The sequence below is a fragment of the Trachemys scripta genome, chromosome 1, assembly GCF_013100865.1.
Source record: "Trachemys scripta elegans isolate TJP31775 chromosome 1, CAS_Tse_1.0, whole genome shotgun sequence".
In the NCBI taxonomy this organism is placed as follows: Eukaryota; Metazoa; Chordata; order Testudines; family Emydidae; genus Trachemys; species Trachemys scripta.
In genome coordinates this window covers 206,546,786-206,690,964 of record NC_048298.1, presented here as the reverse complement: position 1 = coordinate 206,690,964, position 144,179 = coordinate 206,546,786, and the positions used below count along the sequence as shown (strand labels likewise).

Genomic DNA, 144,179 nt, shown 5'->3' with positions numbered 1-144,179 from the left:
TTTTTTAACTTGATGACGTGTTTTCTGGGAATATTCTGATGCCAGTTACAGTGATAAATGATAAAGCTCTTGGTATGCCAGGGCTGCACCACTCTAGGACAGGAATTTTCCTAGAGTGGCCAGAGCTAATTGAAAACTTTTTCATTGGCGTTCCCAATTGCTGTAAAATATTAACCGCTGTAAAACGCTGGTTTGAAAACAGCAAAAAGCTTTCCCAAAATGTTGACAAAGTTTTGGGGGGGGAAAAAACAAAGAACTGGTGAGATTTCAAAGGTTTTCAACCAGTTCTAGTGTAGATCACAACTTAACGGTGAGATTATCTTGTGGACATTTTCCCTTGCATTGACTGTGGTGTTCTGTCATTCACAACTGCATATGGACTTCCTCTTCTCTGATACCTGATTGCAGGGCACCCATCTGGCAACTACAGCAGCTGCTCATATAGAAAAGTAACATTAGGGAAGTAATGTGGGGTTTTTTTTTTTAGTATATTTTAATGCAGTTTAGCAACTGGAAACGAGGAGAGCCAGGATCATGTGATCAGCCAGCTCTTCAAGAACCACAATCCTTGAACTACCAGTCTAAGGGCTATGTAGAGAAGTAGGATAATATTTCACTGAAAATCTTTGAATAGGTGAGTTTCTGAGCCTTTTTGTAGCCCTGTCACATACAGCCAGGAAAGGGTATGAGCTAATTGTTAAATTCAGTTCAACAAGTTCCTCATTAGGGGCAAATTACCTGAGTTTGAAATCTGCTAATTTTCCAATCAGGGTGAGTGTTTGCACTTGCGATTTGGAAATAATTACCACATGGTATAACATCTAAACCTATGTGAAGGCGGATAGGTAAAGGATTAGTTTCTTTAGACTGAGATCTATGTTCCCCAAGAGCTTTGTTTGTTGCCATACTTTTAGAGGTCTAGAATGCATAATGGCTGATGTTTATTATGTAGTGAACTTGATATTGTATTTACTTGTATCTCTTAGCATTAGTGTGGATAAGCAACGTGGGCCTCAGACTTGGACTTTGTTTGCTACAGGCTGCTAATTTTGAATGAAGATATCTCTATTTCCTCACTCTCACTTGCTAATCTGTTTTCTCCACCACCCCCCCCTTGAATTACTGGCCCAATCCTGTAATAAGATCTGTTTAGGGGAAACGTTATTGTTAGACCAGGGCCTTGGTTTGAAGCCTCTAGATTGCAACAGGACAATTCTTATGGAATTTATGTCCTGTTGCAGAATCACCTTTCTAAATATGAATATACAAATGTATAGTAACTCTTCTTTTGGATTGCTGTCTGTGTAGCAGTATTGGCTGGTTTAAGAGATTAGCAGAGAACAGGATTTAATCTCTAGATTACTAAATCTGCACTACTCCAGGGGGTTCATTGGTCTGTGTAGTACAGCGTAGACTTTTGACAAAAAGGTGCTAGCTCAACTCATGAGAGGACTAGTCATGTTCTTTTCACGAGCAAGGGGGCTCAGGAAGTGGTGTATGCAGGCTGTTCATAGATAATGGCAGCAGGTGGGCAACATCCAAGTCTTCATTCACTATGTTCCCCTTGAGAAACAGCATTTTTTTTTTTAAGGCAACTGAAAACTGCTGAAGGTAGCTTTAACTTGCACCTCATTCGCTCTGAATGTACTGGATCCTCAGTAGAAATTGGTGCCCAGGTAGGGTTACTAATCCCTGGGAGGACGTGGGGTGGATCAGTGACTAAGATAGTAAAGAGTCAATTATTTATATGCTGGTCACATTACTGTCCTAAGGACTAGGCATATATTGGAAGCCGTCTGTGTAGGGATGTGTACTGTTCATCATTCAGGGGTATGTAACTAGTGTGGGGGCACTTCACTATTGAATTCATGTTTCATTTAACCAATGTGTTCTGAATAGGTCAGATAGCTGTTATAGGTTTGGGCCTTGGTCTTTTTTTACTGTATTTCTAAATTAATGTAAACCGAGACTAAAGTTCCACTCTCCATGAAAATGCTATTCCCAATCATACATGTGCATGGCTGCCCAGCAACATTAATGCTGTGTGGGCAGTGGCATTGGATAGGATGTTAACAGTGGGAGCTGTTCACATTCCTATTTGCGTCATCTGTGAATTCTCTTCTCATGCACATCTGCTTAGGGGTACCTCATTAGGTATGGATTATTTTTCTGCTTGGCTTCTGGACTGCAGTTGCATTATCCATTCATCTGTTGCACTGTCACTATGTGTCTGTGCTTTTGTCAATGCCATCAGCAGCTGCTACCTGTGTGCTACATATAATACGGATCTTGCACATTGGATTTGGTTGCGTTGGTTACAGGCAGCTTGCTGAATGTAAGATTCTAAGAGTCATAAGTAAGGTTTCATGTCTTGTGGGTTGGGTTTTTGTGTGTAACACCTAGGTAAACATTTTCTCTTCTTTATGTGGAACATCCACCCTCCTGAGCCCACCCCCACCAGCTACAGATCACATTGCAATCATGTGTAGACTTGATGGGAGAATTGGGTACAGTTCAGGTCCCTTGTCTGGAGAATTTCTATACTTTCTTTTACTTCAAAGAAGTGGACTGGGTCTGAACTGAGCTATCATCTAATGCCAACTTAGTACTCCATGAGAAATAAATTAGTGCACTCAAGCCAGTTTTGACTGAACAGGTCTCCATACTAGTAAAACTAAAATTGGCAACTTAAGGCTAAATTATTTTCTTTCAGTGATGCAGTGATCTTGAAAGTTGATGGGAATTTTGCCTGTCTGAATGAAGGCAGAATTGGGCCCCTTGTTAATGTATCTGTTATATTGGGTCCTGTCTACTTTCCCATCCTAGATAGAGTAGGTGGTTGTTTTTAAACTTAGCCTCACAAAAATATTTCATTTCTCTCTCCTCTTCTTATCTTTGAGCATAATCTATGTATCCCCTTCTACTAGGAACGCCCTTCCTGACCTGCTCTGCCATGGTGCTGCCGCCTCCTCCTCCACTCAGTCTCTCTTTAAAAAGTATTTCTTCATGGCCTACAAACTTAAGTTGTCCCTCATTGTCATGGCTTAATTTTAAAACTAACCACAAAGCCCTCAAGCTCCGCAATGTTAATACAAGTACCTGCATTATTTTATTTACCTCTTGCCCTCCCTATCCCTGATTTTTGTTACATCCCCTTCTCATGTTGTGTCTTCACTTGGCACTTGATCCTGCAAACCTGTGACTGACTTCAGGGGTACTATCCACTGTAGTAAATATACTCAAATGAAACTATTTGGGCCCTTAGTTGTAAACAGGCAGAGGCAATAGCTACAATTTTCAAAGGCAATTGTTTGGCTAAATGCTCTATTCAACTTTGAAAATCTCAACCAACATTTTGTATCCCTCCAAAAAGCATCCAGCACAGTTAAGGTGGTGTACAAATGGCAATAAAGTCCTTCATAGTATAAGCTCATGGGGTGAAACTCACCTCTGGTCAGAGGGTTAGCATGTTGTTCGGTGATTCATGTTAATCCTATTTTGAGAGCATAAGTGGGATTTAGCCCTGATGAATTTCACCTTGAGGCAACTGCCGCTAATCCAGGATACCTACCTGGTTATTATAATTGGTCTGCTACACAGGATTTAAATCAGCACTTGGTTCTGGAAGTTCATATTTCAGTATCTTAAAGATAGTAATGAAGCAGATGTCACCAGCAAGCAGAAAATTACAACTACAGGAGTCTGAATAGTAAATCATTCTACTAAGTATCTGTTCACTTATTGTTTGAGACTTGATTAAATCTTGAGATGCTTCTCCAGTTGCAAAAACTGATTTTTTTTTCCCCCCTTGCGGTACCTTTTCTATTTTTGATTTAGAAAGATTTTATTGAATTAGGTACAAAACTAGCAAACAAAACACAGACAAACAATAGGCTGATACAGTTGATAATGCTGGATGGAAAGCTTATTCCCTGGCTATATATAAACAATCGAACATATAAATGACAGCATGGAAATATTGTTGGAAATCTTTTCTAGATAATATGCAAACATATCAATAGTCTTCATTTATTTTTAACTGTAAATTGACTATAGCTGCCAGTCTCTTAATAATACATCCTTATTTTTCAGTCTAAAAAAATTAAATTTGTTACAAAAAACTGACCAATATATGCTGACGTACGTGTGTACACACACACACACAAAAGCCAATTTAGGCTATAACGCTGCTATACTATTTGTGCTTAATGAATACTAATATGTGTGGATAATGTGTGTGTATGTATCTGCTCACTGTGTATGTACCCTGCTCGCTTACACTAAGAATCCCATAGCCCCTTGCACTGACTGAAGTAAATTTTGGCTTGAGCAAATATGGAAGCTGTCAATATCAGGACAGATGAGTGCTTTACCATAGCAACAGAAAGGAAATTACTCTCACAGGCTACTACTGAAACATCCCAAAGGAAGAGGACAAGATACAGGACTGTCCAACTTTGATACAAACATAGAAGGTTCCTTCATGGACGTGCCTGCAATATTAGTATCCAAAAGAAAGATAAGGAAAGGAACCAGGACAAACTGATGGGTTGAATTTTAGTGGCTTGTAAAATCATCCTATACATACTATCAGCTAAAATTTATAAGTTTGGGAGCACTATCTGCGTAAGGTGAATGTAACAGTGATGAACAAGATGGCTTCCCAGAGACTAGTATTATATTGAATTGGTTTCCTGTACTATAATATTATTGGCTTTTAACAATAAACTTGACTGACATTGGTTATTTGATCTCTTCAATATATTTCATAATAAACTGAAATATAATCAATTGCTTTACCACACAATTTATCAACAAAATAGACTTCTAAAGTGACTTTTAAACGTATATATTTTTTGGATCTCTCTCTCCAGCCGCTGTTGTCTTTTCTTGCAACATCTTCACTGTGAGTGGCTTAACATGGGAGTTGCTGTACTAAAGTTCGATGCATTATTTACCAAATCTGGTATAAGAAGATTATCCCTGCTAGAAGAAAAGTGAATGGCATGCTGTTCATTTTTTGCCTATTTTACTAGTTTCAAATTAGCTGTACTCATATATAGAAAGGCACAGAGAAATAGTTGTATAACAATCACACCAAAGTATACAAAAACTGCATTTCTTCACACAGAGGACAGCCAACCAGTGGAACTCTTGCCAGAGGATGTTGTGAAGGCCAAGACCATAACAGGGTTCAAAAAAGAACTAGATAAATTCAAGGAGGATAGGTCCATCAATGGCTATTAGCCAGGATGGGCCGGAATGGTGTCCCTAGCCTCTGTTTGTCAGAAGCTGTGAATGAGCGATAGGGGATGGATCACTTGATGATTATCTATACTATTCATTCCTTCTGGGGCACCGGGCACTGGCCACTGTCGGAAGACTGGATACTGGCCTAGATGGACCTTTGGTATGACCCAGTAGGGCCGTTCTTATGCAGCCTTTTTCTTTTTTTCTAGAAGTATCTTTAAGAGCCTACAGAGGCCCTGTGGCACCTTTAAGACTAACAGAAGTATTGGAGCATAAGCTTTCGTGGGTAAGAACCTCACTTCTTCAGATAGTTCAGTTGCATCTGAAGAAGTGAGGTTCTTACCCACGAAAGCTTATGCTCCCAATACTTCTGTTAGTCTTAAAGGTGCCACAGGACCCTCTGTTGCTTTTTACAGATTCAGACTAACACAGCTACCCCTCTGATTTAAGAGCCTACTGCAACTTAGAAAATGCATAATATTTCAGGATCAGCTCCTTAAAGGTGTTTAGGTTCCTAACTCCCTGAGCATGCAAAAATTTACACATGTGTAGCTGCGTGTATGCAGTGACTTGAACAGAACTATTCATTTGAGCAAACTTAAACACTTGCCAAACTCTTCCCAGGATCAGGACTGAGAGAGTTAGGGCTGAAAAAAAATCTACTTCTTCACCCTATTTCAGCTAAAATGACCTCTTACCTAGCTTTGGTTCACCATACTTTTGTCAGGTCCTCTGAACACGTGTTATTTAAATCCATATGTAAATTACTAAATGGCAATGGGCAGCAAGATAATATATGAATCTTCCAAAGAAATGGATAGCGTTGGAAATCAGAGTTTTTTCAGTCCTTAGTGTCACTAATTTACAAATGAAAATGGCCCCAGATTGTAATTCTTCATGGATTATGCAGGTTCATCAGGTATGGAGTGTCTAATCTGATCTCTTCTTTATCATAAGATGTTGATATAGAAAAACACATTGATTTTTAAGCAATCTCACATTTGATTGGATAATCTCCACAATATATAATTAGTGACAAGGTGTAAAAAGCTTGTAAAGTATATATAACATTATTATTGTGTCATATCAAATATTCATTGTAGTACAAATGAGTACCACTAGGTGGCACACTTGAACAGTTCACAATTGTCGATTTCTTACCTCTTTCAATCCATTCCAAATTTATCCCTAGAAAACGTTATTATTGAGAGAAGCAAGAGGTGCCTTAATAAGCACACAACCTTATTAGAGCGTCTTTGTACTGTTTTAGTTTTTCCTTCAGTTTTCTTCTTTAATTGGTAAAATTGCAGTTTAATACACAAAAGCTCAGTTTCTGTGCTTGTAAATAAGTCTCGGTGATTGAAATGTTGAAGGACAGTGTGCTCCTCAGTTGCCTGGAGAAATGTCCGCAAAAAAAGACATAAACCAGGCTTTCCACTCCTGCTGCTGCCAAAACATTCACTGATCAGTTTGCTTTCATGGGGGGAGGGAGGAACAACTTAATTTACAATTCCAAATATTTAAAAACTGTAAGAGCCATCATGATTGATATCATTGCCACAAATGCTGCATGTAGTAGCCTAACATCACACTGACTTTCAGTTACCATCAGAAAAAAATCGTGAACTCAAACTGCATGATGGAAAGAAATGTTGATTGATAATAACTTAGCATGCATCTATCACATAAGCTTCTTCAGTCTGGGGACAAAGGCTTTCTCTTTGTACTATGCAGTGCCTACTAGGCTTGCGTGCTATAAACCCCCCAAATAAATAAACCATCATTAATGCTGTACAAAAAAATGCCCCCTTACAGCTTAATTCTGGGGGTGAAATTTTCACCTGTGCAGAGGACCCACAAAAGACTACTTACGGGGCATGCCCGTTTGCAGCTGCTGAGGATCTGGCCTATGTCCTCAAATCAGGGTTTAGCTGAATGTAAATAGGGCACAACTTATACTCTGGTATTACTATGTCCCATTAATTATCATCATTCCAACAAGTGTCTGGATTGCCTGGCCATTTATGCAGGGATGAATTTTGCTCTTTGTCCAGTACAGGTTAAAAGCTCCTCCCTAATATTGTGAAGCACCTCTTCCCTGGGTCAAATTGTACCCTAGGGATAACATAAAGCTTCCCAGGTCTCCATCCTTTCCACCAATTGGTCTCCATTCTATACATTTACTTCAAATTTATAGATTTCAAAATGATTCTCCCCTTGGATTAAGGAGAATATCACTTCTTTGTTATTTCCATGTGATGCCAGGTACGTCCATCACAGGCTTTGCAGTCCTGAGGTGCTGATGGACATGGCATAAAGAATCTAGATAGTTTCTATTCTATGCTGCAGGCAACTGGTTATGTTTCTGTTCTGTATCTAATGGCCTACGGTGCCCAGGAGACACTGAAGATTCCTACAGAGAAGCTCTGTGTTCAGCCGTGCTAATGTTCTCCTCATCTGCCTATGTTGGAATAGCAGTCAGCCCACACAGATGTGCTCCTTAACAGCTTTAGTTCTTTCCAGAGGTGACGCATGGGAGAGGGCACGTGAGGTCACATGGCCCCCCAGATTTCTTCCAGGGTGGGAGTCAGGCTCAGCACGGCTGAGGGGGATGTGCCTGAGAAAGGCACCGGCACCCAGCACTTCTGCTGAGCCCCGCTAGGAGGCACCTGGAGCAGGGAAGAGAGACCGGGCTGGCAGCTCAGCTCTGTCCTGTCCTGTCCTCCGCTTAGTCCTGTCCCTTCCTTGCCCACAGTCGCAGTTATCAATGCTCAGTAGTAGGTGTCTGGAGCCCGCTCTGGCCTGTACCAGGCCCACAGCAGGGAGACAATGGGAGCAGTGGGGAAGGAGCTGTGAGGGGAGTGGTGCCAGCGTGGAGTGGGTATGGAGGCTTGGGGGGCATAGGTGCCAACTCCATGGGTGCTCTGGGACTGGAGAACCCATGGAAAAAAAAACATTGGGTGCTCAGCACCCACCGGCAGCCCCACAGATCAGCTTTTCCCCCTCCCTCCCAGCACCTCCCTCCCAGTGCAAATCAGCTGTGCAGGGGGTGGGGGTGAGGGTGGGGGTGGACCGAGGGCAGGTGCTGGGAAGAGGCCGGGAGGGAGTTGGGTGGGAAGAGCAGGACTGAGATGGGGCCTTGGGGGAAGGGGTGGAGTGGGGGTGAGGCCTGTGGTGCAGTGAGGGTCGAGCACCCCCGGGGGAGATGAGGAAGCTGGCACCTATGGTGGGGGGAGTGGGTAAGGAACCAGAAGCGATGCATGAGGCCCCCCAGCCTTTACATTGTGTCCCCCCACTATCAAGAGTTACGTGTCACCTCTCGTTCTTTCCCCGTCACTGGGATCTTTTCTGCCCCATGGTTGACTAAATGTGGTTTTGGGTGGCCTAGGAGCAGTAGTCAGGTTGGAGAGACAGTTGCTCCCTCAGGGTGGGTGGAGATAGTCTGTTGATGGCACTTAACAACAGAAGACGAATTCCTCATGACACTTATCAGCAACCCCTTTGCCATTCAAGGAGTGTTATTGGTGTGGTCCAGTGGTGCAGTCAGTTTATCCACTACTATCGTAGGTGATGGTGGTAGGACCTGACCTAGGACCTTGAGATTGATGTGTACGACAGGGACGAATAAAGCAGGGAAGAAGAGGGCATGCCCAGGACTGCATCACTCACATATGGGACCTCTGTGTACTCGAGAGAGGGATCATGGTCTGGCACATAAAGCACAGGACTGGGAGTCTGGATACCGGCATTCTATTCCTGGCTCCTCTGCTAAATTACTTCCCACCTCTGTGCCTGTTTCCCACATGTAAAAATAATTGGGATAATAATGTTTTGCCTCTTAGGAGTTGCTATTGCAGAACAATGAACCTTTTACCAGTTGGAACTGAGAGGTTCTTAGGGTCACAGTAACACACACGCACTGGAGAGGAAATGGGAGGAAATGGAAGTGTTTGACAGCTAGATGTAAGTTCCCATCAAAATGGAGATGCATGTATTACATCCTTGATTATGATGTCACCTATACTGACGTCACACCAGTCATTAAAACAGTATCTTTAACTGGTTTTTGAACATAGCATTTAGATGACTAGATTCTGCAACCAGAAGGGACCACTGTGATCATCTAGTCTGACCTCCTGTGCAACATAGGTCACAGACCTTCCCTGGATCAATTCCTGTTTGAACTAGAACATACCATTCAGAAAAACAATCATTCTTAATTTAAAAATTTCCAGTGATGGAACTTACCAACCTGTGGCAAATTGTTCTGCTGGTTAATTGTTTCTGCAGGATATGCAGCATCTAATGTGACCAAATACATCAGATACACTTTCAATAAAAAGCCAGGTTTCTGAAATTGGCTGCAGAAGATATGAACAATTGATTTTGTGAGGGGATCTTTCTGTAGAGTACAAACAAGACTTTAAAAAAAATTGATTTTAATACTCGGGCTGATGGGAAAGAGAGGAGTCTTCATCTTAGTCACCGTAACAGCAGAGTAGAAATGCTCTTAGCTATTTGATAAGGAGTCCTTTTTGTTATCAGAAACCACACATGGAGAGAACTAAGCTTGTGATCTTGATATTACAGCTGGAAACAAGCTCTTTGATTTGACAGTTAATCAAAATTTACTGCAGAGAAATCAATACAAAGTTAATCACATTTGCTACTGTACGTGCCTTCAAACTCTCACTGGCTCTGATGGGCCTATAATATCAGTATGCCCTGTTCTGGAGGAGAATGCTGTGAATTTTAGTACTTATGCTGTAGCCACCTCCCAAATATTCAGATATTGTTCCAATAAACTCTTCTGACAGTAGTTGGGACAGGCTTTGCATTAAGACTTTTGACAAACTTGGAAGAAATAACAATGGGCCAATTTCAGTGTGAGTATGTCAGTTACAGGTGCAAGAGGTAAATGAGTGCAATTTTCACTGACTTGGCATTTTGTGGGTGTGGAATATGAGTGTAATTACTTGCTGAAAATCCTGGAGCAGAGTAGACCTTTGAAGTCTGTGAAAAACACTGCTTCAGGTCCCCTAATTTTTGTGGATATCTGCATGGCCAGCTCTAACAATCTTTTCATCACTGACATGATTTTAGCTGTGGAATAGAGAGATGAAGTGACTTGACCAAGGTCACCCAAAGAGTCTGTGGTACAGCCTAGATCTGTACCCAGCTCTTCTGAGACCACAGTCCACTGCCTTAACCACAAGACCATCTTACCACCTGTGATTTTAGCTGGGGCTAGAGCTGATCTGGTGATGAGCAGCAAGAAGCTCCAGCTTTCTAGTAAATTCAAGCCTTCTGATTGGCTGTCTGCTCCACTTGCCCACCTCGTGGGGCAGAATCAGAACTACTGCAGGCCCCTCCCTATCTAGCAACCTGAAGCCATTCTCACAAGAAGGGAGGAGGGAACTTAAGAGTCTAGTTGCTCAGGGTGCTCTGCCCCTCCCGCCCTGTGAGCAACAGGAACAGGATTCTTCCCCCCATAGCACCCAACCTGAAAAGGGGCAGAGGAGGATGAAGAGACTCTGGAACTGCCCCCACCCCAGAAGGGGGATAGGGGATCCCATTGCTGTCCCCCATAGGTCCGGGAGAGGCATATGAAGAGTCCCTTGGGGAGCATAGGTGAGGCTGGGTAGGGCTGATCTCTTGAGGTTGGCAATACTGGAACATAAACTTGTGAAAGAGAATCTCTCCTTCTCTCTCTCTCTCTCTGCCCCCGCCTCCCCTCCAGGGAAGCATCTACACCAGGGGTGGCCAACCTGTGGCTCTGGAGACACATGCGGCTCTTCAGAAGTTAAGATGCGGCTCCTTGTATAGGCACCGACTCCGGGGCTGGAGCTACAGGCACCAACTTTCCAATAAGCCGGGGAGTGCTCACTGCTCAACCCCTGGCTCTGCCCCCACTCCACCCCTTCCCCTGAGCCTGCTATGCCCTCGCTCCTCCCCCTCCGAGCCTCCTGCATGCCACAAAACAGCTGATCGGGAAGTGCAGGGAGGCATGGGGAGGCGCTGATCGGCAGGGCTGCCGGTGGCCGGGAGGTGCAGGGAGCGGGGTGGGAGCTGAGCGGGGGCTGCTGACGTATTACTGTGGCTCTTCGGCAATGTACATTGGTAAATTCTGGCTCCTTCTCAGGCTCAGGTTGGCCACCCCTGATCTACAGCTCTGTCTTGCAAAGACAGCCTTCACATGGAAACCAGTCACTAGGTCTTCTGTTCTATTACTGTGATTTTTTGCACTAAAGATCATGGGCTATTCATGGTCCTCCCTGCACTTGGAAGGGGTGGCCTCTAGGACACTGAAACATGTGGCCATGGGTCTGTAGGCTCTGGAATCTTTCCTGGTAGTAATGTACAAACTAAGAAAAAGAAAAAAAGCCACAGCTTTGCTTTTAAATTCCACTTTGAGCTTGCACGGTTGGCAGTTAGCAAAAGAACTTGAAAACTGAGACTTTGATCTGGAGACAATAATCATGGACCTCTGCTATACTTTTTTAAAAAAAAGGACTGTACCTTTTTCCTAAGAAGGTCAACCTTACCAAGATGAATGTCAGCTTCAATTTGGCAGGTGTGTATTGCTGAGTGAGCTACCTTGCTGACATCTCACAAGAGAGTGCCTGCTGAGGGGAAAAGATTTGTTTAGGTGCAAATTTAAGGAAAATTCTTGGTACAAGCAGCTGTTGGTAGTTGCATATAATGTGCACATAAAGACTAGGGTCTTTAGAAAGATTTGAGCTACTGATTCTAATATGTCAAACAGCTCTCAGGCAGCTGAAGGCAGCCTTCGGTTACTTGGGATGGGGCTCCTGGGAGTCTTTACAGTGAATGTAACTCCATGACAGACAGCATTTCTTTTATCTCTCCTTTACAATTTTGATTCCCCCCACACTTCTCCTGTTCCTCTGGATTGGCCATAACAATCTGACCAAATGGGCTAATGCGTTTATAATAGCTGCTTACAGTTGCTCCATGGTGTGTGTATTGTTTGCTTTTCTTTTTTGTATTTTATTAGCAGTTTATTAGAAATAGAAAAAACCATTTAATAAAAGCAGCTACTATAGATGGGTAAGTGCTTCCTGCAACAAAAAGAAAAGAATTGGCAGCAAATCTGCTTTTGTGGTACTGATGTGTCTGCCCCCTGAGTACAAGACTTGGGCTCCTTCTTTGTCGGAAGTACAGATTATGGAAGTGGGAGTCCTGTAAATACACCATCTCTCTTCGCGGGCTGCTTTGGTCTGTTAACCATTGCCATTATTTTCAAAACAAAGTAATGTTTGAATATGGCTTTGAGATTTTTCAGTGTTAATCCTCTCCTTTATTTGGGATAAATCTACTGAGCTCCATTTTTCCTACGAAGAAAACTGTTTCAAGCTTCATATCAGCTGCATGTTCCATGACCAGAGCACAGTGATTAAAAAACACTTACTTTGTGCTACCAGTTGGGAAGATGGCAGGATATGCATTTAAATTATACTGTCTAAAGGTTGTAAAGCTCTTCTATCTTGTGGTAATGCTAATATTTGCCTATCTATTGATTAATCTGTGGATGCTATAACAGCTCTGTTCTTAAAGGGTCACTCAACTGAATGAGGGTTTACAGTTAAGAGAGTGCAATACAAGGTTATTTTTGTTTTAAATTGAGCCGGATGCTTGCCTTCAATATTGCCCCATTGGGCTGGAAAACTGCTTTAAACAGTATGGAGGAATCCTAAATTGCAAAGATCCAGCATTCCACCCTTCCCTCTTGCAGCCCTTTCTGTAGGAGGCATGTTGCATTGCAGCCAGTTAGGGGAGGCATGCCAGAATGCTGCTGCACTTTGCTAATCTCCAATTGGCGGAATGGCTCCTTGAGAGCAGTTTAGCCACGGTAATTTAGAACGGACCTAAAACTGCTCTAAATTGTGCTAGGGCTTGAATTGGGTCCCCGCTGGCTTTAGGATTGGGAGAAGCAGAAAGATAGTGTCATGGTTACAGGGCGAGCTGTGCCTTAGGCCCCTTTGCAGCCCCTTGCAAGTATGTACCCCAAGTGTCAGGTTGTGCTACCTTCATGCTTCCCTGGGTGGAACCAAGAGATCCTGCCATCCTCAGACTGGATTTCTGGGGAGCAGCCCCGTTTACCAACCATGTTCACACACTTGCAACTATATTTGGCAGCTGCAAGAAATTTCCCTCTGGGAGCTTGTGACCAGCAGCTAATTAAAATGACGCAAAACAACGTCTTCAAAACGAACATTGTTTATTCACCCAAATATACATAACAATCAGAGAACAGGGATATAACAAGGAAAAAAGCCTCTATGCCTTGCTCTTACTTAAAGCTTATAATTTCCCTCCAAGCTTGGGCAAGCCTAGTTGCTCCAGACCCATCCTGCAGGGCCTGTGTCTCAGTCCATTGGCTCTCCGTGAACAGCTCCCAGACAACTGAACCCTCCTCCCTCTCTAGAGAGACTTGTTAACTGTTTAGGATTATATAATTTCCTATATTAGCTTGCTCCAGTGATCCTGCTTGCTGTTAGGCTCTCAATGTGTCTACTCTGCATGGCTGCCTCCTATTCTGTGAGGTAGCTCATTTTGGGAGCTGTATCTTAACTGGCAAAAATGGGATCTGTAATTTACCATTTATGCTCTGCCAATGGTAACTGCTGCAGAGTAGCTAGGACTCAGGCATTTTAGCACCATATTTTCACTGGACTCTTCATCCTCTTTTGCTACAGCTTCTTCTAGTGAAGCTGTACGGATGTTTTCATTTTTGCCAGTATAGACAAGACCTAGGACTACTTATATGCTCTGTCCTATCCAAAATCACACTGAACACTACCTCAAAAGTTAACACTGCTCTATTTTAATTTTTAATGATATTTTCTGTAGGGGAAATTATATGGTACAAATCTCTCTGCCAATGACTCCGTCCACCTTCCTACAACCCATTTTGGCATTTTCCTAGACTCCTGCACTACACAGAGCAGGTTCCTCACTTGCTAGTACCAAACAATGTGTTTCTTGATATTTGGGCGGTGTTACCAAGGTGTAGCAGGGTGGTTACCCCACTCCTGCCCTGAAGGGCTTAAATCAGCCCTGGGAGAGGGCTGTGGCAGGGAAAGCAGCTAATAGGCTGATTGGAGAAGAAGCCGCAGCTGGGCCACACCCCAATCAGGCCTCAGCTGGCCCTATAAAAGAGGCTGGGAGTCTCTCTCTGCCTTCAGAGAGAGGGAAAGGGGCCTGGCTACTGGGAATCTCAGGGTGCCTAGAGTGAGGCAGGGCAGGGGAAGCTCCAGGCTGCACGGCCTTGTCCAAGGCCCCATAGAGGCACTGGGTTGCAGAGAGAGGCAGCAGGTCTAGACGCAACCTTGCCTATGATGAATGGCTGAGACACTGCAGTCTGCCCCAGTGAGTGGGGGCTAGATGGTGACTGGCAGTAGCTAAATATTGAGGCAAGATGGGGATAGTGGGTGGGGGTTCCCCTGAGTGGGGAGACCCACAGAAACTGGGGGTACTGCCTGGGGACAGCACCCAGAGAAAGGGTCATCTGGAGTCCGGGAGGGACACGGGGGCCAAGCGGTAGCGGGACACCAGCCTGCAGAGGGTGCTCCAATGGTTGGACAGCTAATTCCCTGAGACGACCAGCAGGAGGTGGCAAAGGGGTGAATCCGTGCATCACTACACAAGGGATAATATGGCCCCTAGCTTCTCTGATGAAATCTATTGGGAAATGTGACTTAATTTGTATTCTCTCATCTAAGGCTGATTTTTGCTCTGTTCTGCAATAAATACTGTAATTTCTGAAGGATAAGGTCAAACATCAATAAAATTGCAAGATATAAGAGGCATTCTTGTCAATGTTGTATATTAAAATAAAAAAGGTTTTATGACTTCTCTAGTTACTGAGCCCTTGTTTGAGATAGTTGCATTGCGCTCATGGTTCAGAGACCTGCTATGATATTCTTCAGCTTAGCCTCTTATAACTGTTAGTCATCTTAACACTATGGTAATTGCCTTAGAACAATTTAAAAAAACAAATGTATCAAGGGACATGGATCTCTTCAGCAGTAGATCACTAACATTAATGCAACCCACATTCAGGTTAAAAGTGATCAAAACTTTGTAATAATAGTGACTGCTCAGCACTGGAATACACCAAACCCCTAGAGCAGCAGTTCTCAAACTGTAGATCAGGACCCCAGGGCTGGCTTAGACTTGCTGGGGCTTGGGGCCGAAGCCCAAGCCCAAGCCCCACCCTGGGCAGCGGGGCTCAGGTTATAGGCCACCTGGCTGGGGCTGAAGTCCTTGGGCTTTGGCTTTCACCCCTTCCCTGCCCAGGGCAGTGATGCTCAGGCTTTGGCTCCCAACCTGGGGCGCTGGGACTCTGGCAGACTCAGGCTTCAGTCCCCTGTCCTGAGATTGTGTAGTAATTTTTGTTGTCAAAAAGGGGTTACAGGGCAATGAAGTTTGAGAACTCCTGCCTTAAGGTGCCAGTAGCATGCCAGGTGTAACATATCTCAGATGCAACCATTGTAGATGCTTCTGCAGCTAGGTCTTGTAGGCACCAGGTCTGTGGGTACCAATAATCACTCAGATACATGTCTAAGCAAAAAGGTTTTTAACTAGGGCTTATGAAAAAGGGGAAAGGTTGCAAATACCAGAGGCTTAAGCAGTTCCTATTCAACATGAGCAACAGCAGTTCTTGTTTAGGTCCCAGGGACAGTCCAACTGAAAGTTAGGGCTCTCCAGGCTTAGTGATGGAGTGCCCTCTACAGCTCAGTTGCTGTTCAAACAAATGGGGGTTTGCAGGCTAGGCTCAGGTAGTTTCTTGCACTGGGCCTCTTCTACACTGACTCAGCTGCTGCTGCTGCTCCCCCAAAAGTCCCACACAGACCTGTGCCCAGTTGTATCATCCATCATGTGGCTCTGCATATGGTTCGTGGGGCTTCTACTCTGCATGCAGTTTCTCTCCACTTCCTGGCTTGCATGCAGCTGTTGCTTTTCCAACAGAGCTGTTCAGGACCTGCTTACATGGTGAAGGGACAGGGAAGTGTAGTGGGGTCTGGAAAACTTAGTCTCTGCTTAGCCAGGAACAAGGTATATTCAGTGGGGATAGGGCTGAATTGTAGTTCCCTGCTTAGCAGGGCCATTAGAACTTGCTTAGTTATACAGGTCTGTCTCATCTTACGCTGGGGTTACGTTCTGCAGTCAGCGCGTAAAGCAAAAATCGCGTATAGTCAAAATTACATTGAGTGTAATGGCGGGCAGAATCGCCCGCACTAGAGGCAGGGCCGGCTCTGGCTTTTTTGCCGCTCCAAGCAAAAAAATAAGGGCAGCTGGAGTGGCGAAGCAACAACAACAAAAACCAGGGTGCAGAGCGGCCAGAGCGAGCCTCTGGGCAGGTGGTGGCTGCACTCTGGCTAGCAGGACTCCCTGCACTGCAGACATACCCCGGGCAGTGGAGTGCGCGCCCCGGCTAGCGGGAGGGAGAGAGAGAAGGGGGGCGGCCAGGGCTTCCTTCAGCCAGGGCACTTGCCACTTGGCCCCTCCCGCCACGCCGCCTGCCAGGAGGGCTCCGCGCCACTCCTGCCTGCAGGTGAATTGAAAGTCGTCGGTCGGTGAGGAGGGAAGGATGTGGGCTGCTGGGATTGCTGCAGATCTGGCACCGGCTGGGGCAGACGGAGCATGCAGCCTGCTCCCAGTAGGGTGCAGCCGCTCCCCTCCTCCGCGCTGCCGCTCCCTACAGGGGCGCACTGAAAGTTGTCGGTGAAACAAAAAACAAACAAACAAAAAAAAAAACAGGCAGGTACAGTATTTAAATAGTTATTTTTCTCTCTTTTTTTGTTTTTGCCGACCGCGTAAAGCTGAATTGGCGCATGTTAAATGTGCGTAAGATGCGACAGACCTGTATCACACACAAAAAACTGATAAAAGGACATTAAGATTCCAAATCAACTGCTCAAAGATTGGGAAATGTCAGAACTACACTTGCCAATGCAAGCTTAATTTGGCCCCCTATGATACACTCTTTAGTTACATGATCATTTCATTTTTTCCACAGGACCCCTACCTCATTCTGTGCACAGGTTGAATGGTTCTTAGATAATGAGCAGCTATTCCATAATTTGTTTTCCCCTCACATTTCATCATGTGGCCCCCATGCATTATTTACTGTATGCGCTTCTAACCTGGCTCTGTAGACAGAATTATTAATTTCCTCATTCTACGGCACTTAGCATTTTAGCAGCTGAATGCTTCACAAACATTATATTAATTTAATTGCACCGATAACCTTAATTCTGGCATTTCCTAACTTCTGAATGCTTGACTTGCAACCCTAATAATGTTATTTTAACACAGAGGTGTGTGTGTGTCTGAGATTTCTTAGATTTTTTAAAAAAGCAAACTGAACCCCCCCCCCCCCCCCCCAGAAATTCCACCATGTGGCATCATATTGACATCTGTGTGTGTCATCAGCAGTGTTGGAACCTTTAGGTCCACCACACAGATATCTGCCACATGAGCTAATGGAGTAACTGTCAGCAATAGTGGGTTGTAATTGTCTATGTGACCCAGCATTAGAGGGGGAAGCGACACACACTTTGCCAGTGAGTTTCACAGATATTTGCTGATAGCCAAGGAATGTTGAAATTTGGGAATCTTGGGTTCCTTTCCAGCCTCTGGAGGGGAGCATACTCTAGTGAGCACAGACATTTTTGCTCCATCCTTGACCCACTACGGTCTCTTCATCACTTCTGGCTCCTTCTCCTTGTCCCAGTCTCCCCATCCCAGTCCTAGTCTCCCTCGCTGAGTTTGCTTTCCCAATGTCCTCCCTGACTTCCAGTCTCTCCTCCTCCCCACACCCCATCTCAGTCTCCTTTCCCAGCTGTCCCAGTTCCTCCCTTCTGGTTCATCATCCAATCTGTCTCCTTTTCTTCCCACACTAGTTCCCAGTCCTAGTTTCTCTCCTCAGACTCCTCATTCAGTCTCCCCTTCCATCTCCTCCTCAGCTTCTCACTTGTCTCCCCACTCTCTGGCTCATTGTTCCAGTATCTTTTCCTAGTTGGTCCCAGTTCCTTCCCTGCACCCCAACTCCTTGTCAGACGTTTCTCCTCTCTGCCACCCCAATTCCTGCACTCACTGGCTCCTAGGCCCAGTCTCTTTGTACAGCCAGTCCTACTCTTCCACTCCCCTCCAGCTCCTTAGCCGATCTGAGTTGTCCCAGTGTCCCCCTTTTCCCTCAACAGCCCCCATTCTCCTTGTCCAGCTTCCTCTTCCTTGGTTCCTAGTCCCAGTCGCCTCACCCAGCCAGCCCCAGTCCCACTTTCCTCTCCTCATCCAGTCCCCATATCACAAGACTCCTTGTCACAATCTATTCTTTTCCCTTCACTCTGGTCTGGCTTATGCACTCTCTGCATTCAAATCAGGTGGCTTCCTCTTCCACACTGCCTGATTATCAGCATGGGGGTTACGGAGAGCACAGGAGAGGGAGGCTTCCTGCTTAATACCAGTGACTGGCTCCACCTCAGTCCAGAGCAGCTGGGAATAGCCATTACAGGGAAAGTCTGGCTTCACCCCTGTAGCCATGGGCTGGAGGGAGCATGCTCAATTGGTCTTATGGGGATGGAATATGCACAGTTTAATCATCAATAGGAGGCATGAGGGAATGCAGCATGCAGTTTGGTCAGCAGGAACAGCTGTGAGAGGCTCAACATGCTCAGCGAAGACAGACAGTTCAGAGATTTTGGCTGTTAAAATTGAAAGTCTCTGAGCATGCACAAACTCTGATTTTTTTTTTCCAGAGGCTTACAATTTGGCCAGATTTGGGGGGATTTTCCTGGGGATAGCAAAAGGCACATCTCTGACACAAAGGCCACAATGTCAAGTTTGTGTTGCAGAGCCTGGGGGGAGGGTGTGGTTGTTCAAAGAAAAGGTCACCGGAATTAAACATGTACTAAACAACATTTGTTTCCACTAGCCTCATTGTCAGAAAAAGCTGAACTGTTTTGGCTGAAATTTTCCAAAACTGTTCAGCCTGAGGCAGACACCCAGCATGGAAAATTTCAGCCCACATAGTTAATTTGGCACAGATTTAAGAAACTGAAAACAGGGTCTTATAATGGGAAGTGTCAGACAACCTTAATATGGGGTGGAGCTACTACTCTGTCTATAATGATAGTCTAAGTCTCAGTCCAATTTCCAGTAGGTAGGTATCCAAATCACAAAAACACACTATTCACAAGGAAGTGAAGTATTCTAGCTGTAGGGAAAGTGGAAATTTTTTGAACCATCTGATTGTAGAACTTCCTAGGTTGGTTGTTAACTATTAATGTCGTGTAGGTGAACTTGAACCCTGGCTCTCAATCCACTCAAACAGAGGTGCTGTTCCAAGCAATAACAAATCTGTCAGAAAAATCTAATCCACCCTATAATAAGCTACCAAACAGTACAATGGTTTGCATGAGGGCAGGAATGTCTTGCTTATAGTCAGAGCGGTATATATTATCAGTTTATGTCCTGAAGCATAGCATTTAATTACTTTTATTATCACGAGGCAGGTGCAGCTTGCAGATAAATGCGAGGAAGTTGCATTTGTGCTGTACTTACTCTTTGGAAGGAGGATCAAGTTCCAGTATTTGTGATTTTACACCTTTCGTGTGGAATAAATCCACTTAAATGTCTCCAATCTAAAAAGCAAACAACCAAATAAAGGTTTTCTTCCCCAGGTCTGGAGTGCTTTGGGCACTGTCTTGCTTACTGCTCACCAGAATATCTTGCAAGATAAGATTTTGTGTATTGCTTAGGGGTTATGTTCACTAGTCAAATGAATGGCAGGATGTTGCTTGCAGGAGAATGGCTTTTGGATGTACTGTAGTTATGTTAAAATAATGTAATCTTTAAAAAAATTAAATATGTTAAACAGCAGAACACGTATAGAACTTAAGTCATGAAAATGTTATTTCTGTAGAAGGGGGAAATTATTTTAAAAAATTTGTTTAGAAATTTGGGATTATTTTGTGCCTCAGTTGTGGCATTCTTCCCCTTAGTGTTTTTAGGAAACTCTTTTTTAGAGACCCATGAGGATTACATGAAAGATAACATTGGAATAGCTGTCATCTAACCAAATTAGAGATGGACCTCAGCCCCTGAATTCAGATCCAGATTCAAACTCTCCCAAGATCAGGTACTTGAATATTATAGCAATGAGAGTGGTATACATAGCTGGAGGGGAGGTAGAAACATATGGAGGAGAGGTAGAAACATACGGGTGAATAGAAATTTCGGAAGGTTTTGATTTGGGGTTCATCTTGAGTTCCATTACAGACATAGGTCTGAGCTGTGACATTTGTGCCCTCATCTGAACTTTGCCACTGTTTGAATGGATTAGGAGCCAGGATTCTGGACTAGACAAGGAGACAGGTTTGTAGAACTGTTTTAAAATGATAGGCACAAAGCTTCAGTTTGTGAAATGTTACAGAAAACCAAACAAAATCTGTATTACAATACACTGCTTATTACACTCTTCAGTATGGAGAAATATTCAGGGCCTTCAGAATCTGGCAGGAAGCATTACATCCATGCCAAAGTATCAGCAGAAGGTGCAAGAGTATATTTGAAGGTCATGATATCACAGACAGGTTAAAGATAATATTTAACTTGTGTTCAAATGCAGGCAGTTTTTCTGTGGTGATTTTGCAAATCAGCAATGTAGAATGAACACGTGAAACAAACAAGGGAAAAAGCCAACAACACTTGGAAGAAATAATTTAAGAGCAATTAAAGATTTACTGGTCACAATAATGCTGTAAAACATTTTAAAAATGGAGACAGGAAATTATGATCCAGTGAGTTTAATTTTAGTCCCATGTAAAATCTAAAATGAATAACTAACATATCTAAGGCCAGGTCTACACTACCCCCCTAATTCGAACTAAGGTACGCAACTTCAGCTACGTGAATAACGTAGCTGAAGTTCGAAGTACCTTAGTTCGAATTAGTTCGAACTTACCTTGGTCCACACGCGGCAGGCAGGCTCCCCCGTCGACTCCGCGGTACTCCTCTCGGCGAGCTGGAGTACCGCAGTCGACGGCGAGCACTTCCGGGTTCGACTTATCGCGTCCAGACTAGACGCGATAAGTCGAACCCAGAAGTTCGATTTCCAGCTGTCGAACTAGCGGGTAAGTGTAGCCAAGGCCTATGTGTAAACAGTTGTGGGAGGGAACCCAATGAGCAACAAGGAACACAGGTTAATAAAATGATCAGGTCACACTTGCTATCTAAAAGGTTATAATTACATGTGTATTAGACAAAGACAATCCGGTGGATGTAATGTACATTGATTTCAGTAAGTACTTGATACAATACTGGATTAAAAAATCTTTGAAGTTTGAAGGATGAGATATGCCTAGAAATACCATAAAGGGGAGAAAAGTTGTCTGATTACAAGGAGCAACCTCAAACGTTGGGGAGAGGCTGCTGCGACTGCAGTGGAGGCTCTTACTACCTGGCCGCGTTTGCCTATGACCCCAGCTCTGGGAAAGGAGAGAATAAGGAAATGTATCTGTGCTAACCTGAAAATGTCCTTTCTTTGAGTAATAGGATTCACAGATCCATTACAGTAGGGTACTACTGCCTGCTTGCAATGGGGGCAGAACCAGACCTATTTGTGACAGCAGGGGAACGCCCTGCTTCCAGAGTGGAGCTGGCTGTGGAAAGAATTTCAGTTCTATCAAATATTTTTGCATTTTCAAAATGTTTTTTTATCCCAAGTCAAGACACCCCCCCCCCACAAAACAAACAAACAAACAAACAAACAAAAAAACGTGAACATTTTCACAGAACTGAAATTCTGCAATATTTTTTCTTGGAAAAAGCAGAATATTTCCATAGTGGGAACTCTTTGATGTTCCTGAAACAAACTGTTTTCCCTGAGAAGCTTGGCTTCACACCTAACCAGCAGCCACAGAACCAGGGAGCTTGGAAACCCAGGCTCCTCAGCTGCCTGATGGTAGGCTGCTGAAAAGCAGGGGAGCCATGGAGCTGGGAATGATTTTCTAAGAGAAAATCAACATTTTCAAGCAAAACTGAAATTTTTCTATGGAAAATCTTTATTTTGTGGGAAGTGAAATTTCCATCAGAAAATCATTCTAATGGAAAATTCCCCACAAGCTCTACTCCTGAAGTTTCCTCAAGCCGAGATAGAACTGTGGAAGTTAGGATAATTCAAATCTATTTCCTAAATTATAGACTGTGTTAAATATATCTTAAGGAAAAAACATCATAATTTCTCCTACTGTATAGCATGGCAAATTCCACTTAATGACAACAAACCCAAATCCAAAATGGATGTCAATTTCTATCTCTATTCTGGATCCATCTGTCTCCAGGGTGGGCCAGATCTGTGGACCTTATTATTCAAAGATAGGAATTTGTCAGGTAAGCATGTAGAAAGTTTACTATTCTTCTTCATGTTACGGTCCATAAGTCTGCTAGAATGGGATTTTCATAGTGGTGTGCCTCCAGGGTGTGAAGCAGGATCATCCTTTAAATATGGCCATCCATCCACAAATATGGGAATAATTTCAGGTCGACTGATACTGCATTTTTCAGTGAAAAAACTATTTGCTGAAAAAATTTCACCCAACTTCAGTTGTATTACAATCAAGTTTCAGAATTGTGCTTAATAGTTATTATTGCAGTATAGATAGGGCATTAGACAAGTACAAAGATTTTCTTTCACTATGCACACCTCTCCTCACTCCTCTAAAAAATGCTGTTAGGAAAGGGGCAAGGTCAAACCCTGTGGTGAGGAAAAAGAAAGGAAATGATGATCTCCAGCCAAAGAACAATTGCAAGAAAAATCCAGAATAAGGGAAAGGAAAAGGCTGGGAGAGGTTTTATCTAATAGATGTCCTATGTAATTTAAGAAAGGAATCATTTCCTCTCTTGACCTAAATCATCAATAAGCTAACTCAGAGTGCCTGAGTAGTTAATGGAGGAAAACAGTTTGTACTCTAAAAACCATTGTAATATATCTGAGTTAGTTACTTATATACCTTTTCCCAGTGCACATTCTTCCTATGATTACAAATAAAGAACTCCTTTCACTGGAAAATTCCTGATATTTTACAATCTATTATACAGGATGGAGAACTCTAAATGTAATGAGTTTCAGCCTTTGCTAAGGAGTGTATTGGGATACAAGTGGAGTTTCCCCAAGTAACAGACAGAAACGGCTGAGAGAGTAGTGACTATCAGCAGGGGGCTAGATTCTAATACAAGTGCAACTCCTTGGTAACACCACCTGTGGACTTCCAAATGTAAATACTGTATTTTTACTTCATGTGAAGTACCCGTCTTTGCATGCTGTTAGGCTTTTGAGCAACATAGGAATAACCCATCCAAACTTATCCCAATGAACTCTAGGTATGGACAAAATGAGTAAAAGTAAGAAAAAAACCCAAATCTTTTTGAAGTTTGAGAAAGTTTAAAGACCCTTGTCTTTCCACATATAGGAAGTGATCCCAACATGTCCTCCTACTGTCAGCTGCCTTAATTTATCCTTAAAGGTGCTGTATTTCCTCCCTTGCCTTTATACATTATTATTGAGAAAAATCAGCATTACGAATGGCTGTAATTTGTAATGTGCGTTTGAAGTGTAAAGAACTATACTCGTACCAGTTTCTCTATATAGTGGCTGTTTTTCTGTCATTTTGTAAAACATGATTTGGAAATGTAATTCTCTGTGGGAATTTCTCCAAAATAACTGCTATTGGTTTCTGTTAGATTTTCAATTGAATTATACCCATTCTCAATACTTGTGCTTGTGAACTTTGATATAGGGGTTACAATAATTTCAGAATAGATTTTTTCAGTAAAATAAAAATTCTACAATGAAAGTCACATCTAGAATAAAGTAATGACCATGTTATTCTTGTTTCATGGCTTAACATGCAATCTCTCCCCCACCTTTGACATCCACTTGAAATTCATTACACTGAATCCCAGCTGTTAGCGTATAAGGCTACCAAATGCTCTATGATGATGAAAAATAAGCTCTCTCAGCCCCGGTCTACACTACGAGTTTAGGCCGAATTTAGCAGCGTTAGATTGATTTAACCCTGCACCCTTCCACACGACAAAGCCATTTTTGTCAACTTAAAGGGCTCTTAAAATCGATTTCTGTACTCCTCCCCAAGGGGATTAGCTCTGAAATTGACATTGCCGGGTTGAATTTGGGGTAGTGTGGATGCAATTTGACGGTATTGGCCTCCGGGAGCTATTGCAGAGTGCTCCATTGTGACCGCTCTGGACAGCACTCTCAACTCAGATGCACTGGCCAGGTAGACAGGAAAAGCCCCGGGAACTTTTGAATTTCATTTCCTGTTTGGCCACCGTGGTGAGCTGATCAGCACAGGTGACCATGGAGTCCCAGAATCACAAAAGAGCTCCAGCATGGACTGAACGAGAGGTACTGGATCTGATTGCTGCATGGGGAGAAAAATCCGTGTAGCAGGCAAGCACATAGCAGGCAAGCAGAAAATCCCTTCTCCCCGGCAGCCAGGAACTATTCATCACCCTGGAGCCAATACCCTCCCAACCCTCCCAAAGTGGGCTCCCGGACCATGAAGCCGGAGAAGGCACCTCTGATGAGCATACCTTTGTAAATATAATACAGGGTTTAAAAGCAAGCGTGTTTAATGTTTAATTTGCCCTGAAGACTTGGGATGCATTCGCAGCCAGTATAACTACTGGAAAAGTCTGTTAACGTGTCTGGGGATGGAGCGGAATTCCTCCAGGGACATCTCCATGAAGCTCTCCTGGAGGTACTCTAAAAGCCTTTGCCATGTGGTGGGTGGAGACGCGTTCATGCTGAGCTGTTCGCCTTTGGCTGAGAGGGATCTTCCCTGATACTGGCCACACGGTGGGAGCGGGGGGGGGGGTGAAACACATGTGCTGTGTAATGTGAATCGCTTGATTCAGTGTGAAAAAAGTACCTTTTTAAAGTGAATGTTTAAAATTAAATATACACAAGTTAAGAGGGAAGGTACTGTACATCTGGGGTCAGGCTTGGGTTACGAGGGATTATAGGTGTCGGTTGCAAGGGTGAAGAGATACATACATATCACATAACCGGCATAGACCCAGATTGGGGTGTAAGAGTTTTTCAAGTGTCAGTGGATAAGTGGGCTCGGGTACGCCACCCATGGAATGTTTAAGGAGCCCAAGTCAGTATCGGTGTAGCGAATGAGTACATGGGTGGGGTGCGTCCCTTGGTTCGTCAGGGAAGGAAGTGGGTTATTTCCTTGGTCAGTGGTCTCAGTTACTCAGTGTGGTATTGGCAGAGTCTTGTGATGTGTTCCGTATAAATGTCTCTGGACCACCTGATGGTGTCGGACACCATGAGATGTCTCATGAACCAGGCGTAGCGTCGACCAACTCCGCACGCTCTCAGAACCGGCTCGTTGTGGGTACTACTCTCCCTTTTTTCCCCTCACGCAGCTAAAAATGTTTCTACACTCCCCCTATCATCTCTGTCCCAGAGGCTAATGAGCCTAATGTGGGAGCAAACCGACATGCTCAGGGGTCTGGTGGAGTTGCAGGAAAGGCAGCAGGAGCACAGACCGCTGTTTCAGCCCCTGTATGGGAACCGCCCGCCCTCCTCCCCAAGTTCCATATCCTCCTCACCCAAACACCCAAGAACGTGTGTGGGGGGAGAGGGAGAGGGAGGCTATGGGCACCCAGCCACTCCACCCCAGAGGATTGCCCAAGCAACAGAAGGCTGGCATTCAATAAGTTTTGAACTGTAGTGTGGCACTGTCCTTCCCTCCTCCCCTCATCCACCACTCCACCCAGTGCTTCCCTCCTCAACCACTGCTCCCGGGCTACCTTGCGAGTTTTCCCCCTATTTGTGTGATGAATTAATAAAGAGTGCATGATTTTGAAACAATAATGACTTTATTGCCTCTGAAAGGGGTGATCAAAGGGGGGAGGTCGGTTGGCTTACAGGGAAGTAGAGTCAACCAAGGTGGCGGGTTTTCATCAAGGAGAAACAAACAGAACTGTCACACCGAGACAGATATTTATAAAGAACAACGAGAGGACCTGCGAGGTGGATTCATGGCACCAGGAGAGCAGGAGAGCAGAGTTGCAGTGGAAGCGGTGGTTGGATGATGACGGTTAGCAGTCCTACTGCACCATCTGCTGAAAGAAGTATGGCATCTGCACGGAAAAAAGGCGCGAAACAATTGTCTGCCATTGTTTTCACGGAGGGAGGGGTGACTGATGACATGTACCCGAAAACACACGTGACAATGTTTTTGCCCCATCAGGCATTGGGAGTTCAACCCAGAATTCCAATGGGCAGCGGAGACTGTGGGAACTGTGGGATAGCTACCCACAGTGCAACACTCTGAAAGTCGACGCTAGCCATGGTACTGTGAATGCACACCGCCAACTTAATGCGCTTAGTGGGGACACACAATCGACTGTATAAAATTGCTTCCTAAAAATCGACTTCTATAAATTCGACCTAATTTTGTAGTGTAGACATACCCTTAGAGTGATTATAGCAACAGCGATGTAATATTCTGAATGGTTCATTAAGAATGGAATTAACCAATCCCAGTCAGAAAAAATATTAACTGTAAAAACTTTTGCTTCCTAGATACTAAAGAGCAGAAACTGAAATATGTACAGTATCCAAGTTTTGGAAATACAGGACATGGAATAGAAATAGGACTTGTCTACACTTAAAATGCTACAGCGGCACACTTCAGTGTAGAAACTACTTTTGCCACTGGCACAGGTTCTTTCATCGGTGTAGGTAATCCACCTCCCGAAGAGGAGGTAGCTAGGTTCTTTCATTGACCTAGTGCTGTTTACATGGGGATTTAGATTGGCTTAACAGTGCTATTTAGGGGTGTGGATATTTCAAACCCGACTGACATAGTTAAATTGACCAATTTCTAGTGTACAGCAGGCCACAAAAGACTATAAAAATGAGCATGTGTGGCCAAGTCTGACTTGTTCTGTGGGAGTACTCACATGAGTAAATACTAGTCACATGTGTGAGGGTCTGGCAGCTAAGGCTTTTATCTATTAAAATATAAAAACATCATAAATATCTAAAGCACAAAAGCTAGAAAAAAAGTAGTCAGATTTTCAAAAGTGGCCATTGAAGTCAATGGGAAGAGTGGATCCTCCAAACTTTTTTAAAAATCAGGCCTTTGGTGATTCAAATTGGGCACCCAAAACTTGAGGCATATTTGATCAGTAGCCACTTCTGAACATTTTGGCCCTAGATGTCTATGAAAAACAGGCAAAGAACAATCTTTACAAAGTAAGTGATCTTAGATATCTACAAAGGGTTCTGTACTCTCATCAGTGTGTTATGGATGCACTGAACCCCCACTGTGAGGTAAATCCAGATGTATCCTCCATAGCTGTGGGGGCCTTTTTTACAGTAAGATGGACATGGTTCTGCTGCATGGAGAGTGGGGGGAGGCAGTTACACAGTGAGTTGTAGAGAACAGCCCCAAGAGAGCCGTTCATTGGTACGCAAGCAGGTGAGAATGAGTTATGGGAAGTCCAGAGTTGGATGAGGGCCAGAAGAATCACTCATACCAGAGTTGGATTTTATGGGCCCTTGAATGCCTTGGAAATGGAAATGTAGAGAAGAATGTGATGGGGTATACACACCCCATACTAATGAGGAAGGTGCCAGAGAGGCCAGAGGTACCAGGGAGGCTAGCCCTGCCCCTCTGGCCTTGTTAGTCATATATTATAGACAGGAGGCCTTTAAAAGGGAGGCGATGGCAGTCAGCTAGAGTGGGAAGAGAAGTAGCAGGATTGCTAATCAAGCAACTGCTTGTGTGACACCTGGGGCCACAAGGACCTCCCAGCCAGAAGATCTTCACCCTGAACCTATGTGGAGTGCAGTAAACTCCCCGGGAGAGACTTAAGAAGGCCTGCAAGGGGTAAGGGCCTATGTAAGAAGGAAGGAACTAGGGGCTGTGCAGGAGCCTCCCAGTGCAAGTAACTGGGTGTGGTCAGGTTCCCCCACCATCTGGGAGACAAACCTCAGGGGACTCGTATACAAAGAATCTCAGCTTTTATTTTTTAAAAGTACATTTCAGGCCCTCTTTCTTCCCAAGATAGCCATGGGCTCCCTGCATCAAGATCACTTTCCTCATCTGGGCTGTGTAAGGAGAAGGCAGGAGAGCAGCAGTTCCTGATGCTCACTTCACAGCACAGTTCAGGTGGGGAAAGTGATCTGGATGCATGGAGTGCTTGGTGTTGCTTCTTGCTCCCCACCTCACAGACCCCTAGGGGGCCACAGAAGAACATGGGGGGAGCAGTATCTGTGAGTCACTGCTCGTGACCCCCCACCCCATGTTCCTCTGCCGGGAGGAAGCAGAGAGAAATCTGGGTGCTCCCCAACCAGGGCCGGCACAACCCATTAGGCGACCTAGGCGGTCACCTAGGGCACTGCGATTTGGGGGGCGGCGACCGCAGCGGTATTTCCGCGGCAGGACCTTCCGCTGCCTCTGTGGGGGGCAGCATTTTGGGGCGGGACCTTCCGCCGCCTAGGGCGGTGGAAAAGCTGGCAGCGCTCCTGTCCCCAACATGTCTCTTCTGTGAGTTTGTGGAGCTCCTCTGCCTGCTGGCAGTGCAAATCTCTGTGCTGCCGCATGGTCCCCGCCTGAATCATGGTGCCCTGGGTGGTCGCCCCATGCCCCCCCCCCCCCAAAGTCATTTCACAGTGCTGCCTGGTCTACTGTAAATGACACTGGTACTAACAATCCCCTCTCCCCACAGCTGCCTCTTGCCTTCCTTTCCCCCCTATGACTGGAGAGGCATTAACAGGCCACTTCACCATGAAATTGTCCCTTGAAATATGTATTAAATACTTATGCTAAGCAATCTGTTCCACCTTGTATTTAGCGGTGACACTCTAAAATATGTTTCCCAGACCTGAAGAAGAGCTCTGTGTAAGCTTCAGAGCTTGTCAGTCTCAGCAATAGAAATTGGTCTAATAAAAGATATTACTTCACCCACCTCATGGGACCAACATGGCTACAACAACATTAGTATCATTGAAAATTGACTTCCAGACAGCTGTCTGTGACTGAGCCAAATCCTCTGCTGCGTAGCTAGTATGACCTATGTATAAAAGGAGATTCAGCTCAAAAGTGCAAGAGGACTGAGCAGGGGAGTAATCCCTGCTCTGAAACTGACACTTTCTGTGGCCTTTTGTCAAATCATATAGGACAAAATTTTCAAACCTGGATATCTAAACGTAGGTACCTAAATCTAAAGCTACTGATGAGTCAAAGCTTCCAATACCTCAGTCTGAACTATGAGTGCTCAGCACCTCTAAAAATAAGGTCACTTAGATGCTTAAATATATTCAGGTGCTTAACTTCATTCACTCAAATTTGAAAATGTCGGCCTTAACCTCTCTGTGCCCCATTTTCCCCCTTTGTAAAATGGGATAATATCTACCTACATTACAAATGTTAACAATTATCACAACTCCTCTGTAAAGTGCCTAGTAGGTTCTAAAACTCACCATTTTGAAATCAATGGGACTACATGGATAAGATGAACAAGATTTGGCCCTATCTGTCAAGATCCTCCATAAGAAGGTAGACAAATAATGAGAAAAAGATTAGGCCAAGAAAATTAGGCCAAAGATATACTAGAGGAGATGCCTTTTTGGTATTAAAAATGCCCAATGCGGTATTGCTGGTGAGATCATAAGTAAAATTGGAACTCTTATTATAGAGCTGCCCAGTGAGATGAGACTGACCATTAGCATTTTAACTGATGTCAACTATCTCTCCTCAGAGGAGAACTGGACAACACATTGGTTGAAAAGCTGATAGAGTGTGCACACTTGCATTCTATTGTAATAATGGGGCCTACACATTTACACTCATTATGAGCTCAATTGTGAGAAATAAGTGAAAGTTCAAAAATGTCACAATAATCTATAACAATAAATGTTGATAGGAAAAGGTGCAAAAGGGCTGCAGAAAGACTGCATTAGTCCAGACAAAAAGGCCAACTGATATAAGTAAGGGACTGTGTTAAGATTATGAATGGTAAACAAGAGAAGAGTGGCACCAGTGTAGGCCTGAGACCTAATCACACCCCCCACCCCATATTAAACCAGCCTTGGGTGAAATTCAGGGAGTTCACCACTAAAATTGAAAAAAAGAATGCTCTGCTGCTGCTGACAGAGCATGCCCACTGCAGGAATGTCCCTAATGTAAGCGGGGGAATGGTCCCGCTATTGTGGGGAACTTTCCTGGCTTCTGCACTACCCCGGTGAAGAGGGCTAGCGAAAGGATCCGAGTCCTCGCTCCCACTTCCTTTACCCAGAGGCCTCCCTGCCCTTGAGGACTTCCCTTCCACTCTCCTGTCTGGCAGAGTCCTCATAAACCCCGACAAGGCTGGGCCCAGGATTCCTGGGGGGCTCGACCCCCAACCCTGCGGTGGTCACCCAGGACAGGGGCTAGGGTGTCCCCACTCCGGGGTACTCTCTCTGCACTGGGCACCTCCCTGACCCACTGATCATTTCATACAATTTAAAGCAAATACAAGTTGTTTAATTAACAATTAATTTTAAAAAAAGAATAAGGAAAAATGGGAAAGGTTAGAGGAAAACACATCACCCTGCTCTGTGGCAGGGAACATTACAACCAGTGTCTCTGGAACGTCAGGGCAGTTCAATCTGTTCCTTGTAGGTCCCAGGCCTGCTTCTCAGGCCCTGTCTGTGCTGCAGAGACGCTGTGGATTGGACACTTGCTCTGGCGGTGGCCACACGCTCTCAGGCTCTAGGTGGCAGGACCCTTTTTCCCAGCGTCGCCCCTGCCCAGTCGGGGTTATGATCCCCCTGCAAGTCTGGCCTGCAAGGCCTCTTGGCTGAGGCGTCTCCCTGTGCTGGGCCCACTGCCCAGGGTCCCCCTCACTCTCCCCAGCTGCTCACCGCACTCGGACTGCACACGGCTCCGGACTGCCCCAGCCCCAGCTCCGGACTGCTCCAGCCTCAGCTCCAGCTCCGGACTGCTCCAGCCCCAGCTCCAGCTCCACTCTGCCTCAGCACGGCTGCTGCTGCTCTGCCTTCAGCTCCCTGGGCTGCTTCTCTGGCCTCTCTGGCTCTGGTTGCTGCAGCTCTGCTCCCAGGACAGCTCTGCTCTGCAGGCTGCTTCTGTGACTCTGCTCCCAGCTCTGACCTGCTTCCTGGCTGCTTGTCTGGCCCCTCTGGCTCTGGTTGCTACAGCTCTGGTCCCAGGGCAGGTCTGCTCTCTCCGGGCTGTGCTCTGGCTTTTGGGGCTGCAACTCTGCTTCCAGCAGCTTAGCTCGGGCCCCTGCCCTCTCCTTAGCTCGGCCCCACTCTGTCTGACTCAGGCCATTCCAGTTTCCACGGAGGACGGGACCCACCCTGGCCTCCTGACTCTCTGATTAGCCTGCCCGCCCTGTCAATCAGGCTGATCTGGAGCATTGGCCTCTCCCCATTGCCCCTGGGGACTGTCAGTCTCAGGCTCCTGATTTGCCATCGACCCTTCCCCTTTCAGTGCTGGGAGCTAGCCAACCAAAACACCCCACTGAATGTTAGTAAGGGGGCAACAGTCCCCTTACACTAACAAGAGTTATTACCACCAAGCACATGTTCTGACTTTCAGCTTTCTCCAGGAGTGCTCCACCCCTGCTCCCGAGGCCTTGTCCCCACTCTGTGCCTTCCCCCAAGGCCCCACCCTCGCTCCGCCTCTTCCTGCCCCTGCTCTGCCCCCTCTCCCGAGGCTCCATCTCCTCCCTGCCTCTTCTTGTCCCTGCTCCTCCTCCCCTAGTGCCTCTCGCAGGCTGCCAAACAGCTGATCAGTGGCGGCGGGAAGCCCTGGGAAGGGCCTGATCGGCAGGTGGCTGGTGGGTGCTGAGCACCACTATTGTTGTTGCAAAGGATTGTAAAGTAAAGACACTCAGGCGCTGGGAAATTTTATCGAGGATACAGAGCCACTCAACAAATGGTAAGATAGGCTCTGACCATCAGCACAAACACAGAAGGTCACAAATAAGTGACAATTTGGGCATGAAAGATAAATTGTAAAAAACTTGGGCAGGAAGGAGGACACATAGGTGCCAGTGTGATTGGTTACATTTTTTTTGTTCCTTAAGAGTGTGAGATAATGTGATAGGTTTAGTAAATTTGAAGGAGGTAATTAGTTTTACCTATTGAATGTAAATGAAAAATAATGCTCTTTGGGAATCAACTCTGGACTGCAGTACAACAACAAGCTACAAGACATCATACCCTACACGACCATGATATGTAAGAGCACCGGGAACTCTCAGACAAATCCTGACTGGCCATCAGATGAAATTTGTCTGTATATTGGGAGTGGTGAGCATAAGAGATTTGCTTGGCATGTGTATTCTGTGTGTCTTGCTAATAAATAGATGTTTGGAGCACAGCTGTTTAAGGCTCTTTCATTGGGAAAAGGTCCTGCAGGCGCCTTGAGCCCTGTGAGTAATGGTGGGTACTTAAATTGACCAGGTTGCTCCCTGAGCCCTGGGAGTAAGTAGGTGCCTTATGCCCCAAGCCCTTGGAAGAGAAAGGGTGGGGTAGGGGGTGTCTAAATTGACTGGGTCACGCTTTGAGCCACTGGTAGGGAATAGGTAGGGTGCCCCCAATTATGTGGGTAACACCAGAAATCAAAGGACCAAAATCGGTATGACGGAAATTAGACTTAATTGGTGGACAAAAGAATGTGGGGATGAGCTATTCCACCCATCACTTTTGTGGTCCTTAAAAGAAAGATTTTGGGAGGAAAAGGAAGGTGTCTGACAACTGCTGACTGGGAGATGGGTGGACCAAAAGAACACAAGAACGGTCAGACTGTTTTCCACCTATGTATTGGTCTGAGTTCGGTTGAGGCCTAGGGGTTTGGCATGAGCTGGCACCTGGTCTGCTAGCATCACACAAATATACTCTATTTTGAACACACTGTGTCTACATATCACTTTACTTGCTGCAGAGAATGGGATATCTTATGTCTATGAATAGTTTAAATGACCATTCAGTCCAGCCACTATATTCTGGAGGTGCCCTAGCTAAAAGCAAATTATGGAGCAGGGTGGGAGGAAGAAATCAGACCATGTGGCTGAGGATGAGGAACAGATGAAAAGGGTAATAGACCAGAGGTCATAAACAAGGCTATTCAAACATTCCAAAGTACTTGGAAACTGTGTAATTATTTATAGTATTTATTGGGCACCTATCGGCATGGGTGGCCCTGCCTAAGCATAGAGGAAGACATGGTCCCTTAGTTAAGGATCTTTTAATCTTGGAAATTAGTTCTACTCTCATGAATTCCTGGACAAATATTTATGCCAATACATTTGTCAGAGCTAGAGGCACAAATTTCTAGTTTAGAGGCAAACTGTAAAACCTAGTAGAGTCAAGAAAGGTACAGCAAGAATTTATAGAATAAATAATGATGAATATTTGATTAAAAAAAAAAAACAGGTTGACATTTGCATTGTTGTAATCCTTCCTGAAGGAGGCAGCATGGTTTGGAGGACAGAGCATGTAACTGCATCAAACTGCCTTAGTTCTAATCACATGTATGACACTGAATCATTGTTGGCCCACGGCAACTCACAAATTCTCTGAGTGAATTCTGCTGTGGGGTGGATAGTTCATTATCTCAGACCATAGATAGCCATTTACACATGTGCAAAGGGGATGTAAAAACTACCAAATTAGAACAGTACCATTTTATAACTACTATGACTACATATGATGAAAGACAGGAGAGAATGAGGCTCTCTGTTTCCAGTGGATAAAATGGGGTAATACTATGTCCTTATTATGAGCATTAATGAATAATGCTTTGAAGATATAAACTATGTATTGGTGTAAATAATAAAGTATTAAGAAACACTGGAAGAAAATTATATCAACCCCTTTGACATCTCAGCACACAAAGTTAACTTTTCTTTCTGTTCTAAATATATAAATAACATGTTATAAAATACTAAATGCAGGTGTGATTTTTCTCCAAGGGTAAGACAACAGAGGGTCATATTATAAAATAAAGGAAAAAAGCTTATGGCACTGTCTGTTCTAATTTCTTGGTTTTCCTTGAGGGGTCAGAGTTCTATCTTTCTGCATGAATTCTTCAGAAAAATCTGTGATATTTATGTTAGTGAGACACACACAGTCAGCCTAAAGAACACATTTAATCACTTGGAGTTGGAAAAATAATACTTTTTATGACTTCCAGAGTGAGGTTCAAAACTGCTAGTTTAGTATTGCTGAATCTTCAGAAAATGGTTGCAGAATTCTGACTTAAACCACAACCACTGCAGAATTCTGGCCCCCCGATTCAGGAAGGCCTCCCAGCTCAGAAAAACACATGCATTTGTGTTTAAGGCTGATTGACGTCAATAGGATTTAAGTATATACTTAAGTGCTTTCCTGAATTGGATAAAGATTTGCCTTTGAAGTTCTTAAAATGAAACAAAAAGCAAACATGTTCTTGGACTATACATGGACTTGTATTTTCCCTGTGAGGTAGACAGAGAAGGTAACATTTTAGAAATTTGAATACCCACTAACATACAATGAATCTGATTTGAGTAGTGGCAAAATTGTAATTACCTCATCTGGAGCAGTATCAAGTCCCCATTCTCTGCAAGACTATTTATCTGGTATACCCAGGTGTGCAATATGGCTTTGATTCTGCAAACATGCATACAGTTAATCACGTGTGTTTACAGGATTGGAGTCCAAGTTCAGTGCACAAGACATACCTGGTCTGAGTAGAAGCCTGTCCTTATCTTACATCTGTTATTATGACATCTCCCCATCACTAACTATATGGATTGCCGTTTAGGATGCTTAGTGACACCCACCAATTTTCCTTGCCTTTTTGTTCTCTTGTCAGACCCACAATCTAAGTCTCTCTCAATATTGCTCTCAGACATGAAAATTCAAATAATGCCTCCAAGAGAAGAGACATAAATATCTTTCTTGGAAATTAAAATTATTTTATTATTGTATATTAAGGAAATAACCAACCAGTGGCAAAGGCTAAAAAAGAATGAGCAATTCTGAAGTCTAGAGAGAAATAACACAAAATGCAAAGTGGTGAAATGGTTAAAGAAGAAAATTACCTTTGAAACAAAAATTTCTTAGAAAATTATTGTAGACACACTAAGGGGTAAAATTTTGACTCTGCTGAAGTCAATGGAAGCGTTGGAATTTGGCTTTTCAAAAAGAAAAAGAAAAAGAAAAAATACAAAAACTTTTACAAATATTTGGATGGCCTAAGGCATTACTACACAGGCAACTTGGTTCAGTGGATGTGATGCTACCCACGACACCTGGGTTCTATCTCAGCTCTGCCATTGATGTGCTTTGTGACCAAGGGCAAATCATTTTGCCTTTCTTTCCCTTCCCATCCTCTGCCTGTCTTAACTATTTAGATGGAGGGTTTTTGCAACTGGAATTTTCTCTTATGATGTGTTTGTACAGTACCTAACATGATGGGACCCTGGTCACTGTTGAAGCATCCAAGTGCTACTGTGACATAATAACATAGATAATGCTTCATTTGTGTTAGCATACACTGACAATAGTCCTTACATATGAGGGCTCTAAAGAGTGTATCAGATTACATCTGATACACTAGCTATGGAGCAGTCCTCTCCCTGAATATCAATAAATTATGCTTTATTGTGAAGGACCAGATTGCACCATAAATTCCAGGTACAGGTTCCAACGTTTCATTTAATAAGTGAGTACTGTGTGCTGGTGCGTTCAATCTCCTCTCTCTATATAGCATCAGCTGGCCCAAATCCTTTCTTTCTCTCTCGCTCTCTTTTTTGCACTACATCTGGCTGTTCCCTTTCCTCCCCATAACATTGCCTCAAACTTTTTGCTCCCTCACTTCCTGCCCTGAAGTTAATGCTTACTTTAATACTAAATTTAGCCCTAATTGCCTTGTCCAGACTAATATACCCACCTACATTAATGATTTCCCACCCCCACAAAAGAGCAGTGCTCCTTCCTGCCCAACTCATGGCTACCACCCACTGAGATAAAATGACCCCCAACTGTCTAACACCTAATTCATCAGCTCCCACTCTTACCTATGCAGTTGCTGTTAATAGTGTCACTCTAGGCTAGGTCACCTGCCAGTACTCAGAAGTCTTTTTGCTATGTATGGCTAATAAAGACAGTAACATTTGTCACCTTTCTACACTTGATAATCCTAACCTTTTATGCATGTGGAGAGATTGCCTTACCATGGACAAATGTGAGCACTGCATGTGTGCTCCTCACTTTGTCCCTCAGATTAGAAGATTTTGCTGTATTATATTCTCAGGTGGATATTACTGTATGTGTTAGTGTCCTCACCTATGTGGAGATGGGCAGTATTACTGTGTGAGTTAGGTTGTGACTTCACTAGGAAAAAAGGTATTTAAGCCATGTTAAAATCCTAATGAAGCAGTTATAGTTTTAACCTATCTACGCTGGTCGGGGGGGATCTGAAGGTTTTCCTTGACCAGCTAATATGGGTTGAAACTACAACTTGCCTTATCTACAATAGAATGTTAACAGGAGTTACCTTAACATGGGTTAAAAATACACCATTACTCCCAGATCACAAGACCTTACAGTCCCTGGCTTTTTCACTGCAAAAGAGGTTCATTTTACATTGAGATACCTAACTCTAGAAACAAGATCAATGGAGATAAATCACAAGTAGTTTTTAACCTAGATGTAGCTAGTTGAGGTCAACCTACACTGCCACCAGGCTACATTCGGTAAAATTATCAATGGTTTGTCTCCACTGGGATTTTACACCATTAAACATCTCTATGTAAAAAGACACTTTTTTTTTTTTTGGCAGTGAACATGTTACCTATTTCCCTGTGTGGCAGTGAAGGGTGTGCTACAGGCTGTTCTGCTGTGTGATGCAGGGAGGGAGAGAAGAGAGTTTTGCTGGGTGTATTTTCATTCAGTGGTGCCCCTGCTGTGGATGTGAGAGTGGTTGCTGGGCCTGTAACAGTGTTTTCTCTCCTGTGGGGGAGGCAAGGCAGGGGGCATGTGACAGTCTCTCCCCTGTGCCAGGAAGGACACGCAGGGTGTTGCTGTGTCTGTGTGTAACAGTCTCTCCCCAGTCTGAGGCCGGGGTGGCGGTTACACCGCTCTCCTGCCAACCTGACCCCAACCCCGAATCCCCACCAGCCCGGGCCGCTGCCGGGCCAGTTGGCGCATGCGCCCGGGTGCTGGGGGGCGGTGCCCGGCGGTTGCCGGCTGCGCAGTGCCCAGGCAGCGCGCGGGGGGTGCGCACGCGCGCGCGTCTGGTGCTGTCGCCGGGCTCCCTCCCTCCCTCCCAGCAGCCGGTCCCCGTTGGCTGCCGGTGACAGGCGGAGCCGGCCTCGCTGCTGCCCGGCATGAGGGGGGGCGGCTGCGCCGCGGCCCCCGCTCACTAGCCCGGCCGAGCCGCGCCGCGCAGGCGGGCCCGGGGAGCGGCGCACCATGCGGCTGTGCGGGGCGCTGCTGAAGAGCCCCATCCCCAAGCAGATCGAGCACTACTCGCGCTTCTCCCCCTCGCCGCTCTCCATCAAGCAGTTCCTGGACTTCGGTGAGTGGCGCCCCCGGTGGAGGTGTCACCCCCGGCTGCTGTCTCTCTGGGGGGAAGGGAGATGCGCAGCCCCCACCCCCGCCCGGTTGGGGGAGGGGCGGGGTGGCATTGGCAGCCCCTGGCGTGTGTGTGGTTGGGGGGGGCTGAGTGCGGTGATGCTTATCAGGCACATGCCGCACCACGGGGCAGTGATGCGCCCAGCCCCGCTGTGGGTGAAGAGGCCTCGCTTCCTGCCTCGCTCCTTCGCTGGGCCGGGTGCTTAGCCCGCCCAGGTTGGAGGGGCCGCCGCCGCGGGAGGCCGAGCAGGCTCCTTGTCAAGCGGGCTCCTGCGTCCCCTGTGGCTACGGCAGCTTTCATGTGTCTCCTCCCACTGGAAAACTTCTGCTGGCTGTTCCGGGTGCTCCCAGGAAGCTGCCCAGACAGCTGCACGCCCCGGCTTGTCCTCTGTGCGGCGCCTCCCGGGGTAACGCTGCCGGTGTGGCTGGCGGGGAACAGGCTGGAGCTAGGAGGGTCCGAAGGACTCAGGGCTTGGCTACACTGGCGCTGTACAGCGCTGCAACTTGCTGCGCTCGGGGGTGTGAAAACGTACCCCTCCCGCAGCGCAGCGAGTGCAGCGCTGTAAAGCGCCAGTGTAATCAGCACCTGCAGCGCTGCACGCTCGCAGCACTGCAAGCTATTCCCCTGGGAGAGGTGGAGTACTTGCAGCGCTGCGAGAGAGCTCTTGCAGCGCGACTACACTTCACTACATTCAGCGCTGTGAATTCTCAAGTGTAGCCAAGGCCTCTGATTCCTATCTACAGACAACCCAGAAAGTCAAACTGACCAGACAGTTTTCATTGGCCTTAGCTACACTCATGGCAGCGCTGTGAAGCACGAGTGTAGTCGCGCCGCCAGCGCTGCGAGAGCTTTCTCGCAGTGCTGCAAGTACTCCACCTCTCTGAGGGGAATACCTTGCAGTGCTGCGAGCGAGCGTGCAGCGCTGCAGGCACTGATTACACTGGCACTTTACAGCGCTGCACTGGCTGCGCTCAGGGTGGGTGTTTTTTCACACCCCTGAGCGCAGCAAGTGCAGCGCTGTGAATTGCCAGTGTAGCCAAGGCCATTGTTAGCGTGTGTGAGTGCAAAAATAATGAAGGTGGGTGAGATAATATCTTTTATTGGACCAGCTTCTGTTGGTGAGAGAAAAAAGCTTGTCCAAGCTCTTCAGGTTTGGGAAACTAACTCAGGTTATGTCTACACTACAAATTATTTTGGTATAACACATGTTGCTCAGGTTTGGGTTTGAATAATCCACACCCCTGACTGACGTAAGTTGTACTGACCTAAGTGCCAGTGTGGACAGCACTGTGTCGGTGAGAGAACATCTCCTGTCGACATAGTTAGTGCCTCTTGTGGAGGTAGGAGTTATTAAGCCAAAGGGAGAGCTCTTTCCCATTAGCTTAGGCCATGTCTACACTAGCAGTCTGACAGCGACACAGCTGTACCGATGCAGCTGTGCTGCTGTAAGATCGCTTGTATAGCTGCTCTGTGCCAATGGGAGAGTCCTTCTGTCGAGCGGTGGTAGCTATATAGGCAGGAGAGCATCTCCTGTCAACATAGTGCTGTCCACACTGGCACTTGTGTCACTCAGAGGGATGTTTTTTCACACCCCTGAGTGACATAAATTATACCGACAAAAGGGCTAATGTAGACACAGCCTTAGAGCGTCTTCACCAGAAGTGCTACAGCAGTGCAGCTGCTGTTGTGTAGACATAGTCTGAGTGTTGCTGCTAAATACAAGGTGACCTGAAGAAGAGCTCTGTGTAAGGGCTTGTCTACACTTGAAAGTTAGAGCGCATTAAAGCAGCCCCAGGTACACTAACTCCCGATGTGTCCACACTGGCAAGGCACGTAGAGTGCCTGGACTCTGCAGCTGGAGCGCTCCTGGTAATCTGCCTCCTGGAAAAGCATAAAGCTCGCTGTGCCCCGGCTGAAAGACCTGGGTGTCATTGTGAACGAGGTGTTGCATTACTGCACTGTGATTGGCCTGTGGAAATGTCCCATAATCCCCTGAAGTCAAGTGGTCACTCTTCTCATTGTTTTGAAATCAGCTACAGGAATGCGGATATGCCCTTTTAAGGCTCAGTTTCTGATAGCCGGCATGCTTATCTGCTCCAGGACAAAGCATCCATTACTGTGGAATGCTGCTTGCTTGTGCGTGTGAGAGAGGCTCGGGGGAGGAGGGTCTGCAGCTGTCTGAACTTACAAGACAGCATGCTGATACACTCTTAGCCTCCCAAAACACCTACACAAACACACTCCCTGTCACACTCTGCCCCCTCCCCCCATTTGAAAAGCACATTGCAGCCACTTGCACTGCTACCACAATGCACTGCTCTTTGTGGCATTGCAAGAGCTGCTAGTGTGGTCACGCCAGTGTGTTTGCAGCTGACAGTATAAACACAGGGCAGCGTTTTCCCTGCTGCGGTCTCCAAAGGCTGGTTTAACTCACAGCGCTCTACATCTGCAAGTGTAGCCATGCCCTAAGATTGGAAAGCTTGTCTCTCTCACCAACAGTAGTTGGTTCTATAAAAAGATATTACCTTACCCACCTTGTCTCTCAAATACAAGGTGAAACAGATTGTTTAGTATAAGTAGTTCACCTTGAATGGTCCCGTGAAATGTGTGGTAAGTGGCCCTTTAACACCTGTCCAGTCACAGGGAGGAAAGGGTGGAGGTGGGAGAAAGGTTGTGAGTGGGTTACAGATGGTAATAAATCATAAATCCACCATTTCTATTCAGTCCATCATTTTTAGCAAAGTTATGAATTTAAGCTCCCAGGCTTGTCTTTTGAAAGTGTTGTGCAGATTTCCTTTGAGGATGAGGACTTGTAGGTCAGATGCAGAGTCATTGCTTTGTGACAAGTGTTTACCCATCACTGATGTGGTGTTTTTATCTTTTATCATTTTCCTGCGAGAGTTCATTTGTACTCACTGACCTTGTCTCTCTAAGGCCTTGTCTACACTGCCACTTTACAGCACTGCATCTTTCTGTGCACACCCCTGAGCAATGCAGTTATATCGACCTAACTCCTGGTGTAGACAGCTATGTCAGTGGGAGGGCTTCTCTTGTTGACATAGCTACCGCCTCTTAGGGAGGCGGAGTATCTATGATGAAGCTTAAGGATAGAAGCTCTTGTCAGTGTAGGTAGCATCCTCACTAAGTGCCACTGCAGCTCTGTAAGTGTAGATAAGTCCATTATGTGTCCCACTTCTGGTGTGCATGAACCCAGTGTGCTGGAGATCAGAACACTTTAGCCAGCAGTATCCACCTGTGCTCTTCATGCCCTTGAGGGGGCCCCTCAACTGAAGGTTTAAAGGGGGCTGAGCGATCAACCAGCCCTCAGTTCCTCCTTGTCTCCTGTGGAGCCAGCTAGCTGTCACTGCACTTGTGCTCCTCTTTACTCGTCTAGTAACTTTTATTGTAAATAGTTAATAGCGTGGTGTGCAGCTATTAGTATTCAAGAGTATACCGTTCTCTCTCACCCTTCAGTAATTAAGTTTTTTAAAGGATTTATTAGGGCGTTCCTTCTAGCATTGTAAATCTCCTCTCACCCAGCATGCGGCCTTGGTGTGATACTTACTTGGATGGGTCCTCCATTTAAACCAGTGTTTCCCAAACTTCGGACGCTGCTTGTGTAGGGAAAGCCTCTAGCGGGCCGGGCCGGTTTGTTTATCTGCCGCGTCCACAGGTCCGGCCGATCACGGCTCCCAGTGGCCGCAGTTAGCTGCTCCCGGCCAATGCGAGCTGCTAAAAGCAGCGGCCAGTACGTCCCTCAGCCCACGCCGCTTCCAGCAGCTCCCACTGGCCTGGAGCAGTGAACTGCGGTGGGAGGCGTGATCGGCCGAACCTGCGGATGCGGCAGGTACACAAACTGGCCTGGCCCGCCAGGGGCTTTCCCTAAACAAGCGGCGGCCCAAGTTTGGGAAACACCGATTTAAACCATTTGCTTCATGTTTGTTAATTCTCCAGTCTGTGAAGACTGCTTTCCTTGTGACAATCACTTTGGTACACAGAATGGATGAATTGCAACCCTTGTGACTGAAACGCCGTACAGTCTTCTACAGAGACAACCTTATACTCAAACCATACCCTAAATTCCTCCCAAAAGTAGTTTCGGGCTTTCATTTAAATCAGTCCATACACTTAGATGTTTTTTCCTTAAACAACATTCATCCAGGGACAGGCCACTTTTTTCCTACTTCAGGCCATAACTTTTTTTTTGAATGAGTCACATACTAACTTCCCAGATTTTAAATACAGTCCTGGCTATTGTAGAGCTCAGTCAAGAAAAATAAGGTGAGTTATCAAAAACCCATAATTAAGTGCTTTGGAGCTATTAGGCTAGCAATAGAACTGGCTTGGCCAGTTACCTTAATATTTCCTTGGTTACGCCTATAGTTCAGCATTAAGACATTTGTGAGATGGATTCTGCAGCTATAAGGCTAAATTTAAATGTAGCGTAAAAAGTAGGGATCAGACTTTCCCCTCCTTTTTAAAATGACACTATATAAAAATTCAAATAGCCACTACTTGGATAGTGGGGGAGGGGCGGTGAAGGAATTCATCCAAATAATTAATGTCCTGTGACTAAAGGCTATGGCTACACTACAGCTTAAGTTGACATAAATTATGTCACTCAGGGGTATGAATTAGCCACCCCCCTAAGCGACATAATTTATGGCGACTTAAGCGCTGGTGTGGACTGTGCTATGTCGGTGGGAGAGCTACTGCCACTCGCGGGGGCTGGAGTAATTAAGCTGACGGGAGAGCTCTCTCCTGTTGGTTTAGAGTGGCTACACTAGAGAGCTTACAGTGGCCCAGCTGCAGCGATGCTCAGTTATTTGATTTTGATGTTAGCAATGTGTGCAGTGTTGGGGTTCCAGGAGCATGGCATCCGTGAATCAGGACCTATGTTTGTAATGTGCAAAAGAGCTAGCAATGAATGGGATGGCAGACTGTAGATTTGTAGCAGTGCATTAAGATATAACGCCTTGGGGGTTGGAGTCTGACTTCTTCAAATGCTGGATTAGATGAGATTTCCATGTCTTAATATGGGAGGGTCTCATGGACCTCCTTCCCTTTCCATTTCTGTGGCAATTACAGCAATTGCTGTTACAGAAAAGTAATCATAGATTCAGGGCCAGAAGGGATCATTGTGATCATCTAGCCCAGTGGTTCTCAAACTTTAACAACCTGTAAACACCTTTCGCTAAAATGTCAAGTCTTGCGAACCCCCTCCTGAAAATGAATATTTCCAGGGATTTTCTCCTTTACTTGAGTATAAATGATAAAAGCCGTGATCTTGGAAATATCAAATTTGTTTTTATGACATGCTTATTACACACTATTATTAATTATTATTTGTCATTATAGTACTTTTATTACATTATGAAAACGGCAACACTCTTCCAAGATCTCACTTTCGTAGCTTGTATCTCTTTGAATAAGCCTGTTATAAGACAAGGCTCCTATGTTTCATCAAGGAGTATCAGACATGAAACAGCATGAAGGTATTTAAGAAGCTAACTCAAATAGTTCCTCCTACATAAGCTTTCAGGTCTTGAGCAGTGCAGGCAAACAATGCACGTTACAACAAAGCTTAAACTTGTTCTTCATAATAATTTTAAAAACAATACAACCACTGATCTAATCTGCCCTCCTATATAACACAAGCCACAGAACCTCCCCAAAACAATACAGAGAACATCTTTTAGAAAAACATCCATTCTTTCTTTATTTTTTTTTTTAAATGGAGATATCCCATCTCCTAGAACTGGAAGGGACCTTGAAAGGTCATCGAGTCCAGCCACCTGCCTTCACTAGCAGGACCAAGTACTGATTTTTGCCCCAGATCCCTAAGTGGCCCCCTCAAGGATTGAACTCACAACCGTGGGTTTAGCAGGCCAATGCGCAAACCACTGAGCTATTTCCAAATGGTCAGTTATAGATAAGGCTACGTTTTAGTCATGGGTATTTTTAGTAAAAGTCAGTCATGGCCCTGTGACCCGTTCATGACTTTTCCCTGTGACTAAATCTTACCTGATGGGAGGGGAGTGCTCATGAGGGCTGCTGCTTCGGGGGGGGAGGGGCAGTGCAGGGCCCCCTGCCACTGCTGGGGGGCCGGCCCAGGTCCCCAGTGGCTGTGGGGGCAGCTTGGGACGCTGCTGCTGGTCCTGGACCGCTGTTCCAGGGCAGTGCTGGAGACCAGCTGCCTGGGATTATCAGAGCAGGGGCTGGTGTGGCTGGCTCCAGGGCTTCCCCACTGCTGGGATGGCCCTGGGGTCAACCGCACCTGCGACTGCAAAATTCATGGAGGTCATGGAAAGTTACCGAAGCCGTGACTTCTGTGATCTCCGTGAATGACTCGCAGCCTTAGTTATAGAGAATCCACCACGACCCTTGGTAAATTGTTCCAGTAGTTAATTACTCTCACTGTTAAAAATGTATGCCTTATTTCCAGTTTGAATTTGTTTAGCTTCAACTTCTAGACATTGGATCATGTTATACCTTTGTCTGCTAGATTGAAGAGCCCATTATTAAATATGTGTTCCCCATGTAGGTACTTAGAGTATAATCAACCCCCTTCACCTTGTTTTTGGTACATTCAATAGACTGAGCCCCCTGAGTCTGTCACTACAAGGTAGGTTTTCTAATCGTCTAATCGTTCTTGCATCTCCTCTCTGAACCCTGTCCAATTTTTCAACATATTTCTTGAATTGTGGATACTGGAACTGGACACAGTGTTCCAGCTGTGTTAGCAGAAATGCCAAATATAGAGGTACAGTACCCTCTCTACTCCTACTTGAGATTCCTGTATTTGTACATCCAAGGATTGCATTAGCCCTTTTGGCCACAGCATTACACTGGGAGCTCATGTTCAGCTGATTATCCACTACAACCACCAAATCTTTTTAGAATCACCACTTCAAAGTATAGAGTCCCCCATACTGTAAGTATAGCCTATGTTCTTTGTTCCTAAATGTATATACATTTACATTTATTCATATTAAAACATGAATTGTTTGCTTGTGCCCAGCTTACAAAACGATCCAGATTGCTCTATATCAATACCTCTTCTTTTCATTATTTATCACTCCTCCCAATTTTTGTGTCATCTGCAGACTTTATCAGTGATGATTCCAGGTCATAGATAAAAATGCCAAATAGCGTAGGGCAAAGAACTAATCCCTGTGGGACCCTACTAGAAATACACCTGTTCCATGATGATTCTTGTTTACAATTACATTTTGAGACCTATCAATTAGCCAGTTCTTAATCCATTTAATGTGTGCCAAGTTAACTTTATATTGTTCTAGTTTTTTAATCAAAATGTCATGTTGTACTAATTCAAACGCCCTACAGAAGTTTAAGTATATTACATCAACACTATAACCTTTATCAACCAAATTTATAATCTTATAAAAAAGATAGTTTGGGAGGATCTATTTTCCATAAACCCATGTTGATTGAAATTAATTATATTATTGATCAAGTCCTGTATCAGCCGTTCCATTATCTTGCCTGACATTGATATCAAACTGACAGGCCTATAATTACCTGGGTCATCCCATTTACCCTTTTTTTAAAATATTGTCACAACATAGCTTTCTTCCAGTCTTTTGGAACTTACCCAGTGTGCCAAGACTTAATGAAAATCGTCATTAATGGTCCAGCAAACTCCTTAGCCAGCTCTTTTAGAACTCTTGGGTGCAAGTTATCTGGACCTGCTTTTTAAAAATGTCTAACTTTCAATAGCTGATATTCAACATCCTTCTGAGATACCAGTGGAATGGGGAGAGTGTTATCATATGATATGATTACATCATCTACTTTTTTCCAAAATACAGAACATAAATGTTTATTGAACACTTTTGCCTTTTCTGCATTACTATTGATAATTCTTCCATTTCCCTCTAGTAGTGGACCAATACCATTGTTAAAATTGTTTTTTGTATCTAATATACATTAAAAACTCCTTCATATTGTCCTTAACTCTGCTGGCCAAAGTCTTTCCCTTTTGTCCCCTTGCTTCCCTTATCAATTTTCCACATTTCCTAGCTTTTGACTTACCTTTATTACTGTCAGCTTCCCGTCTTTTCCATTTGTTAAATCATTTTTTTTTTATGTTTTATAGCTGCCTTTGTTTCCCCTCTAAACCAGGTCGATTTTTTTTTTAACCAATAAAGCTGCCTTCTTCAATTGTGGCTTTTTGGATATCTAATAAAGTATTCTTAAACATTCCTAATCATCTTTCACATTTTTCTAACTAAATTCTTCCTCCCAGCTGAAAGGTCATAATTGTTTTCAGCTATATGAAATTGGCCCTTTGAAAGCACCAATTATGTTGGAACTAATTTTCCTAAGAAGTTTTTAAGGTATATCATGACTCCGTTTCCACACAAGCATTCCTTTATTAGTCCAAATGCCACTTGTTGCTTACATTCAAAACACACATCTAAGCATATACATGCCTATATTCCATATCCTAGCAACATTACAGTTATAAGCATTGGCCAAAATATTTACAACAGGATCAGGTGTGGGAGGGACCTTCCCATTGTGGTTTGACTCAAGGAGGGACGGGGAGTTAAGGAAAGTTCTGACAAAAAAACATAGGAAACCTTGGTTTTTTTCCTTCACTGTAACAAACAACTGATGTCATTGCTGGTAATTGAACTTTAGCTAATGCCAGATGAAACCCTGTTCTTTGCCCTGATCAAGACAAGATTAATGACTGGGCCTCTTTCTTTAAGGCTTTCTTATCTCATTTTACCATATTTCTTCCTAACTAGAGAACTAAGCATTTCTTTATAATAAATGAAACAAACCAAATATTTACTGCATGTGTAATCTAATAAACCAGGGATTGGCAACCTTTGGCAGGCGGCCCATCAGGGAAATCCGCTGGCGGGCCGGGCTGGCTTGTTTACCGGCAGCGTCTGCAGGTTCGGCCAAGTGCAGCTCCCACTGGCTGCGGTTCGCCATTCCGGGCCAATAGGGGCTGCCTGAAGTGGCAACAGCCGAGGGATGTCCTGGCTGCTGCTTCCTGCAGCTCTCATTGGCCTGGAACGGCGAACCATGGCCAGTGGGAGCTGCGATCAGCCGAACCTGCGGACATTGTAGGTAAACAAACCGACCTGGCCTACCAGTGGATTTCCTTGATGGGCCGCATGCCAAAGGCTGCCAATACCTGTAATAAACCATATTTCCTGTAGTTCTATGACCTCATCCCTAACCTTAAATAATATAATACTGGTATTTCAAGAGTCACAAGCTTAACACAAACAATCCTCCAAAAAGAAGGAAATAGTAAGGAAGGTCACATGCTTTTGGCCTATCACTCATGCTAATATCTAAACTCAATTTAAAACCATAGTCCACTCAGGTCTAATGTGGATCTGTATTCCTATAAAGCAGTGTTTCTCAGATGTGGCCACAGCCTCTTGGGCGGTGATTGGGGGCGGGGGACAAAGAGAGCCCCCCTCTGGAGACACAAATGCTGGAGGAGCACCTCTCCATCCAGGGTTTAATTTGTCCCTGGGCTTGCCGGGGCTGAGTAAATCTGCTGTGAAAAGTGATATTTGTATGTTTAATATCACTTTTCACAGCCTCCCAGCTAGCTACTAAGCTAGCTGGGAGGCTGTGAAAAGCGGTATTAAAATACAAGTATCAGGTTTCTTAGCAGCAGACTTACCAGCTAGTAAGTCTTTTATAAAAAGTAACCAAAGAAGCAAAAGAAACAACAAAAAATACAAGAATTTGCAAAGCATATTTGTATTTCTATTCTGTTTAGGTCCAGTAAATAATAGAGACCACTATACACTATTTTTATTATTGAGTCTGCGCAAAAAACAAGAACAAAAAAACCCTACATAAGTAAATTACAATGATTTGGATATGTGCATGTTTATTTGTTTTTCCTAAAATTAAGTATTTTAGGAAAAATTTTCAGAGTGGCCATTAGCAAGAGTTGGTGGCTGCACTCTGAGGCCACCAAAAAAATTATTGTGATAACCCTTGGCTTGTCTTGGGATACATATTCTCCTCCCTCCCCCCCCCCCCGCCCGCTGCGGAAGCCTTCGAGCTGGGGGTGGAAAGGAGGGGGGGTGTCTCTCCCCAGCCACTGCAGCCCTGCACGCTCCAAACTGCCCCCATCCTCCCACTGTACCCCGGCCTATCTCCTATGTCCCTTCTTCACCCACTGCCCCCACCTACCCCCTGTTCCCCCCAAGGCCATCACCTCACCTTACATGTGCATCCTCTCTAGGGTCCAGGCACCTTATTAATGGAGTCATGCCTGCGCGGCTCCACTAATTAGCTGTGCAGCCCTTCTCTCCCTGGTGCGCAGCCTCCCAGGCACGCACCTTAGAGGGAACATAGCCCACTGGCATGTCCCTGCAGCTCCTAGGCAGAGGGGCCAGGGGGTTCTGTGTGCTGCCCGTGCCCGCAGGTCCTGCCCCCGCAGTTCCCATTGGCTGCGGTTTCCAGACAATGGGAGCTGTGGAGCCTCATGCGGAGACCCCCTGGGCCTTCCCTCCCCCTAGGAGCTGCAGGGACATGCGGAGCTGGGTAGCGAGCCTGCCAGGCCAGCCCTGCCAACCCTCCCCCCTCAGCCTCAGTGGGGGTCCCCAGTTGCATGCCGCTGCCCACCCAGCACCAGCCCAGCAGGGGTCCCGGGCCACATGCTGGTGCCCCTCCTTCCCAGCACCAGCAGGGGTCCCTGGCCGCCCGCCTTCACCTGCGGTGCCCCCAATTGCCCCCCTGAGCACCTGGGGCCCCCCGCCCAAGTTTTAGTTAGAGGTATATAGTAAAAGTCAGGGCAGGTCACGGGCCGTGAATTTTTGTTTACTGCCCATGTCCTGTCCATGACTTTTACTAAAAATACCCGTGACTAAAAACGTAGCCTTACCCATGACTAATGAAGTATTATCCTGTGATGGGGCACTCTTTCTGAGTGCAACAAAATAGCCATAAGAAAGCAGAATGAAACTTGGACTGAAGCTTAGGCTTGCTCTATAAGATTTTAAGAATCAAAGATGGTGCTCTGGGAGTAGGAAGGATTGGGTCTTACTCCCAACATCTGCCTCCTCCCATCCTCCACTTGTGTTGTGGAGCATCTCTAGCAGAAATCCCAGGACCAACCTGACTTCCTCCACACTTAATTTATTCTCTCCTTCTCCACTTTTGCCATCTTTCTAGCTAACCAATTCTGCGTTTCCAATTTATTGAATCCCATGTCCACAATCCCAGCTGCCTTTTTGCCAACTTTAGCTCACTCCTCAACCCCTACCCTCTTCCTTTCTCTCTGCACAGGGTCTCTTGCCAGTTTCCTCCACGAGAAAATTGACAAAATACAACATACTCTTCCCTTTCCCTCCTACAGTTTTTCTCCTCTCATCACAAACACAGAAGTTTCTCATCTACTGCTCCTGATGTAATCCCTCCATGTGCCCCACTGATCCCATCCCATTTCCTGATCTTGGCTTTCCCCACTCTCATCCCCTTGCTTACTCTTTTCCTTAACTTGTCACTCTCTCCAGCTCTTCTCCACAAAATACAAGGATGCTTTAGTCTCTCCCATTTTAAAAACCCCACCCTTAAACCCACTTCCCTCCCAGTTACCAACCCATCCACCTTCTCATTTTCATCTCTAAGATCAGTGAATGCTCTCTTTACAATCACTGTTTGGAATTCGTCTACTTCAGTTCTATTCTAGAGTGTGTCTAATCTGACTCCCAACCCTTCTGCTTCACTAAAATCACTTTAGCCAAAGTCTCTAATGTCTTCTAACCAAATCTCAGAATCTGTACTCCATCCTCATTGTCCTTGACCTGTTAACTGCTTTTGATGCACTCAGCCATGTTTTCTTCATGAAATTTCATCCTCCCATGACTTCCATGACTCTTTCCTCTCCTGGTTGTTCTCCTGCCTCTCTGATAACTTCTTTAATGTATCCTTCAGAGGATCATCTTCATATCCCTCTTTAGCTTTCTCTGAAGTTTCCTCAGGTCTCTGTCTTGGTCACCTTTTCTTTTCCCTCTAAATCTTATCTCTGGGTAATCTCACCTGTCAACATAAATTCTATGACTAAGACACGCTCTACCTCTGTACTCCAGTCTTCTTTCCTGTACAGCCTAAACTCTGACATCTCCACATGGATGTCTAGCCATCAGTTCAAGCTCAGCATGGCTAAAATGGAGCTCATAATCCCCCCCCCCCCCCGAAGTTCCCTCTTGCGACCTCCTTTATTGATCATTGTGGACACCATCACCATCCTGCCTGTCGCTCATGCCCATAACCTGGAGATCATTTTCAACTTGGACCCCTCTCTAGGACCTCACATCCAGGCTATGTCTAAATCTTGCATATTCTTTCTGCATAATATCTTTGAGATACAACCTTTCCTCTCCATCTACACTGCTAAACGGTAATCTAAGTTCTCATCACCTTGTGTCTTGATTACTGCAACATACTTCTCTCTGGCCATGACAAATGCAATCATGCTGTGCTCATATGCATTTAGCTGCTGCAAAGATCATTTTCATAGCACATCACTGTGATGGGTTGGGTCACAGAAACCCCCTTGGGTCTGCCACCTGATGTGCTGGGACTATCTCTGAGCCCGTTTGCCAGCTTGGGACTTCAGTACCTTGCCTTGTTTCAGCCAGACAAGCTTGCCTGCTGCAAACACAGATCCAAGTCAGAACCACGTCCTCCACAAGCTGCAGGCTTAACTGAAAACAGCTTAAGTGCTCCTGCCTCCTGCACTCAAATACCCAGCTCCCAATGGGGTCCAAACCCCAAATAAATCTGTTTTACCCTGTATAAAGATTATACAGGGTAAACTCATATATTGTTCGCTCTCTATAACATTGATAGAGAGAGATGCAGAGCTGTTTGCCCCCACAGGTATTAATACATACGCTGGGTTAATTAATACGTAAAAAGTGATTTTATTAAATACAAAAAGTAGGGTTTAAGTGGTTCCAAGTAATAACAGACAGAACAAAGTAAATTACCAAACAAAATAAAATAAAACATGCAAGTCTAAGCCTAATACAGTAGGAACCTAAATGCAGGTAAATCTCCCCCTCAGAAATGTTCCAATAAGCTTCTTTGACAGACTAGTCTCCTTCTAGTCTGGGCCCAATCCTTTCCCCGGTACAGTCCTTGTTCCTGCTCAGGTGGTAACTAGGGGATTTCTCATGACTGCAGCCCCCTTTGTTCTGTTCCACTCCCTCAGATATCTTTTGTATAAGGCGGGAATCCTTTGTCCCTCTCTGGAAAAGCAACAAGTTAAAGATGGATTCCAGTTCAGGTGACATGATCACATGTCAGTGTAAGACTCCAAGCCTTCATTCTTCTGGCCTGACTCTCAGGAAGGCTTGCAAGTAAACAGAGCCAACTACAGTCAATTGTCCTGATTAATGGGAGCCATCAAGATTCCAAACCACCATTAATGGCCCACACTTTGCAGAATTATAATAGGACCTCAGAGTTATATTTGATATTCCTAGTTTCTGATAGAAGAATGATAGATTCATACAAATAGGATGAATATGTGCAGAAGAACATAACCTTTGCACAGATATGTTACTTGGCATATCTAGCATAAAACATATTCCAGTTATGTCATATTTACATTCATAAGCATATTTATATAAAGCATTATGGGGTGCAACGTCACAGTCACTTTCACCATGTCATCCCTGTCTCTGCATCCATCCACTATCTTCCCCCTTTATCTCATGTAACATAAGCTACTTGACTTCACTTTTAAGGCCATTCACAACTTATTACTACCTTACTTTTCTCTCATGTGCCATTGAAAGGTCAACTCCTGCGTCATAGCCCAGGATGCCAGCCTCCATCTCCCACTGCTTAAATTTTCAAACAAGTACTTTTGTGCTTTTTCCCCATGCAGTACTTCATGCTTGAGAGAAGCTCCCCCTAAACATCTGCAAATCTAATGTATTCTCTTTCTTCAAATCCCTCCTTAACTCTCCTTTTCTGTGATGCCTACAAAAACTTGACAACAGTTAGGCTGCTGATATGCTGAGACCACAGCCACTCATGCTGACTGGTATTACTTCATTGTTTCCTTGTACTCCCCTGTCAATCTGTCTGTATCCATCTATTGTCTCATCTTATACTTAAATTGTAATCTCTCTTGGGCAGAGACCAGCCCTTTGCTCTACATTTGTACAGTGCCTAGCTCATTGGGATCCAGGTCTGTGACTGGGGATCCTAGGCACTATGGCAATACAAATAATTAACAATGATAATATATTAATTCCCAACGCCTAGATAGGAAGCGTGTTCTTAATTCACACTGATAGCTTGTCTATAATCAAACTGTAATTCTTTCACTGAACTTGGTTTAAAAGGTAGCTTTTTGCTTGGTGGCTGGATAATATATAAGTTCAGAAGAAATAAATATTCGCTTACACAAACAACTAGCATGAATGAGTCATTGCCTGTTGCATTTTTTATCATCCTTGGCATATATGGCACTGGAAAATAAATAAAAAGGCAAGCCTCTTTGTCCTGAAGATTGGATATTCTAATCCTATTATGGGGCCTGACTTTTCTCTTTACTCTCCCACCTTCTTCATCCATTTATGAAGTAGCGGTAGTCATTTGGGGAGATTCATACATCCTTTTATCGGATATAATACAATCTCCAATTTTTTTTGTGAACCAAGACACTCTTGAAACCTGGCATTTTTCCCTTTGTCATGTTGTCTGCAATGGCAATACTAACTAATTTTAAACTAATTTCATTGTGATCTAATTAAAGTGATGTATTTTGAATGCCTATAGTCTCTAGCGGAAGTAGTAATATATGAGCAGGGCTCAAAAACCTGCCAAGCCAACTGAGTTAATTTGGGATGAGGAGCTGCAGTATTTGGTCCTGCCATGCGGGCAGGGGACTGGACTCGATGACCTCTCGAGGTCCCTTCCAGTCCTATAATCTATGAATATGAATGAATCTATGAATTTCTCAGGGTAAGGGGAGAGCTGGCAATCATTGCAAATGGAACTGGTGCTGAGAGCAGCCAGAACCACTTCCTTTTACTGGAGGAGTAGGGCAGTGAGGATCAGAACCAGGTTCAGTAGAATAGCTATGTGGTAGAGAGCCCTTTTAATGTTTTGGAGCTTGTGGTAGCAATCTTCACACGCCTCCTTCCTCTTCTCCCTGCCTCAAAGAGGGAAGAGGAGTGAGGTTGAAGGGAGGAGTGTGTAAGCATAGGCGTCAACTGTATGGGTACTCCGGGCTTGGAGCACCCATGGGGGAAAATTAGCAGGTGCTCCGCACCCACCGGCAGCCAAGCTCCCCTCACCTCTTCCTCGCCTCCTTTCTTGAGTGTGCCGCATTCCTGCTCCTCCCCCTCCTTCCCAGCACTTCTGCCCACACCTAAACAGCTGTTTGGTGGCGCTCCAGGAGGGAGGGGGAGGAGTGGGGACACAGCGTGCTCAAGGGAGAAGGCGGGGAGGAGGTAGGGCAGGGACTTGGGAAAGGGGATGGAATCAGGGCAGAGTGGAGGCGGAGCAGGGGTGGGAAGAGGCAGGGCGGAGCAGGGGTGGGAAGAGGGAAGGGGTAGAGTGGGAGAGGGGCTGGGGGCAGAGGTGGGTCGAGCACCTACTGGTGGGAGCAGAAGTCGGCGCCTGTGTGTGTAAGGGAAGAGATGTGGCAGTGTAAGTTAAATACATGGCTTTTGGGGACCACTGTGTTGAGTGGGTGGAATAGGTATTTTTCACCCAGGATAGTAAGTCATCCTCAAGCTAATACCTGTTAGGAAAAATTTTCAAATTATGTATCAGAGAGAACAAATCCAATTGTATTCCCCTCTAATAGCATAGTGTGTTAAGACCACCTTTATACTACACGTCAACAGCTGTCTATAGACTATATATTAAAGGCTGTCTAGCAATTTTCCCTCTAATTTTTCCATCCATGTGCGGAATGAATTCTGTTATGTGCAACACCAATATTGAGGTAATGTGTGGATGTGCGCTACCAGTACAAACAAAAAACCTAGAGTTAATATATATTTTTAAAAAGTTCTTAGGTATGGAAGAAGAAGAGAGAATATTAAAACAAGGGATAATTAACAAGGTGCACTACTTAAGATGTTTATTTAATATGAAATCAGATAAAAAGAAAATTAACACTGCTCTTGGAGTACATGTATTTTATCATCCTTTCTAACTACTCAAGCTAGTAAACACACCAAAATGTGGCATACTGAAAACAGCTATATAAATAAAAAAGGCATGGCCATTAAGTGAAAGCATAAAAAATATGCACCACAGGCCCAATTTAATAACCTACTAGCATAGACCATTAAATCTTCAGGGAAAGCTGCTCTCAAAAAAATAAAGCATCTGCCAAAACACTAGCATGTGACAGACTTTTGCAGTCCACAAAACTATTGCTCTGGCATGCATATTATTTGCACACGTAGCTCAGCTTTAAGATGCTAAACAAATCTATGCGTCAACTAGAAATAATCATGCTCTCTTTGAAAATACTAATACAATATTTTCTGATACTGGAAAGGAGAGTAAAAGGCATTCACTCAGGCTTATACAATTTCTATGGGATGTCAACTCTTAATTTAATATTTCACACACACAACAGTAAAAATAAATAATAAAGCAACACAGAGAGCAAACAAAACTATAAATAAACAAATAATACTGAAAATATGAAAGGAAATAAAACAAGTGGTTGGTTATGGGTATTTTAAATGAGTGTTTAGGACCCACGCTGTGCAAATGCAACAGAGCCCTGTAGAAACAGGCAAAGTTTTCCTGGTTTCACACTGTATGTCACCAACTTAAAAACACAGAGTGGGCTCATTAAGTTTTTACAAGCCCCTTTACACATGGCTTTGGTGTTTGCAGACAGATCCCTGCTTCAAAGAGCTTGCAAATAAGGTCTTCGTCCTACAAAGCACCTAATACCAAACCTAGTGCTTGCTACTTGTGAATCAGTGGGAGTACTCCGAAGAGCCAGAGCTATACTAGATAGCAAAGATCTGGCCTTAATGATTTCCAATACCTCTCCCCAAACGAATTCTAAAAGTTAATGGAAATCACTTGTCTGGAATCCAAGTGCTATCCATTAAGTTTTAGAAATTGTTTGGGGAGAGGCACTTCTCCTGGCCACTGCAGCCCCTGAGCTGGGGCTGGGTCATGACAGGTTAGAAAATAAGAGTGATACTGCAAATCAAACTTTAAATCTGTAATACATATTCCCAGACAAAGCTAAATCCAAACATTTTAAGCAGCTGGTGGAGGTAATATTCATTTTAGGAACTAGATTGATCTACATATCAGTTAAGCAATTCTGAAATGCCATCCAATGCAAAAGCTAGGCATAAATAATACATTGTCACTTTTGTGATTATAAAAAAGTTATTAAATGTGATTTTTATTGACCGTTTTGGGGAGAAGAGGAAATTATTTGGATTCCTTTTAAAAACAAACAAACCAGAGTTACTGGATTATTCTCCATGCAGAAGTCTCTCCTCTCCCAGCACCCACAGCGCAGCTGGAGCTGGGAGATCTGAGAGTGAGACTCAGTCTCTCCCAGCCTCCACAGCCCAGCTGGGGCTGAAACAGATAAAATGGGACTCTCCTTTGCCTGCTGTCACAGTGGGCGTCTCTCCCCAGCTACTGCATGCAGCCCAGGTGGGGCTGGGATGCCCCAAACGTAGTCCCCACCCCCACCTGACCCCACCCATGTTATATTTCCCCCACACCCACCTCCTATTTCCCCCCCTTCACCTTCCACGTCCTCTCCAGGGTCTAGGAGGCATCTAATTAGTGGAGCCATAGCCACGCCTGCACGGCTCCACTAACTAGGTGCCTCCTAGACCCTTCATTCCCTTGTGTGTGGCTGCCCAGGCACACACCTTAGAGCAGGGGTCTCAAACTCAAAGGACCACGAGAGCCACATGAGGACTAGTGCATTGAACCAAGGGCCCCATCACTGACACCTCCTGTCGCTGCTTCTGGCCCTGCCCCCACTCCACCCCTTCCATTAGGCCCCGCCCCTGCCCCACCTCTTCCCACCCCTTCCCTGCCCTATTCCAACCCCTTCCCCGAAGTCCCCACTCCAACACTACCCCCAGGGGTTGCAGAAAGGGTGCAGGGTGCGTTGGGGGTTCAGGGCCGGGAGTTGAGGTGCAGGTGGTGTGCAGGGTGCGGCAGGGGGCTTAGGGCAGGGCGTTGGTGTGTGGGGTGCAAGAGGGTGAGGGGTGCGGCAGGTGGCTCAGGGCAGGGAGTACAGGAGGGGTGTAGGATGCGGCAGGGGTTCAGGGCAGGGAGTTGGGGTGCAGAAGGGGTGTGGGATGTGGCAGCAGTGCAGTAACAAAGGCGAGGCAAGTGAGGTGCTTGCCTCGGGCACGCAAAGCTGAGGGGTGCAGAAAGTCTCTCCAGCGGTGGCGCTTCAGCGGCAGCTCTACCGCCTCTGCTTCATTCATTCTTCGGTGGCAATTCGGCGCCAGGTCCTTCCCTCCGAGAGAGACTGAGGGACCCATCGCCGAATTGCCGCCGGACGTGCCACCCCTCTCCCTAGCCTCGGGTACAAAAATATCTAGTTATGGCTCTATCTGGCAGGGGGCTCAGGGCAGGGGGTTGGGATGCGGGATGTGGCAGGGAGTTGAGGTGCAGGAGGGGTGTGGGATGTGGCAGGGGGCTCAGGGCAGGGAGTTGGGGTGCAGGAGGGGTACAGGGTGTGAGCTCCAGCCTGGCACCGCTTACTTAGTGCGGCTCTGGGGTGGCAGCGGTGCGCACCGGGGCCAGGGCAGCTCCCTGGCTACCTGCCCTGGCCCCCGGCCCCGCACTGCTCTGTTCCAGGAAGCAGCTGGAACCATGTCCCTGCAGCCCCTGGGGGGGGGGGGGGGGCGCTCAGGGTTCCGTGCGTGTGCTGCTCTTGCCGCTCCTCTAGGTACCTCCCACGAAGCTCCCGTTGGCCGCGGTTCCCTGTTCCTGGCCAATGGGAGCTGTGGGGGGCAGTGCCTGGAAGGAGGCAATGCAGGAGCCCCCTGCCTTCTTTCCCCTTCCTCCCCCCGGCCCGAAGGGACGTGCTGCCAGCTGCTTCAGAGAGCGGGGCGGGGCTTGCAACGCCACAGGGGGCAATCCTGCGGGTAGGCAGAGGGGTGGGGTGGGGCGGGGAGCTTGGTGGGCCACACGCAAAAGCCCCATGGGCCACGTGTTTGAGACCCCTGCCTTAGAGGGAATGTAGCTGCCTAGTAATTACGCTTTCTTCCTTCTCCCAGTTAGGAATGTTATGTAGTACTTTTCTTCTGTCCATCATGGTGATTAAGACTCCTTGCTGTAGAATGTTGTTCTATTGGAAAAAGTGCACCTTGACTTGAACACCTTTACAATAAAGAAGGAAAAATGTGGGTAATACAAGTATGACTTCCCCAGTCCTGTTTTTGGTGAGGTTGACCTATGCACGATTGACTCCCAAAACATCTGCAAAATTGACATATGTATTTTATCATGACAAATTTGTCTAGTAGCAAAAAATGTCAAAGTGCAAACACTAGAACCTAAAAAAAACCTCTTGCATTATTGTTTGTGCATTGTATAGATGTGGTTATCTTGATGCTCTGATGTGAAGGGCTTGTTTAGTGGTTTATCAAACGTTTTCATTTTGTGAGCCGTTGTATGAGAAATGGACAAGCTCCCATCATAACGTTTCAGTTCCCAACTACTTGTTTTCCCAAATGTTTCACTCTTTAGACAGCCAGGGAAGAATTCTGCATACCACAAATATATTAATTCTGGATACCACTATTGTCTCTAATTGTGGTGAGACATTTCCATTGCTAAATGCACTTTTAAGTTGGTTATAACTTCCTTAGATTACCTTTTGAGCTGAAACTTCATATATTCCCTCAAACCATAAGAGATTTTGTGTGTATGTGCGCCAAGAAGTTTAAAATATCCATTTGGCCACTGAATTATCTGAATAGGAATAAAAATTATTTCCAGCTGTTTTTATTAATTATCTTTCGTACTTTAACAACTAAGCTTTGTTTCAAACTTTGCATGGGTATATATTCCTGAACGAAGAACATATTCTTTGATTTGAAGAAATTTTGCTCTGAAATAGTTAAGCATGTTTTAAAAACACATGAAGATGTGGTGTTTTAAATGTTTGCAGGTGTGCAGACTGTTCTAAGGGTTGCAAGTGTGGCTTTTTTACCCCTTCCCCTTGACATCTTTATTCTCAACTAGTGCTGGATAAAGGCATAAGACCCGTAAGCGTGTGCCTGGAGATTGAGTTCCTGGAGTTACTTGATAGCTCAAAATCTGAGCTTCCATTTTTTTTTTTTAAAGTGTATGCTTTCGTGGGATCATAGATTTGCACGAAGGGTTGTCAGCAAGGATCCTCCTCACCCCTGAACACCAGGTTCTAGGCGGAGGTGGTGGTGGTGGTGGTTGGACGTCTCACATATAGAATACCAGTGAAAATGAGGTAGGTTCAGAAGAGGCTAAAATAGGGAAAGAACACGTTAAAAATTACTTAGATAAATTAGATGTCTTCAAGTCACCAGGGCCTGATGAAATGCATCCTAGAATACTCAAGGAGCTGACTGAGGAGATATCTGAGCCATTAGTGATTCTTTGAAAAGTCATGGAAGACGGGAGAGATTCCAGAAGACTGGAAAAGGGCAAATATAGTGCCAATCTATAAAAAGGGAAATAAGGACAACCCAGGGAATTATAGACCAGTCAGCTTATCTTCTTTACCTGGAAAGATAACGGAGCAAATAATTAAGCAATTAATTGGCAAATATCTAGAAGATAATAAGTTAATAAGTAACAGTCAGCATGGATTTGTAAAGAATTAATCGTGTCAAACCAACCTGATAGCTTTCTTTGACAGGATAACAAGACTTGTGGATAGGGGGGAAGTGGTAGACATGGTAGATCTTGACTTTAGTAAAGCTTTTGATACTGTCTCGCACGACCTTCTCATAAACAAACTAAGGAAATGCAACCTAGATGGAGCTAATATAATATGGGTGCAAAAGTGGTTGGAAAACTGTTCCTAGAGAGTAGTTACTAGTGGTTCACAGTTATGCTGGAAGGACATAACGAGTAGGGTGTCACGGGGATCAGTTCTGGATCCGGTTCTGTTCAATATCTTCATTAATGATGTAGATAATGGTATAGAGCAGTGGTTCTCAAAGCCGGTCCCCTGCTTGTTCAGGGAAAGCCCCTGGCGGGCTGGGCCGGTTTGTTTACCTACCGTGTCTGCAGGTTCGGCTGATCACAGCTCCCACTGGCTGCGGTTCGCTGCTCCAGGCCAGTGGGGGCTGCGAGAAGCCGCGGCCAGCACATCCCTTGGCCCGTGCCGCTTCCTGCAGTCCCCATTGGCCTGGAGTGGCGAACCGTGGCCAGTGGGAGCCGCGATCGGCTGAACCTGCGGACGTGGCAGGTAAACAAGCCAGTCTGGCCCGCCAGGGGCCTTCCCTGAACAAGCGGCTGACCGGCTTTGAGAACCACTGGTAGAGAGAGTAGTCTTATAAAGTTTGCGGACGATACCAGGCTGGGAGGGTTTGCAAGTGCTTTGGAGGATAGGCTTAAATCTCAAAATGATCTGGACAAACTGGAGAAATGGTCTGCAGTAAATAGGATGAAATTCAATAAGGGCAAATGCAAAGTACTCCATTTAGGACGGAACAATCAGTTGCACATATACAAAATGGGAAATGACTGCCTAGGAAGGAGTACTGCAGAATGGGATCTGGGGGTATTAGAGGTTCACAAGCTAAATATGAGTCAACAGCTTAATGCTGTTGCAAAACAAACATTATTCTGGGATGTATTAGCAGGAGTGTTGTAAGCAAGACATGAGAAGTAATTCTTCCTCTCTATTCTGCGCTGATTAAGTCTCAACTGAAGTATTGTGTCCAGTTCTGGGCGCCACATTTCAGGAAGGATGTGGACAAATTGGAGGGAGGCCAGAGAAGAGCAACAAAAATGATTAAAGGTTTAGAAAACATGACCTATGAGGGAAGATTGAAAAAATTTGGGTTTGTTTAGTCTGGAAAAGAGAAGACTGAGGGGGAGCATAACAGTTTTCAAGTATGTAAAAGATGTTAGAAGGAGGAGGGAGAATAATTGTTTTTCTTAACCTCTGAGGATAGGACAAGAAGCAGTGGGCTTAAATTGCAGCAAGGGAGATTTAGGTTGGACATTAGGAAAAAATTCCTAACTGTCAGGGTGATTAAGCACTGGAAGACATTGCCTAGGGAGGTTGTGGAATTTCCATCATTGGAGATATTTAAGAGCAGGTTAGACAAACACCTGTCAGGAATGGTCTAGATCAGTGTGATATAAAATTATTCTACTTAACTGCCAGAGGGCAAATTTGTCATGTACACATGGGAGAAAGAAGAAGGGAAAACATCAGCTATGGGTTGTCTTCATTCAGGAAGTTCCTTCGAGAGGAAATGTAACCAAACTCCAAACCTGGAGACATGGAACTTTCTGTGCCTGCGTCCTGTAGATAACTAACTGCTTGGTTTGCAAAATAAGCAAGGAGGAGGGGGCAAGTAAATGAACAAAAAGGGGTCATAAGAGGGGCAGATACACGTAGCTTGCTAATTATGTATGGTAATGATAGCAAATTTTGGCCAATCATAGAGCGATAAATTATCATAAGCAACTGCATATAAAGCTTTAGTGTAAGTGTTTTTTCTTTCTTCTTGCTGATTTATGAGCTTGAACCCAATTGCAATTGAAATAAATGGATCGCCCCTCCCGGGGCTCCTTGCTTGATTAGCTGTGTCCGTCTCTCCTTATTCCTCAGCTGGAACGGAGAGGAATTTCTATGACAAGTGGTTCCCAAACTTGTTCCGCCGCTTGTGTAGGGAAAGCCCCTGGCGGGCCGGGCCAGTTTGTGTACCTGCCACGTCCACAAGTTCGGCCGATCGTGGCTCCCAGTGGCTGCGGTTTGCCCCTCTGGGACAATGGGAGCTGCTGGAAGCGGCGTGGGCTGAGCCACTGCTTCCAGCAGCTCCCATTGGCCCGGAGCAGCGACCCGCGGCCCCGGGACCCACGATCGGCTGAACCTGCGGACGTGGCAGGTACACAACCCGGCCCGGGCCGCCAGGGGCTTTCCCTGCACAAGCGGCGGAACAAGTTTGGGAACCACTGGTCTAGATAATACTTAGTCCTGCCATGAATGCAGGGGACTAGACTAGATGACCTCTCAAGGTCCCTTCCAGCCCTCTGATTCTTTGTTCATTTGAGTGGGGACAGTGTTGTCCAATCTCCAAGGGAGTCCTAGTCTGCTCAAAGGGGAATGTTGCTGGTCTCCCAACCAGCTCAGCAAACTGCTCTGGTTTTGCTGGCCCCTGCCAGTGTCACCTTGAAGAGGTTCAGGGCCTTGCTGCTGGGGTGGGATCATGTGGAACATGATTAGGTTTTCATATTGCTTTAATCTGTCCCTGTTCTCAACAAACATGGAAGCCTGTTCCAAGCTCTGAACTAAAAAAGCTGGTCCACTTTGCCCATCAAGAATTTTTCTGGATAAAGTACTATTTGGTCTTATTGTTCTTTCTTTCAAATAGAATTAAACAAAACTTTGTTGCTTCATGAAGAGCACTTGAGAGTAATCAGAGATGAATGTATATAATTCGGACATCAGCACATTCCATTTACCTGCAGCTCCAACAAACACTTGAATTTTGTTATGATGCCATAGATTTGCTCAGGAAATAATACTCTTGGAGGGTAAAATGTTTCAGTAAACATTGTATATAGGTAGTATCTTGACCACTTGAGAAAACTGAATCATTAGCTAGTGAAGGGCTAAGTAGATCGGCCATTTGGAAGTAAATTATCCAGGTTCCAGTGAAACTGGTATACACCCAAGTTCTCAGGTTTCTAGTTCTGGTTGTGTTTTCTAACTTTCTTCTGAAAGTGTTTTTTAAATAATTTTTAATTACTATTGTAAATGTCATTTTAGCTAGAAGTGAGCAGGCTAAAGTCAGTTCTACGACATAGACCCATTTCACACAGATGCCAGTGGAGTTGTACCTTTTTACACCAGAACTGAATTTGGCACAGAATGTTTATAGCTATTACATTGTGTAGCTAGCTAGTATTAATCTTTGTTTTGTTATCAGTTGTGCCTACACACCTAATAAAGTGTATAATCTTATATAAAAATCCAGACTCTTTGTTATAGTATCTTTCAGTGCCTGAGGCTCATTAAACTGGTTGCAGTAGTTCTAGCTTTCCTTCTTGGCTGCATGGTTTTAAGAGTCACTGTTCTTTAGGAAGTTGCTTTCTTTTTAGCAGATTTTCTTCTGATGGTTTCTTTCCAATAGTTTTCTAAAGGAAATGCATTGTGTTTTTTGTTGCCAAGTGTGATGAAGAGAATCGAGAACATAGCCAAAACAAGCTGCCCTGCTTATCTTGTGCATGTATAAAATCTAAATCCCCCCCCCCACCTCCAATCCCTCTTTGAAATCCCCTCTGTACAGCAAATGTGTTTATCAAGTTGCTCAGTAGAAATTTTGATTGGGACACTATAAGTACCTGGAATGAGGGGACATTTTAAGAACGGAAGTGCTGAATTCACAACGCTGTTATCTCACAACTCTACATTCTCTACAGGAGCGGCAACAGTCATGCAAACCGTTTACTAATTCCTCAGTAGGGATGTCTGTACAGTGTTCTATTCAGACTCTTAATTAAACATGCAGGGATCTGTAAAAACACATTTAATATGTTGCATTTCCGATGTACAATTTTGAAACCTTTTTTTCTACAGCAGATTCTTGAATATGTTCGGTTGACTACATCTGAAATGGTATTTAAAAATCTTTATGAAACTGACACTTCTGGACTAAAAAGCTGCCGAAAGAATGTTCTCCCTCTCAAAAATATTAATTTTTTTTAGTGGGGTCTTAAAATTTTTGTCTGGTATACATAAAATCTGGCCTTTTATTAAGAGTTTTGAGGTTAACTCACTTGTATTCACTTGCATACCAACTAGTTATGGCCTTATAAAATAGACATAGATTAAAAAGGTTAAAGCTAAAAATAATTTAAAAAAAATAGTTGAAATGTCTAACTGAATAATGTCCTGGCCTCTGACTGGGTCAGAAGACTTAGGACTTCCATACTGAGCTATAGCTGGTGAAGGGAGACACAGACTCTGGGTGGGGAGAAAATGTGGTTTTGTACCACTTACCTGACCTTCAGATTTGGGGCCAAAATGTGCCCAGTGTAAGTTAAAGTAGCCATGGGGGTTCAGTGTTTTTAAAGAGTGAGTAACTTTAAAAGAAAAGTCTTGAACCAACAACTTTAGATGTTACAATTCCATTGTGCTTAATCAATAGACATGTGACTAAAACTTGGGGGGGTTCTCAGTACTTAACTATTGGTCACCAAAAAAACCCACCACTGAGATGAAAGCATTATCATCATGGAGAACCAGAATCAGTCATTATGAGAGAGGTGTATGCTTCTTCAGCAGACTGAATTCCACTGAAGAGGAGATTAATTAATACAAATACATTATTCAATACATTGGAATCTGTTGTTCTGTTGAAAAAAGTCAGGTTTCATTTTATTTGTGGTTGTTAAGTTAGAAATATATATATATGTAAATATAATGTAACTCAGCTTATAAATTCTGTACAAAAATTCTTGCTCATTAAGGAACATGTTTAATAATATTTCAAAGAAGGTACATCCATCACTTAGAGAAAATAAAATCTGGTTAAGAGTTTGGGTAACTCACTTGTATTCACTTGAATACAAACTAGTTAAGCTTCTACAAAATAAACATAGATGAAAAGGTGAAAGCTAAAAATAATTTTAAAAATACAGACAAGAATTAAAAATAAAAAGGGAAGAGTTTAAATTTATAAATCTTAAAACAAACAAACAAACAAAAAAGAGTTAAAAATAAAAAAATCTAAAAAATGAAAAGGCCAGGGTTAAAATACCAAACAAGAAATGTGAGGCTAGGATTAATAACCTACAGTTGAGGCAATGGTGGCTAGGTATGGATTTAATACCAAAGTAAGAATTTGGTACAGATCACGGTATTACCTTTTTAATTTATTTTGGTAAAAAGCACTAACAAGCCATGTACCAGCTGTCATAACTCCCTACTTGAATATTTGTGTACTCTTTCCCTCCTTTAGTATCAGATATAGCACTTGTCTGTGCACAAGCACAAGGCTGTGTGGATCCCATAGCTTTTGAGCTCCTAAACCTGAGGCTTTCTTCCTTTTAGGTCCCATTTCTGCAAACAGTTAAACTCTTTACTCATCTGAGTTAGAGCTGGATGGGAAACGGTTCTTCTGTCCTGCAAAACTTTGAGATTTCAAAAATCTTTTCCATTCTACATCGGGAGGTTTGGGTGAGGGAGAGAGAGAGAGATTTACCCATCCAGTAGCTTTGTGGTCAGGATACTCGCCGGGGATGTGGGAAGCCCAGGTTCAAGTCCGTGCTCCCACATCCCAGGTATGAGCCCTAACCACCAAGCTATAGAGTTATTCTCTCTTTTGTCCAATGAATGACCCCTATCCCAGATAGCCAATAACCTGGTAGTTCAGGTGTTCATCTGGGATAAGGTAGAATTGCAGAGCTGGGACTTGAACCTGGGCTGGTTGGCTATTCTAGAGACTCTCTCTCTCACCAGAATTTCCCTCCTGCATCTCAGAAACTGTTTCAACAAAAGGTTTGTGTTGATGAATTGGTATTGTCCAATGCGAAAACCGGTTTGAAAAATTCCCAACCACTCTGTCAGTAGTTCCACTTTCATTGTGGGAACTACTTAAGTGAATATATTTTTAGGATGCAGCTCTTCTTTTATCCGTAATAATGACTTTCAGATTCTGTTCTGTTTTTTCTTCAATCACATTTCTACTTATCACACTTCAGCAGAATTTGATATCTTGTAATTTAGCATCTTCTAGGCAGGAATTCATGACTCCTCAGAGCTATACGTGCTTTTTAATTTCATATAATTTAACAAGACAACATAAAGCTGTATTTGTGATGTATTACTTAAAGTATGAAAACAGCAGGCTGTTGAGTAGTAATTTATAACAAGAGCTGTGTTTATGGTACCATGTGGTTTACCTTTCTATACCATTGTAATTTGTTCCCCCTTGAAATCTGCCAAGTCTTCAACTCTTTTACAAAATTCAATTAAAAAATGTTAAAAAAAACACATTTTGGGAAAATATAAAGTATGATCACTGTTGGCCCTCATGTTTAAAATATTTCCTCCCGATGCCTGGCTTTTTCTTCATTGGACATCCCTTTCGTCTGCTATTTATTCCTTTCATGCAAAATCTTAAAAGCATGGTAGTATGTCTTTGTTATATTTTATACATCTATATTCTAGTGTAGTGCCTTGGAAGAGGCTGCTTTATAAATGCTTTATAAATTTAGGGTCCGATTCCAATCTCAACCACACCAATGTAATTTCAAAGTTACTCTGTTGGTGCTCAGAGAGCACCATTTTTACACCAGAATAACTGGTACTAAAATCTGACCTGAAGTATGTGTATTGACTAAACTGTAGTGGAAAAATAAAACCATAAAAACACTTCATACTTGTAGGAGACAGAACATATGATACTTTTTAAAAGAAAAAATTGATCAGTATAACAAGTTTGAAGAACACTACAATAAGTTCAGAAATTTCATTTTCAAAGGTTGTTTTTAATTGGAACATGTTAAAAAGGTTGTGAAATTTAATAAATGATGGTTCCTGGGAAGCACCTTGGGCAATCTTGATTGTGAAAAGTGTTTTATATCTGCATTAAGAAGTAATTCCCTAAAATAATGGACCATATCCTATCCTCTGCTTCACAGAATTGAAGGTAACAAAATATGCTCTAAATTAGGGGCCAGATCCATGGTGAGGAAAGATTAATGGCTCAGCTGTGTTCTTCCGGTGCCCCAGACTTAGGGCAGATCTACACTACAGCCGGGATTGACGCTCTGGGATCGATCCACTGGCAGTCGGTTTAGCGGGTCTAGTGAAGACCCGCCAAATTGACAGCAGATCGCTTTCCAGTCGACTCCTGTACTCTACCCCCGACGAGAAGAGTAAGGTAAGTTGACGGGAGATTTTCTCCTGTCGACCCCCCCCCCCCACGGTAACTTGACCTAAAGTACGTTATTCATGTAGCTGGAGTTGCATAGCATAGATCGACTTACTGCGGTAGTGTAGACATAGCCCAAGTGGGATGTCCTTTTTGCAGCTCTGGATGGGAAAAGGAACTGCTAAAGATCAACCCCTGGACATAGCATGCTTCCTGCATTTGTGTGTGTGGATGTTTTTCCAGACTGAAATCCAGTTAGTGCTGGTCAGATGAGCAGTAATTCCTCTTTTCTCTTTCCCTACCTTCCCATTCCTTTTTGAGGATGGCTTTTGATGCATGGCAGCCCAACTGCTGAGACTGTAGGTGGGAGTCAAGGAAACTCTGCAGAAGTCCTGGGACTACATGAAAATCGTACTGTCCCCTTACGGTGACCAGAAATCTATGGGTTGAGGGCCAAATCTGTCATTTCATTGACAAATAAGACTCCTGTCCCTTACCTGAGTTTCCTTCCAATTTTCTTCAGGAATTTTTCGAAGTAGCTACACAAAGAAAACCATTACCAGGTGGATACATGGGGTCCAAAATGCTAAGATTTTTAAAATCTAATAAAGTACATGACAAAATAGGACTCCAATTGTATATCATCAGTAAGGCTGTGATTTAATCACGGGTATTTTTTGCAAAAGTCATGGACAGGTCACAGGCAATAACCAAAAAGTCATGGCCCAGTGACCCGTCCATGACTTTGACTAAAAATACCCCTAGCTAAATCTTAGGTCCTGGTGGGGAGGGGTGCTCTGGCGCAATGTGCTGTGGGACCCCAGGGATGCTGCTGCTTGGTGAGGGGAGGGGTGCTCCGGGGCGTCACCGCTGCCAGGGAGGGGGGGTTGGCCCGGGGTGCCACCGCTGCTACTGGGAGGCGCTCTGGCTCCCCCGTTCACTGCCACCGACGCTGCTGGGGAGGGCGGACCGGCAGCGCTGACTACTGCTACTCCAGGTGGGAGGGTGGCTCGGAGTGCCGTTGCTGCTCCCAGACTACTGCTCTGGGGCAACGACCAAGTAGCAGCCGGTGTGGCTGGCCCCGGGGCTGCCCCAGAGTCAGCTGCACCGGTCACTGCAGAAGTCACACAAGTCCCAGAAAGTCATGGAACCTGTGACTTCATGACTGACACTCAGCCTTAATTATCAGTGTATTTTATTGAAAGCAACTATACAGTTTCATAATTAGTTCCTTCGGTGTCTAGCAGTTGCTGACTAATGCAACATTTTCAATATTTACTTATGTGTAACTGAAGGGGCACATCCTGCAAGAAACGCATGTGAGTAAAATAATATTAAGTATTTGCAGGATTGAGCCTTGAAACAATAATTACTGATGCCAATAGAACATAACAGTCCATTGATTGACATGCCTTAAATGAGCACACAAAAAAAGCTTCAAATGCTTGTTTTAAACCTGATTGGGCGCTGTCTTACCAATGTACATTATCTGTGAACAGATGTTGAATGCTGTGCTGTTCAACTGATTATAATGGGACTGCCTTAAAGTGTGACCTTGATTGTGCCAGTTGCAATGTGCTTGAGGGGTTTTCAAATTGCAAATCCTAGTTATTATATGCATAGCAATGCTTTTAACCTTTCTTGGGCTGCCTGAACGTATCCTTAATCAGTACCTTGTATTTTTTGTTCATTTTTGAGGCAGTTGTGTTGGTCATAGTCACAAAAGACACTTTCAATTTCTCTTTTGCCTATAGTGAAATACTTATAGCCCATGACAAGTAAAACACAGGTCTCTGAGCCTACCTAGTCTGTTTGGATATTGCCATAGAATTTTCTACTCCTAGGGAAGGGTGGGAAATCTGAAAATAGGCGTAGTCACTGAATCAAAGATCTAATCACTCAACTAAGCTCTGCAGTGAAGGATAGTGTCCGTAAGCATCACCAATGCTTTCAATTACCTGTGTATATATTTTGACACAGATGTCTCCAATGAATGCTTTTGTTTATTCACACAATGGGAATCTAGTAAAATGATACATTTTAAGATTAAAGTGGAAACTCAAAGGAAATTTCAGTTTCCTTAGGCCGTGTTTGCACTAGAAAGCTTACAGTGGTACAGCTGTACTGATGCAGCTGGGCTGCTGTAAGATCACTCATGTAGCCTCTCCATGCTGACAGGAGAGAACTCTCCTGTCGGCATAACAAAACTGCCTCCATGAGTGGTAGCTCTCCCGCTGACATAGCACTGTCCACATCCGCGTTTCTGTCCGTGTAACTTATGTCACTCGGGTGGGTTTTTTTTTTTTTTTTTTTTTCCCCACACCCCTGAGCGACATAAGTTTTATCAACAAAAGCATAGGCGCTGACTTCCACTGTCCCGGTGGGTGCTTGACCCCGCCCCTGCCCTGCCTCTTCACTAATTTTTTCCCATGGGTGCTCCAGTCCTGGAGCACCCACAGAGTCCGCGCCTATGGACAAAAGTGGTAGAGTAGACATAGCCTTAGGGCAGTGTTGGGCAACCTGCGGCCTGTGGACCGGACACAGCCTGTTAGGGTAATCTGCTGGTGGCCCGCGAGACGGTTTGTTTACATTGACCGTCCACAGACACGGCTGCCCGCAGCTCCCACTGGCCGTGGTTTGCTGTGCCTGGCCAATGGGAGCTGTGGGAAGCGGAGCGGGCTGCAGGGACATGATGGCCGCCGCTTCCCGCAGCTCCCTTTGGCTGGGAACGGCAAACCGCGGCCATTGGGAGCTATGAGCGCTGTGCCTGCAGATGGTCAATGTAAACAAACCATTTCGCAGCCCGTTAGCAGATTACCCTGATGGGCCGACGGACCGCAGGTTGCCCACTACTGCCTTTTTTCTTCTCCCCTTAAATACTTGAGCCCTGTTGTCCTCTTCTTACTCTTTTATAATTGACTAGATGAACAGAAATGACAGCTAGAAAGAACATGTTAGCTCACTCCCCTTTCCAACCTCTTTAGAAGTTAACAGGCTATGTTGACTATGCCTCCTCTTTGGATGGCTGCTGAATATTCTTGGAAAAGCCCTCTCAGAAGCCAAGTTGCCATATACTGATATGACAGTCTGGCTGTTCACAACTACCATTGTAGGTATGGGGGAAAGGATGCACAGAATGCTGTCATTCAGAAATAATTTGCTCATAGGTTTCTCCAGCTATGGCGCACAGATTTTGTAGACCAGTAGCTACAGAGTCAACTTTTTTGGTGGACCAGGGCCTAATTTTATTTTGCTTTCCCTATTTAGTAATGCTATTAGAATGCAAAAGGCAGTTTTTATAGCAATGTTAACTAACTTTGACTTTGGAAGCACAGAATATAAATAGTTTCCAAAGCAATGTCTTGAAATATGACAGTTTTAAAAATTCACCTTAGAAATGAAGAGAGATTAGGGTGACCAGATGTCTCGATTTTATAGGAACAGTCCCGTTGTGTGAAGAAATACTTCCTTTTTGTTTGTTTTTAAACCTGCTGCCTATTAATTTCATTTGGTGATCCCTAGTTCTTGTGTTATGAGGAGTAAATAGCACGTCCTTATTTACTTTCTCCACACCAGTCGTGATTTTACAGATCTCAATCATATCCCCCTTTAGTCGTCTCTTTTCCAAGCTGAAAAGTCCAAGTCTTATTAATCTCTCTTCCGTTCCATACCCCTAATCATTTTTGTTGCCCTTTTCTGAACTTTTTCCAATTCCAGTATATCTTTTTTGAGATGCAGTGACCACATCTACACGCAGTATTCAAGCTGTGGGCGTACCATGGATTTATATAGAGACAATATAATATTTTCTGTCTTATTATCTATCCCTTTCTTAATGATTCCCAGCATTCTGTTCGCATTTTTGACTGCCGCTGCACATTGCGTGGATGTTTTCAGAGAACTATCCACAATGACTCCCAAGATCTCTTTCTAGAGTGATAACAGCTAATTTAGACCCCATCATTTTATATGTATAGCTGGGATTATGTTTTCCAATGTGCATTACTTTGAATTTATCAACACCGAGTTTCTTCTGCCATTTTGTTGCCCAGTCACCCAGTTTTGAAAGACCCTTTTGTAGCTCTTCGCAGTCTGCCTTGGACTTAACTATCTTGAGTAGTTTTGTTTACAGAGTCTCCACAATTCCAAATGTGGGATTATAACTCTTGATGAAGTAGTAATAGTGCTGAAAAGAGTTAGTAGGTATTTTATCTTGCATAGGCAAGTTTATTTAATACTAATTTTAAAAGTGAATCTAAGTAATCCTTGTATCAAAAATGATTCTACAATATTAGTAGCTTTTCTAGAACAGAAGTGCTAGTATTGTAGAAAAGAGCATTGTAGAAGTACAATTATTATGGAATTGCTTCTACAACAAAAGCAATAGGAAAAAAGCCTCCCGATATTGGAGAAAATTACTGTAAATTATTTTTCTTTTGTAGTAAGTTTTTTTTCTGTCATGTGAGTGTGGCTGGGGTAGAGGTTTTGAGCACTAGAGACAAACAGCGATTGAGTAGAGCTTGGAAGAATGAATTGGGAACAGAATCTTTTAAGGCAGGTGCAACCTGAAGATATGAAATGAAGGAAAGGGGTTTGAAAGAGGTACTGACAGATGGACATGGGGAAGGAGCTAGAGAGGTAAAGATAAATGTGGTGTCCTGAAGAGTGAGAAGGGAACTGGAGGGATCAAAGGGGGACCAGACTTAAGGGTACTTTAATTGGTCTTTGTTTTCTAACAGCAACATTTATTTCATTCTAGAGCTGCAAATTCTAAACCATAGTCTATTGCAATAGAATTCTTTATTTTTTCTAACAGGACGTGATAATGCATGTGAGAAAACATCATATATGTTCCTACGGAAAGAACTTCCTGTGCGGCTAGCTAATACCATGAGAGAAGTCAATTTGCTGCCTGATAACTTGCTAAACAGGCCTTCAGTTGGGCTAGTTCAGAGTTGGTAAGTACGGAGAATGAGAAAGAAATTAAGAAATCAGTATATTTCTGCTACTGTAAATGTATTTAAAAGTTTTATAGGTGAAAATGAATCTTATTATCCAGTTCTCTAATTTGAATAATTTATTTTTATAACATTTTTTCCCCGTTGAACTATTATACATATACAAATGAGGCTTCATTTTCTGCTGTCTGATACTAAACAAATACTCTGATACAATTTTCAGAGGTAGAATGGGGACTCCATAAATTGTTTTTTTGAGTAGGAGCCCAGAAATTCTGTGCATGAGTGATTTCAGTGAAAGATTTTAGAGTTCTAAATCAGTAGCTGCTTCATTTTTAAAGGGAAGACTAAACATCAACCTAATTTAATTGTAGCTGTCATGGATTCTCTCATCAGAAGAAATAAGTCCCTGCACATTTAAAATGTTTCTTCTTTCTCCAGCTATCCCCTCATCAAAATATTTGAAAACTGATTTAAGCTTTTCTTGCTCTCATAGCTTGTATTTTAAAAGCTTTAATTCAGTTGGTCCCTTGGACTGCAAAACTCTGTAGTTTGTCCAGTTGGCCTGAGACAAACTATTCATCCTATCTTCTCAGCTGATTTGTATTAGTGTTAATACCAAATTATGGCATCTACTCAGTGACATTTATCTCTACTTTACTTGTAAATTGAGCAAAGGTCTGTAAACTTCTTCCTTGGTTACATTCATAGGGCTCTGAACAAGTTCTGCCACAAGGCACAGCTCTTCATGCTGTTCATGTTTGAGAAGAATTAATCCACAAAATTTATGTTAAAATACCTTTGCATACTCTGCGGAATTTCTCTAGGCATCGATTACCCCTGGTGTGGAATCGTTCCTGGTCGCTGCACTGGTCTCCGGCTCCCCAGTACCACTCCTCGGGCAGGCACTATGGCATCTATGGCTCTTCCCTGGTCACCAGAAGGGCCATGGTCCAAGCCTGAAGGGGAATTCGGCCCCTCACCTATAAAAGGCAAATCGCCACCGGCCCACGAGACCAGCGTGGCTCCTGTGGCAGCGGTGTGGAGGTAGGGGCAATGGCCTGTTCAGTGGCAGTACTGGAACCCATGGGATGTACCTGTTGTACCAGTTCCGTACTCCCACTGTTCCTCCCAGGCCGCATCGGATAAGCTGCCGCGGCACAGCCAGCACCCAAGTCAGAGCTACACATCTTGAAGAACAACAGTCTTTTATTGTCAACATATTAATGAATCACCAATGTCTTCAAGATGACGCAGAGGTCTAACTGATTGCTAAACTCACAGATGGAGTTTTTGTAATGATTCAAGAAATGACATTTGAAGTTCATGATTAGAGGAATGTATTACGTTTATTTGTTATTGTAATGGGTTCATTTTAGGAAGATTAAATTCTTGATCTTCTGTTTAATAACACGGTGTGTGAAATAATAGATCAGAAAGAAAGCTGTGTTTTGAGAAAATAGATATACATGTGGTTTGGACTTGTAACAGATAAGATTTGATGGTGAGAAATCGCAACAAATATTTTCTGTGTTGTATTTCCATGTAGTATAAATGTTGGCTCTAAAGAGTTGTTAAAAGATATTAATTTTTGTATTTCCTCAAATGATGTTTCTGTTATGTTTCTCTCTCAAATATTTTGTTTTGGCTATCAGATGTTATTTAAAAAGAAAAATATTTACTTGTATAAGGCCAAATTTACTAACTCATTAATGTCAGAAGAATAAATCTTTTTTTTTCCTGGCTGAAATTCAAGCGTCTTAACAGGTCACTTAAAAAATTTATTGATGAAGAATCTTGGACAAAATTTATTATACCTGAAATTAATTAACTTTTAAATGTTGTCTAATACTTTCAAATCATCATAGATCCATCAACCTGTGAATTTTTCACAAGTGTAACCGTGCCTTTGTGGGACACAACTGAGAATACCAAATTCAGGACAAACTGCTGAGAAATAAGGCAGATATATCCCAAAACTGGAGGTTATCTCCCATAAGATATACCAAACGAGCAAGAAAAGTAAACTTCTGTTTGACCACATTGGGGTATGTCTTCACTAGCAACGTTAAAGCGCTGCCGTAGCAGTGCTTTAACGTGGCTGTGTAGTTGCGGCATTTGTATTGTTAAAGTGCAGCTCGTGGAGTGTGGGGAGCCCAGGGTTTCTGCCCTGCGGTGGGGTGGTGGAGCTAGAGGCTTCTGCTAGAGACAACAGGTGCCTGCTGGAGGGAGAGAAGGGCACAATTTAAAGATTATCCCCCTCCCCTCCAACAGCTTGAGCCATGCCCTGTCAGGATACCCCCGGTCTTACCCTCACTGACCCCTCCCTGCAGCTCCCGGATGTTAGCTCCATGTGGAGAGCCAGTGGCAAACAGCTGGGAGCTGCCGGGAGGAGCCACTGCTTTAGCTCCATAAGGAGAGGTAGCAGCAAAAGCAGTGGCACTCCCTGCAGCTCCCAGCTGTTTGCCGCTGCCTCTCCCCTTGGCCGCAGCTCCCAGTTTGCCAGCTCCAGCAGCCCCCATGCAGGGAGGAGGGGACCCAGCAGCACCTTGTGACTGAGTGGGGCAATCAAACCCTGGCAAAACTCTCAGAAGGTACGTGACCCCAGGTGTGTGTCCTTTCCCCCCCCCCCCCCATGTCGCCTCTGTCTTCCTCCCAGCAGGGAGGGAGGTCTCAGGGCTTCAGCACTGTAGGGCTGGGGCTCGGTGCTTCAGCAGGAACGGGGCTGAAGCCCTGAGTCCAGGCAGGCACTTCTCACAGGGCTGAAGCCCCAAGCACTGGCAGGTGCCTCCTGTGAGCCTGAAATCCAAAGACCCCATCCATGCAGGGCTGAAGCCCTGAGTCCCAGCAGGCGCCTCCTGCAGAGCTGAAGTTCCGAGATCCCTTTCCACGCAGGGCTGAAGCCCAGAGCCCTGTCAGGTGCCTCCTGTGGGACTGAAACCCCAAGCCCTGGCATGCCTGCCCCAGCTCTCAAATTTCTGCAGATTGTCATATGCGATTTGGAGGGTCAGTAAGTTTGGCCATCCTGCTTATTCTTCAGTTCTTTCTTACCATCGGTGATCAGTGGCCAGAGAATTTCAGTGCTTTACAGTCAAAAAACATTCCTCTGTGAACAATATTTTTTATAGTTAACTTTTACTAGGGATACTTGCTATTGCCTCTCTTGGTGGTTTTCTTTCTTTATTCCTTTTATTCTTGTTTTTAAACCTTATTTTGCTTTCTTTATGTGAGTCTTTCTGGGCCTCATCAGGTACTTGAAGAGCTTGTGCCAAGGTGTTCTGGTAAAAAGGCCTGCTCTCCCTGTCATAAGGCGATACCTGTTAGTGACCTGAACTCTCATTGTTCAAAATACTTGGGTAAGGTTACTTGAGTACTACAGGTGTCTGATCTGCCACTGCTTCAAATACAGAACAAAGAAGCAGAGAGAGATCTAATCTTTTAGATGCAGTCTCATAGAGGGTGCTCTTTGCCCAGCATCAGAACCACTCACTTGGCTCATGGGAGCTCTTTAACCACTCCTTCTAGACATGCTCCCCCAACCTTGCCAACAGACAGAAATCATAGGAGATCCCCTCCACTGGGGCTGTCCTCTAGAAAGCATAAGAGCTTGGACCGCTCCTGTCTGAAGCTTAAGAAGAAGATGGCATCAACTTCTTCGAAGTCCTTGGTGCGGGGACTCCTCAGCAGTGGAATGCCACTCCATTACTGAAGGTAGAGCATGTCCCTAGGCTCACTGCTCTCCAGTACTGGCCCACTGTGGCTCTCACAGGATTGACCTGCCCCAGGACTGTCAAGATTGGCTGCTTCATTGGTGATGACAGTAGATTGTCCCACTGTAAGCAGCAATGACTGCCATCCATTTCAGTGCTGACAATACCAGAGATCTGTGTGGCCGTGAAGGATTTGCTGTGCCTTTTGGTACCACTCTCACTGCTGATTCAAGGCAAAGGTCCTCTGCCAGAACTGTCACAATTTGTGCAGTCTTCGGTACCAATGTTGGAATCTGTTACAGCCTCACCAGTCTCAAGACTGGTACTATCCTCAATGATTTTTTCATTGACAGTGTCTAGGCTCCTAGTACCTGCTTCACCTCAACACACAGTACCAATAGCTGGGAAGCCTCTGATGCTACCCCTGGTATTACAGTCTTAACATAGATCCCAATCCCAGTATCTGAGGATGTCTCCTGGTATCGCACCATCTTGGCCTGAGGAATACTGTTACTCCCTGTTGGAGTCCAAAGTGGGTCCATGTCTCCTACTTCAGAGAGTCCAGGGTTTCCTCCAGAACCCTTTCCCACTTTCACAGAAGGTATTCTGACATGAGCAGACTGAAAGATTGGTAGGCTTGGTCTAGGCACAACTGGCTTCTGATGCCGTATCAGCTCCCTCATTGGCCCTATTGGGTGCCTGTGGGGATGCCTCTAGCATCGAGATGGACATCTCCTCTTCCTCATAGAAGCAGATCATGAGAAGGAAGGCTTCCCTACCCCGTATTGAGAGACTGCTAGTACTTAGTACCAAACAGCTGCTGGATACCAAATTTCTGGACCCTTCCTTGGACCAGCTGTCTACCTCAGTGGTGCAAGATCAGCCTCATGAGGGTTCTACCTTGCCTCCTCTGATTACATTATCCTTGTCACTGGATGAGATTATGGTACTGGAAGCTTCCTCCATCCTCCAGATGACTTATAAAGCTACCAAGAGATCCTGAAAAGAATAGCTGTAGATCTTGGTATTTAGATGGAGATGATGGAGGAGGATCTGCATAAACGTACAGACATATTGCACCCGGCTACTGCAGGGAAAGTAGCTCTTCCTATGAATGAGGTGATAATGCAGTCAACCAGGTCACTCTGGCAAACCGACTCATCTATTCCACCAATGGCTAAGCTCACAGAGGGCAAATGCCAAGTTCCATCCCAGGGGTTGGAACAGATTTTTATTCACACTACCCCAGTTTCACTGGTAGTGGCTGCAGTGAATGAAGGACACTGTCGAGGTAGACCTAAGGCTATTCCAAAAGCTGGAGCTTTTTGGGAGAGAGATTTATTCAACTGCAGGGTTACAACTACACATCACCAAACACCAGACCCTCTTGGCTCGGTATGACCATTCAAATTCGGAGGCAGTGTCTAGATTTGCAAATAAATTGCCTGATGGCTCCAAGGAAGAGTTTCAGTGCCTCTTAGTGAAAAGTTGTCTGGTTTCTTGATCTACTTTGCAGCCTTCCTTACATACCACAGATTCTGCAGCGAGGGTCATGGTGACATCAGTAACTGCACCATTCCTTGTGGTTGCGGTCTTCGGGGATTCCTGCAGAAGTACCCGAGGGTCCCAGAGCCTGGGCTCCAGCACAAACCCAAATGTCTGCACCACAGTTTTACAGCCCTGCAGTCCGAGTCTTAGTCAGATGAACAGGCCAGCCACAAGTGTTTAATTGCTATGTAGACATACCCTTAAAGTCCCTAGGCCTATGCACACTGGCCACAAAGAGGACAAAATATCGTCCTCATTTCCAGCTCAGGCTATCCCTACAGACAATCTGACCATTCTAGGTGAAAACAAAGATCACAAAGAAGGAGGCCTCACCACCTTCTGCCTCTTCAGTCACTTTATCCAGTCAGCCACAGGCCTTTAAACCGCCTGTTTTATGTCTTAGTCAGGGACAGCATACCTGTAAGCTTGGATCTTTCTGGCCCTTTCCCTCCCTTTGGGAGCCAGTTATCCCATTTCCTAAGTGTGTGGCAGATTATCACCTGAGACAAATGGGTGCTAAACACCATGATATTGGGATATACCTTGCAGTTTCTTTGTATCCCTCTCTTCTGCCTCCCTTCCAGTTCTTTTTCACGGACCCATCTCCAAATACTATACTAAGGCAAGAAGTGCAATCTGTACATTCTTTGGGAGCTGTAGAGGAGTTATCTCCTCAACAGCAGATCAGGGTTTTTTCTCCCAGTATTTCCTAATACCCAGAGCCAGAAGGGTTGTCAGATCCATTCTATACCTTTGGATCTAGCAGATACATACAAAAATTATAGTTCCATATGGTTTCTCTTTCATCAGTTATCCCTGCTCTAGATAGAATTGAGAGAGCCTATGCAGTTACTGCCACAGCAAAGGAAGACACAAATGTGGGGAAAGCGGTCCTGCAGTCCCTCTTCCGATGGGACTGCCAGACCCATTTCCACTGAAAACAGCTTAAGAGTCACCTGCAGAGTAATGGACATATGCAGTCGCTCGAAGAAAAAACTCACCTTCTCATGAGGATGTTGTTTGAGATGTGTTGCATATGTCCAGTACACAACCCTTCCTCCTTCTCCAGCACATCAGTCTATCACCTGGATTCCAGTACGAAGGAATTCAAGGATGGGCAGCGTGGCTCCATCCTCTGTACCCTTGGCTTGGATCATGAGGGAAGCCAAAGCATGGGCATAGCTGCCCCTACGTGTACCACTAGGGAAAACTTAGGCACTGGTGCACAAGACGCACAGATACATATGGTGGAATGGATGTATGCAGCATATCTCAAAGAAGAATAGTTATGAGAAGGTGAGTAACTGTTGGTTTATAAGAATTATTCAAAGATGTTTCCGAATTTTGTACAGCAGAACTTTACTAATCTACATTTAGCTAAATGGCTCACTTTATAAAATGCCAACTCCCCTCCCCGAATCATAGTCTTTTCTTACTTCAGCAAAATTTGTCAGCAGATGTAATTCTAAAATCTTATTATTTTAACAAGATACTACATTGTATTCATTAATATGCTGCCAGGTTTTATCAAACAAGTAAAACTAAACAACATTTGACAAAATAAATAAGCAAAGTAAGTCATGTGATGCGTTAGTCATTTTTTGATTAATCTATCTACTTGCTAATTAGCAACAAGTCTGCCAATCAGTAGTGCAATAGTTAATGGTAATTTACATTATTTATTTGTATTACAGTAGTGCCCTGGGGCTCCACTGTCATGAGGGTAGCCCAAACAAGAGACACTAACTCCATATTAAAGAGTATATAATCTAAGTAAAGATAATGCATAAGTCTGTGTTAAAACAATTGGAGGGGAAGGAAAAAGAGAAGCAGAGTTATGGTAATAAGATTATAGAGTTACATAGACCTGTTTACTTTTTGGTGGTTCCAAATTATTTTGATTTTTTTAAAATATTTGACTAAATAATTACCAGTAATCCTCACTGGCCCCTAATACAGCCAATATAGGTGGGCAGTTTCTTAGCTTCCTGGGAGAAGTGGGTCTTTATAGGCAAATTTTGGGAGGGCATGTGAAGTGTAAGGTGCAGTATGGAAGCAAGCGTGAAGGTGTGAAAAGGACAATGGATAGTAGAGTCTAGCATCATCGGTGGAATGAAGTGGTAGGGAAAGCAAACAGATGGAGCCAGTGGTGTTAGGAGTCTTGAAGGTGACAAATTATAACATTTTTCAGAAAGCCCTACACAGTCCTTTTCAAAATGCCTATTTTAACTGAGTGGTTTAAATAGGTAACACATTTTGAGAATAAGTACTCGTCTTCTATATAGTATCATATGCTAATTTTAATTTATTTTTTTCCTCTGTGGAAAAACAATCCTTGATCCCTTGACCCAAGTGGAGATGCCATTGCCATTTTGGGGATGGCTGTGAAGAAGTCTTTCACTTCACACACTGAGACTATACTAACAGGACTTGCTGTGAAGATATATTTGTTCAGTGCTTGGGTACAACAGAGATGGTCTCTAAAGGAAAACCTTAGAAAATGGTAGGCCAGTGCCCCTGCAATTTCTACAGACTTCTAGCACCAGTAAAGAAAATGTAGAGTAAACAATAAAGAGAAAATTTAGGAGCCGATAGTGTGGCCACTTCACCTGAAAGTGTGCCATATTGAATTTACTTTTATTAACAAACCAAAAAACCCTAACACTGCAGATGTTTAATATTCCTGAGCTGCTTTTTTTTTTTTAAAGACAGTTGTAATGAAGTATTGGAAAACACAAACACTTCAATGCCAAGGGGAAGACAAATTTTAAGTTTGTACAGGCTGTGATCAGTGATTTCACTGACACATCCAGAATTGTAAACTGTAATTGACTTTGTGTTTATAAATTATGCCAATCAGCTAGTTATTTTTGAAAGTTCAAATCCTATAATGTGTGTGTCTATTTTATAGTGGTTCAGCACACCACTACTGGGTAGTACTTTCCTTCCTCATGCTGAGTAACAGTCACTATACGTAATGTTTTGCTAAAATGTTGCCAGACATTGTTTGTGCAGGCTTAAAGCCCTTCTTGTTCCCACATTCAGCTACTCAAATCTGTCTTTCCATGTTCATGATCAAAGGAAAGTGCAACATGGAATGAAATAACTTGTATATCAACAGATTATGCTATAGAAATTAATTGCTTTTCTGCCCATGTTTCTGTTTGCCTAGGCAGTTTCTGCTATAGCATATTGGGAAGAACATAACTTGGATAATGAAACATACTTAATTTATCAGAATTGTGCATCTCCATTTCAAGTACATTTGTTCAGTTTTATACCTTTCTATTTTGTTGAAGTTTAATAGTTTTTCAAACTGCTCTTAGGTAAGTAAAAAGATGTTTAATAAATGTGCCTGAAAGCAGGTTAAAAACTAACTTCAAAGAAAAGAAGAAAAATATGGAACAGCATCAATTCAAGGACTTGAGCTGATGATCAAGGTTTCAGAAAACCCCAAATCCACTCTGACTAAGTTTGCATTCTTAATCTTTATTTTTCACTCTGTGCATTAGGGTGCTACAAGCTGCTAGGTAAACAGCTGCAGATGACTTGGATATATGTTTCAATTAGGGTTACGTTTTTCCCTCCACTTCCTAGTTAGATGGAGCTTTGAACCGTCTGACAAGGTTAATATAGAAACTTTGAAGAACTTAGATTTGAAGCTAAGAAAAATAACTTTGGAGGTCTCTGATTCCAACTTGTCGAATACACTGCCCCTGCCATTGAGCTGCAGAATTATTTGAAGAGTAGTGTCTGCTGGGGAGTGCATGAGTTTTTGCATTAGTGTGATGTTGTTGTCTTACTCTGCTGAAGGTGGTGTATACCTCAGTTTCTTTGCCACAACTGCAGAGAGTACAAGGAACACACCTTTTCTTCTTCTGGACTACACTTTCCTTTAGTCTAGCTTAATATTATTTTTTATAAATAGTTTAGACATGTATGAGAAGGCTATGAACCTTCAGCTCTCACTGGGACTATGTAAGGGCTTCAAGAGGTGCTCTTCTTGTCCAGTGATCGTACTTGAGACAAGCGCCCATGTCCAGTGCTTTCTATGTCTGGGTGAGACCCAGTGGGTAACCTAGTGCATGGTTTCCTGTGTCTTCAGTTCCTCTACTAGATGGGGAAGAGATTTGAGGCTCATCAGTGATTTCTCAGTCTCCACAGTGTGATACTGTGACAGGCCCATCAATGCTTCTGAGAGCCCAGCCTCTATTCTAAGGTCTTCTGACACAGGACTCGAAACACATTTTTGCCACTCTAGTCTCAGGGCCACATTTTCTACTATTTTCTAATTACCAAGAAAAGGGGCACTCTGAGACTGATCCTGGATCTCAAAAACCTCAACAGGTACATTCAAGTTAAGGATGCTCATTTGTTATCCTTTCATTATCTCCAGGAGATTAGTATGCATCTCTTGGTTTAAAAGATATCTACTGTCATTTGGAAATCACTCTCATCAAATACCTGAGATTCTTTGTGTGAGGACAAGACGCTACCAAGCGAGTCCTTCCTTTTGGCTGGTACACAGCCGAATGAGTCTTCAAGTGCCTTGTGGTGGTTGCTGCTCACTTCAGACACCCAGGAATATTTGCCGACATATCTGGACGACTGACTCCGAAGGGTCAACTCTTAACAGGAGTCTCCTCAGATCCTATACATTTGCATATTCTTCCAGTCTTGGAGACTATCAGTCAAATGGGAGAAAGTCCTCACTTCAACCTGTGCAAAGGATCACCTTCATCGGAGCTGTCCTGGACTCCACTTGGGCCAGATACTTTCTTCCAGAAGAGAGAGTGGGTTTTTTTTTTTGAAAATTCAAGACTCCTTGGCAAATCTTGGAACAACTACACAATTTTTCCAAAGACTGCTGGGCCTGATAGTCTCCTCATGACCTGTGTCACACCCTTTGCTCATCCGAATATGAGATCTTTGCAGCACTCTGTGGTGCATTACTGCACACCAGTGGAAACAGTCTTCAAAGGAGACTTGAGTGTTCCAACAGCTTCATTGGTAGGAGAGCTCTTCTCTTCCTTACCATCACAGTTGCCATGGATACCTGCAATCTGGGCTTTGATGCATATTGCCAAGACCACCTATTTCAGGTGTTTTAGCCAGTGACTTCAACCATTTTAATGGTTTGACTTTCTTTAAAACTTGGCAGCCAACATGTACTGCTTAATATTATTTTTTGTATTTAAATTATTTTTAGGGCTTATAATAAGTTTGCCTTAACATAGGTTGTCAATTTCAAATTAAATATTGAATAGGTTTATTTTTAAAAAATCAACACGTATTTATTTTAAAGAAATTGATTATTTAAATTAGATTTTTTTTATTTAAAAGTGTGGATTTTTGTTTTTTGGTTTAAATTATACATTTTTTTAATGCATGCTGATTCTGACTGTCCTTTTTTTGCTTTTCTTGGAAATGTCCCACTTTGTAGCAGCCTTTGCATGGAACTCTTTTTGTGTACTGTATATGTTTTTGTTTCAGACAAAATTGTAGTTCTAGGCTCCTGTTAGACAGACAAGATGGGTGAGGTAATATCTTTTATTGGACCAACTTCTGTTGGTGAAAGAGACAAGCTTTTGAGCTATGCAGAGCTCTTCTTAAGGTCTGAGAAACCTACTAAGAGTGTCACAGCTAAATACAAGTTGTAACAGATTGTTTAACATAAGTAGTTAACACATTGTATGATACTATTCAGGGTGAAGTAGTCTGTTAACACGGCTGCAGTCATAGGACAAAAAAGGGAGGTCAGTGGGTTACAGATTGTTGTAACAAGCCATAAATCCAGTGCCTTTATTTTAGTGTGGAGCAAAGTTATGAATTTAAGCTTTCAGTCTTGTCTGTTGAAGGTGTTGTGTAGATTTCCTTTGAGGACGAGGACTGAGAGGTCAGATATGGAGTTGTCGTTTTGTGAAAAGTGTTTGCCCACAGGTGATATGGTGTCTTTGTCTTTTATCATTTTTCTCTGTGAATTCGTTCAAAAGTGTAGTGTTTGTCTGGTTTCATCCACATAGTTATTGGGGTATTAGTGCTCTGGATGAGGTACGCAACGTATTGTGATAGGCATGTGTATGACCCATGGATCTTGAAAAGTGTGTTGGAGGGTATTGACCATCGTATATGTCTGCAAGTTTTTCATCAGTTATGGCAGGGTCTGGTGCTGTGTTGAGTTGGTGGGTCCTGGTCTGTGGGGGACTTGCTTCTGATAATGAGGTTGGTGAGATTGCGGAGCAGGGGTGTCTGTTGTTTGAAGACCAGACGAGGGGGTTCGGGAAAAATTTATTTCAAGATGTGTTCCCCAACAAGTATAGGTTGTAAATATTAAATGATACCCTGTATGGATTCCAGTGTAGAGTGGTAGGTGACAACTAGGTGTGTGCGGTCAGAGGGTTTTTTCCTGTTTTGAAGGAGTTTCTCTTGGAATATTTGTGTGGCCTGTTCCATGACATGATCTACTTCTCTGGGGGAGTGTCCTTGTTTGGTGAAGGCAGTTTTACGTGTGTTAAGGTGTGTATCCTGGACTTTCTCCACTGAGTATATTCTGTGATCTCTGAGTGCCTGGCTGCAGATAACAGGTTTCTTGGTGTATTTGGGGTGGTTACTTGATCTGTGTATGTAAGTGTGATGAGCCATGGGTTTCTTGTATACAGTGGTCAGTAGGGTTCCATTGCTGAAGCTGATCATGGTGTCCGGCAAGATGATGCTGGTGCAGGAGTGCTCTAGAGAGAGTTTAATAGATGCGTGGTGATCATTGAAGTTGTGGTGGAAATCAGTGAGGGAGTTTAGGTTCTGTCCAGAGGATGAAAGTATCATCAATGTATCTCCGGTATATAGTTGTGTTGCCGGCCCAAAAGGACCCGAGGTGGGCAACAGCGGGGTTCGTTGCCCGGTGTGTGCCGCACCAATAGACATACCAGGGGTGGAGAAACAAACCAACTTTATTTAAGAGCTTTGAATAGGCACTAGGAGACCAGCATGTCTTAAATTAAGCGCAGCAAATATAAGGAAGTGTCCCTTTTTATATTTTAAGCTGTTTTTGTGCAGGCTTTGTTTGTTTTTTTCCCACTACCCCTTTCTGCCCGAGCAGTTACCGTTAGAAAAATTTTCATTTGTTTGCTATTTTTGGCCTTTGCAGGCTAAGATGTAGAGGCTTCCCCCCCCCCTTTTTTATTTTTACTGTGTTTGTGAGCGAAACGACAGCTGTCTGCTAGAAAAGCTGACCCTTACATTTTTGCTTTAGCCTGCTTCAGCATGTAAGCAGTTAGCATAGAAGTAGGTGAAAGTTTACAAGATGGAGTTCTGTGGTTTACTTAGACCCAGAGCGCAGGAGTTTCATTGGCATTTATGGCCTTTTACTCCCCCGAGTTACCTGGTAGCTATGCCCAGTGACACCAACAATCCCTCCTTTGAGAACACTCAACAAACCTTTGGCAGAGTTTTCTCATACTTTAAAGACAAAATGCGATTAAGCTCCATGCAATTGGGATCATTAATGAGAGAGTATAAAGGAATTTCTGGGGAATGGGAGGTACAAATCTTACGTATGAGCACTTTACAGCAAGTGAGCAAAAGGAAAAGAACAAAACATATTACAACACCTGTGAGCAAGATGCAAACAATGCCTCCCCCTAGTCCACCTACACTAGGTAACCAACCCCAAAGGGAATCAAAAATAGTGGGTTCCCCTTCCTGGGCCTTCCACTGGTTCAAGGCTTGTTTAGCTGACAAGATATGCTTGTTAATATTTTGTGAAAACTCTGGGACATAGGTACAACATTTTTTTTTTTAATAAGGGCACAGACCCCACCCTGTGAGGCTAACACATAATTTAGGGCCTCGCGGTTTTGTAGAGCCAGCAATTGAAGCTGATACAGCTCAAACTTATGCTTTTTTCTATGGCCAGGGTATTATTGGCAAACTGAGTGAAACAGTAGGTAACAGAAGAATTGCTCCTGCGACAAAAAGGAAGGTTGTGAGAGACCCTAAACATGAACCCATATTGTGATTACAACAACCCAAATGCCCAGAAGATAAGAATTATTGATACCAAACAAATTAAAAAATAAAAGGACCAGGACCAGGTTAGGTCGGCCTTCTGTGAATAGATAAAACCAATGCTCAGGGTTCTCGCGGGGAGTGCGCTGTGGCTGTTCAGAGATATTACAAAGCATTTCCAACGACCCTTACTGTCTTTTGAATAACAGCTTAAGTCCCAAATTGTTACTGGCAGTCTTCTCTGCAGGTTGGACAGTCCACTGTTCAGGAGTGGGTACTGCTTTCAGTTGAAAGTGATGAATCCAGTTCTTGTGTCCTTCGACCTTTGCTGCTGTGTGGGAAACAAGCAGGACAGTGTGGGGTCCCTTCCACTTCTCTTGGAGAGGCTCGTCCTTCCAGGTCTGCATGAGTATAGAATCGCCTGGCTGCAAGGAGTGGACCAGGGTATCCAGCAGAAGAGGCTGTGAATCTTTGGTGTATCTGTGAAGAGAAGTAAAAGAACAGCAGACAAAGAGCACATGTACTGAGACAAAAAACCACACCCCATCTTCCACTCCCCTGCCAGAACCGGTGTAGCATTCATAGGCCATGTCCTTCCAAACATAATTTTGAAGGGACTAAGCCCTAACCTGCCCTTAGGGAGAGCACGAATGCGGAGTAACACAAGGGGCAAAGCATCAGGCCACCTAAGAGAGGCCTCCTGACAGACCTTTGAGAGGTGTCGCTTGAGTGTCTGATTTGTGCGTTCCACTACTCCACTGGCTTGTGGTTGCCATGTTGTATGGAGCTTTCAGGGGATTTGCAGAGCACTTGATATTTTTTGAACAACTTGAGATATGAAGTGCGTTCCGTTATTAGATTCCATCCACTGGGGGAGGCCGAAGCGAGGAATGATATCCTTGACAAACTTAAGAGCCACTGTTTTGGCAGTGTTGTTACGACATGGGAAGGCCTCAGGCCATCCACTGAATTGATCCACCAGGACGAGAAGGTACCTGTATCCTTGGGTCCTGGGAAACTCAGTAAAGTCTATTCGCCATACCAATCCTGGGCCTGGGGTAGGTTCCAGAGTGGCTGGCAACACTGCTACTCCTGGTCGAGGGTTGTTTTTTTGACATATCAAACATTCAGCCTGTACCTGTGATGCTAGGGGTTTAAGTCCAGAGGTTAGAAAATACTTATTTATAAGCTGGGTAAGAGCCTCTTTGCCTGTGTGTGTGGTTTGATGCAGTTTCTGCAACACCGGTCGGATTAGGCCCTTGGGCAAGAGGATTTTTCCCTCTGTGGAATAAAGCCCTCCCTCCTTTTTCTGGAGACCAAGTCTGTCAACCAGGTTTCTGCCCTCATGGCAGTACTAAGGAGCTGCAAGCTCACCTACTGATGGGATGAGGGCATGCATTTGGGCATTCTTCTCTGTTGGTGACTTCAGGATAGCAGCATGCTTGGCTTCCCTCTCTGCTCTGGCATTGCCCTTGGTTACATTTTGATCTTCCCTTTGATGGACTTTGCAATGTACCACTGCTACTGCTGAAGGGAGTTGTACTGCTTCTAACAGCCGGAGAATTTGAGACCCATGCTTAACCGGAGAACCTTGGGCTGTTAGCATTCCCCTTTGCTTTCACAAACCAGCGTGAGCATGCAATACCCCAAAAGCATACTTTGAGTCAGTAAAGATATTAACCCATTTGTCTTTTGCCAGCTCGAGTGCACGAGTCAGGGCCATTAGTTCAGCAAGTTGGGCAGATGTCCCAGCAGGTAAACTTTCAGCTTCCATGGTATCATGGAGAGACACAACAGCATAACCAGCCCTCCTTTGCCCATCTACAACAGTACTACTGCCATCGGTATACCATTCCAAGTCAGCATTTGGGAGGGGTTGATCTTTTAAATTTGGGCGGCTGGAGTAGTGGACATTTATGATTTCCAGACAGTCATGTTCCTGCTTTTTTGTTTCTGGTAGCAGGGTAGCTGGATTAAGGGAGGGACAGGTTTGCAGGGTAACTTCAGGATTTTTTTTAACAGTTTTGCCTGGTACCGAGCAACCCAAGCCCGTGTGAGCCAGAGACCACCCTCAGTGTCCAGCAGGGCTTGAACCATATGGGGAATATACACTTGCACAGTTCCTCCCAGTGTCAGTTTTTCAGCTTTCCCAAGCACTAGGGCAGTGGCTGCGACCGCTCTTAAGCATGCTGGCCATCCCTTTGCAACTTGATCCAGTTGTTTAGAGAAATATGCCACAGGACGTTTACAGGCACCTAATAACTGAGTAAGCACTCCCAGGGCCATCCCTTTCCTTTCATGCACATACAGTTGGAATGGCTTAGAGAGATCTGGCAGACCCAGGGCTGGGGCTTCCATCAGCTTCCTTTTCAAGATTTTAAATGCCCTGTCTGCTTCTGGGGACCAGTGAAAGGGGTCACGATCCGCTCCCTTAACACGTTCATACAGAGGTTTAGCCCACAGTCCAAACTCTGGGATCCATATTCTGCAAAAGCCTGCCATGCCCAAAAATGCTCTAAGCCGTTTACGGTTGTTAGGGATAGGAACTTGGCAGATAGCCTCCTTTCTGTTATTTGAGAGTCTTCTCTCTCCCTGCCTGATGTGAAATCCCAGATACTGTACGTTAGAGAGTGCAATTTGAGCTTTGCTTCGAGCTACCCTGTATCCTCGGAGTCCAACAAAGTTCAGGAGACTCACAGTAGCTTTAAGACAAGGAATTAGACCCACAGCAGCAATTAGCAAATCATCTACATATTGCAGAAGGAGGGCTTTGTCCTCATTGTTCCACTCCTCCAAGTCTCTAGCCAGAGCCTGGCCAAACAGAGAGGGGGAATTTTTAAATCCCTGGGCCAATACTGTCCAGCAAAGCTGCTTTTTAACCCTTCTGTTGTCCTCCCACTTGAAGAAGACTATCTCCTGAGATTGGGTGTCAACTGGAATTGTGAAAAAAGAGTTTTTTAAATCTAGGACCGAGAAATGGGTATACTGCCCCCCTATAGGGGCCAGCAGTGTATACGGGTTCAGAACCAGGGGGTGCAGAGTCTTAACCCATTCATTGACTGCCCTGAGGTCCTGTACCAGCCGATATGTGCCATTGGGCTTTTGTATGGGCAGAATGGGGGTGTTCCAAGCTGACTGGCATTCTTGTAGTATACCATACTCTAGGAACCGATCTATAGTCTTTTGCAGTCCCTCTTTGGCTTTCCTCTTAATTGGATACTGTTTGATTCACACTGGGCTTTTTCTTGGGAGGAGCTGAATATGAACCGGGGTTTGACGGGTTGCTTTCCCTGGGACCCCTGATGCCCAGACAAGGGAATACACCTGGTCCTCCCACTGGCTCCACTCTGGGGCTTGCATAGCTGAGGGTTCAACTGCAAGGGTCATTATTCAAGCATTCTCAGGGGGTAAGGTGAGGGTTATATCATTTTGAGTGAAATGCAGGGTGGCACCTAAGCGACAAAGCAGGTATCGTCCTAGTAGTGGTGTTGGACAATCAGGGAGGTAAACCAGCTTGTGAGATACAGTTTTGTTTCCCAAGACACATTCCGCTGGGGCATACACTGGGCACTTGGTTCCTTTCCCTGTGGCACTCACCACAGTGAGGGAGCCTGCCACATGCAGCTGCAGGGGTTTGTTTACTGCGGTTTGTGCAGCTTCAGAGTCTATTAAAAAGTCTATGTCCGAATCTCCCACCCGCACTTTTACTCGGGGTTCCGGGGGTAGGATGGTCCGTCTCCCCTGACACCCCTATTCTTGATCCTCCGCTGCCATTATAGGGTACCTTCCCTTTCAAGGCATTCATTTTTCTAATGTCCCTCCTTTCGGCATATGGCACACTGGTTGTGACCCAGGCGCCTTTCCTGGGGACCAGGGCGCCCACATCCACAGCCTCTTACTCCCCGGCCCCTTCCACCTCTTTGTGGCCTTTCTCTGCCGCCGGCCTGCACTGCTGCTACCATTATTTTCACTTGTCCTTTTTTTTTTTCCCCTCTCTAAGGGTATAAGCCCTATTTGCAGTCTCCAAAATCTGAGCCATAGACATTCCCATTAAATCCTTTTTTTTTTTTTTTTTGCAGTTTCCTTTTAATATCAGGGGCCGCATGACTGGTGAAGATACCCTTTATAATTGCCTCACTTGCCTGATCATCTGGGTTTGCACTAGTAGTTTGCCTGATGTTATCCCGAATACGCTGCAGGAAAGCCACTGGACTTTCTTTTGAGTCCTGGATTAATTCATATGGATTGGCCCAATTGTTATGTCTGACAGCTGAGTGCCGAAGGCCATGCATAAGCAGTTCCTTACAGGAGTTAAGCATCCTCAAATCCCTCTCCTCATTTGGGTTTCACTGGGAGTCCGCTACGGAGACAGCAATCTCAGGCAGGGGCTTGCCTTCTCTGTCCTCATTATGCCTCTTCTGTGCCTCCTCCCTAGCCTTAGCTATAACCTGATTCCGCTCCATCTCAGACAACAAGGTTCTCATAAGAATATTGCAATCATCCCAGTCGGGCTTATTGCTAGCTAGACACCCTTCAAAGATTGAAATAAACTTGCTTGGATTCGTTGAGAATTCCCCTGCTTCTGCCTTAAAGGCAGCTAGGTGCACTGGGTTAAAAGGAACATGAGAATACACTGGCACAATCTGGGCTGCACGATCCTGTGTTCGTGGACAGGCTACCACATTCTCAGTAATCAACGGATACAATCCCACCAAGGGGTACTCTCTGGAGCCTGTGGGGGTGCTGGAGCTGAAGGGGATACCGATTCTGCCATTACAACCGTAGGAGGATTCTGGGGTTTAGCAGCAGGTACTACCGAGTCTGTCGGAGTCAAATGGCACTTGTGCAAAATATCAGTCCTATTTAACGCCATAAACGTATAAGCATAGAGATGTTCATTCCATTTACCTGTTCTCTGACAAAACAAAAGTAACTGAAGGATCATGTTGTAATTAATTGATCCTTCCGGTGGCCACCTTTCTTGGCACTCTAGCTGATATTGAGGCCAATCAACTGTACAGAACCTTTTCAATTTACTTTTAATCAACTGGTTCGATCCAAACACTTTCCAGTTCACCAGAATGCATTCTAAGGGTGTACACTGTACCCTGACGGCCGTACTCCATCCCTGCACCATACTCTAGGGAGACACTGGGCGTCCTCAGGTCAAAACAGGTAAAGTCCCCACTGGACTGTTCCTACCTTATCCAAGGGTCCGGTTCTTCACTGTTGCCCACAGCTGCTTCTCCACTACTCGAGTGCGTTGCACCGTTGTGCCCTCCAGGGTCGAGCAAACCACATCTCCGCCGAGGCCCCCGATGAAGTCACCGGTGCGCGCTGGGCGTCGGTCATCGCTGTAATCCGTCGGCCGCCAGGAGGGATCCGGGCAAGGCTAAATTTCAGCCTCGAGCCCACCCAGGGACGCCAAAACTGTTGCCAGCCCAAAAGGGCCCGAGGGGGGCAACAGCGGGGTTCGTTGCCCGGTGTGCGCCGCACCAATAGACACACTAGGGGTGGAGAAACAAACCAACTTTATTTAAGAGCTCTGAATAGGCACTAGGAGACCAGCATGTCTCAAATTAAGTGCAGCAAATACAAGCAAGTGTCCCATTTTATATTTCAAGCTGTTTCTGTGCAGACTTTGTCTGTTTTTTCCCCACTACCCCTCCCTGCCCGAGCAGTTACAGTTAGAAAAATTTCCATTTGTTTGCTATTTTCGGCCTTTGCAGGCTAAGACGTAGAGGCTTCTTCCTCCCCCTTCCTTATCTCTACTGTGTTTGTGAGCGAAATACAGCTGTCTGCTAGAAAAGCTGACCCTTACATTTTTGCTTTAGCTTGCTTCAAGCATGTAAGCAGTTAGCATAGAAGTAGGTGAAAGTTTACAAGATGGAATTCTGTGGTTCACTTAGACCCAGAGCGCAGGAGTTTCATCGGCACTTATGGCCTTTCACCCCCCCAAGTTACCTGGTAGCTATGCCTAGTGATACCAGCAGTTGGTTTCATGGTGCATTTGTCCAGAAATTCTTTCTCAAGGTATCCCATGAAGAGGTTATCATATATTGGAGAACCATCCTAGTACCCATGGCTGTTCTCAGGGTTTGGACAAAGCATTGTTGAATATAAAATTGTTATGGGTGAAGATGAAATGGATGAGTTTGACAGTACGCTTGGGGAATAGCTGAGTGTTGTCCATTGCCTTGTACATATGTGAGGCAGGCGGTGATGCCATTATTGTGAGGGATGTGGGTTCTAGGGAGGTGACATCCACAATGGCAAGGATGGTGTTCTGAGGGAGGTTGTTAATGTTGTGGAGTTTCTAGAGGAAGTTGGTTGTGTCTTGAAGAAAGGAGGCCCTTTGTGTGGTGAGTGGCTTGAGGCTGGTTTCTGTAAGTCCTGATATTCCTTCAGTAAGAGTGCCATGGCCAGATATGATCTTTCTGAGTGGGCTTCTATGTCACTTAGGTGTCTTTGAACATTTTACCCCGGTTCTTAATGTCACATCTCTTTATATTTCAGGTACATGCAAAGTTTCCTTGAGTTTTTAGAATATGAAAATAAAAGCCCTGAGGATCCTCATATTCTGGATAAGTAAGTAATGATTTATTTTAAAAGTAAAACCACCATAGGAAAATGATCTGTTACAAGCCAGGATTTCTGTTTATTGTAACAGCACAGAAGTAATCAAATTTGTAATGTAGAATTCAGGTAGTTAAGGTTGAGTTTGTACTAACTCAAACATAAATCTATGTTTGTTTGAACAACCTATGCTGTATCCTGCTAGTTCCTAACTTGCAATACTGTATAATGTGTTAAATTAAAGGTATGTAAAAGAAAAAATTATATATAAATAAAGGTATACTAAAGGTACCAAACACTTTTAATACTAAAAAAAAAAAAAAAAATACTTAAGTACTCTGGTTTTCCTTGAGCTCAGATACTCTATTATGGTATTTTAATATATTATGTTAATGTATTCATATTTCAAACAGGTCTGTAACTTGGAACAGAACACTTACCATACAATAAAAATTACTTCGGGTGAAATCCTGTCACTATCGGAGTCAACGGGAGTATTGCTATTGATTACAATGGGGACAGGATTTAACCCTTCATTGCTATCTATCAGAGCTGAATTCAGACTAATGACTTTGAAGTGAAAGGTTTCATGGGCCAAATTCAGATCAGAGAAAAGCAAGCCACAACTTACACTGAAGATCAATCTTCTTCTGATTTTCTTACTGTGAGTAACAAACACTCTACTTCAGATGAGAAAGTCATACTAGCTCCTTTCTTGCTCATGCATCAATACCATTAAAGGAAAGATTCTGTGTTTTTAATTACCTTAGATGTTTAATAAACTGCAATTTAGAGAGTCCATCCAATACTGTAGTCACCCTTGACACTCTTAAAAATGTACTAATAAATAGGCAGACCCATCAGTTACCCAAAATCATATCAAATAACCCAGCAACAGCATAAATATAACAAAAACTAATCAACAGACCCCAACACCACTGCTATTCAGCTCTGTCCTACAGTCATATCTTCATAGTCACGGGAGAAAAGGTGGGGACTCTGAAGGCTAATGGACTTGGACTGTTACAGAGTTGAGGAGGAAGCAAGTTCCAAAAGTTCTCCATTACATCTGTATAACCATATGATTCCTTTGAGTTTACACAGGTATGACTGAACACAGAATTTGGCCCTTCATTTGAAACTTGGTAGACAATTTTGTTGATGATGCATGAGAAGGAATAAACTCTGCTGTTGCTCCCTCAGTTATATTGGTTCTGCAGTGCTAACAGTATTAAAGTAATAAGTTCTTTTCATCATTAAAGTAAACAGATTAGACTTGGTGCTGATCTGTTGAGTAAGATGTAGTGTTTAGTTTTTTCCTGTGTAGACCAGGACAGCACTTTAAACTGATGTTTCTAATAGCTATATTCTCTTTCAAAAAGGTAAATAAGATATGTCCTCATGCTTCATTCTTGGTTTTTAAGTGATTCTCAAACTTCATCACAAATTTCTGACTCAACTTGTATACCTATTCCATTTAAAATGAGTCCCTCTGCCTGTCTTTCATTCTAAATACTTCAAGTGGAAGATTTTCTCCATAAGCTGGATATCAAAAATGCCTTCCACTTTTATGTAGAGAAATGAAAGTTTTTGCATAACTCTTTTCTTGTGTTTAGGTCAAAAAGGGTTAACCTATCCAATCAATAGTCACTTGAATTGTGACTTATTCAGAAATTGCCATTACAGAAGGTTGCCACGCTTACTCTGCTAAAGCTGTGGTGATGCTCTTGTGTTGATACAAAAGCCAGATCGTAAGTTAGATCTGATGCACGTTTTGGTAAAACTGCTCCTTCGGTCTATTTACAAATTATGGAGCTCTTCACCTTTGCTCCAGAGGGGTTAATGCTAGGTAATCTCTGTGAGTGGGGACATCAGTGAAAGATTTTTCATGAAAAATACAAGGTTATTTGCCAATAGAGTTCTCCAAAAGTATTGAGTACTAAGATCTACTACGGATCTTGTTACATCATCTCAGCTTGTCTTCATGTAGCTACTGTTTCTGGATAGATAGTTATAAAATGAAGGGGTAAAGAACTCCTCTTCTTCTTACTGATGCTGCCTTCATGCACATCTGCCAAAGCACATGAAATTGACTAGGTTCAACCAGTTTTCTAAGAATTCCTGCTCTGTGCAACTCAATGTTACTTACTCTGTTTTTGCTGAAGTAGTATGTAGTATTTTGAAAACTTGGTTACTAGTGACTAACTCAGAATATTAATAAATTTCTTCATTCTGGTGTCATGTGAGCTTTGTTTGAAATAATTGGTGCTTTTCTACAGTCTAAAGTGAAAATATCAGGGGCCAACTTGACCGACATGGGGCATAGCAAGATTAAGGAAAAGTGGTAAACTCATAAATAAACATAAATATATTCAGGTTGTTAGCCTTTTTAAAAAACGTTTCGGTCTATCTTAGTTCATAGACAGAAATATCTTCAAGAGTGAAGCAAAGCATCTTTGCAGATAGGACGAGGAGCAGTTGCATCCTAGAAATAACTAAAGATTCCTTTATAATACATGTTGTCCTCTGTACCACTGAAGGATTCTGGTTTCTAGGCAGGCATGCTTTCTGATATGAAACATAAAGAAATTCAAGTTTGTTTCCTTGTAGCACTATATCTCTATTTGCAGAAGAGAAAATAAGGCCTGGTCTACACTAGGCGTTTATGTCGAAGTTAGCGCCGTTACATCGAATTAACCCTGCACCCGTCCACACCGCGAAGGTATTTAGTTCGACATAGAGGTCTCTTTAATTCGACTTCTGTACTCCTCCCCGATGAGGGGAGTAGTGCTAAATTCGACATGGCCATGTCGAATTAGGCTAGGTGTGGATGGAAATCGACGCTAATAGCTCCAGGAGCTATCCCACAGTGCACCACTCTGTTGACGCTCTGGACAGCAGTAAGAGCTCGGATGTTCTGAACTGCCACACAGGAAAAGCCCCGGGAAAATTTGAATTTGAATTCCTTTTCCTGTCTGGCCAGTTTGAATCTCATTTCCTGTCTGGACATCGTGGCGAGCTCAGCAGCACTGGCAACGATGCAGAGCTCTCCAGCACTGATGGCAGTGCAATCTCAGAATAGAAAGAGGGCCCCAGCATGGACTGATCGGGAAGTCTTGGATCTCATCGCTGTGTGGGGCGATGAGTCCGTGCTTTCCGAGCTGCGATCCAAAAGACGGAATGCAAAGATCTATGAGAAGATCTCTAAAGACATGGCAGAGAGAGGATACAGCCGGGATGTAACGCAGTGCCGCGTGAAAATCAAGGAGCTGAGGCAAGGCTACCAGAAGACCAAAGAGGCAAACGGACGCTCCGGATCCCATCCCCAGACATCCCGTTTCTACGAGGCACTGCATTCCATCCTCGGTGCGGCCGCCACCACTACCCCACCACTGACTGTGGACTCTGAGGATGGGATAGTGTCCACGGCCGGATCCTCGGACATGTTAGCGGACGGGGAAGATGAGGAAGGAGATGAGGAGGACGAGGCAGTCGACAGCGCTCACAACGCTGATTTCCCCGACAGCCAGGATCTCTTCATCACCCTTACAGAGATCCCCTACCAACCCTCCCCAGCCGTTACCCCGGACACAGAATCTGGTGAAGGATCATCCAGTAAGTGTTGTAAACATCTAAACATTTATTTGTAACAGAACATGAATATTAACAATTTAAAAAATGGGTTTCTCATGATTAGTTTGATTAACTTTACGGTTCAGTCATGGGCAGTGCAACTATTGAAAAAAAATCTAGCAATGTCCGGTTTTGCATGATTGTCCTGCCCAAGCCGCTCTACTGTTTAGTCCCTGCTACTGCAGCTACAGTAAGATGCGGTCTATATGTCCGGGGATGGAGCAGAAATCCTCCTGGGACATCTCAAGGAAGCTCTCCTGCAGGTAATTTGAAATCTGCTGCATTAGGTTCTTGGGGAGAGCGGCCTTATTGGGTCCTCCGTAGTAGGACACGTTGCCGCGCCACGAGACTAGCAAGTACTCCGGAATCATTGCTTGGCACAGCATGGCGGCATACGGCCCTGGTCTTTGGAGGCTTTCCCGGAGCATTCTCTGTCTGTCGCTCTCAGAGATCCTCATGAGGGTGATGTCGCTCATGACCTGCTTTGAATGAGGTAGGGGAATGTTAGTGTTGGGACTGCTTTACCGTTCCTTTACAGAACTGTAACCGCTGGTTTGCAGCCACGCGGTGGAGGCGGGAGAGGGGCAGCCGAAAGGGATCGTTCCCGGGGACAGCCGCGAGGGTGTGGCACAGGAGCAGACTTCCTGCTTGCCGGATTGCTGGCAGCAGGGACCGACATTGATTTCAATGTGAAATGAGGCCATTGCTAATATTAAAGTTTTAAGCTGCCACGAATCTACGGCTTACCATGTCTGCGTGCAAGAGCAATTCCGTTGTCCTGACACGGTTCTCAAATGTGCTCTGCAAAACCCCAGACACTGAATGCGAAGGCCGAGAATTCGACCTTGTGCTGAGTGCGCATGTGATAGGTGCTGTGCATGGTCCTGTTCACAGAGAAAGACTATGTTCTTTGTTCACAACTACATTTATCTTTCTGAGGAATTCACTCCCTTTTTCCCATTCCCACAGCCCCATCTGCGACTGTCTCACAACCTAGCCTGTCATCACACTCCCAGAGGCTAGGGAGGATTAGGCATAAGAAGAAGAGGACACGGGAGGACATGTTCTCAGAGCTTATAGCCTGCTCCAGAGCCCAGGCAGCACAGCAGACCCAGTGGCGGGAGAACTTGACCCGAATGCACCAAGCCAACATGGATCGGGAGGAGAGGTGGCGTCAGGAAGACCAGCAGGCGACTCAAACCCTGCTTGGACTACTGAGGGAGCAAACGGACACGCTCCGGCGCCTTGTGGATGTTCTGCAGGAACGGAGGCAGGAGGACAGAGCCCCGCTGCAGTCCATCTCTAACCGCCCTCCCCCGCCACCAAGTCCCATACTCCCCTCACCCAAAGTGCACAGAAGGAGAGGCGGCAGAGTCCCTGCTAACTCTCACTCCACCCCTGCAGAGAGCTCGAGCAGCAGAAGGCTCTCATTCCCCAAAGTTTGACAAGTTCTTTCCTTCCCGCCTGACACAAGCCCCCGTCCAAGTTTCACTTCCCAGTTCCATGTGTAGTTGATAATAAAAAATATGTTTCTGTTAACTACTGTTTCCATCATGTTCTTTTGGAGGAGGCGGGGAAAGGGGGTTGGTAATTGGACAGGACAGTCACCTTTGGCAGGGTACATAGTCGGGGGCAGGCACAGCAGCAGGGCACATACATAGTGCAGTGATGCAGTGACTACTTACCCTGGTTAGTCTGGGAGGTTGTTTTCATGTTATGTGGTGGGGGGTGGGTTGCTCTGTGACTTTGTGGCAGGGGAGGGCAGTTAGAGATCTTAAGCGGCGGTCCTTAGGCAGGATCACAGAGCCACACAGCAGGGGATCTGTAACCGTCCTCCCCCTGCCACAAAGTCACATAGACCCCCCATACACACAGTCCCTATCAGGAGGGGTGACAGGCTCCGTTGAAACAACCATCCCACCGCAGCGGAGCCTGTCAGTCCTTGAGTTTAGAAGCTGCATTCGCGCGACTACACTACACCCGCTCCGCACCACAGTCTGCGTCCCAGTTTTAAAAAATTCCCGCGAAAACAGTATTAAAGAAAACGGTGTGCTTTAACAAAGTAGAACTATTTTTATTTTGAAACGTGTGTTGGAAGTGGGGTGAAGGGGGTATGTAACTGGATAGGATAGTCAACATGAACTGGGTAAAGAAACGGGGGCAGGTTCGGCTTCTCTGTACACAAACTTTAAAGTCACAGGTTACCCTGCTCACTCAGGAACTTTGCTTTCAAAGCCTCCCGGATGCACAGCGCTTCCCGCTGGTCTCTTCTAATCGCCCGGCTGTCTGGCTGTGAGTAATCAGCAGCCAGGCTATTTTCCTCAACCTCCCACCCCGCCATAAAGGTCTCCCCCTTGCTCTCACAGAGATTGTGGAGCACACAGCAAGCTGCTATAACAATGGGGATATTGGTTTCGCTGAGATCACAGCGAGTCAGCAAGCTTCTCCATCTCCCCTTGAGACGTCCAAAAGCACACTCCACCACCATTCTGCACCTGCTCAGCCGGTAGTTGAAGAGTTCTTTTTCAGTGTCCAGGGCACCTGTATAGGGCTTCATGAGCCAGGGCATTAGCGGGTAGGCTGGGTCCCCGAGGATGACTATAGGCATCTCCACATCCCCAACAGTTATTTTGTGGTCCGGGAAGTAAATACCTTGCTGCAGCCGTCTAAACAGACCAGAGTTCCTGAAAACACGAGCGTCATGAACCTTGCCCGGCCATCCCACGTAGATGTTGGTAAAACGTCCCCTGTGGTCCACCAGTGCTTGCAGCACCATGGAAAAGTAGCCCTTTCTGTTAATGTACTGGCTGGCCTGGTGTTCCGGTGCCAGGATAGGGATGTGAGTTCCATCTATGGCCCCACCGCAGTTTGGGAATCCCATCGCTGCGAAGCCATCTATGATCGCCTCCAAGTTTCCCAGGGTCACTACCTTTGGCAGCAGTACATCAACGATTGCCTTGGCTACTTGCATCACAACAACCCCCACGGTAGATTTGCCCACCCCAAACTGGTTCGCGACTGACCGGTAGCTGTCTGGCGTTGCAAGCTTCCAGAGGGCTATGGCCACTCGCTTCTGGACAGTCAGGGCTGCTCGCATCCGGGTGTCATTGCGCTTCAGGGCAGGGGACAGCAACTCACAAAGTTCAAGGAAAGTTCCCTTCCGCATGCGGAAGTTTCGCAGCCACTGTGATTCATCCCAGACCTGCAGCACTATGCGGTCCCACCACTCAGTGCTTGTTTCCCGTGCCCAGAATCGCCGTTTCACAGCATCAACATGACCCATTGCCACCGTGATGTCCTCGGCGCTGGGTCCCCTGCTTTCTGAGAGGTCTGTGCTACTCTCAGACTTCAGGCCATCACCGCGTTGACGTAGCCTCCTCGCCTGACTTTTCTGCATCTGCCTCAGGGCAACCTGTATGATAAGCTGCGAGGCGTTGAGAGCGGCCACAACTGCAGCGATGGTTGCAGCGGGCTCCATGCTCACAGTGCTGTGGCGTCCGCGCTGTCAATGATTGGAAAAGTGCGCGAAATGATTTCCCGCCGGCGCTTTCAGGGAGGGAGGGAGGGCGGGAGTGATGGACGGATGACGACAGTTACCCAAAAGCACCCTGGCCCCTTTTTTTTTTACCCAGAAGGCATTTGCGGCTCCACCCAGAATTCCAATGGGCGGCGGGGACTCCGGGAACTGTGGGATAGCTGCCCTCAGTGCACCGCTTCCAATGTCGACGCTTTCCCCGTTAGTGTGGACTCACAAAGTCGAATTACTGTCCTTAGTGTGGACACACACGTTCGACTTTGCAATATCGATTCCAAAAATTCGATTTAAGTAAAATCGAACTACTCTCGTAGTGTAGACAAGGCCTAAGATTTTATGTTACTGTACTTCTTTGCAACCAAAAAAATGATTTTGCCATTCACAGCTAGGAAGCAAAGGACTGAAACCTCTCTTTTCTTGGCATTTAACTCTGAGATTTCAGTGGTTACAGATCACACATAATCAGAAAGTCCTAACCTATTTAAAAGAATCTCTGAAGCCTTAAACATTAAAGTAGTTTTGAAGAGGGGATGCTTGTCCAATCATCAAGGTAGGTGAGTATGTAAGAACAGCCCTTCTTTATTTTAAAAGTCTTTAGATTTGGGATTAGGCAGTGTCTGTTAAGACGTCCACATTACTCCTTATTTTGCAAAGTAAGATGTCATTTTGAAAGACTAGATGAGCCATTTGTGGAGGCACTTAAGAATTTCTGATTAGATGGGAGATGGTGAATATGTTATTTTAAAAGAGGAACATTCCTTCACAATCAGCAATGTAAGGTGAAGGGGAAAGCATCTTTAGGGAAAATGGATACATTATTACTCATTAAGAGAGGTACCTGTGACATTACCCAAGGTACAATCTGGACTGTTGAACAGCAGTGTCCACTCAATTCTCCAGCCTAGGGTGCCTTTTATAGTGTTTACTGTGAGATCAACCACTCTTGCTCAGCTCACACGCAGCCTTCAGCATGTGAATTACTCCCAGATATTACTTTGAGTGCTACAGCCATCCACCAATGAATTAAGCTGCAGGGCAACACCAGCAAACTCTCAGTCCCAGACTTTCCCCCAGACATGTGCATCTTGTAGTGCCCAGCTCTCTCCTTCTGGACAATACAAGCTCATATAAAGTCCATCATTTCATTAATAGAAAAGTATATGCACAAATCTTGTTACCTGGAATGACGTTTCCCAAACACTTAAAACCAAACACACTAGTTTAGATAAAACAAGTTCATCAACGACAGAAAGAAAAATTTTAGGTGATTACAAGTAATGAGGCATACAAGTCATTCGGACAGCTTGCAAAATGATAGCTGGACTTACACAAAGCTATGAGAGCCTACACTGCCCTTCACTGTTATCTCCCTTCCACCAAGTGTTTTGTGTGTGTTCTTAATTGGTATTTAATAAAAACATACTTTCTGAAAGATAATCTTTATTTGTCTCCTACACATGGTGGTTTCTGCAGCAATTAATACACAGTGGCAATTGGATCATCTGTGGACTACAAATCACGGTCAGGAATCATCAGATTTTTCATGCAAGGTGGCAAGTCAACAAAGCATGGCAGAATGCTGTATAGAAAGGCACATTACTGGTGCTCATTGTCAAAATGGTGCCTCAAAGCCACCTTGATACGAATAGCCCTGTTGTGTCCCTCTAATAGCCTCAAAATCAGCCACCAGGTGATCTGCCTCCACACTCCACCCCAGAGGAAACTTTTTACCCTTAACCTCACAAATATTATGGAGAGCACAGCAGGCTGCTATGACCATGGGAATATTTTCCTCATTTAGATCTAACCCGCCACAAAGGCAGTGCCAGTGTGCTTTTAATCCGTCAAACACACATTCTACTGTCATTCTGCACCTGCTTTGCCTATTGTTGAAGCACTCCTTGGTTCTGTCTAGGTTTCTCTCGTAAGGCTTCATGAGCCATGGGAGTAATGGGCACACTGGATCTCCCAGGATCATTATGGGCATTTCAACATCCCCCATTGGAATCTTTTGGTCTGGAAAGAAAGTCCCTGCTTGCAGCTTTCTGTACAGGCCAGTGTTCCTGAAGATGCGTGCACCCCACATTGATGTCAGTGAAACACCCATCGTGATCCACAAACGCCTACAGTACCGTAGAGAAGTACTCCATCGCAGAACGGTCCAGGGCCAAAATTGGGATGTGTGTTCCATCTATCGCCCCTCCTCAGCTAGGGAATCCCATTGACGCAAAGCCATCCACTATTTTACGCACATTTCTAAGAGTAACAGTCTTTCGTAGCAGAAAGTGATTAATAGCCCTGTACACTTGCGTTAATGCAGCCCCAACGGTCGATTTCTCAACTCCAAACCATGACCGACCGGTAGCAGTCTGGAGTTGCCAGCTTCCATGTAGCGATTGCCACGTGCTTCTCCATTGAGACGGCATCTCTCATTTTGGTGTCCTTGCCCTGCAATGCTGGGGCGAGCTCTTCACCCAGTCCCTGGAAGGTTGCTTTCCGCATCAGAAAGTTCTGCAGCCACTGCTCGTCATCCCAGATCTGCATCACAATGCGATCCCACCATTCAGTGCTTGTTTCCAAAGCTCAAAAGCAATGGTCCACCATGTGCAGCTGCTCTGTGAATGCCAAAAGTAATCTTGTTTCCATGGCACACAGTAGGTCAGGCACCTCTGATTCCTGTTCAGTTTGGGAGCTTGTGATATACTGCATGACCATGTGCAGTATGTTCATAACAGTGACCACAACAGTAGACAGCAGTGCAGGATCCATCCTTTCAAACTGAGATGGCAGGCGCACAGTAAGCGGGCCGTTGGAAATGCCGCAGAATGCAGTCAGAAGCCTATGGGATGGAAAAAACTGTATCACAGGACATTGTCTGCACCCATGATGCATTGCGATCAACTCCGCCTTCCCACAATTGCTAGCTGCAGAAGATGGCGAGTAGCACAGTGGGATAGCTACCCACAGTGCATTGCTCTCACTGTCGATGCTAGAGCACCAACCATTGACATGCTTTGCCATCAGAAAGGGTGTTATGTGAACATGCACAAGCAATGTGATTATAGTGGTTTTTGATCGTCAGCATAACTTGTGTTGACAAAACTCTGTAGTGTAAACAAGACCTTAGAAGAAGTAAATACTGACTAATCGGTCTTCCATTTTCTATAACTTCATACAATCTAATGTATTATTATTTGCTTCCAGAGGTGGTGCTTAGGTTGTAATTTAATGAATTATTCACCCAGTTTGTTCTTCTGTGATCATTATAAACCCATTGAGAATTTGCTTCAGAGTTAGCATATAAAAAGACTCCTGAGTTTTGCAGACACTGCTACATCTTAATAAAAGCGTCACCATCTTTGCTTCCTTTTGAAAAGTATGTTGCATTTGTTTCTGTTTGATCCTGAAGGAAGGGAAAAAGCATTATTGTCAATGTAGTATATGATCGTCATTAATGTCAGTGATGTGGCAGAGGTGAAGATTGCTAACTTTTCATGTTTTAAGATTAATAAAAAGATATTAAGTCATCCTTTTTTAAAATGTGAATGGTTCTTTTCAATATTTTGTACCTCAAAAGAATTGTATGTAAAAGGAAAGGGTAATTCTTTAAATATCACAGGCTCTGGTCTGCTTTGACAAGAAAGTAAAATTTTCCATCTGTTTTAGAATATTTGCCTACTGTTGTCTTGCATCAATACCATTAAAAAGAATAACTGAAAGTAAGCTCCTAAAACTTCTTGATCTCAAAGAGGAAGATGCTACAGGAAAAAGGAGAAAGCGCCATTGTGTGTTTTCTGCCCTCTAGAGGCATAAAAAGAAACTGAACAGAATTGTGTCTGTGCACATGGCGATACTGCTTGTTACTTAAACATAACCATCCTCATAAATTCCTTCCATCTGGTATCTACTCTAAAAACAAACTGGGGGGACACCTTTCTGGTAATTCTGATAAACAGCCAACTGGTCTCTTCTAAGTCAGCTCCCCACCAGTCCACTGTCTCCTGCAGAATTTGCGAACCAAGCAGAAGTAGTGTGACATCTGTTCTGGATTGTCAGAGAAGAAAGGTCTGGAGAAAACACAATTTTAAATAAATTTTTATGGGACATAACTAGAGTTATCAAGAGGCCTTGAATGTTTACACTAGTTTGAACATACAGTTGCACCCTAATATATTTCCCTTTAGCATAACGTGTGGTAGGTAGTAATGTAGTTGGATTTTTGTGCCTTTGATAAACTTTTGGAGACTCTGGGGGATAAACAGTAAGAAACTCTTATATGCAAATGAATATTTGAAAACAGCAGTGTGAGATGCAGAAATTCCTGTTACTCTAACATTCTGTTTCTAATTTTGTGTTTCTTTCAGCTTTTTAGAAGTTTTAATTAAAGTAAGGAATAGACACAATGATGTGGTTCCTACCATGGCTCAAGGGGTGATTGAGTACAAGGAAAAGTATGGCTTTGATCCGTTTGTTAGCAGTAACATCCAGTATTTTCTAGATAGATTCTACACCAACCGCATCTCTTTCCGTATGCTTATTAACCAGCACAGTAAGTAATTGCTTTGTTTTTCAACTTGGAGGAATACTTGGTTGTTGCTTATAAACCTAAAATGACAGCATTGATTTGGCATTCCTCGCACCAATGACTAATTTTAATATTCTGCAGTGAAGATGGTAGATGATATATTGTGACAATTGGTTATTTAAGTAGTGCAGTATTTTTGAGGGTGTCTAGAAATTTATTTGAACCACTAAGCAGAATAAAAGCCCTGTATTCCAAAGGGATAGGCTTGCAGTGAAGCCCAACAGTTCTGTTTTGTCAATGTGACTACATTTTTTTTCCCACCCTGTTAGCAGTTACAGTGTGCAAGGTGATGTATAAGGTATTTTTAGGTACTAGTAACATAACTACATCTTCTCTGCCTACCAGTCCGCTCTGTAGATTTGACACATTTCAGCATCAGACACAAAAAAGTCTTTCACCTTTTTAGTTTTGTTGTGTTTGAGTAGTGTTTGTTCACTGTGCATATTTTAAGAGCTAAATAGTTTCCAGCAAATTATGCTGTCTCCTGTTGTTAATTCACCAACCTCTTTTTTTTTTCTTTTCTAAAAATTTCTATATTTCTCACCTGAGATTTCAATTTTTATTCTTCCCTTTATTAATCAACACAGTAGTTCTGATTTTCATACTTTCCCTCAAATTAGATTCTCAGGTTTGTACCGTTTAAGTATCCATTGTTAGTATTCTTCTTGTAGTGTGAAAGGAATTACTTACATAGCTCCCAGTAACCAATATTTGTTGCATTGCAAAGTTAAGGTCAATCTTGTGATCTCTTGAAGTGTATATTTGCATCATGGGCTCTAGGGTTTCTGTCCAATATTTTTCTGTTTGTGACATCTTGGAAACATGGGCATACTACATATGTTAGGGTTATATGGTAGGAAAAACGTTAAATCCAGGATATTTTACTAACAATTACATATGTATCCAGTAACTCTTATTTATAATATGACCAGTGAAAGGTGTTAACTGCACTAGTATAACAAGGCTAAAAAGATTAGAATATGTGATACAGGAGGGCCAGGGAGCAGTGGAAAATGGTAGAAGGGAGTATATAAACCCTAGGTTAATTAAGGCGTGGTTCCCTGTAGACTAGGGAGGGTTGCTACAGGTTAATTGGAGCACCTGTAATCAATTAAGGCCCTGTTAGAAACCTAATAAAACCCCCTGCTTCAGGCAGTCAGAGGGAAGGAGGAAGGAGAGAGGACTGGAGCTTGGAGGTGTGCTGTTAGACTTGGAGGAACAGAAAACCGGAGTAAGGGAGACCCTGCCCCAGCAGGGGAGGGACATTCCCTCCCCCAGCATTTAAGGACTGAAGGTACCCCACCCAAGGGAGAAGAGGGTAAGAACCTGCAGGGGTTGAGAGGGGCTGGAACTCAGAGTGAGGAGCAAACCCAGACCCCTCCTCCGCTTCCCTCCTTTACCACCTTCCTGGGCCACTAGTGGGGTCCTCGGTGCCCCAAGAGCAGGGGTAAGGGATGGTATTTTAGCTCCCCCCCACCCACCAAGAAAAGCGCAGGACCCACCATACTATATCGACCATCTTGTCACAAATAGTATATCCACTTAGCAATAAATCTGGCCAGACATAGAAACAAAGACAACAAAGCTAGATAAATAAAAAGGCCCCTCTTAGAAAATAAATGTTAATAATAAATAAAGGTTTCATCCTATCAGAGTTTGTAGGTCTAGTCTAAACACAACAGTTGCACCCGTTTAACTAACCGTGATGTTAACTGGTTTAGTTAGCTGGTGCAACGTTGAGTCTGGACACTCATACCAATTTAAACCTGGCTTATATAATTACTTTGTACAAAGTTGCAGCAGTTTAACTAAACCAGTTTAATATTACACCTTTAATCAAACTGGTGGAATTTCTTTGTGTAGACAAACTCTAGTGATCCGGCCTTGATTAGTTAAGGGCAAATGGCTCTCTTAAGTGTTGAAAGAGAGATGGCTAGGACAAGTTTTGAAAACAGAGGCTTCATGTAATTTGGCCTTGACCCCTACAGAATTTTATTTCATTTATTGTTGATGAATGGATGCTAAGTATTAGAAACCTTTTATACTTACAGTTCCTACCTACTGGGACCTTCTTATTGTAACATCCTCATTATTGTAATAGCTGTGCACTGAGATAATTATATGAATTCATTTATATCTGTACTGACTCTAGTCTATCCTGAGAACTATGAGACTTTTTCTCTTTCTTCTGGATAGCCATAAATGGACTCCAGTGCATTCATTTCTCATATCATATCAGATATTGCAAGCTATAATTACTAACCAAAGTGTTTTCCCTAGAGAGAGGGCAATAGTCTTGATCAGGGACTGACATTATGGTGAAGTATCTTTTTGCAGCGTGAAACCGAATCTTTTCAACACATTATCTGATTTAACTTTTTTATGTTGTTTTAAATTTAATAGCCATTCACTTAACTGTCAACGTTTTTCCTCTTAGCACTTCTTTTTGGTGGAGATACTAATCCTGCTCATCCCAAGCATATTGGAAGTATTGATCCTACCTGTAATGTGGCTGAGGTAGTAAAAGGTAAGGAGATAAATTTAATATTTGTGTTATGTTTCAAACCCCAATTTACAGTTATACATACATAACTAGTTAAGGTATCCAAGACAGAAAATATATTTCCATTTAATTAAAATTTTAAAAAACCTCCAAGGAATGATACACATTCAGTTGCTTATAGTGGGGCCATAAAAATATCAAAGTTCCTAATAATATTAATAATATCTAGTTCTTACAGCACTTTTCATCTGTAGATCTCAATGTACTTTATTTACAAAGAAGGTGGGTACAGTTATCTCCTTTTTACATATCGGGAAACTGAGACAGAGGTGAAGTAAAGGCTTGTCCAAGGACACCCAGCAGGCCAGGGGCAGAACTAGAACTGGAACTAGAACTCATGTCTCTGTGTCTTAGCCTGGTGCTTTATCTACTAGATCACACTTTCCAGTGGCCTCAAAATCCAAAAATCTGAAACTAGTGGAATGTTAATATAGCTACAAAAAATGGAATTATAACTTTATCTTGTACTACAAGGACCGATTAAAGTTTTTTATCGTTTTCTTATGTTTGATGTGGTGGTTAAATTATTTTGCAAAAAGTATTTAAGAATACATATTCTACTTGACATCCTTTCTAAAGGAAATCAAGGAAATATGTAATCATCTGTTCTTGTACAATTATTCAAGTAAGGCTCTACAATAAAGAAACAAACACCATAAGAAAGTGAGGTTATAATTACTCCTGGGGGAATTCTGTTGCACTGCGTGCGCGCATAATTAATGAGCCATACATCATTTTAATTTTTTTGTGCAGAAAAAAGCTTCTGCTGGAAAGTTGCTGCAATTACAACTTTTGCTCACCAGAGGGCTCTATGGCACTAGAACAGAGCAGCCTCCCCCACCAGTCCCATCAGAAAATACTGTAACTTCACTGGAAAGTTGCTGCAGTTCTGCCTTTTGCCCACCAGAGGGCTCTGTGGAGATAGAACAAAGGGCAGCTCTTAGCCAGCTGGGGAAGAGAGAATCTGCCTTCTTCACAATGCCTGTCCGGCGATGTCAGGAGACCGGGGCTATGGGGAGACAGACAGCGTGGTGCTGCTGGGGGATCGGACAGGGGCTCATAAAGGCTAGTGAGGGAGGACAGACTGGGGCAGGGGCTGAATGGGAGTGGAGGCATAGGGCCACAGAGGGGAGGGAGGTGTAAGGCCAGATAGGGAGATGAGGGTGTCTAAATCGAAGCACAGAGACACATGGGAATGGTGGAGGGGGTGCAGGGCCACATAGGGACAGGGGGAGGCTGAATGAAGGCACAGAGACACATGGAGATGGAGGACAGGGAGAAGGGGTGCAGGGACACCTGGGGACAGGGGAGGAGGTGCAGAGCCATATGGGGATGGGGAGAAGGATGTCTGAGTGGGAGTGGAGGGACACATGTGGACAGGAAGTTCAAGGATACATCGGGGACAGGGGCAGATGTGCCTGACTGAATGGGAGAGACTAGAGGTCAGCCAGGGTCTGCATGGGGGAAGCTCCTTAACAATTCCTCCCCACCCCTCGCAAAAAAACAATTCCATACTTTTCCCACCCATACCCAACAACCTTCCAAGTTCACACCAGGCTCCTTCCCAGCAATTACTTCCCTCTCCCTCAAGTCCGCTGTCACCCGGACTCCCCACAAGCCTTTGCACTGCTTCTGAGGAGTGCAAGAAATATATTTCTGTATTGTACTTTAAATGAATTATTACTCAGAGTTCTGTATTAATAATCCTGAATCTTTTTTGTTGTCTGTAACAGTACAGACATACTTGCTGACAGGTATTTTGAAATAAATGATCAAAAATAATTGAATCTGATGTGATTATATTGTGGTGTTTTGAAAAATAAAATATGCAGAATTGAAAATATTGTGCGCAGAAGTTTTAATTTTTTGTTGCAGAATTCCCCCAGGAGCATTACAATACAGGAATAATCTTCAGATATTTAGAAACTCTTGGCTTTTGTCTTTGGGCACCAAGCATATAGGGAAGTTTTGATGTAACTGTACACCTTGTCACACAGTGTTGCTCCCATGGAGTGTGCGTGTGTGTAGACACACACACACACACAAATGTTCCATATGCACATGAATAAATGCACATACATCTGAGCATATACACACACAAACATTGGGTACCTATTAGTGTCGTCTGTGTATGGAGTGTGTGTATCTGAATTCTCAGTTGATACATTCTCATGTGAAGACATATTGGCCAACTGTGCCAGGATGTAATCTAGTGGAAGAATATTGGGCCATATGAGAACTGATGTTGGGCATCAAATCTTGGTCTTTAGTTCTTGGATTGACAAGGGCTATGAACATAGTGGAAGCAGAAACCATTTTACATCCATGAGAGGAGGTATCTCTTCATGCTGTTCTCTGTTGATCTGATTTCCTCCATATTAAAGAGCAAAACTGATTGCCTCTAAGGGAGTGTGCCCACAATGCTTTAAAAGAGGGGAGAAAAATGAAGAAAATAGTTGGAGGGAATCCTTAGTGCTAGGAGAGGGTATGATGATTCTTATGAAGGAAGGAGAGAGACCACGTGAGAAACTAGTGGAACACAAAACACCTTTTTAAAACTACGGAATCTATCCATGTTCGTACTTGAAAATTTTATTTTGATATATGCTGTAAAATACGTAATTTGTGTAAGCAACAGTATAAAAGTTCAAGTATATTAAAAAGGAAGAAAAAGGACACGCTAAACCCTACAGAACAAGTTTGTTCAGCAAGCCTCTAATACAGCAGAATTACAAAGCATTTTTTAATATTTAAGTAGCAGCTGCCTAAATATATATACTAATTGCATAGTAGTGATTGCAAGTGGAACTGTATTCAAGCAATGTGATACTTTATTTCACCCTTTGTTATACATTTGTGTATCAGTTGATGTGTCTGTAATGTTTCACTTAGTCTTGCTGCTTTATAAGCGTTTGAAAATTAATATTAACCTTATCCCAGTTTTGCTTTTGGAGTAAGTAGTCTATCCCTAAGTGACCTCATTTTTATTGAGCTTTTTTAAAAGCAGTTTTTGAATGTTTGGTGAAACCATGTGAAATGTAGTGTATGAATTATAAATAACTATAAATTACAGAACTTAAGAATAAATTATAAGAGTTTGCGTTATTTTAATATCAAAGAATTCTAACCCCATAGATTCAGATTTTCTTTCTTTTTTATGAAGTCATTGCAGTTGCAAATTCTTCATAAATTAGTATTTTCCAGTATACATAGTAATTGGTGAAACAGTTTATTTTTATCAGTTAACGATGGCTGCCTTATAAGAAGTGCTGTTTTGTGCAGTGTGTTTTCAAGATAGCTGTTGTGTGCATTGTGTTGCAATTTTTTGTCAGCAGGTGGAGATGTGGCATAGATTGCCAAAGCAGGAAATATAATCAAAATGGATTCTTGATGTTCCTTTGATTTTGTTTTTCTGTTCTAAACCACTGTAATTATTGATGCCATATTGATGAGTCTTGAAATTTAAGCTACTGTATTACAACATTTAAATCTAACAAGTATTGATCACTTGGGCATGGCTATATAATCCTTAGTCACTTGAATCGTTTTGTTATAATGAGACAGTAGCACCACTAGTTAAAGATGAAACTAGAGTTGATGAATAATTATTTTTTGATTCAGTGGCTGAACTGAAAAATCAGAAGGGGAAAAAAAAAGTTTCAGACTGAAACTTGAATTTATTAGTTTTTTCTTGATAAAACAAAAAACTGAATTTTTTTTTATTCAGATAAAATGAAATATTTTAATATAAATTTGAAATGATATTTTGAAACAAAATGTTGATATGAAATGACATTTTTGAAATTTTCATGTTGGTTTTTTTTTTCCAGCTAAATCTATTTGCTGAATTTGACCCAAATTTTCATAGTTTCAGTGCCCCTCAAAATGCATTTTCTTGGGAAATTTACTATTTGCCAAATAAAGTCACCCACCTCTAGTTGAGACTAGCTTACTGATTTTTCTAAGTGCACTAAAATCCACATGTTTATTTGTTGAAAGTTGCTGTGTCTTGAAGAGGCCTGGGGGCAGGATTAGTGTTCAAATGACCTCATATTTTGACTAAGGGACACCCCAAATAATCCACCAAATCAAAAAACTAACATGCTGTAGCCAGTGAACCTGAGAAGTACCCATGTGCGGTGAGTTTGAGCTCTTCCCTAAGTAGATTTCAAAGAATGTATATTTTGTGCAAAGAGTCATAGCAATGTAGGACTGGAAGGGACCTCAAGAGGTCTTCTAGTCCAGTCTCCTGCATCCAAGGCAGCACTAAGTAATAACTAGACCATTCCTGACCAGTGTTTGTCTAACCTGCTCTTAAAAATCTTCAATGATGGAGATTCCACAGACTCTTTAGGCAGTTTGTTCCAGTGCTTAGCTGCCCTGACAGGAAGTTTTTCCTAATGTCCAACCTAAACCTCCCTTGCTGCAATTTAAGTTAATTGCTTCTTGTCCTGTCCTCAGAGGTTAACGAGAATATTTTTTCTCCTTCCTTCTTGTAACAACCTTTTATGTACTTGAAAACTGTTATCATGTCTCTCCCCCCCCCCCCCCCTTTTCCCCCCCCCCCCCCCTCCCTTCTCCAGACTAAACAAACCCAGGTTTTTGTTTTTTTTTTTCAATCTTTTCTCATAGGTCATGTTTTCTAGACCTTTAATTATTAGTTGCTTTCAGCCTGTACTCTGCATGGTCTTCTTCTGGAAGTTGTGCCCTGAGGATACAGTTTCTGGTTTAAGAGCCATGTTCTGAAATCCACATGCTTAATCAGATTTACGTTAGAAGCTGCCAAGGAAAATTGAATTAATTAATTAGAGGGAAGATGAAAGACTCTAGTAAGGAGCAGCATTCGGTTAATGTAGTCGTGATGCATGCTTCTCATCCCATTTCTGACCAATGGGGATAATACTCTCAGCAGTGTCAGTGTGATCAAAGGGATTGCTGAGGCTCAAGATATGCACCCAGGATAGAGAGCCCTGTTCTAAGGACTGGTGTAAGGTTGACATTGTAACACAGCAGTAGGATACTGCCATTAGTCAAAATAGTAACTTACATTAATCATGAAAAATAAACACGGAAAACACATTTCAAGTTTCTACAATAACTTAAGCTACACACCCCAAGGGTCCACACCTATTACTTTCACCCTTCTAAGTGAGTTCTTCAAGTGCTTTTCGATATGTGTTCCACTCTTGGTGCCCACGTTCCCAGTGCTCTTGAGATTGGAATCTTTTGACCAGCAGTATCCGTTAGCCCAGGCCCGTATTGTAAGTGCCCTCAAGCCTCCCTCCTGAGAGCATAACATGTCAGAGTGGGACCAACTGTCTTTGAGTTCCTTCTTATTGCCCATGGGTGAGACACAGACTTGCAAGCAATATGTTTTACTTTTGCACACTTGCATAGTTAATTTTTAAATTTGTGTAGATAGTTTCTTTTAGAATAGTCGTAGTATAGTTTTGTTAGTAAAGTGTATGTTGTTAGGTTTCTTTTCAGGTAATGCTTTTAAACACTTTTTTCTGTTATCTGGCACTGGCTCTTCAATCTTCGCCGCTGAACAAACATCTCCAAGCAGTTTTAAGTATTGCTAAGTATTGTAAACAAGACAGCTATACCGCTTAATTGTGGCCACTTAAAATGTTTATTTGTATATTCAGTGAGCAGCACATCATGAGCAAATGTTCTGTTGGTTGTTCATTTTCATAACAAACTCAGAAAACAAGAGAAGCTCACTGAAATCTTTTTTTCTCTTGGATAAATCTGAGACCAGCCTCTGATCTGGGTAAACAAGATCCATCCAAATCTGAGCAGTCTTCTTCCAAGAGTTCCTTGGTAAGCACTGGCTCTGCTACCAGTTCCTGGGATCCTGCCTCTTTGATACATGCTACAGCAATTTCTGCTTCCCAAGCTGCACTAGAGGCTTCGCACAGAGTGCACATATGGTGTCTGTAAGGGTTGTCCCCAAAGAAATTACAGTGACTCCTGCTCCACCATTAGAGGAGTATTCCTTTTCCTTATCAGCCTCAGACCAGAGTATGGAGGCTTCTCCTAATGACTCCTGAGTCTATTATACCTCAGTCAGAGAATTTAGTGTACATGTGTATCAACATAGACACAGGAATTATAGGGAGGGATGTTCTATCTGGTATTCCCCACTCCCCTTTTTGGCTCCATACACAGTTCGCCTATGGACCTCACCCCTGCCTTTACTGGGCTCCTGGGGTCTCTCCAGATGTTAGAAAGCCTTCCTCTATCCACTCCAGAGACAAATTGCCCTCCCCTGTAGAGTCTATGGGAGTTCAACCTTAGTAGCTGCCTAAGCATCTCTTGACAACTAAAGGCCTCTGAGGAGTAAGATCACGCTACTGATGTCACTCTCGCTGCCATTTGTTCATCAACTGATGAGGCTGTAGTTTTGACGCCATCACATCCAGATAACTACAGAACTTTTCAGAATCTCGTCAGAAGAATGGCTGAAACATTAGAGATGCGGGTACAGGTTGTACATGAAAAATCGCACACGTCTAAACATCCTGCATACTTCATTATTGGAAAGACTGGCAATGCGTTAATGACAGAAGAACATGCACACATTTTTTGACAGATATCACCCAGCATACTGCCAATGTCAACAAAAGCTGATAGGAGGTAATAAGTTCCCTCTTTGAGATCTGAATATTTTTATGCTCACCCTACACCTGGATCACTTGTGGTCACTGCTGCCCAGGAGCGTATGAACCAGCAAAGCTTCAAGTTCATGCCAAAAGAAAAAGAAGCAAGGAGTATGCTTCCAAATTCTTCCAGTCCTTATCATAGGCAGTGGACCTCATCTGGTGTTGATGGCTGTGGGAATTAACCTCGATGGAATTGGGTGGAGGGTGGAATAAGCTGAACTCAGTCTCCCGCGCTGGGCCATAATATTTATTGTCTGCCCACTTGTAAGTAGCTGCCAACAACGCTGAGGTCTGCCAAATGATTCTTGCCAGGTCTAGAATGGCCTCGTTTATAGTAGAGCGATCTTTGAAGAAGAGGATGAGTGGAGTATGTCAAAGACATGATGGTGGGTGTGCTTAACTTCCTGTAGTGATATTTGGAGAGTGTCCGTCCCTCTCTTTGCCACATCCTGGAAGAGGCAAAAGTCATCAACCAGAGATAGCAGGGGAAGCAGACAGCCTTATCTGGGGAGGAGGATATGTCCTTGGGGTCACTTCTTCCTCTACAGTGCTCTCGTGTTCCTCCATGATTTCTTCCAGAGGTTCCAAAGCTCTGGAAGCCACGGCTGAAGAGGTGTGCCTTGAGGGTTGGACTAGAAGCTCAAGAGGCATGGTGGCGATATACAGCCCAAGATTCCCAGTATTACTACTGTTGATATTGGGCACTGTAAAGAGCCTGAAATGAGTACTGTGATGCCACCTCCTCAGGTTCGCAATCTGAGACCTCACTAGAGAGCGGAGGAACATAAGGGGGCAGTCCAGAAGACTTCTGAGCCGGGCGAAAACTCATGAAGGTCTTGGCACTGAGGAGGCTCCAGTACATGTGTTACACAGAGGTCCCTAGAGTGTTAGAATTCCAGTATTACCGACTGACTTGGTGCCATTGGCGGTACTGGGAGGGATGGAGATCTTGTCCATACTGGTCGCTTTGGTGCCTAATGAGGTGTTGATGACAGTATCAATGTAGGATAACTTACCAGCAACGTCTTTTTAGAGGAGTGCTTACTCATGTCCTTGTCCCTTGGTGCCATTGACTCAGTGCTTGTGCCCATCGGGACCATGGGCTTGTCTATGGTGCCTGCCACTGAGGATTTTCATGAGCCATGGGTGCTGGTCTGAGAAGGTCTTGGTGCCGTCGGCACCGAGTGTGCCAGAAAGCATTTGCGGCTATCTCAGGGTTCACTGTAAGGACTTTCCACTCTCTTTTTCAACTATTTGTGAGAGGAGTCAATGGCTTGTTTCTTCAACCCACAGCATTTAGATGTTGAGGCCTGAGGGAAAGTCTCACATTTGCTAGGTAACTCGTGGCGCGGGTCTGGAGAGCCAGTTCCATGAAGATAATCATCTGTCTGACCAATCTGTCCTTATGAGACCGGGGCCTGAGTTGCTGGCAGAGACCACGCTTTTGTTGAATGTGTCCTTTCCTAAAGCAGTGAATGCACTGGGAGTGCTTGTCTGTGACAGGGATCGTTTCTTTGCAAGAGAGGCACTTCTTGAAGCCTGGTGACCTGGGCACATCCCCGTGAAGGAGGGGAAGGAAAAAAGGAGTGGGGGGAAAAGTCTTTTATTTTTTATTTTTTATTTTTATGGAGAAAAGGTAAGAAAAAGAGAAAAATTAGAACCACAACTAAGAACCAGGAGACTAACTGTAGAGATGCAAATTGAAAGTAATGGTCCTCATGGACTGTGAATAGCTCTGTTTCTAGCCAGGAGCGGTTGAGAAGGAACTGAGGGGGGTTAGCCCATGTGTGCTGACTAGCCTTGTGGTAGGGCGCAAGGGGAGACAGCGCATGTGTGGGCCTAATGGACACTGCTACTGAAGTTCTCTGATCAGCAGCGCAGGCATGCAAGCACACCTACAGTGAAGCACGCTTAGGGACACACATCTCAAAGAACCATTGTTAGTGCAGAAGGTGAGTAACTTCTTCATCCTTTGTCCACACCAACTCAGCCTGGATGCTGGCTGGTTAACCAACCTGGAGAAATCTTGATCCATTTTGATTTACGATAGATTTGTTTACATGGCCAGGTGGGGGGAAAAAATCACTATCTGAGTGGAGCAGCATCACCTCTCCCTCACAGTCTGATATTCCTACAATTTTGGATTATCTCCTCTCATTAAAGAGATTAGGGCTCTGTTAGCTCTGTAAGAGTTCACCTAGCAAATATGAAAGCTCAGCATCCGCCAATATAGGATTACGCTAGAACATCACACCTTAAAGTGACTAGGGTCCTCGAGGGCTTAATGCATGTGTTCTCTCCAATATATGTGAATCTCCTTCCTCTTGGGACCTTAATATGGTTTTAGCTGGGTTGATTTTTGGGGCTGAGATTGGATAGAGAGGGGTTGGCTTTTGAATACTTAGTAGTGATTACATCCGCTCACAGGAGAATTATAAGCATTCATGGCAGGCCTACTGTTTTTCACAAGGACAAAGTTTCTCTGAGACCTCCAAAACTGTTTGCTTACATGTTTTTCTTTCACTCTAGTGACAGTAAAGTGAAGCTACACTCTCTGAATGTGTTAAGAGCACTCTTTCTATCTGTCTAGAACTAAAGCCTTCAGGATCTCATCTAAATTGTTTATTGCCTTTGCAGAAGGGATTACAGGACAGGCTGTATAATCCAAAAATTATCTAAATGGGTATCAGATTTTATAAAATATTACCAGTTAGCTAGATTAGAGTCTATTGGTCAAGTTAAAGCTCACTCCACAAGGGTTCTTGCCGCTTCTTTCAGAAGTGTCCTCATTTCTGAAATTCGTGGAGCAGCCACTTGGAGTTCTATGCATGCATTCCCTAAACACTATTGCCCTGTAAAGACATACAGAGCAGCTGCCCATTTTGGCAGAGCTGTATTACAATCACTATTCACATAGACTCTGAGCATTCACTTCTTAGCATCAGGTTACTGCTCGAAAGTCACCAGGAGTGGAGAGAGAGAGAGAGAGTGTGTGGACAAGCACTCGAAGAAGAAAAAAGATATCTTGCATAACTGTGGTTCTTTTTGAGTTGTATTGTCCATATGTATTCTGTGACCCGCCCTCCTTCCCTGCTGGTACGGAATCCTTTAACACCTGGATTCTGTTTTGGCAAAGGAAGTAAAAGGCAGTTGGCCCTGCTCTGTCCTTTTATGCCCTTGGAAGTGGGGGCAAGAACACACAGGGTGTAAGCATGGGCCAATGGAAGCTGCTGGCCAAAAGCTTCCCATGTACACTGAGAGGATTATGTTGGACCACATCTCGAAGAACCACAGTTACTGTAAGTAAGGTAAATAACCACAGGGAAAAAATGACAAAGGGATTTGAAGAAAATGTAAGCAATTTAAAAAAAATTCAGTTGCTTGACCCTTCTTAAAATAGTCAGAACAAACCGCAAATAATATAAACTACTATAGAAAAATCAAGCAATGCACAAACTACAATAAATATTTTTAAATGATATTCTAACGCAAAAGAGAATGTTTGTAGGATTTCTTTTTTTACCCCTGTTAAAAAGGAAATCCTGGTGCAACCATACCTATGGTAGTACTACTGAACTATGATAATATTGCCGTGCCATATTAAGGCCAAGGGTATATACTACTGGCTGTGAATTTGGAGTCATTTGGGGAAAGGGTTCCTTGGATAAGCTCTGCCTCAACTCCCCCAATAAGGAGTTCACTTTATTATTCAAATTTCTTTAAAACCCACTTGCATAGTGTTGTTGCCTTGAAAATTGGTATTCCACAACAGAAGCTAAGGTAGACGGGGAGGAGAACACTCATCGAGATGAAATCATCAGTTAACCCCTCTCAGAGCTATTGTATCAGACCGTATTCATCTTCATCTGGTCTCATTCATCTGAGAACATTCCATTGAGATTAATGAGCATCTTAACACTTTTGCAATTCCTGTGTTGAAGAGTTTTGTGCGCAGACCCCTCATTCTAACCTAGCCCCCCAAATCGGAGTACAAAGTTTGGGGCTTCATTCCACTCCCTTTTGCTGACTGCAGGTGATATGTATGCTCCTCACTGCCCCCCTCTTCCTTCCTCCAAGTCCCTCCAATCCTACCAGGGGTACGAAGGGGCCAGGAGGAGAGCAGAACTGAGTGAGTTGAGTGGCAGTGAGGTGTTCCCAGGAAGCCTTTGTACTCCCCCACCACAGGTGCCCTGAGCCCCGCACTATCTCCACTTACTCAAAAAACAAGGGAAGTTCACTGGCTAAAAACTTCATAAATTCACATTTAAGGTTGGCCTATAGTGCCTTGTATCCTTCCAGAATGTCAAATTGCACCTGTGCTTAAATCTCTTAAATACAGGGTTATGGTACACACCAATCCCACCCTGCAATCTTGATTGTGCCTTCTTTGAGCTCCAACGTCCCCAAACGTATGTTGTGTAACATTCTATCCTTCCAGAGGATTTGAAGCAGTGTGGCAACACAGCACGTGGATACAGTAGGAGAAACTGTCAGACTGTATCTTCTCTAAATAAAAAACAATTGAGGGCAGGCTTAGTGAACAGCAGCTAGCCTATATTCAACTGCTTTCACCTACTCTGCTTAAACCATCCCAGAGTTGCCAGAACTTGTAACCCACCCTTTGGCCCAAGGCAAGATGACTGTTGTTTGCCTCTACTTGCACAACCCATATAACTCAGTACTTCCAATAGTAAATCCTTTTTTAAGATAATGTGCCCTTTCTTGGGGATGGGAACATAGATGTACAGTAAAAATAACATGAAAATGCACATTGATTTCAGACTTGTAAATCAGTGCCTAAAAAGTCAGATATCTGCTTGCAGCCTTGTTATTCTGAGATGGTGAATGAATATTGCTAGCCTTTTTGCATAAATGCAGAATTCGGGATAAAGTATGCTGCTTTATTCTTTCACAGATGCTTATGAAACAGCTAAGATGTTGTGTGAGCAGTACTATCTGGTTGCACCAGAGTTGGAAGTTGAAGAATTCAATGGTAATAGGAAGTTCATTTTATTTTAAGTGCTCTATGAAATACTGGGGAGGGGGGTATATAAGTTTAATAGAACAAGTATAATTGCTAGCTGTTGTTTAGTCAATAGATAAGATTTTAAATTGAGTTACAAAGATCATATACAGAGATGTCTCTTTCCTTGCCCTCCTAATTACTCTCCCTTCTAGGGCAGCAAAGAAGTTAATTAGTTAAATAAAGTGTTGCCAGTGGTAGGAGCACCCTAACATAGAGGAGCATTTGTTTAATACTTGATGCTGAGGGGAAAGTGCTGCATGATGAATCAAATATCACTTCCAGCAGCTGCATTTGCTTTCCTCCGAGTTACCTTGTGTAGGTAATTACCAGGCCTGATTCTACTTATCTTCTGATATGACTGCATTCTGTGTTTAATTGTGAAGTATGTTTTCAAGTTCTACTATTACACGTTTGGAAAGTGAGAGAGAACATAGTTATACAGTTGTCTTTATTTGTTACAAATTCAGCTTACTACAGTAGATGGAGTGAACTGTGATACCACAAGGGGAATATGTTGAAAAAACTTTTTAGCTAACTGAAGTTTTATTTATTTCTAGCTAAAGCTCCAGACAAGCCTATTCAAGTAGTCTATGTACCCTCACATCTGTTTCATATGCTATTTGAGTTGTTCAAGGTAGGTAAGATTTATTAATGCTCTGACTGTAATTGCATGTTGTAGTCAAGATTCTTCTCAGCCATAATGTTTGCAAAAAAATTCTTCCTCGTGTTCTCATATTTTTTTGTTTTTGAAAGTTTGGAGTGATGTGACGAAAGTTAGCCCTTGAGCCCTTCCCTAGTGCACACACTTCAAACACTCATTTACACTCCAGTGATGGCTGTGCCCTTTTCTGCATTTGGTTAACTCAAAACAGCTTGTGGTAAAATTTCTAACACTAACCTTCATGGTACAGTACAAGACCTTATTATTTTGCTCAGGATTTGTGCCTTATTGGATGGTTTAAAGGCTGGGATATTTGGGTGAGTGCTAGTTTTCCTCTTGAGGGGTGTCAGTTTTCTTTTTGAATTGTGTAACTTTTAAAAAATCGTTTACTAATTTTCAGAATAACTGACAAGTTAAACTGTAAAGCAGAGAGAATAGGAGAGACATTAAACTGCAAAAATTGTATGTTTTGTGAAATAATGTGCAAGTTCCCTAAAAGGCATAATTGGGCACATTTTATAAATTAAAGAAAACAAATAAATTTAGTAGAAAACAATGTGGAGTTTTTCCAAAGAATATATTTTTCTTTTTGTGTTCTCTGTTAATGTGCATGTACTTGACTGCTATCTTTCCCCTGTCCGGTCATGAGCTATATGATATATGACTTTCTCTAAGACAGAGTTGGTGCCAATTTATGGAGTGATGCTGTAGATGTGTTTGTAAAGCTATAAAATATCATTCATGCACTAATATAAAAGTCAAACACACAGTAGTAGTTTTAAGTGGTGTTACATTTGTGATGTACTGTGAGTGCAAATTGCGTTGATTAAATGACTGCAACATAACAGTTTTGGTGTGGGTCAGGCACATCAAGGCTTTACTATACTTGCACTTGCACTTGTCATTTTCAAAGTATAGTGATTTATATCATCTTTATGACTAATACAAGTGTTAATTTCTGTACTGTGACGGTGGGCGGTCTTGGTATATTTAATGTAGAAATACATTTCTTTACAGTAGAACCTCAGAGTTACGGACATCTCGGAAATGGAGGTTGTTTGTAACTCTGAAATGTTGGTAACTCTTAACAAAACACGGTTGTTCTTTCAAAAGTTTACAACTGAACATTGAGTTAATACAGCTTTGAAATTTTACTATGCAGAAGAAAAATGCTGCTTTCCCTTTATCTTTTTAGTAGTTTACATTTAACACAGTATTGTACTGTATTGTCTTCTTTTTTTTGTTTTTGTTTTGTCTCTGCTGCTGCCTGATTGTGTACTTCCAGTTCCAAATGAGATTTGTGGTTGACTGGTCAGTTTGTAACTCTGGTGTTCATAGCTCCGAGGTTCTACTGTATTGTTTTGTTCTTTATGGTATTGTATCCAATAGAAATATTAAGTTACTTACATTTTTATATTGTAATGGTTTACTGTAATAAATTGACCGTTGACTTGCTGTCAAGTACATCTTGAGTTCACTCAGGTATACCCTCTTCTGCATCCATGTATACAAATTTAGGGCAGTTTTATTCACAAGTTTTTCAGAATAACACAGTGAAAATGTATCCGATTTGTACATTGTTACTAAAAGTATTTATGGTAAAGTTGAGGTGGAGAATATATCAGAATCTAAAACATATGGTTTTAACTTTAGAACTCAATGAGAGCTACGGTGGAATTACATGAAGGTAGGAAAGAAGGCTATCCATCAATTAAAACGTTAGTCACTTTGGGGAAAGAAGATCTATCCATAAAGGTAAACTAATAATATTTTTAAACTGCTGAACTGACTTTCAAAGAAATGCTCACATTAGTAATGTTTTTGATAAATTTATCTTTAATTTTACAAGGACTAAATTATGTACTCTATATAGGTTCTGGCACTCATTCCATTTGCATTAATGTTTATACAAGTAATTTAAATAATCCTTTGTCTGTATTTGATGCTTGAACTTTCTGTTCCCGAGCAGATATTGAGTGTTAAAGTAAAACCTTGACTTTTTTCTGTAGATAAGTGATCAAGGAGGTGGTGTCCCTCTGAGAAAAATAGATCGTCTGTTTAACTACATGTACTCAACAGCACCCAGGCCTAGTTTGGAGCCAACAAGAGCTGCACCTTTGGTAAGCATCTGTGGGTCAGGGTAAAATATTTTTTCAGAATGTAAGTGCAGTTACACTCCTCTAGTCTCTCTCCTAGAGTAATCTTTTTTCCTACATTAAAACTTCTTGAAGTTTTTCTATCACAGAAATTGGATATCATCAGGAAATTTGTGTAGGCAAAACTTACCAGGAGAAAACGCTGCTGAGTCTTCACTATTATTCATTTTTAGCAACTTAACTTTGGAGTAGGAAATTACTTTCCTTTGAGTGTCCTGAACACCATATTCTTGGAAATAACTATATCTATCTGCAGTACAGCATTTTAAAACAGATTATTGTGAAAGGTGTTAGTATCTAAATTAACTAACCTATAGTGTTTTGCATATACACCAAATAGTAGCCAATTAGCTGAGCCACTTTTTTCAGTATTATAGCACTTACAGAGCACTGCCCGTAAGTAGGAAGTGAGTTTGTATCAGATTTTTTAAAAATTACTTTTATACAGGTTTAAGTCTTTGTCCTCTAAAAATAAAATGAAATCAAAATTTGTTTGTAATGTGTGGTGTCACCAGCTAACTCATTTTAGTCTTTGCTCTTTAATAGTGGCATCTGTCAATCTATTCCTCTTCAGTAGTATCTTCTGTGCCAGATTTACAAAAATGTTCAGCACCCGGTAGCTCCCATTAAGAACAATGGGAGCTGCTGGATGCAGAATACTTTTCAGATTTGGCCCTTCTGTTATGTATGATTCCTTGTTACAGGATTTATACATTTTGTATGTATTGGATCATTGAAAAGTTGGTCTAACTATTGTACCACTTGGCTGGCATTATTTAATAAGAGGATTGGTTAATGACCTACAGTACACTTGCCTCTAATCACAGATACCCCTCTTCTCATCTTGTTTGTTCTGTACAGTTTCTTATGCAGTTTTTATCCTTGAGTATGTCAAGTAAAAAATGGTATCTTGGGCACTTTCCTCTTCATCTTTTAAATACTCTCCTACCAATCATGTTCTTGTGTGGTATTTGGTGGTAGTGGTGAACTCCATTAGTTTGCTTCGCTCTTTGTAAGCAAATAAGAAGATATGATGCCTGCCCCAGAGAGCTTACAATCTAGTTCATACACGTAATGTGTCTGGCATGGAACAATCTCATTGGTACAGAGAAAATTACTGTTTTCCTTCAGATTATTTGAGTGGAGAGCTTCAAGGCTCCACCTCAACCATCTGCTTCTCTTTTTGGGTATCGCATTGTTTGCTTCAGTCTCGGATGCTCCTTCAGTGCAAATGAACCCCAATCTACTTCTCTGTTGACTTGCATTTTCATCTTTCTATAGCCTATCTTTCTAACTGTTGCTGCTTTTGACTCTTTCAAATTCTAGATTAATACCAAATGCTTCAAAAACAGAAGTGCTCTTTTTCTACAAAATCCTCTTGGATAGTCAGCAATATGGAATGGTCTCTTTAATTCAAACCTGAAGTTTGTTCCCAGTATCAGGAATTGTTTAGTTCTCCTTGACTCCAGTCTCTCTTCTTATTGCACCACCTTTGTCTAGAACTCATCCATACCATGAATCTGATAAAATCTCTTATTCATTCCTTAATCACGTTTTGTCATCACTACTTTAATTTTTCCTTTTATGTGTTCCTAAACTCCTGCTCTTTTAAACTTTGTAAGATCTAGACAATTATGAGCAAATTATTTCCTGTGTCATTTTCAGTTGCTTCTTTTTCATCTGTGAATCCAGTTAAAAACCTCCTTCCTGTCTTTCCTAATTCTGTATACAGTCATTCCATTTAATATCTAATCTCTCATCCACTTAATCCATACCTTCTCACTTGGGACCCAATCCTGCAACAACTGACAAGCATGCTTATTTCTAAGCATGTGCATCAGTGCTTGCAGGATTGGGGCTTTTGCTTATCCAGTTGTTATCTTCTATTTCCCTTGAGATTCTACAAAATTCAGGGGATGGGGAAGGTGTTACTGTTATACTTGTGCTGCCAATCTGTGTGGGAACTCCTTCCCTCTAAATCACTTTCTCTCTAGGAATTCCACTGTAAAATTTCTCTGCCTGTAATTGATACTATATTCCACTTTCATTTTTCCCCATACCAATTTTTTTCTATGAAAGGAACCTTCTATTTGTCTCCTAATCTACAAGCCAGTTGCAATTCTATAGCAGGGGTGGCCAAACTTACTGACCGTCCAAGCCACATATGATAATCTTCAGATGTTTGAGAGCCAAGCGTGCCAGCCAGGGCCCCTGCCCCATGAGGCTGAAGCGCCAGCTGGGGCTCCAACCCCAGGCTCTCCCCCCCGCAACAGGGCAGAAGCCCCTAGGCCCAGCAGGCACCTTCCATGGGACTGAAACCCTGAGGCCCACCATCATGCCGCTGGGCAGAAGCCCTGAGTCCCCGCCCCCAGTCTGGTAGACGGAGAATGGGGATGTGGGGGGCTCTGCGAGCCGCACTTTAACGGTAAAAGAGGCTCACGAGCCGCAGTTTGGCTACATCTGTTCTATAGCATTTATACTTCAGTTTTCTTCTACTCTACTCCATCTTCAGGCGTCATTTACCTCTTCTGCCCATATGAACAATTGAGAGAAGGAAAGAAAAGTGATCCTGGCAATTATTGCCCTGGAAGTCTGACTTCTGCCCCCTAGGGTAGTGGACCAAATATTGAAACAGAGAGAAGTCACTGAGCTCTATCACTACATGGCCCATGTGTGTTCAGAAGGAAATATCAAGAGTAATGAGAGCCTACTGCACAGATATCTAAATAGAGTGGAGAGTATTTCCAAAGCGAGGTTCACCAGCCTGTTTCATCGAATGCAGGAGTCGAGAGATATAAGACCTATTGCTGATTCCATTGTTGAGGGAGATGATATGGTGGTCTGCTCAGTTTTTTGGCCACAAAATCAGATTGTTCAGGATAATATAGGAAAGAATTTCCTGTTTAAATTGACTCATTCAGCCCATCTACACCGTAGGAAGATGTTTTTACATGACTGAATATCAGAGACTATAAAACATAACTCAATAAAGACCCATCACTCCCGCATAGGAAGGAAGTCTATACTTCAAATGATTGTATGATACTCTTATTTTAGTTTATGTAACATATATCAGAACTTGTCATATAATGTAAAATGATTTTTATTTTTCTGTTTTACCTTTCTCTCCCATTTTTTTAACCGAGCCCATACATCTTGTATGAAACGTTACATTGATTTTGGTTTTTGTTCATTGATGAATGTTCCTTCTATTTCAATAACTTCTGCTACAAAATTAGGTCAGTGGAGAAACCTTGTTACCATGGCAGCCAGTCCTGGTGGTAGGCATCAGCAAACTAAGCAATTGCTTAGGGCCCCCTCTCCTCCATTAATTATTAGTATGAGTTGTGTGGGGGAGGCACCAAAAATATTCCTGCTTAGGGCCCCCACTGGGCTAGCATCAGTGCTACCAGCATTCTGATCCTGACAAGGTCTCGCCCATACTATGTATTTATAATTGACAAACAACAATTGAGTCCATTAACACTTATGTTTAATGACAGTTAAATCTTTAAGAGAACGGTTTAAGTCACACATTTAAAATCTGCCTGATCTTTACAAGGTAACTATTTATAGTGGTGAAAATGTGCTTTAATTTAGATCTAATAGATAATGCTAACAGAGCATGTTTAATACAGTGTGGAATATATTTCCCATGTATCTGCTGCACAGTCTAATGCGTGATGAAAGATTGGTGTTAGAAAGCTTGTTTTCTCAAAGACCAGAGTTTTGCCCCCATTGCCTGTATTCTGTGTCCTAGAGCAAGGACAGCCCTGACACAGCAATTAATGTGTGTTAGTTGGTGTACTTTTACTTGAGAGAACAGGGTCATGTTAAAATAAGATCTCTGGAATCTGAACCTTGTGGCTTTCAAGGTGTCCACCGAAACACTGCATGAAAAATAGGAAGTCTTTCCGAAGAGTGAGCTGGAGAATATTTGGGGAAACTTTTGGGATGGGAGAGCCTATACAGGAAGGATGGGCTCCACCTAAACCAAAGTGGAACCAGACTGTTGGCACTTAACGTTAAAAAGGTTGCAGAGCAGTTTTTAAACTAGGAGATGGGGGAAAGCCGACTGCTGCAGAGGAGCATGTGCTTCGGACGGAGACTTCTCTTAGAGGAGAGTCTATTGAGAGAGATTCTCTAGGTTCTAGTCAGGAGCAGAGGATGGAAGAGGATAATGTAAGAGCCAGATAAGATGAGAAACATTCACATAAAGAATTGGACACATCAGAAAAGGGCAGACAAATAAACAGTGACAAGTTTTTGAAGTGCTTGTACACAAATGCTAGAAGTCTATATAATAAGATGGGTGAACTAGAGTGCCTCGTGATAAAGGAAGATATTTATATAATAGGTATCATAGAAACCTGGTGGACTGAGGACAATCAATGGGACACAATCATTCTGGGGTACAAAATATATCAGAAGGACAGAACAGGTCATGCAAGGGGTGGGAGTGGCACTATATGTGAAAGAAAATGTAGAATCAAATGAAGTAAAAATCTTAAGTGAATTCACATGTTCCATAGAATCTCTATGGATAGTAATTTCATGCTCTAATAAGAATATAACATTAAGGATCTATTATTGACCACCTGACCAGGACAGTGATAGTGATGATGAAATGCTAAGGGAAATTAGAGAGGCTATCAAAATTAAAAACTCAATAATAGTGGGGGATTTCAATTATCTCGATATTGACTGGGAACATGACACCTCAGGACGAAATGCAGAGACAAAATTTCTCGACACTTTAAATGACTGCTTCTTGGAGCAGCTGGTTCAGGAACCCACAAGAGGAGAGGCAACTCTAGATTTAGTCCTGAGTGGAGAGCAGGAGCTGGTCCACAAGGTAACTATAACAGGACCGCTTGGAAATAGTGACCATAATATAATAACATTTAACATCCCTGTGGTGGGAAGAACATCTCAACAGCCCAACACTGTGGCATTTAATTTCAAAAAGGGGAACTATGCAAAAATGAGGGGGTTAGTTAAACAGAAATTAAAAGATACAGTGACTAAGGCCAGGTCTACACTACCCCCCTAATTCGAACTAAGGTACGCAACTTCAGCTACGTGAATAACGTAGCTGAAGTTCGAAGTACCTTAGTTCGAATTAGTTCGAACTTACCTTGGTCCACACGCGGCAGGCAGGCTCCCCCGTCGACTCCGCGGTACTCCTCTCGGCGAGCTGGAGTACCGCAGTCGACGGCGAGCACTTCCGGGTTCGACTTATCGCGTCCAGACTAGACGCGATAAGTCGAACCCAGAAGTTCGATTTCCAGCTGTCGAACTAGCGGGTAAGTGTAGCCAAGGCCTTAAGTGAAATCCCTGCAAGCTGCATGGGCACTTTTTAAAGACACCACAATAGAGGCCCAACTTAAATGTATACCCCAAATTAAGAAACACAGTAAAAGAACTAAAAAAGAGCCACCGTGGCTTAACAACCACGTAAAAGAAGCAGTGAGAGATAAAAAGACTTCCTTTAAAAAGTGGAAGTCAAATCCTAGTGAGGTAAATAGAAAGGAGCATAAACACTGCCAAATTAAGTGTAAAAATGTAATAAGAAAAGCCAAAGAGGAGTTTGAGGAATGGCTAGCCAAAAACTCAAAAGGTAATAAAATGTTTAAGTACATCAGAAGCAGGAAGCCTGCTAAACAACAAGTGGGGCCCCTCGATGATCGAGATAGAAAAGGAGCGCTTAAAGACGATAAAGTCATTGCAGAGAAACTAAACAAATTCTTTGCTTCAGTCTTCACGGCTGAGGATGTTAGGGAGATTCCCAAATCTGAGCTGGCTTTTGTAGGTGACAAATCTGAGGAACTGTCACAGATTGAAGTATCACTAGAGGAGGTTTTGGAATTAATTGATAAACTTAACATTAGCAAGTCACCGGGACCAGATGGCATTCACCCAAGAGTTCTGAAAGAACTCAAATGTGAAATTGCGGAACTATTAACTAGGGTTTGTAACCTGTCCTTTAAATCGGCTTCTATACCCAACAACTGGAAGATAGCTAATGTAACACCAATATTTAAGAAGGGCTTTAGAGGTGATCTCGGCAATTACAGACCGGTAAGTCTAACGTCGGCACCAGGCAAATTAGTCGAAACAATAGTAAAGAATAAAATTGTCAGACACATAGAAGAACATAAATTGTTGGGCAAAAGTCAACATGGTTTCTGTAAAGGGAAACAGTGTCTTACTAATCTATTAGAGTTCTTTGAAGGGGTCAACAAACATGTGGACAAGGGGGATCCAGTGGACATAGTGTACTTAGATTTCCAGAAAGCCTTTGACAAGGTCCCTAACCAAAGGCTCTTAGGTAAATTAAGTTGTCATGGGATAAAGGGGAAGGTCCTTTCATGGACTGAGAACTGGTTAAAAGACAGGGAACAAAGGGTAGGAATTAATGGTAAATTCTCAGAATAGAGAGGGGTAACTAGTGGTCCTAGGACCAATCCTATTCAACTTATTCATAAATGATCTGGAGAAAAGGGTAAAAAGTGAGGTGGCAAAGTTTGCAGGCGATACTAAACTGCTCAAGATAGTTAAGACCAAAGCAGACTGTGAAGAACTTCAAAAAGATCTCACAAAACTAAGTGATTGGGCAACAAAATGGCAAATGAAATTTAATGTGGATAAATGTAAAGTAATGCACATTGGAAAAAATAACCCCAACTATACATACAATATGATGGGGGCTAATTTAGCTACAACAAATCAGGAAAAAGATCTTGGAGTCATCGTGGATAGTTCTCTGAAAATGTCCATGCAGTGTGCAGAGGCGGTCAAAAAAGCAAACAGGCTGTTAGGAATCATTAAAAAGGGGATAGAGAATAAGACAGAGAATATATTATTGCCCTTATATAAATCGATGGTACGCCCACATCTTGAATACTGCATACAGATGTGGTCTCCTCATCTCAAAAAAGATATACTGGCAGTAGAAAAGGTTCAGAGAAGGGCAACTAAAATGATTAGGGGTTTGGAAAGGGTCCCATATGAGGAGAGATTAAAGAGGCTAGTACTTTACAGCTTGGAAAAGAGGAGACTAAGGGGGGATATGATAGAGGTATATAAAATTATGAGTGGTGTGGAGAAAGTACATAAGGAAAAGTTATTTACTTATTCCCATAATGCAAGAACTAGGGGTCACCAAATGAAATTAATAGGCATCAGGTTTAAAACAAATAAAAGGAAGTTCTTCACACAGCGCACAATCAACTTGTGGAACTCCTTACCTGAGGAGGTTGTGAAGGCTAGGACTATAACAGCGTTTAAAAGAGAACTGGATAAATTCAATAGCTATTAGCCACGATGGGTAAGGAATGATGTCCCTAGCCTGTTTGTCAGAGGGTGGAGATGGATGGGAGGAGAGAGATCACTTGATCATTACCTGTTAGGTTCACTCCCTCTGGGGCTCCTGGCATTGGTCACTGTCAGTAGACAGGATACTGGGCTAGATGGATCTTTGGTCTGACCCAGTACGGCCGTTCTTGTGTTCTTATGTTCTTATGGGAGGGAAAGGTAGAATAAAGGAATGAATTGGTGTGGGATGGCACGGACAAAAGTAAGGGACAGGAAACAAGAAAGACTGGGTGATAATGGGATTCCATGATGGAGTCTGGGTACAGGCAGTGTGTGTTCTGGGGGTGCCCAAAATTTAGGGGAAGTGGGTTCTGTTTAGTCTTGATCAACTTTTGAGGGTGAATCATGTCAACTGTTAGCTCTCCCAATTCACATGCTTTTTAACTTTAGTAAAAGAACTAGTGTCCTATGTCCAGCAAAGATTTGAGTGTTGTTTTTTAAAATGTTTCTTTGGAAATTGATTCTTTTGCTGTCCTAGGAAGAATTCTTCCCCTGTTAACGATTCACAAGAAATAAATGTGCTCTTAAAATGAGATGTCTCCAAGTGATACATATGCCTGTATGTCCTGTGTTAATGGGAGTCTTTGAGAAGTGAGATTATGGCATGCTGTTTTTAATTTAAAAGAAAGATCAAGTAAACAAATAGCTATTTTCACAGTGGAAGCACAGATACTAATAACAAGCAGCATGACAAATGTTTCCAGGAATTATCTTCACCATTTCTCTCCTCCATTTCCCTCCAACTTATTGTTATAGCCATCAACTTAAAAGTTGAGCAGTGCTGTAAACCAATCCAGGTCTCTGCATTTAGCTTCTATAAAAATCAGGCAACTTCTCTGGAAGAGTGTGTATGTGTGTCTGTAAAGATAGAAATGATAAAGCTTCATAGCATGAGAGAATATGTCATGGGAGCTGGGTTATAAAGGTTTTATCAGTATGAGTTTGGAATAGCTGAATTACTCATGAGTGTTGAAGCCATGCATTAATTGTGTAGGTTATCCCAAACTCATGCTGATAAAACCTTTATAACATAGCATCCCATTGTGTATTTTAAAATCCAGGCCTGATCCTCGGCTGATGTAAATTCAGTGTTGCATTGTTGACTTCAGTGGAGCTGTGCCATTTTACACCAGCTCAGGATCTGACACCACATATCTTACAGTCTACCAATGGGGGTTTCCTGGCTTTCCAAAATATAAAATGCCCAGGTCTTGCCCTAAAGAAATATAAAATGCTCATAAGGTACACCTCTCACAAGAAACTCTTCCACTCTGTGTACACATTTTTGTTTGTAACACAATATACATACTAATAATTTTAATGTATATACATATATATCATGTGTGTGTTCATTGCATGTATTACTCTATTTCCTTGAGGACCTTACATGATATTTACCTTCTTTTCTGGGAGGCAGATTTTGGGTCTGAACTGATTGAAAGTTTCAGCTTTCAAGATGGTGGCCGTAGCAATAAGTATAGTGCCCCCAGTAGATATATGCTTGTGTAATGAGTGACTCATTGCAATTTGATGCTACTTTTCCATACAGTTTAAAGTGTATTACTAAAGAGGAAGACAGTATGATGTACTTTACTTTTATAATTAAGGTCCTAAATGAAGGAGATGGAGAAGAGGAGAAGACAGAGCAAAATTATAATAATGCAGTTTGTACGCAATGTGATGCTTGTACCATTGTTGATTTTCTGAAAAAGGTCAGGGCTGAGGTTCTTTGGCAGAGCTATGTGAGGAAGTTAGCACAGCAACTCACGTATATAGTGCCTGGCTCAAGCCAGGGTTATTAACACTAACCTCATTAGTAACTTTTCTCTGAAGTTGTCAAGATGACACATTACTGGATATTGGTGGTACTAGAATTCCCGTACATGGTTACTTACAACAGTTCTGTTCATCATTACTGCCCCCCAAACAGTGGGTGGACTTGCTAGGGAGCCACAGAGGTGAGTGATTCCTCTAGTCAGTGAGTTAGTTAGCCAAGAAGCTGGAGCAGCCATTTGCTTGTTCACATTTGTGGGATGTGATTCTTCACAAGGACTAGATTATATAAATGACTGAATGTTAAATGAGCATTTTGGTCCTTTTCCTGTGCTTCTGGTTTGCCTTTCTTGTTGTTTTGCTGTAGTTCAGACTTTTTTGGGAGCATTTTGTTGTTCATTGCTTTGTAAGAGCATAGTTTTCAAGCACTTTGTTTATTGCAGCCTATCTTTCTTGCTTTGGAAAGTCCTTTCCAATATAGGGGAATTCAAACAAATAACAAGTATTGTGATTCTCTGTCTCAGCTGGGCACACGTTGTGGGGGGCAGAAACAGGGCATGCTCCGCTCCTGTCTTTTTGCATCACAGAAACCTGCTTAGACTCCCTTAGTTGTTTATCCAACTGTGCATTCATTTACAGTCTCTTTCAGCAGTACTATTTGCAGTGTACCCTGTGCTTTTGGCCCTTTCCCCAGGGCCTGAGAGGATCTGAGGTCTTTTTTCTCTGAGATCTCCATGAGACTGGGCTCAGCTAGCCCTGATCCTTTCTCCCCCTCGCTGCTTTCCTGTGCCCTTCTTATCAGTCGTGAGCTGATGGGCCAGTTGGCTCTTCAGCTCACCCATCCTCCCCCCCCCCCCCCCAGTGGGGTAATTTAAGTTAATTATCTAATCATCCTTTTCTATGGGAACTGAGTGATCAGAGTGCAAGCTCACCTGGTAACTCTCTGTACTCTGTCACAGAGTGAAAGCTTGGATCTGCAGATAAAAACTTGTTCTACTATCTGCAGTGAAAGAGAAGACTGCCAGTATGACAACCCTCATTTCCATAGGCTAGGGTCATGAAAGAGGAAGACTTTGTCTCCTATGTAATTGGGGATACAGGTCTTAGTGTGTAACCACTTCAAGCCTATGAATGAGGAGTCTGTGCCTAGGCAAGTAGAGTGTGGCTTATAATGAGGCCTTAATGTTCAACAGAAGGGCTACTATACTGCAGCATGATTTTTTTGATGATGGGTAACCATAGCAAGGACTATCTGCCTCTTACTATTTTGTATATTATTAATAAAGTTGGAGTCATTACTTTCCCTACACGTCCCGTCTGTCCTCCATTGCAGCATGTTGCAACATGCCATCAACAGTCATTGGTCTACATTGCTAGATCAGCTGAAGTATGCAGGGCTGTGTCTTGCTTTTTCCACATTCTATTCCAAGATAATAAACTGCTGTCAGCTACTCAGTACCACCACCAATGAGTGGAATATTGCAGCACAAGCTATCTCATGAGAGAGCTGTACAGAGCACCATCCTCTCTTGTTTGGTAGGGACTGCTTACTGTTTGTGCTGCTAAATTAGCTGTATTCTTGGGAAAGTAACAACATGCCCGAGTTAGTCTACTAAAGCCTCTAATCCGATTTGGTCCTTATTTTTGTATGTTGCCAAAATGTATACAGCTGCTGGTGATTTTTCCCTTTAATATTTAAGCGAGTAAATCTTGTATAGGCAGAAAGAAGGCTGCAATATGTTATATAGGCTGAGGAACAAAAGAAAGTCTGAAGGGCAAATTGATGCAAATAGGGTAATTAGCTTTCTTTAACTTTGTTTTGATAAATAATTGTAGCTCATACAGTATATTAATTTTTAACTTCCTCACCACAAATTTTTGTTTTGTTTTGTAGGCTGGATTTGGGTATGGTTTGCCAATCTCTCGTCTTTATGCTAGATACTTTCAAGGAGATCTCAAACTCTATTCAATGGAAGGCGTGGGTACTGATGCTGTAATTTATTTGAAGGTAACAACTTGATTCCATCATAAGATAGTAAAGCTCTTAGTAATTAATTCTCTTGTCAGGCAGAACAGTCAACTGTTCCTCATTTCACACTTAAATTTGTTTCCAGTGTATATGTACAGTTTTTTTAACTTGTATTATTGTACTTTATTTAAATCAGACATGCAGAATCTAAAAACTGAAGAATAAATGTGGCATTTTTGACCACAGGCTTTGATATTGAATTAGCTTGTTTCCAGTATTTTTTTTATCTCTTAATGTTGGGTCTTTGTTCCATATTTTGATTTTGATCCATATTAAGTGATGAGATGCCCAAGACCCTGGTGTGATGGCAGGCAACTTTTGTTAATACTTTTGTTCTTTTGGTTTCTGACACTTGTGACCACGATTAAATTGGGAGAGCAGGAATGAAGTGCACATTGGAGTGTAGAAGACTGATACAGATTAAAATGTTCCATTTCTATTCTTTTTTTTCTCCTCCTCTCAGTCTTCACTTTTACTTCTCCCATCTTTGGGGCTCACCCCTTTAGTACGAGCCTTGCCCCTAGCCAATGAAGGTTAGATAATTATTGTTTGGAATTTACCAAGGATTGATTCTCCATCACTGGCAAGTTTTAAATCAGGATTGGATGTTTTTCTAAAAGATAAGTTGTAGGAATTATTGTGGGGAAGTTTTGTGGCTTGTGTTATACAGGAGGTCAGACTAGATCATCACAAAATAGACACACTCTCATGGCGAACGTTCTGCCAGCCACTCCCTCTCTCTTATATTAAGGGAGTTCCCTCTCGAGTGTGTCTGCTGAGCTCAACTGTAGCAGTATATCCTGGGGGGAGAGGCATCACTCAGGTAACCAGGTCGCACATAAATCAGGGCATTTAAAGCCAACTGCTTGAATCCAACCCAGAAGCTTATTTCAAGCCAGTGCATGTCACATAGTGCTAGTCTGTGCAGCTGCACTGAGTAAGCACTTAATAAGTAATTCTCCAATGGCTTCATCTTCTGAATGGTACCAAAGTGTAACCCCACGTCGAGTGCATTACAATAATCTAATCTTGGTTTGACAAAGGTATGGATAAGTGTGGCAAGGTCCTAACTGGAGAGAGAAGGTGAATGTTGGTGGGCTTACTCACCAGCCCAGGAAAATGCAATAAATAGAAAAAAACTGTTACCTTTGCATCCAGGAGCAGTCCAGGATCTAACAGGGTAGGTCTATACTTACCTCCAGGTCCGGCGGTAAGCAATCGATCTTCTGGGATCAATTTATCGCGTCTTGTCTAGACGTGATACATCGATCCCGGATTGATCCCGGAAGTGCTCGCCGTTGACGCCGGTACTCCTGCTCCGCGAGAGGAGTACGCGGAGTTGACAGGGGAGCCTGCCTGCCGCGTCTGGACCCGCGGTAGGTTCAGACTAAGGTACTTCGACTTCAGCTACGTTATTCACATAGCTGAAGTTGCGTATCTTAGTTCGAAGTGGGGGGTTAGTGTGGACCAGGCCACAGAAACCCCAAGTTGTGCACTGGTGTTACAACTCACAGTTGTGGTCCCTCTTTGAATTCTACCATCTCTTCCAGCTGCTTCCCCATGACCCACCAACACTATCTCAGTCTTGCCTGGATTGCGTCAAGCCAGCTGGCTTCAGTTCTAGATTCAGATTAATCATGTTAGATCTAGGGCAGTGGCTCTCAGCCAGGGGTACATGTACCCCTCGGGCTACGCTGGGGTCTTCCAGGGGGTACATCAAGTCATCTCGATATTTGCCTAGTTTAACAACAGGCAACATAAAAAGCACTAGGGAAGTAGGTACAAACTAAAATTTCATACAGACAATGACTTGTTTATACTGCTCCATATACAATACACTGAAATGTAAGTACAGTATTTATATTCTAAATGATTTATTTCATAATTATATGGTAAAAATGAGAAAGTAAGCAGTAATAGTGTGCTGTGACATTTTTGTATTTTTATGTCTGATTTTGCAAGCATGTAGTTTTTAAGTGTGGTGAAACTTGGGGGTACGCAAGACAAATCAGACTCCTGAAAGGGGTACAGTAGTCTGGAAAGGTTGAGAGCCACTGATCTAGGGGAATGGACCTGCCAAAATAGTTCTAAAAAAACCAACTAAAGGGCCCTCTAAAACTTTTTTCTTTTAACCACTTTCTTTTTATTCTCTTTGTAGCCACTATTCCCATGGAGACGGGGAGCATTTCAAAATGGATTTTTTTCATGGATTTTTATTGCAATATGGTCGACCCATTTTGAACTGAGTCACTATAAGCATAGTCCAAGTGGCTTCTAAAATATCATGTGTGGGGGACATGTAAATAGTTGAAACTTTTGTTGAATGCAGAAGTTAGTGTTCACAAAGAGTCTGTTATCATGTCTACCACTTTGTTGCTGAGATACGTACAATAATCTCTTACCATTGCTTTCATTTTATAGGCTCTTTCAAGTGAATCATTTGAAAGACTTCCAGTTTTTAATAAGTCAGCATGGCGACACTACAAGACTACACCTGAAGCTGATGACTGGAGCAATCCTAGCAGTGAACCCAGGGATGCATCTAAATACAAAGCTAATCGATAATTTACCACCTTTGTCTCTCCCGAAGACGACTTCTGCATTCAGTTTAAAGTCTATGCTTTGTTCCAAACTCCTCTGAACCATAGTAGCCAATTACTTCCATACAAAGTCCTATCAGGGCACTGAAATTACAAAAACAAAGTGATGTATGAGACTTAAGAAAAGCACTAAGCATTTTTGGGGTGGGTGGTGTTATAACAACTTTACCAAAATATGCTTGGTTAGTTTGGTTTTATATTGACAAATGAGATTGCACTTAAGTACACAACTGTATAGTGAAAGGGTATTATTTCTTAAAGGCCAGTTTTTATGCACAAATAAAAGTCAGCAAAATCTGTAGAATCCTTTTAATAGTCAATAGCATCTGACACAGCAATATTATGTACCAGACAAGTCCTAACATAGCTTGAATGTGTGCTTAGAAAATCCACTCTTCGCTGCAGTTTCATAATGCACAGTCAGTGTCATCTGTTATATAAAATCCTTTTGGGCTCTTCAGATCTTATAGCTAGTGACAATAGAGATGCATAGTTCTTAGAAGGTATCTGTAGCTTTAAACTGATGCTTTCCCCATATTCCCAAATCCATTTGTCAAGTGCATCCAAAAATATATATTCTTGTAAGGCATTGCAACTTTCACCTCTTAATATGCACCTTAATGTTTTACTGAATTTGCACAAAATGCCAAATGATAAATCACATTAATTATTTTAAGAAAAGATTATAAGGGGTCAATGCTTCTCTCCATTCTTGCAAGCAACTCCCATTGATACAGAGGTGAGAGAATAAATTTTATATGTGATGTTCTTTGCCTGTCAGATACTTTTTTGCTTTGCTTTTGGGAAAGCATACTGAGAAACCAGACAGCCAGTCATGTAAGTGAATTTGCCTTAAGAATTTTGGTCACTTGGAACCTGATTAGTTGTAAAACGGTAAATAATTTGCCGACTTATTTATCTATGTAGCAAAAGACAATAGTCTGATCATTTGAATTTGTACTATATAGAGAGAGTTGTTGCACCTTGGCTTTTGGAAAGCATTACTGGTCTAAATATTATTAAACTGGGAGCATAATAGAAACAATGAAGGATAATTAAAAATAAGAGATGGCTGATCAGAAGTTGATGACCTCTTCCAAGGAGAGAGAGATTCGTTAAACAGCATTCTCTAAAATTGGTTGAGAGTTACTTATGTATGTCAAGAAGCTGTACTATACCAAGTTTCCACCAAATATTGCCTCTGATATTGTGGGTCCATAGAGTGTACTGTAGAGGTTAGGCGTTCTGGTAATATCCTAACTACAAGAGTAAAGGTAGAATGGGTTATAATGACAACTGTACTTGAAGATGTACCCTCAGTATCTGTGTGATGTTTTGATATTTTTTGAAAGATATTGCAAGATTTTAACTAGACAAAACTTGTTTACTAAAACTCAGCAAAATATCCCTTTGTCCTCCTGAATATTTATTTTGTAAGAATTAGTCTGTTAGATAAATAAGGAAAAGGTGAGAACTTCCTGGATATTTAAAAAAAAAACTTAGTTTGAGTTAGAGTAATGATGTTACTTTGCACTTACATAGCACATTTCATCCCAAGAATCTCAAAGCATCTTGTAAGCAATTCAGTCTCTCAGTACCCCATTTTTTGATGCACAGAGTGAGAAAAGATAAACTCCTGATCCTGCAGACACTTCCACATACTTGTATGGAAGTTAACCACCTGTAAAATTGTGTGCAGGATTGAGGGCCGATGTTAAACAATAATCCCCCATGGTTGCAGACACCACTGAAGAGAGAGAAAGCTGCCATTCACATGCTACAGCCAGGTGGTCCATCTGTCACTGTGGAAAAATCAGTGTAGTCACTGAAGAATACTTTAAATGGCTAGAGCCTTAATTTTGAAGGACACATTAGACCAGAAATCTAGTCACTTTGAAAACAAAAAAAAAAATCTGTTCCTGCCATCTTTTGTACTTTCAAAATCTCCTTCTTTTTAAGTTGTATCCTTGTTGCTGTTTGAAAGATTCCCCCCCAAAATAGATGAAAACTGGTCATATGAGGAGACTGTGAAACTGATTATACAAGAAGTGGCAAAATGTAAAATTTGCTTGAAAATATAATTGACTACGAACTTCAAAGAACAGAATATATGTATGAAAAGTGTAAAATTTTTGCAGTTATTAGGAAAAAGTCATGTTATGACGCATTGAGTGATTTTTAGGTCTAGACTGCTTCTGTTTGGGGAAATTTTGGCTGACTGGTGGTTTATAAATGAAAATCAATAAAATAGTCCATGCACAGGAATGTTAAGCAGAAATTCCCTTTTGTGTAGCAGAAGTACATTAAGAAAATAAATACAGAAGCCAGTGAATGAGAAGTGAAGATATGAAGGGCAAGTGTTACCATAACTGCTGAGTCACTACTTTAACTAAAACAATTTGTTTGGTATTCAAGGCTAAACTGACTACTGAATAGGATGAATGCTTTGGTCCTCCTTAAGCAAAGAAAGTTTTTGTCACTTGCAGATTGGCCACCAGATGCTCCTTACTACTCTAGGGAAGAGGAGTTGGTGTCGTGTACATTTTCTTCACATCCTATTACATACTTGAAAACTCATGTCCTCTGAAATGGCTGCAATTGGCAATTTATTCGTTGAATCCTCTGCATGTCCTAATAGTTCAGAGAAGGGAGATGAGAGCAGATTCTACTCTTTCCACCAGGCACCCCTAATTCCTCTGGTTTCCTCTCATCCTCTAGTCACTCTTGCTGAGTGCAGGCAGACCCCCTCCCAGTGGTTGGTCTCCCTCTCCCTACTCCTGAGGGAATTCTGTGCCAAAAAATTAAATATTCTGCGCACAATATTTTAAAATTCTGCATCTTTTATTTGTCAAAATAAGACAGTATAATCACACCATTTTCAATTATTTGCTGACAAGTATTTTGAAATAAATTACCAAAATAATTGAAAATGCTGTGATTATATTGTTATTGTGTTCGTGTTATTTTGACAATTAAATGCAGAACTTTGCAGAATTTTAATTTTTTTGGTGCAGAATTTCCTCAAGAGTGCCGAGGTTCTGTATGATGCAACCTGGGTGTGGGCTGCTTGGTGGAGGGTCTGGGTGCAGGGGGGAATCTGGGTGCACAGGTGCTCGGTGCGAGGGACTTTGCAAGGGGGCATGAGGTGAAGGTGGTTAGGGGTTGGTGGGTGGGGGGGGTCAGGGTGCAGCTGGTTGGAGCTCAGTGGGGTGGGGGGGTCTGGCTATGGGTGGCTTCTGATGCAGGGGGTGGGGGGGGTTCTGGGTGTGGGGGGGCTCCTGATACAAAGGGGGCTCGGGGGGGAATTCCAGGTGTGCGAGTGGGGGGAGGGGTCACTATACAGGGAGCTGCCCCCCTTCTCCACCCAATACCTGTGTATCCGGACCCCCACTCCCCATCAACCCCCCTTCCCTGCTGAGCCTTACCTCCCCGCACTTGGAACCCCCCCGAGCCTCACCGCCCCCCTGCACACACACACACACACACACACACACACACACACACCATGGTGAGGAGCTTCCTGTAGCCAGGGGAAGTTTCTGGGGCTTGATCTGACCCAGCCCTGGCTGCTTCATGCAGGGAAGGGGGAGGGGAAACTCCGTCTCCGGCCTCCTCCTACTCCCCCTCCAGCCCCAGCTGGGACTAACATCCCTGGGTGGCCAGGGCATCCCCAGACTCCTCACCCCATGGCTGCCTGAACAGATGCATCTGAGCTGCCAGGAGGGGTGAGTGAGCACTGGTGAAGCTTCTCTTTGCTTCCCCACAGAAACCATTTTCTGCAAGGAAGCAAAGGGATTCTGCGGGGAGGGCATTTTTCTGCTGTGCTGCAGTTGTGCAGAATTTCCCTAGGAGTACCTCTCCCTATCTGCACAGAGCTCACTTCTGCCCCAGGTTTGACCTCCCTAACTCAAGTAATCTCCCTCTGCAGCATGTTGGCCGGTGGGAGTGGAGAGGAATTGTCAGCAGGGAAAGTTTGATAGGGAGAAGAGTTTCCCAGAAAAACAAAATTGACTTACATCCTGAAAAATTAAGATTGATAGTTGTTGCAGTGTTGATCCTAGCTAGTGTATCTAAAGATTCTGCTCTTATTCATAGGCGTCTAATCCTGTTTTGAGGCCATTTGCCTCAATATCTTGTGGCACTGAATTCAAAAGTTAAATTTTATGTAGTGTAAAAATTTATTTCTTTTTATCCATTTCAGATTTATAGCCCTCTAACTTTATTGTATCCCCTTGTCTTGAGTTACAGAGTGCGGTAGATTAGAACAGACGTCTTCAGCACCTTGTCATTAACAAAGACAGAGAGACTGAGCTATGCATACTGTCTCCTAGATTCTTCTTGGGAATTTACAACTGACTCTCATACCCTGATGGGATTGGAGTGGTTTAACTTTTTTATTTCTAGTGTGCATCCTCTGGCATGTCTGTCTTGAACTTAATCTGCTGACTTGTAGCTCAAATACCTAATGTTGATAGATACTTATTGAAGTTCCTTTTACAAGAAAAGCCATAAAACCTTGTGCTCCTTAATTCTGCTAAATTTCTCAATGTAAGGGGCTCTCTGGGTCAGTACTTGGAGATGAAACTTTCAAGGAATAGCTAAATGCTCAGGTAAGTATTGTCTGGAAATGTAGTAGATGGTGCTGTCTTTATCTGAGTATTTTTCCCCGGTGACCCAGCATAGTACCAAAGGAATCTTATGCTGCTGCAGTTTGTGTTATCTTTTGGATAATATTTAAAATGGAGGTCCTGTCCTCCTATGGTTTTGTAGTTCCCTTCCCACTTTTTGAAGGAGTATGGATATCCTCTCATGGATCAGTAACTGGTTAAAAGATAGGATACAAAGAGTAGGAATAAATGGTCAGTTTTCACAATAGAGTGGTCAATAGCTGGGTACCCCAAAGATTTGTATTGGGACCTGTGCTGCTCAACATACCCAAATGATCTTGGAAAAAGGGGTAAACAGTGAGGTGGCAAAATTTGCAGCTGACACACAGCTATGCAAGATAGGTGAGTCCAAAGCTGACTGTGAAGAATTACAAAGTGATCTCACAAAACTGGGTGACTGGGCAACAAAATGGCAGATGAAATTTAATGTTGATAAATGCAAAGTTATGCACATTGGAGAGCATGATCCTGACTATACATACAAAATGATGGGGTCTAAATTAGCTGTTACCACCCAAGGAAGAGATTGTGGGGTCCCTGTGGATAGTTCTCTGAGAATATTTGCTCAATGTGCAGCACAGTCAAAAAAGCGGACAATATTAGGAACCATTAGGAAAGGGATAGATAATAAGACAAAAAATATAATGCCACTATATAAATCCATTGTACGCCCACAGCTTGAATACTGCAATTCTGGTCACCCCATCTCAAAACAGATATATTAGAATTGGAAAAGTACAGAGAAGGGCAACACAAATGACTAAGGGTCTAGAACAGATTCCACATGAGGAAAAATTAAAAAGACTGGGACTGTTCAGCTTAGAAAAGAGACAAGTGAGGAGGGATATGATAGAGATCTATGAAATCATGTATGGTATGGAGAGAGTGCATTAGGCGTTATTATTTACCCCTTCACAGAACACAAGAACCAGGTATCACTCAATTAAATTAATAATCAGCAGGTTTAAGGAAGTACTTCTTCACACAAAACACAGTCAACCTGTGGAACTCCTTGCCAGAGGATGTTTGTGAAGGCCAAAAGTATAACTGAGTTCAAAAAAGAATTGGATACGTTCATGGAGGATAGGTCTGTCAAAGCCAAGGTGGTCAGGGACGCAGTCCTATGCACTGGTGTCCTAAACCTCTGACTGCCAGAAGCTGGGACTAAACAACAGGATGGATTACTCAATAAATTGCCTTGTTCATTCCCTCTGAAGCATGTCATGCAGGTCACTGTTGGAAGACAGGATACTGGGCTAGATGGACCGTTGGTCTGACCTGGTATGGCCATTCTTGTTTTTATGATGTACATCTTGGAGTTCTTGCCAAATTTTATCTCCAGTTATAAATCCTGCCTATAGCTCCAGTTGGATATTTTTTTTTAATGGCCTTAAGTGTTGTGCAGAGTTCATGTTCACTATGAAACAGTTTTTGCTTCCAACCTACAGGTGACTGCATTTCAGTGGGGTGGGGTGTGATCTCACAAGCTAGCAAAGCATTTAGGTGAAATCTTGGCCACGTAGAAGTCAGTGGCAAAACTCCCGTTGATTTCACCCTTCATTTTTTTATAAAGTGCTTTTAGATGCTTACATCTAAGGTGCTATAAATTGCAAAGTGAGCTTGACTGATTTAAATAATTTTGTATAAACACACCTAAATTTTAGGGTCAAGTATATTCATCTCTCGACACTATTCATGCCAAGTTGGCTATTGTTAGTCATTTAATTAGTATGTATGTTTCCTTGGTTGTAGCAAAGATGCTGTGGTTTTGTAACAGCTCTTCATCTCCTCTTTCTGGATATTCACTTACTCATGAATGAAAATATTCTAATGTGTTTCAGTGATAAAATAATCCTCTGAGGCAGTTTACACTAAGGATGATTTATTTTAGTATTTGATAGGAAGAGGAGTTTATCAAAAGATTATTAAAGAAAAACAACTACTAAGGATATAGCAACCTCAGGACTCAGTCCTGCAAACACTTATAGACATGTTAACTACTCACAAGAGTAATCCGATTCAAGTCAATCTGTTTGCAGGATCAGGACTTAAACTATCAACAGTCCTTAAAATAATCTCCATCTGTGGTGTTCCGTAAAATATTTTCTCTGTTGACTTAATTTTTATGATCTTTTATTTCATTTGTTTTAATTTCATTACTAAAGATGCCTTAAAGTAGTTCAGATTGGCATAATTAGATTTGCTCCTTTCTTCTACAATTCAAAACACTTTAGGTAATATTTGTAGGACTGTATATGTTTTACATGATACTTTGATATGTGCCACTTAGTACTGTAGCATGCCTTTTTTTATTTCTTTTATTTATTTGTTTGAAAATTTCCTTTGAATTGAATACCCCTGAAAGGTGCCAGTTTGACAGTCCTGGAAATCAAAGCCCTCCGTCTACAAACTATGAGCAATGGCTGTGCAAGTTTCCCCACTCTGCTCTGCCAATGTGCTTCAAAACTGTTCAGCAGGGACTGAAGGTGTGAGACTCCATGTCCATTTCTTCCTTGCTCTCTCTGCTGAAACTGCTAACATAGCATGAAATTGTTGTCAGGTGGTTTATGGTGCAGATACCTGTCTGGTAGAATCACTTGGCATAATAGGTCACTGAAAAGTATTCATAATGGTAACTGTTTTGGGTCACTTGGCATGCTCGAGAGCAAAAGCACTTTTATCATATTGTTAATCCCTTGAGGGCGCATGGGTTATAATGTTGGTAAATAACACTTTGAATAAGTTTGGCTATTTAGATGTGTGTGGAGAGGGGTAGTCAACTTTTTTCAAGAGATTCCATGGAGATGAGTTTTTGTTTGTGTTGGAATTGTTTCTAATCTGGGAACCAGCTGTTTGTTGTATATGCTCAATCTTCCTTCCTTTTTCCTTTTCATTGTTGTCAAATTAAAAAAAAAATTATATGGTGGTGAGGTCTTTAAGGGAACTAACCAACTGTGTAGATTTATATTAGTCAGAAGGGGCTTTTTTAGGCCTTTATTCAGCAACATACATAAGTACATATTTAACTTAAGCACATGCTTAAATTTCTCTGACTTTGTTAAGCAGGTGGTTAAGTGAATTGCTGAATGGGGGTATTAGGAAGTTTTAGCAAGGAAACTGTAAACATACCATTAGTTTCTTCAAATTTGATGTGGATTTTACTTTTGATGTCAGAAGTACTTCCGTATAGAGCCCAGGGTAACTGTGTGTCACAAAATCAGTACTTAAATAGGGGAGTTTTTGTTTGCTCTGTTTTTATTATCAGCCATTTTGAATTTTTCCCAGGTTATCTTGGACACAGAGGTCTGGGAGTTTCAAATGGTTTCCCCCCCCAAAGGTTTATTTAGTAATGCCAAATCTTAGTTTCTGTTTGTTTTATGTTCAATTATATCTATGATCTGCACGTAATCGATGTAACTGCTTCCTTAAAAAGAGCTACTCTAGTACCATGACTTCTCAGTAGGTTTCATTCAGGTGTATTTATTTCATAGTTACAAGGTAATCTGAGTTTTCTGGATTGATTTTTTTAAGGTTGAAAGTTTTAATCTGTTTAATAAATATAGGTGTATATATGTTGTTGCATTCCTGTCAAATATGATCTAGGTTCTTGCTATCTAGGGAACTTCTGAATACAATTCCAAAGAGTCTCATAACCTTGTCAGAAACAATTTACTTTGACAACCAGGCCTTCTCATTTTCAATCTAAAGGAAATGTAAATTAAATTTTTTTTTTTTAGTTAACTTATCTTCTGGTGGCTCTTGTGACACTCGGAATAATTATGACTTATTTTAAGGTAGCTAGAGCCTCATGCTAACAAGGTCTATATTACCCAGTTCTTTAATGAAGGCACCATACCAAGAAGCTACAACACTGCAATACTTTTGTAAAAAATTTTAGTCAACAAAATTGAATAAAATAGTTGCTTTGAGAAGGATTTTGAAACACAAGTAGGCAGAGTTGTGAATCATAAGTCAAAAGATGGCTGCTACTAAACAGTATAACTCAAAAAGCGTATGTGTGACCCTGGCATTTTTGTAGAATTTAATAGATGCTTTACTCATGACTGCACAAACCATACTGAGTCCAGCCTTTTGAAAAAGGATGTCACACATTCATCTGATGTCTTCGTAAATCTGCTTTCCCAAGCGATCCTAGAATAAAACTTGCTTTCCTCTTTTCATTTATAATCTAAACTCAACAGCTTATGACTGTGACTTTTATCACAGCTGTTTTTCATTCTGTGTATATCTGATGGACTTGTATTTCCTGAATCAAATTAGTTGCTGTTCCCTCAGCATATTCATAGGAGAGTGAGAGTCATAGGTCTCTTGGCTAGGAATTGCGAAATTACTGCCTAGAATGTGATAGTACTAACAGGTGCTCCAAACACTCCCTATCCTCGCCTCAATGTCAGTGGATTCAACTGCAGTAGTTGTTTTATCTTAAAGGGTCCTATGGTAAATTTAAATAAAGTATGTTGCCACCTACCAGTCAATTGGTCAATGTGACAGTTTGTAAATATGAAGTGCTCTTTTGAAATACCCAGAGACCACAGCAAAACTCTGATATTGGCTTCCAGAAAAAGCTGTCCTGTTAGAGGGACATATACACAGTAGCATGTATATAGAAAAAACATTAGCAAGGTTTATATTGAAGAACATAAAGAATTAAGGAACTTCAGTACTTGTACATGTAATACACACTCTAAACTTGATGTCCAGCATTTTTTGGTGCAAGGATTGCTGTAGGTTGTTTGACTTTTATCTCACTATCCGTTTGTTACGTTATTTTGGGTGCCCAACTGGAGACAACTTGGAGTCTGTAAGCTGGTGGGCCGTTTTGCCAGCAAGGGAATGGAAATAAATCACCAAACCTTTTAAGGGCCTTTCCACACAATCTTCACAAAACAAAACAAAAACCCAAATCATCTGAGAAACACTAGGCAAATAATCTCCAGAGGCTTTGCCTGCCTCAGCCAGCCAGCAGGGGAGAGGAGACACACTTCCCTTTATTTCCCCTTTTGACCCAGCTTCCCCTTCCTTTTATATTCCACCCTCAGCAGCCATGTGCTCAGCGGGGCCTGTTAACTCTCTTAAAGACTGCAGATCCCTTACCTTGTTACCGGCCTGATTTCCAGTGATGCCCACACTGTGAAAATCCGGCTTCTTTTATGGCGGCTCAAATCACTAGTTGCAAAAATCTTGACCATTTTTATTTGATATTTATTACCCAAAAGCCCCATGAGAATGAGGGTCCCAGTGCTGGGCATTGTGCAAATGCATATGAAGACCGTTGCTCTTGAAAAGCTTGAAATTTAAGTGATTAATTCCTCGCTGTACAATTTCATTTTTCTGGTATGTCTTTAAGACTTCCAGACTTTCTGCTAAAGTCTCAGGAAACTTGTTGGTAGACAGGACATAGTCCTTCGATCAGGGAAAGATTGATCTCACCGTTCATATAAGCAAAAGGTAAGTGAATCCTAAGTGAAGCAAAAGGGGAAAGAGACCATTCTAATACCTTTCTATTGTCTTCACTCCTGTACGTCACAATCTGGTTCAAGCTGCATAAAAAATTTGATATCTGAATTTACTGGGATCTGGCAGGCCAGTTGCTGACTGAAGGAAGGCAAAAGGCAACTGGTGGATATTGCTGTTGCTTAAAGCCATGGGTGTCCTGGGCAAACTGGGGGGTTCTTATGGGTCCCATGAGCATGTTGGACAGACCAGCTGTCATTTGGCATTTGAGAAGAATCTATACAGCCACTTCTGACAATTAACTTGATTAGGTTTTGCTCAAGGATTTTTTATTCCCAAGCAATAAAAAGCAGCTTTGGGAATTTGCTAATGTACCTTCACGTTTGCTGGTGGGGCAGTAGAACTTACCTTTCTAGGTGTTGTGTGCATCACCATTGTATCAGAGCACCTTCAAGGCTTTCTCAATTCAAGGCGCTACAAAAATTGCAGATCCTGCAGCCATTTTAAAGAGATGATAGCACTATGTTTCATGTGGCCATAGTGACTCACCTATCTGTCAATATTAGTGTTCTCGCTT

General features: G+C 43.2%; 1 protein-coding gene across 2 annotated transcripts; it reads left to right on the top strand.

Annotated features, from left to right (window-relative positions):
- The first annotated feature begins 37,648 nt into the window (after window positions 1-37,648).
- PDK3 (pyruvate dehydrogenase kinase 3) lies at window positions 37,649-134,224 on the top strand. 2 transcript variants are annotated; one of them, XM_034754991.1, is made up of 11 exons: window positions 37,649-37,901; window positions 70,878-71,019; window positions 90,798-90,869; window positions 102,390-102,574; window positions 105,048-105,137; window positions 116,754-116,831; window positions 117,422-117,498; window positions 119,179-119,280; window positions 119,535-119,645; window positions 130,726-130,839; window positions 133,282-134,224. In XM_034754991.1, exons 1-11 carry the CDS (start codon window positions 37,796-37,798, stop codon window positions 133,423-133,425), a joined length of 1,221 nt encoding a protein of 406 aa, XP_034610882.1. In that variant the 5' UTR covers window positions 37,649-37,795; the 3' UTR covers window positions 133,426-134,224. The 2 variants fall into 2 exon arrangements, with proteins under 2 accessions (XP_034610882.1, XP_034610890.1); XM_034754999.1 differs by lacking the exon at window positions 70,878-71,019 and having other exon boundaries at window positions 37,807-37,901.
- Window positions 134,225-144,179: the final 9,955 nt, after the last annotated feature.

What these genes read in the sequence shown, in the direction of transcription:
- PDK3 (XM_034754991.1), top strand. Translation starts at nt 37,796, where the DNA reads ATGCGGCTGTGCGGGGCGCTGCTGAAGAGCCCCATCCCCAAGCAGATC. An exon ending in TATGCTTATTAACCAGCACA is followed by an intron (nt 102,575 to 105,047) that starts GTAAGTAATTGC and finishes TTTTCCTCTTAG; the next exon opens with CACTTCTTTTTGGTGGAGAT. An exon ending in TGTGGCTGAGGTAGTAAAAG is followed by an intron (nt 105,138 to 116,753) that starts GTAAGGAGATAA and finishes ATTCTTTCACAG; the next exon opens with ATGCTTATGAAACAGCTAAG.